Source organism: Miscanthus floridulus, chromosome 6 (assembly GCF_019320115.1).
Source record: "Miscanthus floridulus cultivar M001 chromosome 6, ASM1932011v1, whole genome shotgun sequence".
Taxonomy (NCBI): domain Eukaryota; kingdom Viridiplantae; phylum Streptophyta; class Magnoliopsida; order Poales; family Poaceae; genus Miscanthus; species Miscanthus floridulus.
In genome coordinates this window covers 35,429,901-35,574,079 of record NC_089585.1, presented here as the reverse complement: position 1 = coordinate 35,574,079, position 144,179 = coordinate 35,429,901, and the positions used below count along the sequence as shown (strand labels likewise).

The following is a 144,179-nucleotide window of genomic DNA, read 5'->3' as shown; positions in this document are numbered from 1 at the left end:
ACCAACAAGTTCCAGATTATAACAATTTGGGTTGCAATTAGGGATAAAAACGGATCGGATACAGACGGATATCATCGATATTACATTTGTTTTCATATTTCTGTCCGGATTCGGATTCGAATACGGATAGTGTCAACTATGTCGGATAGGATACAATTGGATATCGACATCATAAATATGCGATTTGAGTATTCGGATACGGTATCGAATGTTGGATATCCGAACTCGGATACGGACAGATCTCAACCCCTCTAAACGGATTCGGTTTCGAATACGGTCGAAAAATATCCGTACCGTTTTCATCCCTAGTTGCAATATACAATCTTCAAACTAAAAAAAAAAGATAGTGCCTACTCATATACTCCCTCCATCCTTAAATACTAGATATCAACTTTTAGTTGAAATAATGATCTACTGTTTTAAAAAGTCAACATTCACATGTATAACTATCATTAATTTTTATTACTAACCCAAGTATAATAACTACTCCCTCCGTTCACAATTATAAATTGCTTTAGCTTTTCTAGATTCATAACTTTTGATATACGCCAAATTATATACTATGTCTAGATACATAACAAAAGTTATGTATATCTAGAAAAAACAAACGACTTATAATTTAAAATAAAGAGAGTAATAGAAAAGATTATTTACATATTTCGTTTACCATATAATATGTCCTAAAATTGGATTATGGATCGTCGTTGGACGTCAGTTCTACCTCATATGAGCATCGATCGTGAGTCAGATCCTAGACAAGATAAGGAGAGACGTAAAGGCATCGTGGCCTTGTGGAATGGAAAGTAAAAAAGACGGATGAAAATCACTTTTTTTAATATTATGTGTATATATTAAAGGAAATAAACTTTCTTATTCCGTCACTTCCAGAAGTCTATTCCCTTTCATTGTTGGTCTTCGGATAGCAAGCGTTCGTGGGCCTTTGGACCTCAGGTGCCCGCAAGATAAGACCGTGGCTGTGAAGAAGGTGACGTTCATATGCTGCCCATCCTGCCCGAGCAGCATCATGCGCAGCATTCGAGGAAAAAATAACGTCATCACTCGCCAAAGCTATCGCCCGTTCAGCTTGCTGAATGTTGACTGAAATTGGCTGAAAAATATTGTTCTGGCTAAAATATTGTGAGAGAAAAATACCGTTCCGGCTGAAAAAAGAAGTCAAACAAGCCGGATATAGGGTAAGCTGAACGGGCCCTCTAAAAAAATACCCTTTCCCTCTAAAAAAATACCATTATAGGATATGTGCCAATCAAACTAGCTTGAGTTTGATCCAATTTAGAGCAAATGGTATTAATATTTATATCTCTAAATAGATTTAATATTCCGTAATTAATCTAATAGTACTTATTTTGTATCATATAGATATTAGTACTTTTTTATAACTTTGATCAAAGTTTAAATTATTTGACTTCTCAAAGAGCAAGAATTGTATTTTTTTAACGAGGAAGTAACTACTATTGCATCTCATTTGGCCATGATTATAGATGCATCCAATCATTTAATTAATAAGTTAATGTACATTATGTTCCATTTGAAAGCCATGCAAAAGGAATTTTGTGCATGTGAAGCCTTGAGGGACTTTTAAGGAAATGGTTTTTCTCTATCTAATATTAAAAATAATAAATTTGGCTTTGTTCGGCTGCCATTATAATCCAGCTTATCAGCCATGGTACAATATTTTTCTCTCCCAATAAATCAGCTGTATAAATCAGCACAATCGGCTTATAGACCAGCCGAACAAAGCCAAAGTTACTACTTGTATCACATCTAGAAGAGTCCATGGTATATTCTCCTCCAAAATCCAATTTACCTCCCTCAACTATCGCGCTCGTCTGATTTTTCTCTCTGATCTAAAAACCAGTTTTTAACCTCCCTCAACTTCTGAAAACCTTTTAGTTTTGCACCCTAAGCTGTTTTGATAGTGGTTTTGCTGATATGGCGCCATGTTAGAGAAGATAAATCGGACTAAGTTGAAAGTTCAAGGAGGTAAATCGTACTAGAAATATTTTTTATAAAAAAATATTTAAAAAATTAAAGATTTATAAAAATATATTTTTATATGAAAAGAAATACAATTAAAAATCCTAAAACCTAGTTTAATCCTAAGAAAATTCATACAAAATTTGTTTTAGCTCGGAGAATTATGAAACTAGTTTTAGATTTTTTTTCTGAAATCATGCTCTATGTTATGGTGCCTAGCTTGGAATATCCTAAACAAAGGGTGTATGTATGTGTGTGGCAGGGTGTATGCAGCCATGCATGCTAACATAGATACACTGAAATTTTATTTAGGGTAGGGAACCAGTGCTCATCACAGTCCTGGCGATGCTTAGTGGCGCTTCTGTGTAGTTCAGATGATCAATATCGAATAGTTATAATCGATATGAGAGCTTCTACTAGAAAATAAGCACAAAAATGAGTCCACCAAGATTCAAACAATTTCAACATTGGAACCATAACATAGAGCACGCTTTTAGAAAATGTTGAAACAAGTTTCATAATTTTCTGAGCTAAAATAAATTTTCTATGAATTTTCAAGATTAAACCATGTTTTAGGATTTCTAATTACATTATCTTTCCATGTAAAAATATGTTTGAATAAATTTTTGAATTCTTTTTATTTGTTTTTCGGATATTTTTATATAAAAATATTCCTAATCTGATATACCTATTTGAACTTTCAACTTAATCTGATTTAGCCCCTCTAACTTGAGCCACATAAGCAAAACCACTATCAATACCGCCGGTTTAAAAGGAGCTTAAAAACTGGTTTTGTAGATAAGGAGGAAAATCAGACGATCATGTTAGTTGAGGGAGGTAAATTACATCTAAGCACGTGTATGATTCAACCTGGGTGTGCCTTTACCACTCAAAATCGTTGCCATCCATGGTTGGCAGTAATCTTAGACAATCTGGCCCATGAAGTTAAAAGCCTGGCTCGTCCTCTGGGCCTAGTTGTCCAAAACAAATCCTGCACTGCTCGCGCTCGCGCCTACACTCACCGACATAGGCTCATGGCCACGACACATCTATCGACCGACTCCTACTCTCCAACTTCTTGACCTTGGATTATGTCCCCAAATTTTTTACAATTTAGTCCATTTTGAAAGTTTCTCACAAATAGACCCCTGACAAAAAAAAATTCAGAAAATGGACCCTTATCTCGGCGCCATTGATGCTGGCGCCGAGGTAGGTGCTAGCGTCTCTAGCACCGAGCTCCTAGGCACGGTGGATGATCTGGCAGGGAGCTCGGCGCTAGTCACTATGGCGCCGAGCTCGGCGCCAAGATCTACGGCGCCAAACTCGGCGCCGAGCTCCCTGCATTTAACCCCGGCCCAACCTTCCTGCCCGAGCATTCTTCCTCTTCTTTCTCCTCCCTCTTAGGGTTTTTCTTTCCCCACTTCACCCTACCTCACGAATCGGCATATTGGACCTTGAAAACCTTGATTTGATCCGTAGATCTTCGAGAGCAAGGTATCCTCGCTCTCCTCCTAGTTTTTTCGCATCGATTCGGTATATATTAGTCGGATTTTTCAACCTAAGAATCGTCATCACTTAGGGTTTCATTGTATCCCTCAATATATATATTATACAACCGTTGGATGATGTCAAGGCATGGAAAAAGCTAGCAAACCTAGGCGCATGTAGTTATGTTATGGGTTCATTGTTGTGCATCAAATAGGAAACCCTAGGTTTAGGGTTTAATGTTAACTGCTTTCGTTTCTTAGAACGAAATTGGTTTTATTATAGTTATGGTTCTCATTGACATTTATTTGTGATGTTTTGATTTATGTTTGTTAAATTATATATGTTTTGTTAGATGCAAGAAATGTTTTGGGAGGAGTTTTGGTGAAAACGGGGTCGTCCTCGAGAATTATACCCCGACGCGTCTAGCAAAGATGCCCCCATCCCTTCTGACCTCCCTGTCCTTAACTGTGACTGTGGTTTCCCGGCCCATATTTTTCAATCGAAACATCTAGACACAGCGGCGCGTTGCTTCTATACATGCAGTCGTTTTAATGTAAGAAATTGTTTCCACTATCCTTTTTCTTTATTTATGTAAGTATGCTACTAATATTTTGTTGGAATCTTGTTGTGTAGGACCATGAGAGGTGCTTTTTCTTTTAGTGGATCAATGGTGTAGACAAGTTTGATCCTAGGTACCTCCTTTTCGACGATTGGTTTAGAGGAAGATATCCACGTGAGCACTTCAAGCGGTGGGTTCCACCCCCCTAATCCTCCACCAATGACGGCTAAGGAGAAGCACCTAGCCACCAAACAACAAACATATAGATGTGGTATGTGAAGAAGATAAAGTCATCCTAGTAGTGTGGCCACATAGCAAATTGTATTGCACCTTCTCTATAGTAGCCTCCCGTTGTTGGTGGTGGTGGTGGCGGGGGTGACAGGGGAGGCCCCTTGTTGTTGTGGTTAGGGCAGGTGTAATATGGATCATTGCAGAGTGCCTCCTATGAATCGGCATCATTGTTGTTGTCGTCCTATCCGTCGTCCTCGTAACCGCTGCTAACTTCCCTTTCTAGATCGAAGATACGGTCCTGTAGGTAGTAGATGTACTCTGCATGCAGATAAATAGGTCGAGCATTGACCCACCTACTGAACCCATAGTTTTCTTCGGCCAAGGAAGACTATAATAAGTATGTCGTGTAAGTTATATACAAGAGAAACATATTGAAGAAACAAAAAGTAATAGCAATTACCCATGCTCGCGGGCATTTGAAGAAACGACGACCTCTATCTATTCCCTCGGTGAACATCTGCACTAGGCAGTCCTCACCATGCATGCATTTTGGCCACTCTTCTTTCCTTTCATCGTATCCTCTTAGTGGTGCCTCTTTGGTGAAATCACTTTTGCTCTCAACTGGGAACCTCTCATAAAGAGCATCCTCAAAGAAATCGGGACCAAGAGGACCCTCCCACCCCTAGGTAATTCCCTTCCCCTTTCCTCTCCCTCTAGACGACCCTCTAAACATTGGCACCACAACAAAAGAAAATACTAAGGAGTGTTCTTCTTCCTTATTGTGTGTGTGAATGAGACGGAGTGAGTGGTTATTTATAGGTTGAGAGGAGGAATGGAGACCTCTCAGTGTGCCATGTCAATGATTCATGCGCCTCTTCACCTAAGCCCTTGGATCAAACAATAATAAGATGGATGGTGGAGATAGAGTGGAATTGTGCTTCCTTGCATGCCAGTACTATGTCAGTGATATGATAAATCATTGCTGTCCCTATATCTAAAAAGTCTATTTTTATTATCTGAAAAGCATAGAATCATTCACTGTTGCTTGGTAATCCTAGATTCATCTACAAAGCATATGTACAATACGTTTGGATTATACACTTTCTAATAAATTTATAGTTAATTTGTGTACTACATTTGTGCCTTTTTAGCAGTATAGTATGATTATTGTTTTATGGAAAAATCACAAGAGTTTCCCTTATTTTAGGAGCATCCACAATTACAAACATAGACATCATTATATATTCCAAACATTTAATCATCTAAGGAGCAAAATGCAACCACAACAAACATCACAACCAACATAATATGTCCTACGTAGTCCAAATAGTCCACAATGTCCATATAGTCCCAAATAGTTATAGAAAAGTAAATACAAAATCCATAATAGTGCATACTAACAACTACCACATCCCTCACTGCCTCCTACTCTTGTCCTTACCCTTGTGACTGAGAGCGCTCATACCTAGAGCATAAGGGTCACATGGATGGTGTCGCCTAGTGCCTAGAGGCGGTGTAGGATGAGTTGAGGGAGCGTCATGGAGCTAAGAGGGGCCAAGCTCCTTGTGCCTCTTGTCCATGTCGTCGCCGTCGTCTTCCTCATCCTCGTCCCCGTCCCCTATAGCTGCTTGACTAGAGGAACCCAAGCCTCCTCTACCTGTGGAAAGAACGTACATGTCTTGCGTCATGTTTGTCCTACAACCACAACGACCAGCCGCACGGCGTAGATAACATGACAGTCTCTATTGTACAAAACTATGTTAACTAAAAGAATCTAGCGTATTAATGATATGTTTAAAAGAATATTTTTAATCTTACATCTAGGAAGCCAAGTATGTAGTCATCATTGACTCTTGGCTGAACGCGCTCGATCTCTTCAACTGAGCATTTGAGTGTATTGCCCTGCAACAAAGTTCTCAATAATAATACTTCTAAATAGATAGCAATAGGTTTTGTTTTCTTTTGTACAAGAATCTAACATATTATAAGGGTTATACGGCTCGAAGGTTGCACTAACTACAATTGATAACTCCTAATGTCGGTCTAAGAACGCCTAATGTATTGTTATGCAACTTAACGTACAAAAATAAGGTAATTGGCTTACCACTCTATCCAAGATCGGTCCTACCTCCACCTGCCTTCCTACATGAGTCGACTGGTCGTATGTCGTGTCTTCATCGTTGAAGGACTCGATATCGGCGTAGTCAGCTTTGGTCCACTATAGCCTTAGCCTGCACCGTGTCGCACGCTGGTACCAAGCTTGGTATCGCCTAAACTCATGGTTCGTGTGCGGCTCATTGTTGTCGTCCACGTTGTCGTGCATCTCCTCCCATTCCTCAATGAAGGACTGGTGGTGTCTTTCCTAGTCAAAAATCTTCTTGTTCCTCTGACAATCCAACCTACACGTATGTCATCGTTACTTGAATCCATGTACATGTCACCATATTAATAGAAATGGACCATCATCATGAGACATTTGAAATATCAAAACACTTACTTGAGTAAGTCAACCCCAGTCGAGAACAGAGCCATAGGCCAAAGCTATCTCACTCCAAATTGGCATGCAACCCTATCTAGCAGATGATACTCGACAGCATAGAAGCAGATTAGAGGGCACCTCATCCTATAGAAGTTGTCGTTGGCCCTACAAACGTTGCTTAGCTAAAAAGGAAGTGTGTCCTCTCCGCCGTATGGCTCCCACTCCACCTACAACATGTCCAAACAAGATGTTAGATGGTATACTATTTCTTTTCAAACCAGCATGGGAAATAAAATTTACTTACACTAGACATCGTCAACGTGTCTAGCTCGTTAGTGAACTCAATGTATGCCCGGTCTAACCTCGCATACGGAACCCTAGCTTGGTCCCAAAGGTATGTCCACATCGGCTGCTGTCTTAGAGGCTGACCTTGGAACCACTCACGACGATCCAGAACCTCAGGACGACCCACTGGAAGACGAGCCCACATCCACAGCTGTAACAAGTATAGGCATCCACCAAGTGACGGGTTTGATGAAGACTGACGACACCCCTTGCATAGCTGCCAGTATAGAAAACACAAGACTGCAGAACCCTAGCTGTAGTGACCCGCCTGGTCCCAATCACCGAGGCAGTGGATCCACATCTAGGATGCACTGTCACCCATGGCGTCAGGGAAGAGAACGTAGGCAAAAAGGTATAGGATCCACGCCCTATAGTAGAACCTAATTGTCTCCTCATCTGCCTCCTCAGGGCACTGTGCGAACTCTTCCCGTAGCTAGGAGATGGGAACTCCAGAAGTACGAGTCACTTGCTCGCCAAGCTCATGCCCAAGAAAGGCCTCCACTCGTGCTCTCCAGCCCTCTGACCTGCACTGTCCGATGACTGGGTTGCCATGAATCCTTAGGCCTAGCATCTTCTGATAGTCTTTGAGCGTGACTATCATCTCCTCGAATGGTAGGTGGAAGCTGTGAGTCTCTGACCGCCACCTATATTTAAGACAAAGCAATATTAATTGTCAAAAAGTCAATCGCATGAATAAATGGCCATGAATGGAGGCAATGATTCAATTTAATACCTATCAACCAGCGTAGTTATGGCCACTGAGTTGAACTTGGGCAACCCACGATGAACCTAAAAAGAGATGACATCCAGGCTAGCTCTTTGCAGGAAAGGAGTGTACCTATCGTCGTACCGCATGTCCAAGAACCCACTGTGGGTTCTAGGATGAAGGAGCGGAAGGTCCTACATTGAATAAAACATAGTCTCCTATTACTTCACGAACACATATACGTTCACCAAATCTTGAACAAAACTTATAGATTATTACCTGCCCCAGCGCTATGAGACATCCTCAGTGGGTCACCTCGTACATTGGGTCGAGCAAGTGGAATTGCTCCATCCTACAAAAAAGTGAATGAATTAGAATTTCAATATACAATGAAACATGAACTTACAAATGTATAAGTAATTGACACAAATACAAGCACAAAAAGAGACATTCATAATTAATTAAATGAAGACGACAAATATAAAATAATAAAATGAACCAATAGTCGCACCTCACTAATCTGCCAATGGAACTTCATGAATTGTGGCCAAGTCTACCGCACTTGCCGCACTCGTACTGCTCGAAGTCAGTAACAAATGGAGTTCCCCTCCCACACCTCGTTCTTTCGGGTATCTGATCCATAACCATCATGTGCCTCGTCCTCTGCCTTGATCCACACAATGCAGCTCCTCCCGAGCTTTTGCAACCATCTCACTAAATGAAGGCCTGTCATTGAATAGCACAGACACGCTTTGCATATCAAGAAACTCAACATATCAATAGCGATCGCTTTCAACGGTGCCTCCATGATATATGGTCACTAGGTTGTCCACTAGTTCAAACACGTAACGAAACACATATCCTTTAGTCAAAATTAGACGATAGATAGTACCTAACAAGTACTTTCTAGCTACAAACTAAGTAATCAAGATAATAACTACATATATATATACAGTGTACGCACTAAATAGCTAGATCATATGTAGTTAACTAAATATGTAACTACATATCTAAGTAGCTATCTAACTATATCTATGAACCTTTGTATCTATGTTGCTATCTATCTACATATATATCTCACTAGATCACTAACTAAATCAACTACCTGAATCATCACATTAACTAGTAAATAATAAATGCCAACTAAGTAGATACATTGCATATTTATAATTTTTACCTTTCCAATGATTGCTCCGCGGACGTCGATGGAGTCGTAGCGGATGATGGGCTTAGGTCAGGTCGACGATCCAGACCGGTGGTGGCATAGCCGGCCACTGCAGGTGGTGGGCGCGGTGGCGTGGCCGACGATAGCGGTGGCGCGCGGTGGGCACGGGATGCCTGGGGCTCCGCACGGTGAGTCCGGCTCGACGGGCGTGGGAGGCACGCAAGGCGGGGCGAGCCCAGCGGCAGAGGCGGCACGGCGGCCAACCGTGGGCAACGGCGCAGGGCGAGGGGCGACGCTCCTGCACGCCGAGGCATGGCGCGGCGCGGCCATGGGGCACGAGCCGTCCGCTAGGCGCGCGGCCCGGCGCGAGCACGGTGGCGCAGGCGCGGCGTGGGCAAGGGTGGCGGTGGTGGCAGAGCTCGACTATCCTAGGGCGAGAGAGGGAGAAGAAGAGAGGAAAGACGCGGGCCCAATAGGTATTAAAGGCTCGGCGCCATTCTCGTTGGCGTCAAGCTCGGCACCAAGATCTACGGCGCCAAGCTCCCTGCCAAGTCATCAACCATGCCCAGGAGCTTAGCACTAGAGACGCTAGCGCCTACCTCGGCGCCAGCATCAATGGCGCCGAGCTAATGATCTATTTTCTGAATTCTTTCCGCTAGGGATCTATTTGTGAGAAACTTTCAAAAAAAGGCTAAATTATAAAAAATTTGGATTATGTCCGGGGGCGTCTAGGTGTCGACTTGGGTGGTCGGTGTTCCAGCGCGGACCCTAGGAAAAATAATCAGGTGCCTCACGCGCTTCAAGTATTGGACCAAATTCCATTGTATTGGGCCATGAGGGGATGTTTCCACGCACCACGCAGTCAATCAAAGGAGCATCCATGCAGTAAAAGACAAAAGTTTTGAGGTTAGCAAATCCCATGCATTTTGAAGTAAAAAAAGTTACAGCTCCTAAACAAAGTATCCTAATTAAAATTTGATTGCACCATCGTGTTCGTTGCAATAAACTCTTCAAAACAAGATCCCACATGGATACATTTTGATAAAAAAATTCAACGAACATTTATCTCATGATGAATATATATTTAAAGATAATCGTCGAACATCACATTAGCACTACACGAACATCATAAAAAATAACATAGAACATCAAATGTAAACTACATGAACATCACATATATAATAGAATGTAAAAAATAAAAAAATAAAACATAAAATTAGTGAAGTAATTAATTATAGTCAAATAAAAAGAAGAAATAATGCTATCGAACATAAAAAAACATCATAGAACATAACATTAACACTATACGAACATCACTAAAATAGTATAGAACATTAAATATATACTACTTGAACATCACACATATATCATGAAATGTAAAAAATAAAAAAAATAGTGAAGTAATTAATTACAGTCAAATAAAAAGAAGAAAAATGCTACTTAACATAAAAAATGCTACCGAACATCACAAAAAATATCCTAAAACATCAATGCATGCTTATTGAACATCACAAAATACATCGAAAAACATCATATTTCTACTTGCGGACATCAAAAGATATATCATAGAACATTACATATATACTACATAAATATCGCGTGTATCTATAAATAAAAAATAAAACATAAAATTATAAATAAAAAGTATAAAATACAAAAATAGAAAAAGGAAACAAAAAGAATAATAAAAGACCAGAAAAAAGAAAATTAAAAAAATAAAGACCAAAAAGAAAAAATGAAAAAAGAAAGGAAAGGAAAAAATAAAAATAAAAATAATATAAGATGAAAAGAAAGAAAAATATGAAAAAACGAAACATATGCCACATAATAAAAGAAAAAAAGGCAAATAAAAAAGAAATCAAAGAAGGAAAAGGGAAAAGAAAAAAGAAAAGAAAAATGCACAAAGGAAATAAAAAGAAAGACTAAAAATAAAAATAAGAATAAAACAACAAAGAGAAAAGGAAAAAGAAAAAGAAATAGAAAAAACAAAAAACAAAAAAACCGCAACTACCAAACAGCAAGCAGGGTAAAATAAAATAAAAGAAAAACAGCGATAGAAGAAAAGAAAAAAAGCGAAAAAAGTCAAACGCAGTGAGTTCTGGAAACATCCAATCCAAGTAGTATCTACGTACGTGGTTCTGAAAACAAACAGGAATGGACCGGAGAGAAAGACAAGGAGAGCAGCGAATGGACAGACAAGCTGGGCCGCACGTATCTGCTGGCCCAACAGCAGTTTTGGCTTGCTTCTGAATAAATTAGCGTGCGGGTCGGGAGGGGGGGGGGGGGGGGGGGGGGGGGCGGCGACGCTTGCTGTTATGTCCGGCCGCCACAACCATAGATCCTGGTTGAAAGCTAAAAGCTAAAGCAAACGATCAGTTTTTAAAGTTAACATTTGGAAATATAAAAGCTCTATATATATTAAGACAGCTCCAATATATAGGTGAAAGACGTGTGAAGATAAGAGAGAAAAAATAAGGTACGAATCTATACCTAACCATAAAAGAACAAAATTTCTCTTCACCCTATTTTTGTCCGGCTCATTCTTTCGGCCCAACTACTAGCCCACTCGCCCGATCGCACTCGCAGTCTTCCCTCTTCCGCTTCTGTCGCCCTTAGGTACCCCACCGCCCCGTCCTCTGAAAAAAAAAACACTGCCGCCGCCACTCGATTCGAAGGGCAAGGAAGACGACGAAGGAGCAGCGGGGCGGCCCCCAAGCTCGCCTTAGTCTGTTGCCATCAACGCCGAAGCCCATGGCCTTGGCTACCGCCCCGTCCCAACTCCTCGCCTCTCTGCCCTGCTGCCCGGGCAACCTCACACGGTGCCGAGCATCGCCGGCGCTAAGGACAGCACCTCTGTCACTCGCCACTCCAGCAGGAGACCAGCACGGCTCCAAGGACTGAGTAGCAAGCGCAGGAAGAGCAGCCACACCACTCGCATGGAGACCAGCATGGCGAGGCCGGACACCTCGGGCAGGGACGGGAGCAGCAGCACGGTGCCCGTCACGGAGACAAGCTCTAACAACCGCTCACCGTCCTCGATCGTGCCGGACACGCCCAGTGTCGACGAAATATGGTCGGTAGTCTACCTAGGGGTATGCCCAAGGTAGTAGATTATTGGCAGACAGGTGCGCAAGCTACGAACGAGATGGTGACGCAAGACAGACATGAGGTTTTATCTAGGTTCGGCCGCTGTGAAGGCGTAATACCTACGTCATGCGTCTAGTTGTATTGTTGTATGTCAATGAGATGTTTTTTGAGAGGGGTCCCCTGCCCATCTTATATAGTCTGGGGGGCAGAGTTACAGATCTGGAAACTAATCCTAACCAGTTACAATTGCCATAGGTGGCCGGATAAGGATTCCTATTCTAACCGACCAGGATCTTGCTTGATCTCTAAGTCTGCCTTGATTCCTTGCGCAGGACTCTGAGCAGATTGGCTGGGCCGCGCGTCGTCTTCTAGTGGGCCAGATCCCCTGGTCCGGGCTGGCCCAAGCCTAGCCGTAAGGGTATAGGGGTTAATATCCCCACAGCTAGTCCCCGAGCACCATGTATTATGTTGCGACACGTCGTTCGATCTTCTTCAGCTAATGCGATCTGTCTTCATGTCATCTCCAACTGGTTGAAACATTAACCAAGCAAATGTGCCAGTATTCTGGTCAGCATAGAGAGCAGTAGACCACGATTATAGCCGAAGATTCCGGTTGTCCGAAGAATGCATGGTGTTCTAAAGAAAAAAGAAAAAGATTTCTTTCCTGATCAAGTGTGCCCACTTGTATTTCTAAAAAGAAATATAAGTGACCCTTATACAGTAGTAGTTATGGCCAACAGTCAGAGCATAGGGGTCGATAAAATAAGCACATTCACCACAAGGTGAAGTGTGCCCACTTAGTCCCCGAGCCTGGTAGTAGGTGACGCAGGCACGTGGTGCCAGGGTCTAAAAAGAATGCCCAATTAAGTTGAGAATCCAATCGTCGTACAAGCGATACGAGATGCACCGGCAGGTCCATCGTACCGATGTAGTCGCCGAGCTTGCTGGAAGGCGAGGTATCAGCCTTGTAGCAAGGTCTAAGTGAGAAAAAATAAATGCCTCTCAACTATATGTGAGTACAAATCACATGTAGCTGAGGAGAGCGGTCTCTGGGCAATGGTCGGAGAGTGGTCGGGGCAGTCTCCGAGCGCAGCATGGGGAAAATGACGAATCCTCGAGAATAACCGTAGTCAGTTTAGTCCCCGAGCACGATGGTGGTCTGGACAGTCCCCGAGCACAAGGATAGTCGTGACAGTCCCCGAGCACGAGGGTGGTCAGGACAATCCCCAAGCACAAAAAGTGTGGCAAAAAACCATATGCCACTTGTACTATTATTTTATGTATTTATTTATTTACTTGTTCTGTCAAGTCCGGTCTGACACGTCTGGTCAAAAAAGTAGACGGGTATAGCAAGTCATACTGCCTTTTTGTCTTGTCAAGCAAACAGTTGCGTGGCACCTGTCAGTAGGTGCGTCAGCGTGGGCCCTTCCACACTGGCAACGAAGAGGCGCATATACTGGTGTAGATCTCGAGGCTAAGTAATGCTGTAAATGCTGCAAACGTGAAAGCAACCATCTACGGCTCATGCGCACGTCCCCCAAGAATCCCTAGCAGATGAAACAACATAACTCTTAGGTTAAATACGGTATATGATAGGTTAGTTACTATTTACTGAACCCCATTGCCATTCACAACCGTAGTTTTCTTCTTCCTCTCGCCAACCCTAATACGTCCAAAATCGCCACCAATCAATCCATCGCCGCTTCGACTGCCGCCTCTGCTAATCCCCACTGCTGTTGAAGATCAGAACACTCCTCGTTCACCAGCAAGGCCGGAGTCATGGCAAAAAGTGATGCACAGAAGAAAACAGGGGTCATGGCGAAGGAATGGTGGAAGTCGAAGAGCAACGAGCAGACCATTGAAGACCTTGTCACCATTGGGGTACTCCACAACAAGGAGCTCGCAGGATGGCGTGTGCCGGAGGGCGAGGGGTACCCCGATCCACAACCAGGTGAGATCGTGGTGTTCGAGGATTTCTTTAAATAGGGTTTTGGAGTTCTGGTACATCCGTTTCTTCAGGGGCTCTGTCTTTACTACGAGATTGGGATCTGCAATCTGCATCCCAACTCGATCCTCCTTGTCGCCACTTTTATTCATCTATGCAAAGCGTACGGTAGCTTCCAGCCCCATTTTGATTTTTTCTGCCATCTTTTCTATCTACGGAAGAAAGGAAGCGGTGGTTCGAAGATAGCCGGGGGTGTACCTCAACCTCTGTGATGGCATGAAAGCCTAGTACCTGCACTGCCCATGGAACACGTTGCTCGATGACTGGTACAAAAAATGGTTCTACATCTGAGAAGAGCTGAACATGATCACGCTGTGCGACGCGGGCTTCATTCCGGAGAAGAAGAGAAGCTGGTCGGAGAAACCTAAGCATCTTGGACAAATCCTAAAAATATTTGGAATGATCCCATGGAAAAAACTGGATGGTCCGAGCGTGGTCGAGAGTTTCATTAGCCAACGGGTCCAGCCCTGCCAGAGGAGGGTACATCCTGGCTATGAGTATCAAGGGAGCACAGACCCGACGAGGACGAGGCAGAGGGCGCTTGACAAAATCAAAGTCAAAGCTAGAATTGGCGAGCTATTTAACTTAGCCAATCCAAATTATGCCAGATTGAACGACATCGGGCATACTTTCAAGCTTGCCCGACATCCCCCAAAGGTAACTCATCTTGCCGCGTACCCGTAGTCTTATATTGTGGTAGGATAAGTGAAAACTTACTGTGTTCACTCCCTTTTGTTACCTAGGTTAATGGTTGGGATAGAGCAATAGTGTTTGTGTCACCACCCCCTGGAGTAGAGTGGCCACAAGGAGCTGATCCCACCACCCAGACCAGCATCGAGATCGAGGACGAGGACGTTGACTAGACGGAGCTCGGAGCTAGAGAGGAGGCAGTGGCCAAAGCTACCAGTAAGCGGTCGGCTGCCCCCAAACAGTCGAAGAAGAGATCAGTAACCACCCTGCTCATTAGGGGAGCGCTAAATATCAATGAGCCCGAGGAGGACCCGAAGGAGAAACCGGCCAGTAAGCGTTGGAAGGCGGTTTTTGCCTTGTCGGACGATGACGTAGAGGGGGGAGAAGATGCAGACACCTTTCAACTTGTCCCTCGAAAAAGGAGGAAACAACTAGAGTCGATGGAGCAAGGTGGGTCCTCCACGCCAATGGGACCCACATCGCCGACGACGGTGAAAGATGCAGCCGGGTTGACCTCAAGAGTACCTGGGCAAGGAATGCGACCGGCGATGGGAGTGACAACTCAACCGAGCACACCACCGACCACTGCAGCGTGAAGGACAAGCGGCAGAGGGGTCGAGCACCAAGGCCCAGCGACAGTGCTAGATGTAGAGGGAGACCAGGAGTCACCCGCACAGCACGTGGAGCAAGTACGGCCGAAGAGACGCGCCTTCTCCACATCATTCCGTGCTTCCAACATGTAAGTATTTGTAACCTTATTGTAAGTTAGCAATTTGCATTTAATATGATTGCCTTCTGAACTTATTTCGGATGTACTAGCTTAGCGTCCACAGAAAGTCTGGACCAGCTAGCTAGAAGTGGCGTGGCACCACCAATAGGTACAGAGCAGACTGCCCAGTAGCCGACCACCAAGGAACCCATAGTAGAAGATCCATTGGGGCCTCAGCAAGCGAGCAGTCAGACAATAGTCCCTGAGTAGGTGGTTGAGGGACTAGCCGAGCTAGGCAAGAGTGCTCTGAGCGCTAAACCTGCTGAGGGCAACACCTCAACATCGAGGGTAACAGAGCAGACTGAGGTGTAGCGGCTGGGGGTGAGAGCACAGACCACATCTACCGACGCTGCAGCTCATGGGAAGGCTGTGGTGATCACAGATGCTGCTGACGCTGGGCCAGCACTAGGACTCGAAGAAGAGCCCGAAGAGGACGAGGTGGAGGAGGTCTTGGGCCATTCGCAAGACAAGCAACAACATATTTATGTGTCGCGTTGGCAGAATGACCAATGGGTTGTCCATGAGGTAAGCTTGTGACGGAGGTGCAGGTAAGCTTTGCTTCACCCCCTGGTCTTACGGTCCAGTCATAGTTGTCTTACTTTGCTATCTGCACATAGGACTTAATGAAGACCGTAAGGTACCGCAAGAAATGCTTTGACCAGATCAAGGGGATCGTTGCAAACAACAAGGAGTTAATGGCGGAGGTGGACCGCTTGCGTCAGCGACTTGAAGCCACCGATCATGAAAAAATGGTGCAAGATTCCTAGAACTAGAACCTGGTCATCTAGCTCAGTAAGAAAGAGTAGGAAAGATCAAGTAAGTAGCCATTTTATCATACCAACTACTGACAAGTGCTGCTGCATTATTAGTAGTAACAGCAGTAGTGCAGGCTTAGAAGCTGAAGTGATCCGTCTCCGAGAGGAGAACAGTTGTGTGGTCAGGGAGTGTGATCGACTAAACGAGGACAACAAAAAACTAGCGGAAGACCAATTGCAGCTCCGGGACCACACGACCAAAATGTCAGAGGAGCTGAAAGGTTAGTTGTCCAACCGCCTTTGCTCATTTTTGTTGACTACCGTAGTTTGGCGTGGTCTAACATCTTAATGGTGTGTGCAGTTTGTAGTTATAAAAATCAATGCAAAGAAGCATCTGGAGGCCATGATGAAAGACTGTGACGGCTAGAAGACGCAATGCCAAGAGATCACCAAGGACCGTGACACCTAGAAAAGCCGATGCCAGGAGGTGGCAAAGGGCATTTTGCCGGTCCTTAACCTCATCGATCTGACGCTAGCAGAAGATGTGCCAAGGACGCCGCAGCTGGGATTGATCGAGAGGTGCCAAAGGGCATGGGGATGGTTCTAGGGGTTCGTGAAGGAGGCGGGAGAGTACACAGAAGCACATGTGCTAAGCATGGTACGTGCTCACTACCCCATGATCGATAAGCGCCTGGAGGCTGGATACCCAAAGGAGGTAGATCCAGACAAGGCTAAGGAGTTATGGATGACCCAGCTAGACTTGTCGGCGAAAATAATTGGCGATACTAACCTGTGTGGAGGTGCGACACCACCCGTACAAGGAGCACCGTCAACAAGTCAGCTGGTAGCGCTATCACCTTCAAGCCAACCGGCGAAGCCTATGGTCTTGACCAGCTAGGCATCGGTGAGGCCATCTTCTTTAGCTCACTCAATGCCAGAGTCCCCAAGACCCGAGCATGATGTTAGGCCTAGCGAGCAGCAGGCGCCACATGCCTCGACCAGCCAATAGTGTAGGCTATAGTTGTAGAAGATGTAGTTAGGTTATTGTAAACTTGGACCTTTTCAAGCAAGCTTGTAATAACGTAACTGTATTTCAACATAAGCATGTTTATTTTGTACAAAACATGTTTAAGCTCGGATATCGTGTTGATGTAACTAAGTTAGAACATGTTGGCATTCTATTTAGTTGTATTAGTTTAGTCAACACATCATCCTAAAAGGTTTGTATGGCCCTAGTTTGCCTTGCGGTTAGAGTGTGAGGTGCGTAGCTTGTGCACACATAGAAACACACAAGTCAAACCAGAGAGCACCTGCCGATCACCCGTAGCATAGAGAGCGGATCCCATGCATGCATTGGGAGGAACTAGAGACAGGGCCTGCTCTGAGAACCCGAGAAGGAATGGTGGTTGGTTTTAACTGGTAGAGTTAGAATAACAATAGACTTCGAAGTGACACATTAGAGTGGTCGGAGAAATCATAATAGCTTTATTTGAAATAAATCAAAAGTACAAGAGGGGTACATATCTTAGTAGCTAGCATAGAAATGCCTAAGCTTGTCGATGTGCTAGGAATTGGGTACGTCTATTCCGTCTAGGCAAGCTAACCTGTAAGATGTAGGGTGTGTAACCTCCTTGATCATGAAGGGCCCTTGCCATGGGGTTGCGAGTTTGTGGACACCAGCCTAATTTGTCTTCCACTTCAGGACCAGGTCCCCAACCACGAAGAACCACTCCTTGATGTTCTTATTGTAGTACCTACACAAAATAGCAAGGTATTTGGTTGTACGTACGCAAGAATCGAGCCGCTTCTCTTCTACACTATTCACTTCTAGCTCCCATACTTCATTGGCCTTGTCTTCATCGAAGTTCTCTACTCGTGCTGATCTGAAGGCTATATCTGCTAGGAGCACTACCTCAGCGCCATAAACCATAAAGTATGGTGATACGCCGGTATTGCGACTGGGCTGGGTTCTGAGACCCTAGACCACGACTGGTAACTCTTTGAGCCATCTTCTAGGAGCTTTGTCATTCTCTCTATACATCTTCTTCTTAAGTGCGTCCAAGATCATACCATTTGCCCACTCGACCTGTCCATTAGCTCTAGGGTGTGCCACCAAGACGTATTTTACTACTATGCTCCTTTCATTGCAGAAGTCCCAAAAAACGTTCCCGATGAACTGAGTACCTAGATCAGTGATGATGCTGTTGGGTATGCCGAAACGGTGGATGACCTGGTCGAGGAACGCGACAGCCTTTTCTAAAGATGCCTTGACCAGGGGCATGTACTCAATCCACTTGGAGAATTTGTCGATCAGCACAAAGACGCATGTAAATTTTTCAGGAGCCGGTTTGAAAGGCCCAATCATATCTAGTCCCCAGCACGCGAAGGGCCAAGAGGCTGGTATAGTCTGAATCTCATATGCTGGTACGTGGATTCTCTTAGTGAAAAACTAACAACCTTCACAATGGCGGACTAGCTTATCTGCATCGGCTACGGCTGACGACCAATAGAACCCTACTTGGAAAGCCATGCCAACCAGTGTTCTCGAGGCCGTGTGGTTGCCACAGGAGCTAGAGTGGATTTTTGTCTAGGAGATGTTCACCATCCTCCTAGGTTATACACTTCATCAAGATTTCCTCCTTCGCGTTCTTGCGCCACAATTTGCCATCGACGAGTAGATATTGCTTACTGCGACGCATCAGGCGTTCGTTTTCTATCCAATTGGTGTAACCGCTGCCATCTGTTAGGTATTTGATGAAAGGTACTCTCCAGTCGGGCTCCTTAGCGGTCGGAGGTGGTTTGGTGGTGTTTGACGCTGGAACCGTAGCCACCAATAGCTGGTCTGGAGGCTTGTCGACCGCAGGATCTTCTTCTTTGATGGAGGGCATGAGTAGGTCTTGAACAAATACGCCATGTGGGACTTTGGCTCGGGATGATCCTAACTTTGACAGCGCATCTGCTGCTTGGTTTTTGTCCTAGACCACATGTGTGTACTCGATGCCATAGAACTTGCCTTCCAGCTTTCTGATCGCTTTGCAGTATGCGTCCATCTTTTCACTGGTCGTATCCTAGTCCTTGTTGAGTTGGTTGATGACCAGAGCCGAGTCTCCATAGACATAGAGACCGTGTAGGCATGCTTTGTACTCAGCGGTGTTATTAGATGCCGGGAAATAAATCCTGAGGACATATCGAAGCAGCTCCTTAGATGGTGATACAAAAAAGACTCCTGCTCCTACGTCATCGATGTTGAGAGAGCCATCAAAGTACATCTTCTAATACTCGGTGGGCCCCTGAGAGGCAGGTGTGCTTAAGTCTGTCCACTCGACAATGAAATCGACAAGTGCCTGAGACTTGATTGTAGTATGGCTTGCAAATTCCAAGGAGAAAGGGCATAGCTCCATTGCCCATTTGACGATGTGCCCGTTTGCATCCTTGTTGCGAATGATGTCTCCCAGAGGGTACTCAGTCATGACCACCACACGATATCCGTCGAAGTAGTGTTTCAACTTTTGAGATGTGATTAGTATGGTGTAGATCAGTTTCTAAATCTGTGGGTACCTGGTCTTGGATTCATTGAGCACCTCACTAACAAAATAAATTGGTCAATGTACCTTGTAGATGTGGTCGGGCTCGTCGCGCTCGACCACCATGGCAGTGGAGACCACTCGATTAGTTGCCACAATGTAAAGCAGGAGGGTTTCATCTTCTCTGGGAGCAGTGAGGACTAGAGGTGATGTAAGGAATTATTTCAGCTGTGTAAAGGCAGTGTCTGCTTCCTCCGACCACTCAAACTTCTCGGATGCTTTGAGCAGCTAAAAAACGGTAGTCCTTTTTCGCCTAATCTGGATATGAAACAATTGAGGGCAACCATGCATCCGTTAAGCTTCTGAACATCCTTCACCTTTTTGGGTGGCTTCATGTCCAAGATAGCTTTTACTTTCTCTAGGTTAGGGCGTATGCCGTCGTGACTGACGATGTTGCCGAGTAGTAAACCAGATGGAACACCAAAGATGCACTTCTTTGGGTTTAATTTCCATTGGAATGTGTTAAGGGCTGCAAAGGTACATTCTAGGTTGTCGACAAGGGTGTATGCTTCCTTGGTTTTAACAACTACATCATCAACATAAGCCTCGACGAGGTCGTCTTTTATCTCGTCTTTGAGGCAGGCCTGTATGGCGCGTTGGTAGGTAGCCCCAGTGTTCTTGAGCCCGAACAACATGGTCATGTAGCAGTAGGCGCCGAAGGGCGTGATGAAGGATGTCTTGATCTGGTCGTCCTTTTTTAGAGCGATCTGGTGATAACCAGAGTAGCAATCGAGAAAAGAAAGCAGCTCACAACCGACAGTTGAATCTACAACCTCGTCTATGCGAGGTAAGCTGAAGGGGTCTTTAGGGCAGTGTTTGTTGAGATCAGTGTAATCAACGCACATTCTCTATCATTATTCTTTTTGCGTATAAGAATCGGGTTGGCTAACCACTCTAGATGATAACCTCTTTGATAAATCCAGCTGCTAAAAGCCGTGTAACTTCTACCCTAATAGCCTCCTTTTTGTCGCGAGCAAACCGTCGTAGCTTCTGCTTGATGGGTTTGGCCTTGCCATCGATATTTATGGAGTGCTCGATCAAGTTCCGAGGTACACCGGGCATGTCAGCGGGTTTCCATGAGAACACACTCACGTTGCTTCTCAAGAACCTGACGAGCGCGTCTTCCTATTTAGGATCCAGGTTGGCCCCGATAAGGGCCGTTTTGCTAGGATCACCGTCGACCAGCAGGATCGCTTTGTGCTCTTTGGACTTGATATTCTTGCATGGGGCCTCGAGCTCTAGGATCTCCAGGTGATCGGCTAGGGTCTTCTTAGCATCGAGCGTGGTCTTGGCCATGCGAATAGAGAGGTCGTGAGCCTCTGCTATTTTGAAGCTGTCATCCTCGCAGGTGTAAGCTGCGTATACGTTGCCCCTGAGAGTTAGAACCCCTTTCTTAGTAGGCATCTTGAGCACCAAATACCTGTAGTGAGGTATGGCCATGAACTTGGTGAGCACTGGTCAGCCAAGGATAGCATGGTAGGTGCCTTCGAAGTCAGCGACCACGAAGTTGACGTAGTCGGTGCGGAAGTGGTCTGGGGTACCAAATTGCACAGGTAGCGTGATCTGCTCGAGAGGTGTGGAGCTCTGTCCGGGGAGAACACCCCAGAACTATGCCTCGTATGGCTTGAGATCAGCCTGGGTTATCTTCAGGGCTGGCAAATTATTCTTGAACAGTATATTGATGGAACTATCACCGTCAATCAGCACTATCGAACTAAACCTTGTTGATACAAGGATCGAGAACCAGAGGAAAACGCCCTAGCTCAGGTATTGCAGCCCATTGGTCCTTTCTGCTAAAGGAGATCTCGCGGTGAGACCAAGGAGGGAGCCACGGATCGGCGATGAGGTTGTCGGCATTGGCCACGTTCAAGCAAGCGTGGGCGAGTAGCTTGCATTCTCATTTGGTCTCGATGGACACTCTGCCCCTAATGATGGTGTGGATGCGGTCGGTTGGTTTGATGTACTTGTGATGGGGATCTACGTCTTCATCATCATTGTTCTCGTTACGCTACTCCCCTGTGTCGTTAGGCTTGTCGGATGTATCTAGAGCCTATTGGCGCATGTAGATAGATTTGAGAACACGGCAATTCTCCATGGTATGGTTTGACTTGGGATGGAGCTGGTAGGGTCCTTTCAATGCTTTGGCGTAGTCTTCTTCATAGTTGTGACGTCCGCCACCTTTTTAATGGTGTTGACTTCACCGTCATCTTCCTGAGCACGCTTGCCCCTATAATCGTCACGGCGATTATGCCGCTGATTACGCTGGTCGTGGTGGTCGTGGGAATCATTGCGCTGGTTGCGGCGATCAAAATTGTTGTTCCGACCACGGTTGCTGCGGTAGTCGTCGCGGTGTGGGGGGTGGTCAGAGCGTGGAACCCTTGTTGCTTCTTCGATGATTATCTTTTTAGCATCATCGGCATCCGCATATTTTTTAGCAGTGGCTAGGAGCGCTATGACCGATTCAGATCTTTTGCGGAGGAGCTTATCCCTTAAGGCATCATGGAAGCAGAGACCAGTGATGAAAGCTTCGATTGCCTCGTTGTTGGAGATTGATGGGACCTTGATGCGCATCTCCAAGAAGCGTCGGACGTACTCGTGTAGTGGCTCATCTTTGCGATCTCGAATCCGCTGTAGATCATATTTGTTGCCGGGTTGTTCGCAAGTAGCAATGAAGTTGTCGATGAATGCTTGCTTGAGCTCTTGCCAAGAATCAAAGTAGTTCACTAGCAAGCTGACCAGCCATTGGTGGCCTGCATGGCCGACGACGACTGGGAAGTAATTAGACATGATGTGCTCGTTAGCCATGGCTGATCTACACGCAGTTTCATAGAGCATGACCCATAACTTGGCGTTCTCCTTACCGTCGTACTTCTGGAGTTTTTCGAGCTTGAAGTTTTTGGGCCATATGACTTGGCAAAGGTAAGGAGTAAACTGCTTCAAACCCAGAGGGCCGTGGGTAGTATCATATTCCATACGGTGATAGCTTTCGTGGGATGCACGATCGTTGGCTCTTTGGTTAATTGAAAGGTCCTTGTTTGGTTTTGGTAATTGAGTGACAACTTAGGTGGACTAATTGTGTTTATGTGAGATACACAGGTGATTAGTCCACAGGTACATGTGTGTGAGCAACATATGCCATGGAGGTGAAAATGGCTTGAAGATGTTGCAAAGCTCACACATGTGATGATGAAGGAGCTTATTGCACATGAGACATGACATTGAGTCATGTGATCAAGGTGGAGAAGATCAAGACAAGACTTGGCTTGATGGACCGGTTGCAAGCGTGAAGGGCAAGTCGAAGGCTTTGGAGTGATGGACCGCGTGGCGGTGAAGCTTGAGCAAGACTTGGCGCCGATGGACGATGGCAATGGTGAAGAGCAAGTAGAGTCAAGATCGATGAACCAATATGATCATGTGATGATATGAAGTGGATCATATCATTGTTGATCGTGTTGGTGCATGTGTTGCATCGACATTGAAGGAGATGGAATGGAATGCGCAAGGCAAAGGTATAACCTAGGGCATTTCATTTCACCGGTCATAGGTGTGTAGAGAAGTTTATGACCGGGTTTAGGATAGATGGCCGTACTATCAAGAGGGGCAAACTTGTTTGCATATTGGTCATCTAGTGCCACTCGAGTGATCTAACTTTGCATTGTCGCTAGGATCGAGTGGCGTGGCAAGTTGAGTGGCTAACATCCTTTGGGAAATGATTGTGAAAATGCTAACACACATACACATGGTGGTGTACACTTGGTGGTGTTGGCACATTTACAAAGGAGGTGGTGTTTGCAGGGGTGAGATGGGTTTGGGTCCCTCTCTCCCTCCCGCCGAGCTTGTGAGGCGGGATTCGGCGCTTTCGGGAAAATGGAATGCCTATTTTCTATTGCGCCAGATGCAAGTTCTTGGTGGTTAGCACATTGGAGCAAGGGTGAAGAAGTTAGAAGTGAAAACGAGTTGGTCGCGAAGATGCCAGCGTCGGTCAACTGACCGGACGCTGGATCTGAATGCACCGGACGCTGGAAGGCTGCGTCCGGTCAGGCTGACGTACGGTGACGCAGTAGCTGGAGAGTGACCGGACGCTGGCTGCGTCCGATCGCGTTCGACCGGACGCGTCCGGTCATGCTCGGGAGCTTACTGGAAACGACCGGACGCTGGGGGTTCAGCGTCCGGTCAGTAGAGTGCTGCTGCGTCCGGTCAGGTCAAGTGACCGTTGGAACCGGGACACGTGGTCGTCTGCGAGCGACCGGACGCTGAGGTCCAGCGTCCAGTCAACACGACCGGAGCGTCCGGTCGGCCCGACCGTTGCCCAGTGAAGGGGTAACGGCTAGTTTAGCCCTTGGGGCTATAAATAGAAGTGGCCCTCGGCCATGGCTGGTGTGGAGCACCTTGGGGGACTTAGTGTCGATGCTTGTGAGTGCTTGGGAGCCCTCCATCACACATATACTTGATAGTGATCATTCGATTGTGTGAGTGAGCGATTCTAGTGCGATTGCATCGTGAGGTTGCATCGAGTGGCACTAGGTGATCGAGTTGCAAGCCGGTGGTGCTTGTTACTCTTGGAGGTTGCCACCTCCTAGACGGCTTGGTGGTGGTCTCCGTGGAAGCCCGCAAGAAGCTTGTGCGGCGCTCCGGAGAAGTGCTTGTGAGGGGCATTGTGCTCGCCCCGCGGGAGCCGCGAAGAGCAACTCTAGTAAAGCGTGTCATTGAGCTACCCTCACTCAAGGGGTAGGTTCTTGCGGTGCCCGACGTGCGGGCTTAGCGGGTGATGCTAATTAGCCGCCGAACCACCAAGTGAGCGGTCGACACAACGGGGACTAGCGTGTTGGCAAACACGTGAACCTCGGGAGAAAAATCATCGTGTCAACCTTGTTCTTCCCGTTGGTTTGCATCCCCATTACACAAGCTTGCAATTACTTTTATACATATTAAGCTTGTGTAGTTGCTCTTGTAATTAGATAGCTTGCGTAGCTTGCTAATTACCTTCTTGCTTGTGTAGCATAGAAGTAGCTCCCTTGCGTGGCTAATTTGGTTTTAGTAACCTTGTTAGTCACATTGCTTAGTTTGTGTAGCTAAGTATTTGCGCTCTCTAATTAGGCATTGGTTGCCTTGTTATTGAGCATTGCTAGTGAGCTTAGTTAGCTTTGTGCTTTTGCTTACTAGCATGTGTAGGAGCTCCCTTGTCGCTTAAAGTACTAGTGGCATAGGTTTGTGTAACCTTGCTCCTAGAATTGTTTAGGAGAGCTCTAGCTAGCCCGGCACCTTTGTTGCATAATTGTTATCTTTACAAGGTGCTAGTGAACATATATAGTGGGGTGTAGTCTTAGCTAGACCGTTAGTTTAAATTCCGCATTTGTATCGGTTAGCCGACGCGATTAAGTTTTAGAAAAGACTATTCACCCCCCCTCTAGTCGCCATCTCGACCCTTCAAGAATGTGATCGCGCAGATCACGTTCTTCGAGGGAATGGCGGAGATCGTTATTGCCATCACGGCGATCCCGATTGCCACCCTAGTTGACCCTGCGACCTTGGTTATCATGGTGATTGTCGCGGTTGTCTCGTCGATTATTGTCCCGGTTGTTGCGGTGGTTGTCATCCCGAGCACCATCCTGACCACCGTTTCTGCCTTGACGGTTGTCTGATGGGTCGTTGTTGCGCGAGCCACGTTGGTTGGATGACTATGGGTGACTTGAGTACTAGCGACTGTGGCTTGATTCGACTGAGACGGTCGGAGCCCGAGCTTGGTTTGCAATCTCTACGGTCTGGGCTATAGCAGCCGTCAGGTAGGCTTGTACATCATCACGAATTGCCTAGATTTCTGGGGTATTGGGTAGTCATTGCATTGTCGCCATAGCAACAGCTACATGGGTGCTTGGAGTCCTGAAGACCTGCTTTTCCCCTACCCTATCAAAGGCATTGTTGAGATCGCATGGCTAGAACCTTATGCGTCGTGCCTCCTCTTCTGCCTCGGCTTCGGCTTGTCTGCGATTAAACCGGTCAATATTGTGTGCTTCACGTGCTAGCCTTTCTTGTTCTGTTTTGCCAACTACCAGTGGTTCGTCATTGCTGATGACATTGATCAAGTTTCCTCGCCTTGGTGGGAAAGATGGGAATCGTGGGAAACCCAGAGAGTGGTCTGGGATATCCAGATCATATTCAACTTCTTCATTGTCACGACGCTGGAGCTCAGTGTGGACGGAGCCGATAGATGCGATGCTGGACAGGGAGCTTGAACCACCTTCTTGAACTGTGTGGATCGATCCTTCTTGATACTCCTCGATCCGAACCATGTTGACGAAGTTGCGTGGCTTTGGCCGAGGTCGATGTATAAAACATAGATCCGAGCAGCGTTGTATATTATGCGCATAGTTGGAAGCAATGTTTCACAGGCCGTAGGGCTGAGCCTGGTAGTTCTCCATCGAGGCTTCGCACTCGGAGAGCCAGAGACCCGTTGCGGGGGCTGGTCGGCGATGAATGGAGCGCCCTTCAGGATTAGACGTGACCACGAGATCTGTACTGAGTCGTGCAGGACGACTGGCCCCGAGCTAGTCGGGTAGATCTATTGTGGATAGTGGTTACCTGCTCGGTAGGTTGATTTTGAATCGAATCTACCAGAGCTAGGGTTTCAGCAAGCTTGGTGCCGACCCAATCGATGGAGTCGAGCAGGTCGGTGTTGTCGATCTGTCTCCCTTTGTAGCGAGGAAGCGAACGACGGGTTGTCGGCGTGGCTGAAGACGATGCTGGTGTGGCCGGAGCCAGGTCCAACGTGGTCGGAGCCGTAGCTGATGCTGGTGAAGTAGTGGTCGACGCAGATTGGATCCGCGCCTCCTCCGTGGTCATGGCGATGAAGTTGTCGGAGCTAGTGGTCCAGGTGATCTGGCCGACGGTGAACGTGAGGCCGTTCGGCGTAGCCATGGAATCGGGGATGATGACCATCTTGTTCTTCTGGGGAGCAATACGCACACCCCCTACCTGGCGCACCACTATCGACGAAATACGGTCGGCAGTCTACCTAGGGGTATGCCTAAGGTAGTAGATTATCGGAAGACAGGTGCGCAAGTTACGAACGAGATGGTGACGCAAGACAGACACGAGATTTTATCCAGGTTCGGCCGCCGTGAAGGCATAATACCTACGTCCTGCGTCTGATTGTATTGCTGTATGTCAATGAGATGTTTTTTTAGAGGGGTCCTCTGCCCGCCTTATATAGTCTGAGGGGCAGGGTTACAGATCTGGAAACTAATCCAAACCAGTTACAATTGCCATAGGTGGCCAGATAATGATTCTTATTCTAACCTACCAGGATCTTGCTTGATCTCCAAGTCTGCCTTGATTCCTTGCGCGGGACTCCGAGCAGATTGGTCGGGTCGCGCGTCGTCTTCTAGTGGGCCAGATCCCCTTGTCCAAGCCGGCTCAAGCCTAGCCGTAAGGGTATAGGGGTTAATACCCCACACCCAGGATGCAGACACCGCGACCCTGGCGACGCGCGGCACGCACACGGGCACGCGCCAGACCTCCACGTGGGCAAGCACCACGAGCTGGCTCGCTGCTGTGGCATTGGCCGCCTACTACGAACACCGCCGCTCGATCTGGTAGTGCGAGGAAGGCGGTGAAGGAGTAGCCAAAACAGATGGTAGAGACACCACACGCAAATTCGGCCTCGAAAGCCATCGAGTCACTCTCGCTGAAGGTCAACCAAGGATGCAAGGGGCGATGGCGGCATTCTGGATGGTGCCAGCGCCGCCCAGGGCTTGCTGGACTGGCATGGATGCCTCATGGTACGCGAGCTCCACGACATGTTGTCTACCCCGAGCAGCGACAAGAAGAGAACCAGGATTTGGGAGCGTCGAAGCGAGGGGGAGAATCGATTAAGGGATTAGGGATATATTTCACATGCACCTTACGGATTTGCTGGATTGGGAAGGGGGAGTAAATTAAAGGAAGAGGACCAGAGGAGATGCTATTGCTACGTTTTTTTTAGGAGGTGTTACAAAGCATAAGAACGTATGTAAGACGTTACTGTGACTTACTAAGAGTAAGGCTGGACGAAAAACTCGAAGCTCGTTAGCTCGCTCGGCTCGTGGCTGGCTTGACTCGGCTCGGCTCGGCTCGTTATGATAACAAGCCGAGCCGAGTCAAGATTTTAGCTCGTTAGCTGTAACGAGCCAACTCGAGCCAGCTCACGAGCCGCTCGCGAGCTAAACGAGCCAAGCTTTTCGGGAAAAAAATATCAAAACTTATATTAATTTTTGTATTACTTCATGTCTTGCACTTTACAATTGACTGGTAACTGGTCTAGACCCTATAAATTGACTGGTAACTGGTCTAGATACATTTCTTTTATATTATTATTATTCTCAAACTTTAGATAAATACAAATATTATATTTTGTATATTTTTATACCTGACTCGCGAGCTTAACGAGCCAGCTCGAGCTTTTAACGAGCCGAGCCGAGCTAGCTTTCTGGCTCGTTAGGATAACAAGCTGAGCCGAGCTAGCTCGTTATCTTAACGAGCCAGAACAAGCCGAGCCGAGTCGAGCCAGCTCGTTATCTAGCCTTAACCATGAGGTCCTTTCGCCTTTGGTAGCTTCTCAAGGTTTCATTTTTTTCATTTTATTATGCTAAGTTGAAAGTGGATAATAACCCGACTTTTGCTAGTGTACAATACATGATAGCATGTGCTAGTTTAGGATCTTGTACATGTTTTACTTGGTTTTGTACTTTATGCCAAGAATAAATAAAATGTATTCATCACCACTTATTCTCCCTTCATCGGTAAAGTTAGAATACTATATATTTTATTAAATACAGAGCCCACCTTTACATGGAGTAATATATTTACACTCGTTTTGACTTGTTTAACTAGGACAACACCTTGTGAGTTGTGACATGCCACCTTGCATCTTACTAGAAAATTATATACTAGAGCTGCCCTTAGAAGGCATAAGGTAGACTAGAAGTGTTTTTGCTAGGTTTTGTAATGATAATATTTGGAGGATATTAGACATATCAAACAATTTATTTATTAAAACTCAATCCATAAATATAGCTTTCCCAGCTTTTCAAAAGGCAAGTTTTGCAACATATATAGCTTTCAAAAACACAGTTTAAAGAAACATGTCCTTATCGTTTGCATACATCGTACTCATTTGTGGATTGTACTTTTTTCATTTGTGGATTGTACTTTTTCCGTTCAAATTTTAAGGGCATGTCTGGATTTCGACCTCTAAACTTTAGAGCTAAAGCTCCAAACAAGTGATCTAAAGTTAGCTCTAATCCTTAGCCCACCTCATATTAGAGCTTTAGAGCTCAAAAGTGAGCTAAAGTGCTCTAAAGCTTTTAGTGCTATAAAGTTTAGAGGAGGGGATCCAAACAGGCCCAAGTCGTTTTAGTTTTGTTTTGGATCAAACTTGTCTGAACTTTGACAAGTTTATAGAAAATGTATTAACATATACTCTCTCTCTGCTCTATAAATAATACAACTTTTTACATTTACTATGGTTGACATCATACATTCATATGATGCTTCGTTTTAGGACATCATTTCTAGAGTTGAGGGTCCCACAAACTAGTATGAAGATAGAGTTGTATTTTTTTAGACAATATCTGAATGCTAGAATTGCACCGGACAGGTAGTATAATGTCAAATAAATGTTGGATTGAAATATAATTCATAATGTATCAAATGAATATTGTTTGACTTTGTATCTGTTTATGGTTTTTGGTATAGATTTGGTCAGAGTTACGAAAAGTTTGTCTTCAGACAAATTAAGATATAATAACTTATAATTTGGAACCGTATACAGTGCTAAAAGAGAGAGTAGAGCAGGCCGATCTAACACCAACCGTATACAATGCTAAAAGAGAGAGTAGAGCAGGCCGATCTAACACCTTAATTTTTGGTACAAGAGCTGCAGTGGTTATATATCGTCGAATCATATGCCTGATCGGTGCATGCATAGTTTAGTTAGCTACATACTCATCATCCTCGTGGAAGAACCTGGTGTGTGCATGGTTCGGGCTATCGTCTTCCTTGGGCCGGCGCACGGAGACGCGTGCCTCGCGCGACGACCTCTGCAACTCCGACACCCGCTCTCGCATGGCTTTTAGTTGCTCGTCTGCCGGAGCTTTCTCTCCTGCCGGAGTGAGCAGCACCAGCCGCTCCAGGCTAGGGGCCCTCTTCAGGAAGAAGGTGAGCAGCCGCAGCTCTCGCCTTGTCCCCCTAAAATTCACAACCTTGATGAAGGTCAGCTGGTGAAGGACGATCTCGTGCTCGAGTGTCATGTCTGCGCCGTCGGTCTCGTCTGCACGCGCTGCTGCCTTGCTGTCCCATCCGTATCCAGGATCGCTGGGGAGCTGCAGATAGATTCAGCATGCATTCAGGTCCAAATTGAACACATTTTTCTCAGTTCAGAGGTGCAAACTCATCAAAGTTCAGTTTGGGCAAGAGAGAGAGAGAGAGCTTTACATACGCGGAGAAAGAGACGTTGGAGGACCGGAAGCGGCGTGAGCATGAAGAAAGTGGACACGTGCTCCTGGTCTTCATTGTCCCAGTAGAAACATGGCTCTGGGGAGGCCAGCAGCAGCTGCAGCTCTTCTAGCTTCGGCATCTCCCTAAATGCGCTCTCATCCCAGCCGTGTTGGTAAAGAAGCTGACCGACAAGAGTACATAATTAGCCTGTTATCTTCTTCCGTGCAGTGTCTACTGAAGTACTGAATTGTACAGTGTTTGTGAGCGAGAAATCGGTACCAGCAAGCCGATGGAGCAAAGCGTCAAGACCCGGGCATGTGCGACGACGTAGTACAGGCAGGGGTAAGCCATGTCGTGGACGATGTTGTAGTCGCCACAGCCGAGGTGCGACAGGTACGCGTCCCGCAGCACCGGCATGTCGCCGAAGTCGAAGCAAACAGGGTTGGCCTCCTGCCAGCTCTGGTCCGGTTCGCTCCAGCAGACGTGGCCGTACAGGGTGAGCGACTCCAGCGCGGGCGCGGCGACCCGGAGCTCTTGCACGGCGCGGCAGCCCAGGAGCTGCAGGTCCCGCAGCCGCTCGCTGGCGACACTCACCGAGGTGAGCAGGGGGCAGCTCCTGAGGCTGAGGGACTCCAGCGCCCGGCAGCCGGCGAGAATGCCCCGGACCGCCTCGTCGGTGACGTCGGCGTTGCTGAGGGAGAGCGAGCGGAGGCCGGCGAGGCCCGCCGCGGGGAGCCGGACGGCACGGAGGCTGAGCCCGCCGAACGCGACCCGCTCCAACGAGTTCCTGGCCTGGAACAGGTCGCCGGGGAGCTCCAGGAAGGCCGCGTCGGAGTCGTCGTCGTTCTGCGACGGCGTCAGGTGCAGGACGTCCACCTCGACCTCCCTGGCGCCCCTCCTCACGGCGGCCGCGATCCACCCGATGACGTCCCGCCCGAACGCGCCGTCGCTCGGCCCTGACGACGGCGGGGACGCCAGCGCCACGCGGAGCACGTCGAGCGGCGAGCCGTGCTCGGCGTGGAGCCGGAGGCAGCGACTCACCGTGGCCGCGGCCCGCGCCGGCGGCTGGCCGCGGGCGAAGGCTCGGTCGTTGAGGTCGAGGACACGGGAGGCGGCCAGCGCGCGGAGCCACTGGCGCGCCCACCGCCGGGAGAGCGCGCTGGTGCGGACGGCCTGCTTCAGCGGGAGGGCGCGGAGGATGGCGTCGAGGAGATCGTCGGGGAGGCTGCTCAGCCGGTCCTCCTCTTCCATGGCTCCACGGTTGCTGCCGCTGCCGCTGCCGCTCTTGGTCGACTGGTGCGGGTGCGATTCCATGTCACGCCGGGCGCAGGGTCGATTTCGCTTTGATTGATTGAAGGGTCGTATGTCAAATGCGTTGGTGCTCCCGCAGCTTCGCAACAACTTTTGGCCTGGGGGGAGGGATGTCGTGGCGGCTTCCGTTGCAACATTGGACAGATCACAGATGCACGTGTCATGTGTGCAAGTGTGAACTGGAAAAGGCCTCACGAACCACACTCTAGGCAGCGGTTCGCCTGCTTGCGATACAGGGGAAGCTTTTCAAAACAAGCACACACAAACTGTATGCCTGGGAAGCGATTTTTTTTTCAGAAGTTGAACAAAATAAAAGTATTTAACCATTGTATACCAATCCAACCTTTTGCGCCAATCGTACTTGTTTGCAACATTTATCATGCAGATCAAAAAAAAAATTGGAAGAAACGCGAATCGGATTAATGTTGCTGCAACATTTATCGTACTTGTATGCCCAGGAAATGTTGCTGCTATCATGTAAAAGTCTCCTCGACCAAAATTTATCATGCTTCACTAATCACCATGATGCAGCAAGTCTATCAAACCGGTAACTTTCACAAGTATATTCATTCAAAAAACAACTTTCACAAGTATATTTTAAAATATATTTGTAATACAGGATTTTCAAGGTGCAACACTAGGAAAACACAGAATTAAACTGCCTAAATACATCAAATCCTAGGGAATACTAACAGAAAACATAAATACCCAGAGCAAAATTAGCCAATAAAAAAGCACATAAAAACTGCAAGACTGATTGCTTAGATGTAAAAATGAAAAGAACACGAGAATCTGAAGAGAGAGAAATACTTTTTTGTTCAAAATACTGTACCTCGTGCTAGAAATTCTCCAAAATTTCTACGAACATGCAATTCCATTAGAATTCTATAGGTTCACATTCCATAGGGTTTTTTTTTTTCGCCTGCATAGTTCAAACCCTATGAATTTTCTATATTTTTCCTTCGCTTCAAATTATGTAGATCAGGCCCTACTTGCTTTATTGAAATTTTGTGGATTGCTACTTGCAGGCTGTAACAATCTATGAGCTGAGCTGAAACAATCAACGGTCCAGATTGTAACAAGCCACACAGTAAATTGCCACGATCCAACTATATGCTTCCCCTGCAAGCTAAAACACTCAAACAGGGCACCAACGCTCAACAACCTACCAAAATTCATCTTTCAGCACGCCCATTGGGTAAGGGCAATACGGTGTCGAAATGGCAGAGGAAGGAAATGCTTGTTCATTGCATTGGCTACTCAATTATGTGCTCTACGCCTCTACAGCCAGCTAATGAGTGATTGAGTAGTAACTACTCAATACTCAAGCACATGTGAATGACCACTAAACATACAAAGACGTGTCTACTTGTGAAAAAAGAACACTATATCAAATTTGATCTTTTGAGTTCTGACACGACACCGCCATCTTCCTGGATTTTCTCGTTGTATATCACCTGTAGAACATGCAGTTGTTGTCAGATCAGATTGAGTAGTTTCTTCTGGTCTGCCGTGGTGATTGTTTACCTTGTCAATGATGCCGTAATCCACAGCTTCACTGGGGCTAAAGTATTTAGGACGTCTGATGTCCCGAGCAATCTCTTCAATCGGTTTACCAATGTGTCTTGCCAGCAGCTTAACCTGAACGCAAATTAAGACAGTAAATTGTATACTGGAAGAAACTTCTCACCCCATTGGGAATTGCAGCAAGAAAGAATAACTAAGTTTCATGCAAGGAAATATCTAGGCTACAGTTTTGAGATATATTTTTCCAATGCAAAGTGACTGAGATCTGTATATTCAAACTAGATGCAATGTGTTTCAGCCAACAACCCAACATTAGGCCAAGAAGAGATTCAGGTTTTCCTAACATTAGGCCAAAGTACTGTTCTCAACATCCATGGTCACTACACACTACAATGTTTTGGTGTAAGCTTCAGATAACTTTCATGTAAGTAAACTTCATAAATTGAGTTGTGATCGATTACTACAGATGAAAATGGCTTATATACATCAAGTGGAATACAGTGAAAAAATAACCATGAAGTACATAATTCCACATTCATGTATCTCACTTATTTTGAGGACATAAGATCATAGCAAATTAGATAATACCTAAAATAGAAAAATCAACTCCCTATCCATAGAATGGAAGCCCTTCTTTTTTTCTCACGCAAAGCTTGGTCAAAAGTTTTAACACCTGTGCTGGGTCTCAAAACAATCGTACTTCTTACTGCATTGTGATTCTATACAGACAGGAACATGACCAAGGCAGCATGGGCACCATAATAGTTCCCCTGCACAACCAGGTTTCCCAGGGCACCTGACTACCACTATGAACCAGAAACCATAAAGATGGCTTCCCAATGTACAAACTCTTCTTAACACAAACTCATTTTAAACCAGTAACCATGAATAGCAATTAGTGATCTTTTTGTGGACTGCCTGTATTTGGAAACCGAAAAGAGTTACTTCGAGACTAGGAAAAAGTTGGATGGATGGATGGTCGTATTAATGATAGTAGGATGGTCATTTTCTTTTTTTTCCTCAATAGTTCTTCCAATCAGAAGGGCAGGCCTGGTGCAGTAGGTGAGAGCTGTCTCACTGAGTCACCAGGTCGTGGGTTCGAAGCAGCCTCTCCACAGATTTTGCGGGGAAAGGCTTGTCTCGGTTTATCCCTTCCCCAGACCCCACTCATGTGGGAGCCTCCGGCACTGGGTCTGCCCTTTTAATAGTTCTTCCAATCACCAATGAAGTGAATGAACTCAAGAAATATAAGTTCGACACTGCGCAAGCACAAGTTTCTATGTTTGTACATTGATAATGTGGAGCAATAATATCAACTGCTCAAAACAAGGTAGCATTAGCTATGCTAGATTAGTTTAAATCCATGATAATTTTATTAATTCTTTATTTATACATGCCCTCAAAAAAATCTTTATTCATAGAAGAGATGGAAAAATACCATTTCTATCTTGACATTTCGCATCTCTTTTCTTGCAATGTCAACGTCGGTCGCCTGACCTTGAAAACGACCAATTGGCTGCACATTGCATGTCACAATGGTAAGACATTCTAGTTTCACATTATTAGCAAACAAATACCAATGATACTGCACATATTTTGTGTGTCCATAAACAAAGTATGTGCAAGTGCAGCACGGTATTGGAGCAAGGGTGTAAGATCATAGTACATTCTGCAGTATAATGTTACTCTTATTTGTGTGCCATGAGCATTAACCTCAAATAACAAAGAAATTAGAATGCATATATATCAACAGAAGAAAAAGAAATAACCTGTTTTATCATTATTGTCGATGATGGAAGTGCAGCACGGTTACCTTTAGCACCAGCAGCTAAGAGCAAAGCAGCTTCTCCCCATGCATTACCGACACACAGAGTGAAAATAGGAACTTTAACATACCTGCAATGGGGGTAGAGATATTAAGCTAGTACTCCATAGTTCTTTTTAAAGAGAAAAAAAGGAATAAGAGCTGGCATGGTAATGCCAATTGGAACAAGGGGAAGTTAACAGACTACTACAAGTGAAGTAATGCATGTTATGAATCACTGAAGAAGGCACACCTAATGGACTACTCTATTTTGTACAAGGGGACAAAATATAAGAAACTGAATCAACATTGTACCTTAATTCTTATTTATTAACTATATTGGTAGTGTTTAATGTGCTAGACTTGACTCACAAAATTTTGGGGAACTTCAAACCTCAGCAAAGTCCCATAGGCTACTGTGTTCAGCTCTTATCTTGAAGTTTAACAGTTACTAGACCAAAGGCACCTGGCCCTGCTTTTTGTAGAAAGCTTATCAGTTTAGCAGTTATAGAAGGGGAAAACCTCAGACGTCCAACAAGTGTAGTTATATATAACACCGAGCATGCGGCTTCACACTTTATTCCACTATATATGTTACTTTAGAACAAGTGATTTAAGGACATGTATAACAATGTTGTGACTAGTGTTCGAACAAGTGATGGCGACACGGATGACTTCCCGATTAGGATAGGACTACATCAAGGGTCAGCTTTGAGCTCTTATCTGTTTGCCTTAGTGATGGATGAGGTCACAAGGGGCATACAAGGGGACATCCCTTGGTGTATGCTTTTCGCGGACGATGTAGTGCTAGTTGATGAAAGCCGGACAGGAGTGAATCAGAAACTGGAGTTATGGCGGGAGACTTTGGAGTCCAAAGGTTTTAGACTCAGTAGAACTAAAACTGAGTATATGAGATGTGACTTCGGCACAACTACTCGGGAGGAGGAAGATATTAGTTTGGAAGGTCAAGTAGTGCCTAGGAAGGATTTCGATATTTAGGATCAATGCTACAGAGAGACAGGGATATTGATGAAGATGTTAGCCATAGAATCAAAGCAGGGTGGATGAAGTGGCGCAAAGCATCTGGTGTCCTATGTGACAAAAGGGTACCACAGAAGCTAAAAGGCAAGTTTTATAGGACAGCGATTAGACCTGCTATGTTGTATGGTGCAGAATGTTGGCCTACGAAAATACGACATGTTCAATAGATAAGTGTCGTGGAAATGCGTATGTTGCGTTGGATTTGCGGTCATACAAGAAGGGATCGAGTTTGGAACGATGATATACGTGATAGATTAGGGGTAGCACCAATTGAAGAAAAGCTTGTCCAACACCGGTTGAGATGGTTTGGACATGTCCAACGGAGACCTCCAGAGGCACCGGTGCGTAATGGAATCCTAAGCCAGGATAGTAACGTGAAGAGAGGCAGAGGAAGACCGAAGTTGACTTGGGTAGAGGCAATAAAAGGAGACTTGAAAGGATGGAATATACCCAAAGACTTAGCCTTAGATAGGAGTGCTTGGAAAACAGCTATTCACGTGCCTGAACCTTGATTGCTTCTACTGGGTTTCAACTCTAGCCTACCCCAACTTATTTGGGACTTAAAGGCTTTGTTGTTGTTGTTGTTGTTGTATATGTTACTTTAGAAATATGAGTATGATTGAACTCTAATAGCTTTAACTAACAACATATTAAAGTAAAAAAGTACTGGCAGATTCATTACTAAAAAAGAACTTATAAAATGCTAATATTACTAACGTTGCGATAAAAGTTAATGGACAAAATAGCATCTTGACATGGAGTGCAGTAAACATGGAATTGGCCCGAAGAGAACTTGGACAAGTGTTATAGTTATAGTATTTGGTCACGGCCTCACGGACAATGTTCCTCGTTTCTAGTGGGGCTAGTCGGTAAGCAGGCATGGGTGGGATGTAAAAATGGGGTAGTGGCATGGACTCAGTAGCTTGTTTTACATTCTAAAGAGCTCTGATCTACATAGAAGATAAAATATTTGAGTTCAGTCTGAGTTTTTCAAGCCACATGCTTGCCAGCCACAAAAACAGGCATGTTCCTTATAAGTGGCATGGACTCAATAGCTATTGTTTTGTACAAAAGAGCTCCGATCTACATAGAAGATAAAATATTTCAGTTCAGTGAGTTTTTCAGGCCATATGCTTGCCAGGCAGCCACAAAAATAGGCATGTTTCTTATAATGAGCTAACTACAATACAAGTTCACATCGAGAACATGTGGAAAGCATCAGCCAAGTGAAGTCATTAAGAGGGGGATTAGGAATAGCAATAGATTTGAAAGGAACATGAAAGCAGTATAAATACATAGTATGTCAAAGCTGACCTCATAGCATCATATACTGCAAGAGCTTCTGTCTCATAACCTAACTTCTCGCCATTCTGAATAAGGAGGGAGAAAGCATATCAGATGATATGAAGATTGGATTAGAGCAATAATTAATCTGTGATTGTTAGAGATAAGTTGCTATAACAAAATTTAGAAAACTCTGTTCGGTGGGTGAGAAAACAAATACACTTACACATATTCTAGGTGAACAAAACTAATGATTAAAGAGCCAAAAATCCACAGGCTAAGATAAATTGATGCCCAATTCAAGCCTACAGAAAGGTATTTGGAGCCATTGGTCTGTCAAATAACCCAGGCATACTTCAAGCTCCTAGCCTTATCATGTTTATTGTTTTCCTATTCCTAGGTAGGTGTGTTTCCATTTTGGCTGTGAGCTCCGATCTACGTCCTCACTCATTGGATACAACCAAGTAATAATCGCCATACAAGGAAATCAAGGAAAGGTGAATCAGAAGCAGCACCAAACCTTGGTGGTGCCAGTGGAGTTGATGTACAGGTAGATTGGCTTCTCGGCGTCGTCGTACTGGAGGTAGAGGAACTCGGCGAGCATGAGCTCCGTGACCGACGGCACGAGGCACATCCCCAGGTACACGATCCGGTTCTTGTACAGGAACGAGGCCAAATCCGGCGGTGGCTGCTCCCACGCGGTTCCCCTCAGGAACGGCACCACCTGCAGGCGGGAGCCAACAACAGACAAAGACACTATTTAGGCGTTATTATCGCACTCCAGACACGGCGAATTCGCGCCCCGGAGCTCGGCCAAGCGCGGACCGTACCATCGCGACAACATCCCTGGCGCCGCAGCCGCCGTCGACGGCGGGTTCTCGGTGGGGGCTCAGGAACCGCGGCTTGGCGGCGGCGAGCGCGCGGGGCCCGGCGGCGAGGCGGAGCTGGGATGAGGGCGAGGCGGGGAGGGAACAACGCGGCGAGAAGAGTGTGCGGGCATCTAGGGCGACGCGGGGAGGGGACAAAGCGGCGGCGGCGGCTGCCTCCATGGCCAGGCGGCAGTGCGGACTGCGGAGGGGACTGGGAGCGGGCTGAGCTGAGAGGAGGTGGCACCGGTCGGAGTGCGGATAAGCCCCCGCAGTCGGCGGTTTGGCTTTGGCCCGTAGACCGGAACTGACGGACTGACGGAGTGACCGGCGAGACGGATGAAAAAGAGACTCGCTATCTCGTGCCATCATCACGGTCTAATCTCTAAATCACTATTTTAAAAGCTATTTAAATAAAAATGGTTTATGTGTCTTTCCAGTTTAAAAAGTTATTTGAATAGAAACAATTCCTGGTATCTTTCGTCTTCCAACAAGTTCTCTATATCTTACGATAATGATACGATGCAAGCGTACGTATGTTCAGACGTCGCGTGCCCGCACTCCGTCTTATCCAACGCTGCTCGTCAGTGCGCTTCTAAAAAAAAACTGACACCACGCTCTCTTCTAGCGCAAGGGCGCTCGTCGTGGCATTCTCTATAGCGCGCGGAGCTGCATCTGCTCCCATCCCGCACTGCCCCGTGCTCCTCTCCCCATACTCCATGTCGCATGGCATGGCCGCCCCGCCCCACTCTACTACGTCGCCTCCCACCAAGCCCACTCTCGCGAGCCGCCGCAGCCATCCCCTGTGGTGCCCCCCATCCCCGAGCTGCGTCCCCTGCTGTGCCATGACGTGCTCCGTCCTCCGCCACGCCAAGGCCAGGCGGTCAGTAGACATATTGCAAGCGTATATTTTAAGTATTCTAGATGTTTCATAGGTATGTTGCAAGTGTTTCATGTGGATATTGTAAAAGTAGATTGGATGTTGCATATATTGCAATTGTTTCAGAGACATGTTGCAAGCGTTTGTTCAAAATATTTCATCTGTTTTTAGACATATGTTTGCAAGCGTTTTTTTGGATGTTACATATATTTCACACATGTTGCAAGAGTATGTTCCAAGGATTTCAGTTGTTTCGGTCTTATGTTGCAGTAAATGTTTTCATGTTGAAGTTGCAAGTGTTTTATCTGGATGTTGCATAGGTTTCACACATATGTTTCAAGTGTATGTTTCAAATGTTTCATCAGCTTTAGACATTTGTTGCATTCAAGTGTTTTTATGTTGCAAGTGTTTCATATTTCATAGGTCTGTTCAGAGAGTCATAGGGCGCGGCCTGGGCGCTGGGGATGGGGCACGGCGAGCCAGGTGCCCGCGGATGGGGCGCGTGGCGCGCCTGGGGTCCTCTGGGCAGGGCGTGCTCATCCTCATTTCAGCTTTTGGGTCCCGCCCACACGGAGAGAGGGGAGCGGTGTCGCTGGGAAGGAGCCGCAAGCGCAGCGACTAGGGCGGGGTGCACATGCGGGGTATTACGAGGCGGATGGGAGCGGGCTGCGCGAGCGTTCGGATGAGGGCGTCCGTCTGGATGTTCCGGCGGTAGCCACGCCCTATATCTTATGTCTACTCTAGAGAATCATCTTTGCTCAAATCCATAATAAAGTATAACAATATTTGAAAATCTGATTAGAGAAGCTGTTGAATAGTATTTATTCACCAAAATCTATATTATATCAATTAGAAAGAATATAAAAAGACTTGCAGTTATTTTTAGTCTCGAGAGAAACTTAATCATCAACTACCATCTACGCTTTCCTTTTAATTGCACGCCGTTGCCGTCTTTTTTTTTTTTTTTTACTTTTTCACAAATCACTGATATCTATGTCATCAAACTAGTTCTAGTTAATCCACCATAAAATGCTTCCTGACAGTTATAAATATGATTTGTTTAATATATACTAGATAACCTTGTGCGTTGCTCTGATAAATTATAGGTGACCGTAAATAATAACTAAATGCCCTGTTCGTTTGAACTTATCAGCCATGGAATAGTATTTTTTTCCTCTCATAACAAAACAGCCGTAGCCGGCTTATCAGCCGCAAAAAACCATCAGCCAAATAGCTTGTAAGTTGTATAGTTCTATGAGGAGAAGAAATAGTTACACAACCAAAACATGTCCAAATGTAATGTTGAGGCTATATTTTGCTATATGTGGATGTAATTGTATGTTTGAATGTACTCGATATAATGTACTATATGTAATTGGTTATCCTTAGAAATAGGGATAATGGAGAACAAAATCATTATATGTTCGGTGTTGCGAGAAAAAAGGTAAAGAGTACCATCTCTAATATGGTAGCAAAAGAAAATGATAAGAAAGTGGCCATTGTATTATATTCTTTTTTAAATAATTGTTCTACTTTTTAATCAACGCCTCATTATATAATATTTTGTATTGCCAGATACTTGCAATGTCCTGTACGAAGTCAAAGTGGCTAGAAACATGCTCTTGCGGTCTTACCTCATAGATGCCTTTGGGACTAAGGTGGGAACAAGATAATCTATCACCAAGTTGTGTAGTGTGTTGAATCTTATGGTTAAGGGTATGTTTAGATTCCGTGAGCTAACAATTAGTTGCTAAATTTTAGCCCTTCAGAGAACCCCAAACAGAAGGGCGTACCCAGTGCAGTGAGCTCCCGCTCTGTGCAGGGTCTGAAAAAGGGTGTTAGTGGCAAGCCTTACCCTTGCCTATGCAATGCGAGAAGACTACGACTCGGAGAACCCAAACAGAAGGACTAGACTAAATTTAGTTAAGGTCCTAACTAGTTATTAGTTTACTGATCCTTCAAACTCAACTAACAAGGGCTAAAAGTGGTACGTATATATAAAAAAGTCATCTCTATCTTCTATTCTTTCTCTAGTCTGGTGAGAGAAAAAGGATAGTAGGGAGGGTATTTTCTAGGAGCTATTTTTTAGCTGAGGATCCATATAGGCAATGACTAACAATTATGCTAATTTTTAGCTGTCTATTTTTTAGTCATGGCTAGCAACTAGTCCTAGTCCATCAGACAGACCCTAAGGTGACATCTTTGCCTTGTTTATAAATTGTTCTAGACCAGTGGTCCAACTAGTTGAACAAATCAAAAGAAGAACCAAGGCTTCACTAGTATCCATTCTAATAACCTTGGTACAAACAACATAAAATGACTTTTAAGTGTGGTTAAGCTTATTGCTTTTAGTAAAAACTTTGATATTTTCAAATTTTTGTGTTTAAAGTTTTCAAAAGTGAAGATTAAGCTGCACTAGAAGAAAGTTGCCTAAGTTTATTACTCCCTTCGTCCCCAAAATAAATCAATTCCTAGAATTCATGCAAATCAAAATGTTTTTAAGTTTGACTAACTTTATAGCAAAAGAGTAATAACATCTATGACATAAAAATAGCACATTATGAAAAATATATACTATAGTATATGTAATGACCAATTTGATGTCATAATCTTGATGGGTTTTCTTAGAAACTCAGTTAAAATTTAAAAAGTTTGACTTAAGACAACTCTAGAAATCTATTTATTTAGGATCAGAGCGAGTATTAGAATCGCTAATTGAATACAATTTCCTAAACAGGTTAACTCTAGTGTGCTACAACAATGAGGTACTAACATCAGTTTAAACTTGTCAAGGGAGAATTTTGCATGTTAGCAAACCAATAGTTTGAATTTGGTTGGAACTAATGATTTGTTTACTACTGTCGATAGAGATGCCCATTAAGCATCTTGGAGACCAATAGGCCAAGCCAAATTACCCTCTACCTAATACCCGAACTACCCATACCGAATTACAATTTTGGATAGTGACAGTAGATACCCGAAATTAGTTCTGGAAAATTCAGGTAGCACTTCGCGGTAGCCAAATTACCTCCGTCAACTCATCAAGGCATCAAGCCCTCTACGGCATTCCGCAGCCCAGATCTCAGCGGCCCAGCACCCAGCGTCCCCTCCGGAGTGGCGCCGAAACCTTTCCGCTCTGCCCTCCGCGCACGCCGCCCTGCGTGCGTGAATTTTTTACTTTTTAGCCCTTTTTTTAAAAGTTTTTCATAAATACGTCCCTAACGGAAAGATTTCAGAATCTGGATCCTTAGCTCGGCGCGCCGAGCTAACACGTCTCGGCGTCAGCGTCCCTGACGCCGAGATCTTGGGCTCGACGTTGACGTGGCGCTGATTTGGCAGGCAGCTCGGCGCCGTAGACGGCGTGTGCTGCTGCAAACGCCATACAGAGATTCAGGCAGACACATAAATGAAGGTTCTTAACTGCTTATCGATCAACATGCAGATCAGCATGCGCACGAATATGGACGACGAAGCAGCAGTCTACATATCTTTCAACGACGGTGCCACCACCATCGGCATGCACGATCCTATCGTGGAACGCCTCCTCGACGACCCGCACCACCACGCTGGCACCTACAGCTTCCCTTCGTCGTCCTCCTCCTCGCTCTCGCTGCCTGCCTCTACCTCCCTCTCCTGCAGCCCCGAGAGCTCCTCGGCGCACATCCTCAGCAGTACCCGGAGGTCTCGTCGCACGTGCCACTACCACCACCACCACCACCCGTGGTGCCATCTTACGACCACCAGTACACCAACCTTCACGCGCCGGAGTCGCCGGCCAAAACCACTGGTGTGTTCAAGCACTACGCGCGCCACCTTGGGCCGAAGAGGCCGCCGAAGCCCGGCGCGTGTGGGCAGAGGATGTTCAAGACGGCCATGTCGGTGCTGTCCAAGATGCACGTGGCGGAGAGGTACAGCCAGCAGCAGTACTACTACCAGGCGGCGGCGGCTGCTGCCGAGGCGGTGCAGCCACCGTCGGTGAACCAGCTGCAGCACATGTTCTCGGAGAGCGCAAGCGGCGAGAGAAGCTCAACGATAGCTTCCATGCCCTCAAGGCCGTCCTTCCGCCTGGTTCCAAAGTACGTATACGATCGTGTGTGTGTATGTCATGGCTGTGTGTCTGATCATACATGCATGCATGAGCTGCTTCTGACGAACGAGTTTCATTTGCTCCGTCGATCTTCTCTGTACGACATGCAGAAGGACAAGACGTCGATACTGATCAGGGCAAGGGAGTACGTGAGGTTGCTGGAGGCCAAGGTGGCCGAGCTCGAGGAGAAGAACAAGTCGCTCGAGTCGCGGCTGACCCGCCGGGACGGCCGCCGCAAGGACGGCAGCAGTGGCGGCGACGACCACGACTCCGGCGAGACGACGAAGGTGCAGGTCGAGATTATTTATCAGGAAGATTATTTAGTATCCGCCACTACGTGAAAAACGGTTTGCAGCAACGCCATAAATTTTTTGTAGGGACGGTTGGTGATGGAGCCGCCCCTACAGTGGAGTACTGGAGACCCACGAGACCAGCCGCCCCTACAAATGGAACAGTAGAGGCGGCTGGTAATACGAGCCGCCCCTACAAATAGGTCGGATTTGTAGGGGCGGCTCACTCACCAGCCGCCCCTGGTATTATTATTTGTAGGGGCGGCCGGTAATTGAGCCGCCCCTACAAATGCCCTACGTACAGTACCGAAGCACCCGTAAAATATCTGCTGCCCCCCCACCCTCTCTCTCTCTCCGTCTCGACTCTTCCATCCATCCGCCGCCTCCATCCCCTCTCTCTCTCGCAACTGCGCTCCGCCCGTGGCCACCTCCTCCCCCGTCGCGACGCCCGTCGCGCTCATGGTTTCCTCCACGCAATCCGGCGAGATCCGGCTACAGGGGCTCCACCGACGGGCGCGTCCATGTGCGGATCCGACCAGATCCGGCTGCAGGGGCTCCTTCTTTTTTCTCTTTCTTCTCCAGCTCCTCTCTCTCCTCCCCCTCCCTTTTCCCAGACCTCTCACCGCGCCGCCGTGCTACACGCACTTCATCGCCGCCCTCCGCCAGTTTTCATCGCCGTGCTCCGTCGTCTCCACAGTTCTTGCCTTACTCCGTCAGTCCCGTGCTTTTCCGCAAGCTCTTCCGTCTGGATCTATCACTTCTCCCCATCTTTACCCCAAGGCGAGGTGTGACGAGACCCTCCCCACCTCGGATCGGAGTCAGCCAGCGCGAGGAGGGAGAGCGTGCGGACTGAGGAGGCGTCGGGCGAGATGAAGCTTAACGTCAAGACCCTCAGAGCACCAACTTCGAGATCGAGGCGAGCCCCGATGCGTCGGTACGGCCCCCCTTCCCCATCCTTCTCACTCCAATCGGAGGGATTCCGTGCAACTCTCGGTCGTTTCGTTCGATTCGGGTGCGGCTTGGTACGATTTCGCGGTGGTCTGGTGCAGCGATTGCGCGGCCGTCCGGTGGTAGTTCAGGGGCTTTGATCTGAATCTAGGGTTTTTGTTTTTGGGGGCGTCCAGGCTGGCGGGTGATGTGGCCCCCGCTGCCTTCTGGTTCTCTGAATTTAGAGCTTCAGTTTCTCACATGGGACATAGTCTAGGGTTTGTCGTTGGTTGTAGTTTTGGGGGGTTGGGGGGGGGGGTGCGGTTGTGGTGGGGTGTGTTCGTTCGAATCATCTCAGTAATTTGGAGTTTTGGCCTCTATTTGAGAACTGGAGGAGTATTTCATTTGCAGAGGTGGTCCTGTTCTAATCATGATAACTGGTCATTGTCTTGCATACTCGCATGTTTAATTCAATATTAGCCTCTTCATTTGTTCCATGTTTCAGTCATGCTTTGTCTGAAGTCACTTGTAAGTAATGGCCAAAATTGTCCTAAGAATGGTCACTAAACTTTTGACTAGATTAGGTGGGTAGATTTTCCAGTTCAGTTTGAAAGTGAAATGATTAGAGGACTTGAACAAGTGATAACAACTTCATTGTATTTATCGTGGATTCTTATATGGCACATTTCTTATGCTTGACCCTTGTTTTGCTGTATTTTTTTCCATACCAATTAACATCCATTTTTCTTTTGCAGGATAATCTTATTAAAGACAAAGCTGCAAACAGCAATCATTCTGTTCTTGCAGCTCAGTCCTCACCATCAGAGGATGATGATGATGAAGCACAAGCTGATGGTCCATCTCAAGATGGAGCACCAGGTGACAACTCTTCCTTGCCAAATTTTTCCTATAAAAACTGAAGGTTATTCTGTAATATCTAGCATTTGAGGTGGGGTTAGTCTAACATCTGTCTTTTGAAATGGGTATTCTTCAGGAGCTGTAAAGAAGAAAAAGAAGAAAAACAAATCCAAGTGAGTTCTGCTGTTGATTTGAACCATACTTTTAATGTTTGTTCTGTTTCATTTCACAAAAGATTTTTCATCTCTTCTGTAGAAAGAAGAAGGACCCCCTTCAACAGACAGATCCTCCATCAATACCTGTTGATGAGCTTTTCCCGTCAGGAGAATTTCCTGAGGGTGAAATCCAACAATATAAGGATGAGTAAGTGCAAGTATATTACCAGTAGCTGAAGTTCTATTGAATTAAATTATCCTATGTATTGGGGTGAAAAAGATTTTCTCCATCTTGTTAAGCACCACCAGTTATGAACTACTATAATGAAGTACCAGTATCTCTTACAAATCTATACACTATTGTTATTCAGTAATTTGTGGAGAACAACTAGTGAGGAAAAGAGGGAGCTGGTACGTCTCCAAAAGCCAATGTACAACTCTGTTCGACGAGCAGCAGAAGTTCAGAGACAGGTTTAAAATATACCCTTCTGTAATTTATGTGCAGCACAACTTTTATTCTATATGTTGGTTGCAATTCTACAACATATGTATATTCGTATTTGCTAGGTGCGGAAATATATGAGGAGCATCATAAAGCCTGGAATGTTAATGGTTGATCTATGTGAAACATTGGAAAACATGGTCCGGAAACTTATCAAGGAGAATGGACTGCAAGCTGGCATTGGTTTTCCGACTGGATGCTCCTTGAATTGGTATGTCATTCTTTTATAGTGTTTCTGTTAATTTGGTATGCTTAGATGTGTTTCCAACTTTACATTTGGTTGAAGAATTGATGGAAGAAAAATGCAATTCTTAGGGTTGCAGCTCACTGGACTCCAAATGCGGGCGACAAAACTGTGCTACAATATGATGATGTGATGAAGCTGGATTTTGGAACACATATAGATGGTCTGTCAATGATTTTGTTTTATTTTATTGTCTTTGGTTTGTTGATGTGACTACTTGTGTGGATCTCTCATCAATTAGTCAATACTTTTTTAATTGCAAACGCTAACTTGATATATGTTCTAGGGTACATTGTTGATTGTGCATTTACTGTTGCATTCAATCCTATGTTCGATCCATTGCTTCAAGCAACGAGAGATGCCACAAATACAGGGATCAAGGTAATATCGACGTTTTTCTCTGCACTCTGTAGGCTGCCTTTTCCTGTAGTGCTCTGTTTGATTGTACCGAACTGAGATGTTTTGCTCAAGTGCATCATGTTCATGTGTCCATTGGAATACTGATTTCCACTAGGCAAATATTGTATGGATCGGCATCTCTAGCCGATACTATATAATTTGTCTGCCTAATTTAATTTTTCCTGTCCTGTTAATGACCATGGTTGTCTGAGATTATTTCTCTGTTGTACCATGTGTTGAACATCCAAATGATTTTGATTATTTTTTCATTTCAGGATGCTGGAATAGATGCACGGCTTGGTAATGTTGGTGCTGCAATCCAAGAAGTTATGGAGTCATATGAGGTTGAAATCAACGGGAAAGTTTTCCAGGGTAATGTAAAGTACTTGTGCAGTTTCTAGATGTGATTGTTAGCGCGGATGATATTCAAGATGATCAAAAGGCAAGGATATGTAAAAAGCTTGGGGAAACTGATAAGGTTTGTCCGACTAAAATTACAGTACTACAGTTCTCATGTTCATCCTTTTCTTGTTTCCCATGACTTGTACTCTTCTAAAGGGAAACCTGAACTTATTTCTTCCACATGACTTGTTTAGAAATAATATGATGTTGAAGCCTGCCATACTAGAGTTGCATGTTTTTATCTTGTAGCAAGTCTCTGAACTGTATCCACAGATGTATCACATATTGAAACTTATATAGTATCTGTAATGTTACATTTCTCACATTTCTAATTTGTTGATAGCTAATGCGATTGAGAATGAGAAGGAAGTTTCCAAGGCGTTTCAAATCTATAATGTCGATAGAGCTGTCTGTGGTCGGGTAGCAGGTGTGTCTGGAGAAGAATAAGAGCTCATAGTATTATTTTTTCCTGATGTGTAGCTATTAGATCTAGTTGAGTACTTAGACTACATTCATTTTTAGTATTCGCAATGCATTTGAAAACTTGTCTCAGATTTGCTTATCAAGCCTGACCAACGCCCATCCTACATGTACAAGTTCAGACACAGATAAGTCATGATGGAGTTGTGCATGAAAAATATATGTTCTGGTCGAATTTGAATTGTAAATTTAATTTTTTTGGTGGAAAAATGATTTGTAGGGGCGGTAGGGGCGGCTAGTTCTCAGACCGCCCCTACAAATCGATTTGTAGAGGCGGCTACAGTACCAACCGCCCCTACAAATAGATTTGTAAGGGCGCCGTCCCTACAAATCGATTTGTAGGGGCGGCCTGGGAACCGCCCCTACAAATACATGATTTGTAGAGACCCTTGCGTAGGGGCGGCTGGATAAACCGTCCCTACAGAGCCTGGAGCCGCCCCTAAAGAGTTGTCGTGCACCAGGTAGGTTGATAAGAAATTACTGACTGACTAACTGCATGGCGCCGGCGGCGTATCTGAATTCTGACAGCGACACTACCTGTGATCGTGAAAAGCTATTAATTTCGTTTCTCCTATGTGACACTACTGTGTTCTTGATGAAAAGACTAACGGTGTCTCTCTCTTGTCGTTGTCGCTGGTGTCGCAGTCGCCGGAAACCGACTGGGAGGAGCAGCCGGTCAAGGACGCCGTGGCGAAGATTTCACACATACCTCGGCGCTAGCGTCTACGGCGCCAGGGACGCTGGCGCCGAGACGTGTTAGCTCGACGTCAACATCTATACCATTTTTTTTTGTAGATATATTCTCTGGCTCAGAGTAATAGGGTTTAAAAGGAGAGCCTTAGGTCTACAACATGTCCTTGTTCTGTGCTATTGTGGCTGCCATGCTGTAACGTTATGCCTTGAGAATTGCAATGAACTTTTTTTGTGCACATTCATCGTACTTATGAATTAAGATTAATAAAGCTTGACAGCAATCAACTGTGTCCTGTCCCCATGTTAACCTAAACGATCAATGGTCAATGTTGCTTATAGCTGTTTAATTGTTATTTTTGTGCCAAGTGATAATTAAGATGCTTTCAGATAAACTCAAGGTTTTGGTTATGTGGCCACTTGTTTGTCCTCAGTGCAGAATACATTTGTTTGTTATTGCTGGTCATGACCTCGAATGTAGTTGTTTTATTGTCTTTTATGTTTGCACTTCCCAGTTGATCAGAGAATACTTAATTAGAAGTATATAGAAATCAAAATATGTCACGCGTAACATAATGGTGTGCTATATATTCATTCACGTTGCAGAGTATGGCTCAAATGACAATCCACTCTAAGAGACGGTCAAACCTATGGTTGATGGTGGAACTGAGGGCTTCAAGGGACATGCTAGAGTCATTATACCTGGAAAAACACCTTGCTTTGAATGCAACATATGGCTTTTTCCTCCACAGGTTAAGTTCCCTTTATGTACCCTCGCCGAGACACCAAGAACTGCAGCTCACTGCATTGAGTATGCTCACTTGATCAAATGGGATGAGGTACTATTCTTCTGTGCGCATTATTTCTCTCCAGACCCTTACCCAACACTACTAACTGTTATATTTACTGTTGTAGGTTCATCCTGGAAAACCTTTTGATGCTGATGATGCAGAGCATATGCAGTGGATTTATTCAGAGGTATCTATATTGCAATGTCATGTAACTTATTTTATTAGTAGTCTGCTTGTAAATCATTTGACATACATACATATACAGAGCAGAGCTTTTCGGTATTTCTGGTGTTACATATTCTTTAACACAGGTTTGTTTTCTGTTTATTGACAAAGTTTTACCCATGATTTAGAATATCAAAAAAACTTTGCTTCTCCTGTTCTCCAGTTGAGTTTTTTCTCTGGAGTCATAATTTAAGGCATTAAATTTCTTTTGCATGTAAATATGTTAAACAATCCAATCCTGTTCTATTTAATTTTTATGTTCTAGTAAGAGGCTAGCAATTTGGGCCTGGGTATTAAGAAAAATGGACTGCTGAATAGCTCATCATATTCTTCTATGGCAGCTTGCGTTATATAAAAAGCTAAGTCTGAGTATAAGAAAGGTTCTAAATTAGGGGTACATCTTCTTTAAGTTCCATTAAGTAATGGAATTGCTTACTTTTTTAAATGTCTTATAATATGGTAACTGGTTAACTGCATATGCTCTACCCTGATTCAAATGAAATCTCTCCCGTTTAGCAGTTTATCTTTGGTTTTAGTGCTATGGCATATATGCTTATTTGTTGCTTTGTGCACAACATGGATTCCATCATCGATTTATTTTTTCTACACAATTTGCATGGTGCTTAGTTTACCTGTTTCTTAGTTTCTTTTTAGACAATCATGTTTCTAATTGTCGGCACTTGACCTTTTAATTTCCACAGAATTGAATCGTATTCTTTATCATAAATGTTTCTGTGCCATTTGCTCAATAGGTCTGAAAGTTAATCTCTGGATCAAAGTTTTGCTAGGCGCTAGGCGAAATCTAGGCGATGACCCTTAGCCTAGCGACTAGTCCAGCTTAGGCCAGCCTAGGCGATGCTAGGCGTTTTTCTAGGTGTTTTGCCAATTTATATTTATATATCAATATATAATATATACAATTATAGGCTTATAGCACAAATCATGAATAATTTAGATAAAAAATAGGGAAGGACCGGTAGACATACCTTAGGTCCTTTGTCCTTAGTTGTAGTTGATACACTACTGATCACTGAATTTCCTACAGCACTGCTGCAATAGAAGTGGACAACACTTTTAGATGCAATTGGGCATCAATACAAATGATACAAAAAATAGGAAATAGCAAGTTAGGTACTTATCTGAGGTCTGAGCCTTCTTCCATCCATTATCAGCATTTCAGCAGCATAGGATAGCCTTTTGAAATCACAAACATGAAGGGACAGCAGGCAGCAACATAGAATATAAAATGGATAGTAGACTAGCAGTACATTACATCACATGATTGATGATTCTCAGTTCTCACAACACAAAACACAAGCACACAACAGGAGTTCTAAGTTCATAAGTTAAAGATACATGGATGCATAATAAAAGCTAAAACATGACATGAAGGCATGAAGCTGTCTCACACTTCTTCAGTAGGGTTCATCCATCACATAGTCATCCTTATCTTCATCAAACTCTTCTTCTTCGGACTCAAACTCTTCTTCATAGAGCTCTATCACTCTTGCACTTCTACGTAGCTCTAGTTGTTCTTCTGCTCCCACTGCATCTCCAAGCACAGACCAAGGTATCCCTATACCTTCCATGAGTTCTTCCTTATCTTCCTCATCTCTAAAGACAACTAATGCACAATCATCTCCATTCTCTTGGAGGAAACCTTGAGCTTCAGTTGTATCACTAGACAAGAGAACATCAGTAATTTTCTTTGACGTGATCTTTGCTCTCTTATTAATCAGCCTGTTGTTGAATTGAATGTAGACCAACTTGTTGAGGCGGTATGTAGTAAGCCTATTTCTCTTCTTAGTGTGCACCTATAAATTAAAAATAAGAGCACTTTTAGTTCTGCAATTTAATTGTAATGCTGCTGAAATTTTTATAACAGATAGGTACTAACTCCATCAAACCTACTCCAAGTTCTTTCACAATCAGAAGAACTTGCTGTTAAAGATAGGATCTTGGTAGCCATCTTCTGTAGAGCTGGTGTTTTAGTTCCATAAAGCCGCCACCATGATGCTAAAATAAAAAACCTCTCTATTAGTTAGTAGGCACAACATATTTCTTGATAGATGAACACAACAAGCAACCATGTAAAATCAACAAACAACTTTTACCTGGATTATAATCAAAGTTTTCAAAATTCCTTGCAAGCTTCTTGCTAAATGGTCCTTCTCTATTCTGATACTTCTGGAGTTCAATGTTGGCAGCTTGTTCTTGCATGTCTTCATCATGATAATAAAAAGTCTCCACACAACTGATAAATCCTTCTATCATTTTGGGAGCATCAAAGATTGAAGGGTCAGCATAATTGTAGTGTGGATTCAGCAAATAAGCTGTCAAATGCAATGGAGAATCAAGTCTTCCAGCCATTTTCTTGTCAACAACAGCAATAACATCCTTGAAATGGGACTCATTATTGCCAAGGGCCTCTTTGACCAGTCTCTTTGCCTTTAATAGTTCTCCATATACAAAACCCATGGACGGCTTCACATCTCCATCAACCAAACGGAGAACTTTGAACAATGGCTCAAAAACATCCAATGTCAACTTCACATCCTTCCAAAAGTTTGGATTCAATATAGTTGTTGTGGCATTTTTTCCCTTATTTGATTTCACATCCTTCAATGAGTCCCACCTACTATGCACCACCATCTTTCTTAGTTGGTCCTTCTTCTCTTGTATGCTGTTCAAAGTCAAATAGTTTGAAGCAAACCTAGTCACTCTTGGCCTTACTATCTCTTTGCCCTCAGTGAAGTACCTTATGCACTCTAGTGTTCTTGTGTGCCCATTGGTCAATCACCTTCTTGAACCGAGCCATGTTGCCAATTCCTTGGAGCATCAAGTTGATTGTGTGAGTTGCACAAGAGGTCCAAAAGATCTGTGGTCTCTTCTCATGTAGTAGCTTCTTTGCTCCCATGTTGTTAGAAGCATTGTCAGTCACAACTTGCACCACATCATTTGGACCAATATCTTCGATTGCTTTGTCCACTAGTTCAAAGATGACTTCACTTGTGTGTGACACATCTGACATCTCTTTTGAGGAAATAAAACTGGTTCCATCAGCACAATTAGTGCACACATTCATTATGCTTCTCCTCTTCTTATCTGACCAAGCATCGGTCATAATAGAGCACCCATTCTTCAACTTCTCGGCTTCATGTTCTTGCAGCAAACTCTTGGTTCTTGCATATTCTTCTTCCAGCAATCTTCCTCGCAGGTCAAACATAGTTGGAGGTTCAATTCCAGGCCCAAATTGTCCAATTACTTCACACATTTGCTTGAACTCATCATTGTCACATGCATTGAATGGTATTGCTGTCAATGTTACAAAAAAGGAAATTAGTGTTTAGTTCAGTACTACAGCAAGGCATCCAATGAAATTGAAATCTAAAATAAAAAACAGCAAGGAAATTACCATGGTTATAGGCCCATCTTGCAATACATTTATGCACCTCATGTAATCTTTCTTTCCAAAGTTCCTTGTTCAGCTTCTGTTGAGTGAAAGATTTAGATTTGGTTGCTTTAGGATCAATAGCACGCGTCCATTTGTCAATGGGTCCTAATTTGTGAGGCTCTGAACTTCCAATACAAGTGACTTCCTCTGACTCTCCACCTCCAACTCGAGAAACATTTACTTCCTCTCTAAGTTCTAGTTCACAAACAGTCTTCTCCTCCCTCTTCCTTTTTGCATCATTTAGTGCTTTCTTGCACTTCTCTTTAGCCTCCAGAGCCTCCGGTGTTCTGGCCTTGCATTTCATCGCATTCTTTCCTTCATGGGCCACATGTTGCTTCAACCGATAAATCCCTCCTTGCATCACCTTGTCACATAGTTTGCACTTCACCTTGTCCTTGTTGATAGCATCAACAAGAACCCCATATTCCCATCCCACATCATCTGAATTCCTTCTCAGGAGATTCGCTCCCTCAGTTTTAGGTGCAACCTCTGTTGTCGACATCCTATACATATACATACATTCAGATTTCAGTGACAATACATTCAGAGTTAAGTGAACATTCAAGCAATACATACATGTAGCAAATCAGCTAAAAAATCAGTCACACATCCTACAAATGATCCAGTCAAACAAAGATACATATAATCAGTCACACATCAGCTAAAAAAAGTGCTAGCTTGAACCAAGAGAAAAATCATGGTAACTGCTTGATCAATTTGTTTATCAAATAAGAATCATCACTTTAGAGCACTCCTACCAAGTTCAGACTGCGGCATGTTGTCATTGCAGCATTCACTTGCTTAATAGTGCGGATCTGATCAATACTCCTACCAAGCAGTTAGGGAATAGAGGAGAGGAGCAGGAGAACAGAGGCGAGGAGTAGAGAACAGAGGAGAGGAGCAGGGAATAGAGGAGAAGAGCAGGGGAGGAGCAGGGAACAGTGGAGAGGAGCAGGGAACAGAGGAGAGGAGCAGGAGAGGACCTTGGGCCTTGGGGCTTCAGCTTAGGGAGGCGACCGACGGGACCACGAGCTCGGCACGGAAGAGCGCGGCCTGCGGGACCACAAGCTCGGTGGGGAGGAGCACGATCGATGGTACCACGAGCTCGGTGGGGAGGAGCGCGGCCTGCGGGACCACCTACCCAGCGAGGAGGAGCGCAGCCAGCGGGAGCAGCTTCCCGGCGGGGTTGTAGGGAGGTGAGCGGTCGTCGAAGAGCTTCCCGGAAGCAAGCAGGTGCGTCCTTTTCCCCCCTTCTCCCTCTTATCATTCCCGCGCCCGAAGCCAGCTGCGTGCATGCGGTCGCCCATGGCGTCAATTTTTCGTGCGCTCGGTCGCCGTGACCGCCTCCGCACTGCCTAGACCGCTTCAGCGCCGCCGAATCGACGCCGAGGCGCTCCGCCCGCCTAGGGGTCCGCCTACCCCCGTAGGCCAGGCGGAACCCCTCGCCTTGCAATTAGTCGCGCCTAGGCAGGGATGAGGCGTCACCTTTTCGAACATTGCTCTAGATGTTATAGATAGTGCTTTGGTTTTAGTATGCCTAGGGAATCACATATTTGAAAGGAAATAAATTATTTCAATATGCGACCTATTTTGATTTGGGCCAATTGCATTTCTGCCCTTGTTTTGAGCTTTAACTACATGTTTGCCTCTGTTTTTTTAACTTTGCAGATTTGCCCCTGTTTTTTCAATCTGAAGCTTCCACTTGCCCCTGTTCCATGAAGGAGAGTTAACGGTGTTAAGTATAGGCTGAAAAGACAAAAATACCCTTGACATGAATGACACAAGAATCAATCCGATTTTTTATGTACAGACTTATTGTCCATTTATTTTGGACAAATGACAATACATATTTTGGATAAATACCAAAGTATAATATTTTGCAAGCATGACATGAAGAGAGTCCAGATAATATAAGCATAATGGCCTCGTTTGACTTGCCAAATTTTGGCTAAAAACACTGTTCTGGCTGAATTATTGTGAGAGAAAAAAACTGTTTCGGTTGAAAAAAGAAGCCGAACAAGCCGGATATGGGGTAAGCCGAACGGGGCAATTAATATTTGCATCATAATGCAAGAGTTGATAGGAACCACATCAAGTTTGTCATGTCCTGGTCACAACTAAGCACACTAAAATAAAGGCACCACATGCCAAGATTATGTCCAGGTCATACATGGCCTAGCACATACACAACAAATCACCTATTAGTTATTACATATCCCAAGCAGTGGTCATTTCTACACATTGAGCAAAGCAGCAAGCCTTGAAGCACCTCTTCCTCTGCCTCTACCCCTCCCCCTCCCCCTCCCAGTTGGTGGTCTTCCTCCAACATTAGTGTCTTCCTCCAACATTAGTGACACCATCACTTCAAAACAAAGTAGTAAAAATGCATCAGTAAATATCCAATGTGGGATGTGGCATAAACCTGTTCAAAGTATAAGAAACTAGAAAAGAGTACACATGGATGACATACTTGGATGACTCTATAGTTGATGATCGTCTACCTGTACCCCTTTTCTGCCTAGCAGTTAGTCCTCCTTGGCACTATTTTGTTGTATGGCCTAGTTCATGGCATTCAGGGCACCTCTTTCTGTTCCTAGCACCAGGTTCATCTGATGCCTTAATCCTAGTTTTCCTTGGCCTACCAGACTTTCTTCTCAACTTAGGCTTTTTGATTTTGTATCCAAGATCAACATGTTGCCAGAAATGCTTTGATGTCATTGGATTGAACATGCCTGAATATGCTTTCTCGGCTGAGAAATAATCATGGACAAAGTCATCCATCCGCACCTCTCTACTAAGTTTTGCTATGAATGCTAAAGCATGTTTACATGACTTTCCACTCACTTGCCACAACCTACAACTGCATGTCTTGAGCTCCAAGTTAACTGCATACCTAAAAGCTACTCCTGATGATGCAGGTGCAGTAACTTCAGCTGTGTTATTGGCACATCTTAAAACCTCATGGTCCTTGATAGATTTGCTTTGAGCTATAAGAGCCTTTGTTATATCAGGGATTATGGTGCCCTCCATTGACATAGCAATTTTCCTCCTTATTTTAAATTTGGATATGATCATCTGCCTTATCATATCATGCATCTCCAAAATCTACAAGTCTTTAGTTTTTCTCACCCAGTTGTTGATAGATTCAGAGAGGTTATTATTGATGTAGTCTACCTTGCATTGATCAGAGAATTTGCTTCTACTCCATAAGTATGGATGATTCTAATCTAAGTAAGCAATTGCTTGAGGGCACTTCTCCGGTATTTTCCCCATGTGCTAATTGAACTTCTCAATAGTGCAAGGCTTGGCAGCCGGCCACATGTTATAGTTGAACAAATCACCAAAGTAATGCTTCTTGAAATTCTTCCACAAATGCCTCATACATTCTCTATGTTCCACACGTGGATACACATCTTGCACAGCCTTACCAAGACGTTTGCATGCGTCTATGCTGATAGCCAAACCTATAGGTGTACCAATAGCAACCTTCAAGTTCTGGATGAACCATGTACAACTTTCTATGGACTTAGTTTCAATTATACCATATGCAACCGAAAAAGGCAATTATTCCCATATACAGCAACAACACGTGCCAACTGATCCCTTGACCTTCTTGTCAGGTGGGTAGCATCTATAGCAATGTAGGGCCTACATCCTTGCAAAAAACCATCGATGCATGGTTTGAGGGCCACAAAGAATCTTATGAAACAAACATCCCCATGATGATTTTCTGTATCAAGCTCAACAATGCTTCCTGGAACTGATTTGAGTAGCTCGGCTCTATATGTGGGCAGTAAGTTGTAACTGTCATCCCACTTACCAAATATCATGTCAAGAGCCTTTTCCTTACCCCTGAATACCCTGTTGTAAGGAATTTTCAGTGCATACTTCTTCTTTAGCTTATGTTCTAACTCCATAGGTACCAAGGTTGAGTCCTCCATCAAGAATTCTACCACCCTTTCAGCTACCCAATTACTTGATGCCATTGTGTCACCACAACTATTGACTGAAGTGCATGTGTGAATGGCCCGTTCATCTTAACCTGCAAGGGAAACAAGCTGTGAATGAAGATGATAGTTTAAAAAAAATCAAAATTTATGGATCAGCCCAACAAACAAGCTGTGGATGAAGATGACAGTCTAAAAAAATCAAAATTTATGGAACAACCCAACAAACAAGTTGTGAATAAAGGTGACAGTCTAAAAAAATCAAAATTTATGCAACAACCCAACAAAAGAAAGGAACTGCTATACCTTGCATCCAATAAATTTCTTGCTGGTAGATGCATAAAATGTCCACTCGCAGCCTTTATTAGCTCTCAAGCACTTGGCTCGAAATCGCTCATTATCTTTCTTCACAGTACGAAAAGCATAATCATTTAAGATTGCATGTTGGGTCAACATCGATTTGCACTGATTCACATCAAGAAACACATAACCAATATCAACACATGGAGCATCAACATCATAAGAACAGATAGGAATATCATCATTGTCATCTTTGTCAATTATTTCATGACCAGGTTCATACTCAGGGTCAGAGCAGTAAGTCAGAAGATGCATCCAAGTCAGAGTCAGAAGATGTAGCCAATTCTGAGTCATAGCTGCTATCACTTAGTGCAGCAAGAGATTCAATGTAAGAGTGTTTTCATTCTTCCTCATCATCTATGACTTTCCTATGCACCTTCTTATCTTCCTTGATAGGCTCTTTTGTAGGCTGAGTGGGCTGTGTTGGATCTATGAAAGGATCTAAATCAATAGGTGCAGTATTGGGAGTAAGAGTTGAAAAGTCCTGAACAGTAGGGTGAAACCTACGTTTGGTCGGTGAGAACTGCAATGGACCATCGAAGTCATTGATTTGACCAATAATGTGGACTTCCCCATTCTCTTTGTTGAGCTCAAACCACTTGGACAATTGTTCATCAGTTTTAATCTCAATAGAATCATCCTCCAGTGCCCGCCATAAAGAAATGTATTGCTTCAAACCCCATAAAAAGCTTTCACCAATGAAATCTACTAGCTGTAGCAAGCTATAGTCATGACTATCAACAATTGTAGTCAAGGTTTCCCTCCTTCTATATGTCTTTGGACCCCCATCCGGTGTGATAGAACCACCTAATTTGTACAAGATCAAGTACATCTGTCCCTGTTTAGTAGTTGATTCGCACATACTTTCACTTATATAAACCTAGTAGTCCACCGAGTGTCACGAATGACCTCGATAAATCAACATCACAACCAAGATCGCGTGATGAAGCAAATACCCATCACATACACAGAGTTACAGTGGGAATAATAGTACAAGTTTGGGTTTCAAAACCGGTTAAGGGAAACAACATAGCTTTCAATGATTACATTAATATAAGTTCCAAATTCATTGCTAGCATAAGTGACATCCTTTGACAAAAGCATACAGATGAGAAATAAATATAGAGTCACCAAGCCCACCAGTGTTTAGCCACCATCTTCCTCAGGCCAAAAATTTCACCTGCAACATGGTGGGATAAACCTTGAGTACTCGAATTTACTCAGCTAGACTTACCCGTCATAAACCAGAAATAAAGTGACACCAAGGATTATGCAAGGCTTTATAAGTGGAGCTATCTTGATAATATTTTGCATAAAAAGCCACTAATTCAGCTATACATTTTATAATTCGGTCATCAAGTTAATTATAGCTATTTATCTCTAGATTAGCAACTAACCTGTACAAAACATGTGGTATATCATTTAGTACAATAACAATAGTAACCATAGCCGGTGTAATAATTCCATGTTTATCATAACCATCATATTCCATAATTTAATTACTACGATGTTGGTGTGAGTCAGAGTTTCTCACTACCCGGGAGAGACGGTGATTCAACTCGATTTCAACCAGCTGGGAATTTATTCCTAACACAAACCCAGACATACCTGCGCCAAGGTAGTCTTAGGTCACCTTTGGTATAACTCAAGTCCACATTTCACGGGTTTGATCAGCACCACACAATCAAGGACGACCAGCTGCCTGGATGTTCAGGACTACCCTACCCTTGAGCTCACGTCTGGCTCCCCGCACATCCTTACTACCATCTAGAGTGCGCACTTTTACAGAATGGGGCCCGGCCTGAGTTGAGCTACTCGGTTTCACGGTCGGAATGAGTTATCCGGCCAGCTAAGTGAGAGGCATGCGTTCAATCTTGATAGATTCGCCAACAATGGTACGATCCTTAATCGACATAGACGGGATATAACATGCACACAAGACCTCCATGTCCTGCTGCCTCTCAATCACCAGATCCCATCTGGTCTCCATTTATTCATCATCACATGGTTATTTTTCACGATAGCAATATAGCCAACCATGCTTTGGTATTCACCTATATTTCATCGGTGACAGGAAAACACCCGACTTCTATCGGTCTAAGCATTGCTAAGCATATATTCGATCCTACACCTACATAGGGTTCAAGGTATATTTCTGGACAAGGAAATTATATGCATCAAGTGATTCCAGTCAACTCTTATAACCTAATACATCAAACATAAAAGGACTCAAGTTGATATTTGTAAAACATAGAAAGCTTAGAATGCTTCGGGGCTTGTCTAGGATCCAACACTAGGTCAGTGTTTATTAGATGACACTCGCTTGGCGAGCATCTCCCATCTCAGCACTTGCTTAGTCCTTCCGTCTTCTGGATGGATTCACCAAACTCCATCTTCGGGTTCGGCTCCAACATTATATCCTTTACGTGGTGCATCTAGCGTACCTAGATGAGATGAAAAATATAGATGTATGAATGCATAGAAAACAACTCATGATGCATTGCAACAGACATACAAAGGCAAGGACAAGGTAACATCATATTGACTTAAGCACTAGAGAGCAAGTCATTTAACTAATTATTGCACATGCCTATCATGGTAAGGTAGCAAGAAAATAACACCAAGCATTCACCAATGAGGCACTCAAATCAAGCTACTTTAAGGAATCATCTAGCACAAGCTAATCCTAGTAATCATACAATCAAGATCAAGCATAAGCAATCAATTCCAAGTATATGCACAAAATCTAGACAACAACATAACAACCACTCAATTTAACCATAACTAGAGTTATAAGCCTCCAATAAGGGTGATCCTAGACTTTCTGGAAAGCTAATGAAATTATCTAAAACTTTGTTATTAACATCAAAAGCTAATTCAACAAATAACAAGGTCAAAATACATCATGAAGCAGAGCTTATAGAACTAAGGACAAAAAACCGATAGTAACTTTAGAAATGCATAACTGGAGTTCTAATCATCCAACAAACATGATTCTTAACTTTTTAGAAATCTTATTAAGTTATCTATAACTTTCTTATTATCATTAATACATGATTTCATGTTTAAATAAGCCAAATAATACAAACATTCAGATCTATTCAAAGCATATGCAAAAATTGACATCAAACTTGTAAAATCTATAACTCCTAAACCAGCAGGCCAAAAATCATGAAATTTTAGGACAATAAAGATAAGGAATTTATCTACAACTTTGGTATTCAACACATTCACTCAAAGCATCACCAAATACAATTACAAGCTTTATCTACAATTATGCTTTTATTAATCCTTTCTCCTAATAAACATATATATAATTTTAGTGATATATGAGAACAACTAGTTTGGGGCTAAGATTTTATGAGTGGTAGATGTTATCAAAACATGGCTACTGCACAAATTTCATATGCTCAGATTTTATAATTTAATTACTATGAAAAAGACAATTTACTATTGTAAGAAAATATGTAAAAGCAAGATAAATCTAAAGATCATCATTTTCTATAAACACATAGCCATATTATGGTTTCTCAGGTCACAATATCACCATGCAAGGGAAAAGGAACCACATTTCACATTTTTGCATATGTAAATTATTTATAAACCATTTAAAACTGTTTATCAAGCATTAATCATGTTAAATTCATAACTCAGACATAAATGCACCAAAAATTATGGAATTTTAACCAGATCTCACATATTCCATAAGTATACTAGAATAAAATTTTTAGGTCATTTAGAGTAGTACAACAGTAGATATGATGATAGCAAGCAAAGCAAGCTAGAATTAACCATTAATCATGATTAAATCCAAACATCACAAAAATAGTAATCAAACAACATGTTTAATATTTTTCTTAGCTAGCACATGCCAAAAAAAGACTCGCAAAACTAGAATAACATTTTTAGGACATTCCTACCTCGAGATATGCATCTAACAAACTTAAAAGAATTTCTAAAAGCACTTTATAAGAATAAATAAAAACATCAAAAACTTTCTACTAACACATGTCATATTATGACTCCACTGCATATATCTACTCTCAAGGATTCTAAAAAGTCTTCATTTCTATTTTATGATTTTCTATGATTTATTATGTTTTTTCAAAGTTTTAGCCAAATAAATGCAATAAAGGAAAACATATTTGCACCGAGGCACCTGAACTTCCACGAAAATGAATTCTAGCAAAAAGGTCCTTATAGGTACTATTCAACTAAGTCTAGGGTTCACAGTTATGCCCTTCCATATCTTCCTATTTGAGCACGAGGCCCCTCGTCTTCCTCTTCATGAGTGGAGCAGGGGGGATGGCAGCGAGGATGGCTCAGGGTCAGCCAGCCTTGGCCAGCAGTGGTGGGGAGCACCTAGGGGCCTGAGCACACTTGTGGGGCTGCCTGGCTTGGCCCAAGGTAGGCCAGGACGACCTGGCCGCATGACACCAGCGGCACAGCTCCGGCTGCGGTGGCTGCTCCACGACGGACGGTGGAGGAGGGGTAGTGTGGATGGAGGATGGTGAGGTAGGGTGCAAGGGGGCCAGAGCCGCACTTGGCTAAGGATGGGGAGGTTTGACGAGCGGTAGCCACAGATGTCACACCTAGTTTTAAGAACAAAAGAGGATGTATAAAGTCTTATGTGCACCCCAGGAACGGTCGCACACATAAGTGGACAAATTGTGAATTGTACCAACACAATGTTTATTACATAGCGAATAAATATTCAACACATAGTCTCAAACATAGATATAATAGCTACTATGATAACTCTCTTGCGGAAGCTCCAACAGGGACGCCAACTGGTGAACACCAAGCCTAATACTCATCACGATAATCTTCAATCCAATCTTGATCTGTTACCCATCCGGGATTTTTCCAACATAAAAGATAAAGCAAGGCATAAGTACAGTCGTACTTAACAAGATAACTAAGGGTTCATGAGGCTCAAATAGCTGACACTGGTTTACTGCAGTTAGCATTTAAGTCATCATCAAGTTTAGCAGTTATTAACATCAAGGTAGTAATAATCCCATAACACATGATCAATGAACATGAATAATCAATATCTTAAACCATTAACATAAATAATCATCTTAACAAGTAAAAGTCATTATCCCTTAAGGTAAGTGTTCCAAGGTCGCTCGTATCCGTGAGCATGGCTATTATAATAGTTTTACACTCTGCAGAGGTTGCACACTTTCACTATGAGTCATGATTTCCAAATGTATGGGTTTGTAAGGTCCAAATTAAAACACCGGAAACCATATAAAGCCACCTAAGAGCTCGTCTAACCGGCCAGGGCCACAGGGTCATTAGATATAGGAACCCCCCTTCCAAAAATAAAGTAAAAGGCCGCTTCCAAAGCTAGGCTCAACAGGACAGAGGCTGTCCTATACCCAACTCGTAGACCTCTAACGAGCTAGAAAAGGATTTCTCAAATAACTAGAGCCAGAGCCATATAGTCCTCATAGCTGTACGTTAATCTCGGATAATCAGTTACAAGACAAGTCCTTTTGTTGCTAAAAAGTCATCTTGTTTATGTTTATAGCATATTCATTAATCAAGTTTCAAGATCATGATTGTTGCACTAGCAATAGAACTACCCAATGCAAACCTCCCAAGGTGACAAGGTAATTGAGTATTCAAACCTAGGAAATCCTACCATAGGTAGCAAGGAAGACACATGCATATGTATTTTAGTGAGCATCATGAATAGGACAACAAGGAAGGTCCTTAGCTATACTTGCCTTGATCAAAGTTCTCCTAAAAGTCTTGCTGGTCTTGCTGATCGTAGAGGTTCTCTTGATCACCAACATAAACCTCACCGTCTGAACTCGATCAACATCACCAAGCAGCAACATACAATCATCCGAGCAATCATACATGAGGCAAACAAATAAATTTAATTAGAACAGTACACCAACAAAGACAAACAGTTTTGAAAAGCTCATAAAACTATTCTATACGTCTCTACGATCACACAGACACGAAGATCACGAAAAACGGAGTTAAAACGAGAAAGTTAGGATTAAAACAAGTTTCCCTATTAAAGAAATAGATTAAATCTAAACTCGAAATTTAAAGTTCAAAAACATGGTGATAAATTATATGAATAGATAGATCTCGAAAAGACAAATCTAACGCAAGTTGAACGGTTCAATTTGGAGTTAAAATGAATAAGTTATGAGCAATTAAAGGTAGTGGCAAAACTGTAATTAGATGGAACTTGATTTTGAATATGTTAAATGAGAAATACGTTTTCCAAAAGAGAAAACATAGAAATCAGAAAGCCTAAAGGACGGTGGGTTCCATTATAAAGTCCACCAGGGGCTCTTTAGCAAAACGAGCACCCGAAGGGGTATCAGCCGTCTGCGGCCGCTGGATCCAATCTGGACGGTCCAGATTAGACCGGGAGGGTGCAGGCGGTGCTGCCGATCAGAGAAGAAGGGGGAGGCGGCGGCCGACATGAACGGCGACGACCGAGCTTGCCGGAGCTCACGGTTTGGGTGAACCAGTGCACAAAAACACATGGGACCAGTACCATTCGATAGAGGAGGGCAAGGCAAGCTCACCCAACTAGAAGATGGAGACGGAGGTGGTGCGTGGTCGGAAGGCGGCTCGCGATGGCGGAAGACGGCAATGGCGGCTAGGGTAGTGGCTTGCTGTGACCTTGTACGCGTGAGCGAAGGCGGTGGTTTCGCTTAGGGTTGCAAGGGCGTTGCGAACGTGGCCTTAGGCATTTATAGGGGCAGGGCGTGGCATGGATGCCCAGGCGCGGATTGGCGCACGGTCGGTGTCCGGTCCAACACCGAGCCAGAGGAGGAAGATGCCGCTGACGTGCGGGCCAGCCATGTCAGCGAGACAGGGAGAGAAGAGGGCTGCTGCCGCAGTGGCTACCATGAGCTGGGCCTTGACTTCGGCCCAACAAAGAGGGGGAAGGAGGTCAGCTGCGCGCTGGGCCAGAAGGAAAGGGAAACAGGCCGAATGGCCAGAAGCCAGGCAGAGAGAGGGTGAGGGTTTTATTTTTTTTTCAAACTTTTAAATCCATTTTTAAACAGATTTGAATCCCTTTTTAATTTGAACAAAACCAAACCAACTCAACAAAAAGTATGCACCAACATGAATGCTCAAACATGTATCTAACCTTGAGATTGATTTTATTTTTATAAATTTATGATTTGGCCTACGTTAAATGCTCACATAAATAAAAATAAATCACTTTAGCCAAAATTAAATTTATTCAAATTTTAGGGTGTTACAAATCTACCCCCTTAAGAGAATCTCATCCTCAAGATTAGGCTGTGCTTACTCAAACAACTGCGGGTATGTCTTTCTCAAATCATCTTCTCTTTCCCAAGTTGCCCCTGATTCCGAATACCGATTCCACTGAACCTTGCACATCCTAATTGTTCTGCTTCTCGTAACTTTCTCAGCTATATCCAAAATCTTAATTGGAAACTCCTCATATGTCAGATCATCCTTAACAGCGAGTTCCTCTAATGGTTTGCTCCTTAGGCACAAGCAAACACTTCTTAAGTTAAGACACATGGAACACATCATGGACACCAGACAGTCTCAAGCAATTCTAACTGATAAGCCACCTCTCCATATCTCTTTAAAACTTTAAATGGACCAACATACCTTGGGGCTAGTTTACCTTTCATGTTGAACCTTTTCACACTTCTCATAGGTGATACTTTTAAATAGACATAATCTCCTTCTTTGAATAGCAAGTCTCTTCTTCGATTATCTACATAGCTCTTCTGACGGGTTTGTGCCACTCTCAGGTTCTCTCTAATCTTTCTCACCTGCTCTTCAGCGTTTCTAAGCACATCTGGTCCAAACACTTGACTTTCACCTGTTTGATTCTAAAACAAGGGTGTTCTACACTTACGCCCATACAAAGCTTCAAACGGTGATATCTTGAGACTTTGTTGATAGCTGTTGTTGTATGAGAACTCTGCATAACACAAACTCTTATCCCAACTAGTACCATGCTGCAATGCACATGCTCTCAACATGTCTTCTAAAATCTGATTAAGTCTCTCTGTCTACCCATCAGTCTGAGGATGGTACGCTGTGCTAAAATTCAACTTTGTGCCCAGTGAAGTGTGTACCTATTTCCAAAAATGAGAAGTGAACTGCGAACCTCTATCAGACACAATCTTCTTTGGAACACCATGCAAACTCACTATCCTTTCCATGTATAGTTCTGCTAACTTTGGTCCTCTATAAGTGGTCTTGACAGGTAGGAAGTGAGCAACTTTAGTCAAACGATCCACAATCACCCATATTGAATCATAACCTTTTTGAGTCCGTGGTAACCCCACTATGAAGTCCATTCCAACTTCTTCCCACTTCCACTCAGGTATCTTCATTGGTTGCAACAATCCTGCAGGTCACTAATGCTCAGCTTTCACTCTCTGACAAGTATCACATATGGCAACATACTCAGCTACATCTTTCTTCAGACCATACCACCAATACTTCTCTTTAAGATCCAGTACATCTTAGTACTGCCAGGATGGATAGAATAAGTTGAATCATGTGCTTCACATAGAATTGCATCACAAATGGCTTTCACTTCAGGCACACAGATTCTTTTTCTAAACCATAGGGTCCCATTCTCATCTATGCTGAAACCTGGAGCTTTCCCAAGCACTACATTACCTGCTATCTCCCTTAGTTTCTCATCCTCCAACTGACCCTTACGTATCTCAAGCTCTAGTGTAGGTGTCACTTCTATCCCCATAGCATTATAAGCAATACCAAGGTTCAAGTGCTGAAGCTCTTCCCATAACTCCTTTGGCATAGGCGCCATCTCAAGCTCATTGGCATACCTCTTCCTACTAAGTGCATCAGCCACAACATTCGCTTTACCAGGATGATAGTGCACCTCCAGATCATAATCCTTGATCAGTTTCAACCAACGACGTTGTCTCAAATTCAGATCCGTCTGAGTGAATATGTACTTCAAACTCTTATGATCGGTAAAGATATCACTCTTATGCCCGATCAGATAGTGTCTCCAAATTTTTAATGCATGAACCACAGCTGCTAACTCCAAGTCATGAGTAGGATAATTCAACTCATGTTTCCTCAGCTGTCTAGATGCATAAGCAACAACTCTACCCTCTTGCATAAGAACACATCCCAAACCTTAACGAGACACATCACAATAGATAGAGAACTTTTTATTTAGATCAGGCAAAATCAACACTAGCGCTGTGGTCAACCGCTTCTTTAATTCTTCAAAACTAGCTTGACACTGATTAGACCACTCAAACTTAGCATTCTTCTCTAACAGGGCTGTCATGGGTTTAGCAAGCTTGGAGAAACCTTCAATGAACCTTTGATAATAACCAGCTAAACCAAGAAAGCTACGGATCTCACTTACATCAGTAGGTGGCTTCCAATTCAGTACATCCTTCACCTTGCCTGGATCCACCGCTATGCCACCATTAGAAACCACATGTCCAAGAAAAGAGACTTTCCTTAACCAGAATTCACATTTACTACGCTTAGCATACAACTTATGCTCTCTAAGCTTCTGCAGCATCAATCTCAGATGTTCAGCATGATCATCTTCAGTCTTAGAGAATACCAATATATCATCAATGAATACTACCACAAACTTATCAAGATACTCCATAAACACCTTATTTATCATATACATAAAGTAGGCAAGTGCATTGGTCAAACCAAACGACATAACTGTATACTCATATAACTCATACCTCGTTGTAAAAGCTGTTTTTGGTATATCATTACTCCGAATCTTCAACTGATGATAACCAGAACGCAGATCAATTTTAGAAAACACACAAGCACCTCTCAACTGATCAAACAAGTCATCAATTCTAGGCAACGGGTACTTGTTCTTGATAGTTACCTCATTAAGAGATCGATAATCCACACACATACGTTGTGTTCCATCCTTCTTGTCAACAAAGATCACATGCCGCCGGATCTGTAGCTGCACCACTCGCCCGCCGCGCCCCAGCACACCGACCAACCTCTGCCACGCTCCCAATGCCCTAGCGCCGCTCGGTTGCTCGGGCTCTTTTTTCGATTGGAAAGATGTCGGGTGAAACAGAGAACGGGGAGGACTCTGTATATTTTGGACAAGGGGTACTATAGTCTTTTTTCCTTTTCTCCTTTTTCCAAATAATTTTTTCTAGGCCATGATTTATCTTCACCTCACGGTGTTCATAAGCTGGGGCAGACGGTAGCTTAGGTTTCGAAAAACAAGGGCAAACATGCAAAGTTAAAAAAACAGGGGCAAACGTGCAATTAGAGCTCAAAACAAGGGCAATAATGCATCTGTTCCTTTTGACTTTGGTGCTTACTAGTACCTGGAATCTTAATCTTTATTTTGTTAGTGTTATACTCTTGTCAGTTTTGTTCTATGTTTAGTTGATATGCCTAGTGGTTCAAATTGTCCATTAGTTAGACAGTGGAATTTAGCTTTTAATGTGATGCATAACTTTCTTCTTGAAAAGTCTATTCATAGGACAGTGACATATGTAGTACCGGCTACTTTTTGTGAATTTCAGGGTGTTGTAAAAAATATAATCCCAGCCATTGCATCAACGAATGCAATTATATCGGCTGCTTGTGCATTGGAAGCCTTCAAGCTTATTTCTGGGTGCAGCAAAAGTTACTGTAAAAGTTGATTTCCTCAAATGTATGGACTAAATGGGTTCTTTAAATATTAGCCTCATCAGCTGTGCTATTTGGGTTGTAGCTGCAGCTGTAGCTGCACATATTTAAGCTGCTAAGCAGTAGCAGGCTAGCAGCAGCAGTTGGAATGTATGCAGCCGCAGCTGCAGCCCAAGTAGCACAAGCGATCACATTCAACTTATATTGTTTTTGTTTCATCATTTAATCGAATCCTGTGCCACCTGAAAACTGACCTACAATCTTATTTCTGTATTTTTTTTACTTTGCATATTTGACCAATAATGAATCCTTAGTATACTACATGTTAGATTTTTTTTTTATTTGGTAAATACTCAGTAGAACACTATAATTTGGGCAATAAGCTGGCAAAACTATTCAAGATACAATATATAGATGCAATCATGTGCGGCGATAAATAATGCACATGCAAATTTTGAGAGAAGCAGTGCTCTTGATTCTGTGGGGAATGATTCTACGAGAGAATGAGTCTATGGCTGAAAGTGACGCTCTATGGTTCTAGGGTAAACTTTGCGTATTGTAAAACATAATCTACTGCTGATCTCTCTCTTTTGATTTGCTGCACAACAGATTTGGCAATCAGTCAATCTCTATTGTTCTAGTTGCTGTAGCAGTATGGCAATAGGTCACCTTTAGTATATTAGTTGAGAGCTAATACATCAGACATGTCTTGGTAGTGGGCTGATCTAAGCTTTGTACTGCTAGTACTAGGAGTAGTTGGGGTTGTACTCAGCCATACTCTTGTGTACCTTATAGTTGGTACATGAGTTATATATATACTACATCCAATGCAATGAAAAACGTCATATTCGTTTGGGCTTGTTTGGCTTATAAGCCGTATTTTTTCAGCCAACGAATAATATTTTTCTCTCATACCAAATCAGCCAATAATACTTTCAGTCATGGCTTATCAGCCAAACAAGCCCAAATGAACAGGACGAAAGGCTGATGCTTGTGCTGTGTGTGTTCCTAAGCTCAACCCCTTCTTCTACCTCTAGCCAAGTAAATAAGTGTACTGATAATCTTGTTGCTTACCTGTGCAGGGCAGCAGGCGACCAACACGTATCAAGTGATTCTATGTGAGTTGTACCAGGGGATGCTAGTTTTTCCAGCACCCAGCACTCCAGTACCAGACATGCCCTGAGCTTGCACAGCTAGGTGTGGTGCCTTTAGAGTTTCAGGGGCTGTATTTAAGTGGTCTTTTTGCTGCTGTGAGTCAATGGAATAATGTTAAAGGAAAAAATTATTCGGACATTTCGGCCAGTGTCACAAAATAGGACGAGTGTTTTTACTGCCCAAAGCTAGTGCATAGCTGGTGTATTCATGTCAAAAGAAAAACATGAGTGATTTCCCAGATTGAAGGAAATGAGTTTAAAGTAATTCAACTCCAGCATAGAGGCCTTTAATATAAGTAAGTCTGTGGTGCTGAGTTTATTATTTTATTATTTGGGTTTTGCATTGCCACCACTAGTAGAGAAACGACTTTTGATCCACTTCGAAATTTGACTTTAGTCCCGGTATTTTTCGCCCGGGACTAGATAAACCTTTAGTCCCGGTTGGTAGCTCCAACCGGGACTAAAGGTCCCTGCCCAACGGCTACTGCGGCAGGCTTTTGCTGCAGGGGACCTTTAGTCCTGATTGGAGCTACCAACCGGGACTAAAGGTTAACTTTTACTCCCGGTTGGTCCCTCCAACCGGGAGTAAAAGTCTACTCTCGGCTGGAGGCTTCGTTCGGGACTAGAAATGGACCTTTAGTCCCGTTTGCTGTCTCCAACCGGGGCTAAAGGCCCCCTCCTATATACCCCTTCTTCCTCTCCGAGCCCGAGTCACTTCGAGCTCAGTGTTCTTGCTTCATCGCCGGCCTCTCTTCTTCCTCATCGCTGGTAATCACAAGATTTCTTCGATTCCTCCATCGATTCTTCGGTTCTAAAGGTTACCAACTTTATACTCTCATGTTTCATCAGTAGCATATCTCATTTTGTAGACTAGATATATGTGGTTTTTTATGGTGAATTTTTTTTATTTGTATGCCATTTAAGCTCAAAATCACTTTAAAGTTTGCATATTTGGATGACGGAAGGTTAAAGTAGTTATTCAAAACTAGTATTCAGCTTCCATTTCTAGCATGTATAGCACACTTCATGGTTTAGAGATATAGAGAATTTTAGAGTTTTTTAATTTTATTTGTTTATAAAATGAGAAATTTATATTATATTAAAAATGAGTATAGAGTAGATAACAACTGCTTCCGGGTCCTCGGCCTCTCATCGGGTTCCAAAGCGACTGAGGCCGGACCTCCCTCTCATTGCATGCGGCAAGTGTGAGGAGAAGATTGTGATGGAGTAACGGGGTGAGGAAAGAGTGTCCCAACAAGGGCCGTATCTTCTACAAGTGTCCAGATCGTAATGTGAGTTATTTTGTCGCATTTGATGATTTTGGTTAATTTATACTTATTTTCATGATGATTATGATTAAAGTTCTAATTTTTTGTTTTAATTTCAGTGGGATGGCACTGGATGTTCAGGCTGGTACTGGGAGGAAGAGTATGTTGAACACATGCAAAACTCTCTTGCACAGGTGGCTATGGCGGCTGATGAGGTAGTGATCCTACGAAAGAAGCCCATAGATGTTGAACAAACGCATGATCTATCTATTTTAGTTGGGATTGGTCGCGAAATCCTTATGCTGCTGAAGTGCATTTTAGCTTTAGTTTTTTTAGTGGTAGTTGGGATTGTCTACATTGTAGCTAGACTTTCATAAATTAATACCTTATGTGGTGGCATGCATGTCGTATAATTAACTAATTATGTTCTAGGTTTTAATATGGTATGTATGTTATATAATGCAGATGAGCCGGCATTGGATGTATAATGCTGATCGCCGCTCTCAAGAGCTCATTGAGGGCGTGCATTCTTTTTTTACGTGTGGCGGAGGCAAACAAACACAATGGTTTCATGTGCTGCCCATGTGCCATATGTAAGAATTTGAAGGAATATGCTAGCTCAAGGAGTCTTCATTCACACTTGTTGAAGTCGGGTTTCATACCAAACTATATTTGTTGGACGAAGCACGGAGAAACCAGTGTTGTAATGGAAGAAGGTGAAGAAGAACAATGGGACGATGATGACATTATTGCTAAATATGGTGCCTTCAATGATACTGCAATGGGGGAAGCTGAAGAAGAGGTAGGGGCAGAAGATGAGCCCGCTGATGATCTTGGTCAGGCCATTCATGACACACAAAGAGAATACGAAAGTGAAAAGAAGAAGATCAAGTTCGAGCGCATGCTAGAGGATCACAAGAAATTGCTATACCCAACTTGTGATGCAGGGCAGAAAAAGTTGAGTACCACACTAGAATTGCTGCAATGGAAGGCAAAGAATGGTGTATCTGACAAGGGATTTAGGGAGTTACTAAAAATCCAAAAGATGATGCTTTCGAAGGATAACGAATTGTCTGCCACTACATACGAAGCAAAACAGGTAGTCTGCCCTTTGGGATTAGAAATCTAGAAGATATATGCATGTCCTAATGACTGCATCCTCTACCATGGCGAGGAGTACAAGAAGTTAGATGCATGCCCGGTATGTCATGCATCGCGGTATAAGATCAAGCAAGATGACCCTGGTGATGTTGAGGGCGAACGTCCCACGAAGAAAATCCCTACCAAGATTATGTGGTATGCTCCTATAATACCATGCTTGAAACGTCTGTTTAGAAATAAAGACCATGCAAAGTTGTTGCGATGGCACAAAGAAGACCGTAAGGTAGACAATATGTTATGACACCCTGCTGATGGGTCCCAGTGGAGAGCAATCGATAGAGAATTCCCGGAGTTTACAAATGACACAAGAAACTTAAGGTTTGCTTTAAGTACGGATGGTATGAATCCTTTGAGGGAGCAAAGTAGTAGTCATAGCACTTGGCCTGTTACTCTATGTATCTACAACCTTTCTCCCTGGTTATGCATGAAGTGTAAGTTTATTATGATGTCAGTGCTCATCCAAGGCCCAAGGCAACCTGGTAACAACATCGATGTGCACCTGAGGCCACTAGTTGAAGAACTTCTACTTTTATGGAACAGACCAGGTGTACGTGTGTGGGATGAGCACAAACAAGAGCACTTTGACCTACGAGCATTGTTGTTTGTAACAATCAATGATTGGCCTGCTCTAAGTAATCTTTTAGGACAATCAAACAAGGGATATAATGCATGCATGCACTGTTTCGATGACATTAAAGGTATATTCTTGAAAAAATGTCGAAAGGTCGTGTACCTTGTCCATCGTCGATTTCTTCCTATGAATCACCCCCTAAGAAAAAAGGTAAGCATTTTAAAGGTAAGGTAGACCACTAGACCAAGCCGGGCAACCGAACTGGTGAGGATGTACTCAATATGGTTAAGGATGTGAAAGTAGTATTTGGAAAGGCACATGGCAGCGAACCTGTTCTGAACGACACCGATGGTCATGCACCCATGTGGAAGAAGAAGTCCATATTTTGGGAGCTACCTATTGGCAAGTCCTAGAGGTCCGTAGCACGATCGACGTGATGCACCTTATGAAGAATCTTTGTGTGAACCTGCTAGGCTTCATGGGTGTGTATGGGAAGCCTAAGGACACACTTGAAGCACAATAGGATCTGTGGTGTTTCAAAGAACGAGACAACCTACATCTAGAGAAGACAGATGATGGACGCCATTACTTAAGTTCTGCCAGCTACACTCTTAGCAAAGAAGAGAAGGAAAGCATGTTTGAATGCCTAGCAAGCATCAAGGTACCGTCTGGATTCTCCTTGAATATAAAGGGTATAATAAATATGCCAAAGAAGAAATTCCTAAACTTAAAGTCCCATGACTGCCACGTGCCCATGACGCAATTGCTTCCAGTTGCATTAAGAGGAATTCTACCTCCAAATGTACGTCTAGCCACCGTAAAGCTATGTGCATTCCTCAATGCAATTTCTCAGAAGGCAATCGATCCAATGGATCTAGCTAAACTATAGAATGATGTGGTTCAATGTCTTGTTAGCTTTGAGTTGGTGTTCCCTCCTTCCTTCTTTAATATCATGACACACCTCCTAGTTCACCTGGTCAAGGAGATTAGCATTCTCAATCCTGTGTTCCTACACAACATGTTCCCCTTTGAGAGGTTCATAGGAGTCCTAAAGAAATATGTTCACAACCATGCTTAGCCAGAAGGAAGCATCGCCAAGGGCTATGGAACAGAGGAGGTCATTGAGTTTTGTGTTGACTTTATTCCTGACCTTGACCCGATTGGTGTTCCTAAATCACGACACGAGGGGAGACTAACTGGAAAGGGGACATTAGGGAAGAAACCATATATTGGTATGTAGGACAATTATTTTAATAAAGCACACTACATAGTTCTGCAAAACTCCTCCTTGGTGGATCCGTATATCGAGACACATAAAGAGTTGCTCTGATCTGAGTTTCTAGGGAAGTCTGAAGCTTGGATTACACGTTAGCACATGGAAACTTTCAGTGACTGGTTGCGAAAAGAATATCAGGGTGATGAGAGTATTGATGAGCAACTATATTTGTTGGCTAGGCAGCCATCGTGGCATATCCTCACATACAAAGGGTACGAGATAAATGGGAATACATTTTACACGGTAGCCCAGGATAAAAGGAGCACCAACCAAAATAGTGGTGTCCACATAGATGCCACCGACCCTAATGGAAATAAGTAAACATATTATAGCCGCATAGAGAAGATATGGGAACTAAACTATGCACCTACTTTTAAGGTGCCTTTGTTCAAGTACCAATTGATAAAGGCGACTGGAGGTAGGGTAGCAGCCGACAACCAGTATGGAATGACAACCGTGGACCTCAACAATATTGGGTACAACGATAAACCGTTCGTCCTTACCAAGAATGTGAATCAGGTGTTATATGTCAAGGACATGTCTACAAAACCAAAGAGAGAAAAAAATAACAATGACCCAATCAATGAGCTAAAGCGCCACATAGTTCTTTCAGGGAAAAGAAACATCATCAGAATTGAAGACAAGTCAGACATATCAGAAGATTATGAAAAGGATGAACGAATTCCACCCTTTATAGTGAACAAAGACCCAAGCATCTAGCTAAATGATGAGGACACTCCATGGTTACGGTGCGATCATAACCAAGGGATATACGTTCAGAAGAAGATCATTGTTGTTCCCACTTGATATAGTGATGTATTAGACCTATTATGTAATAATTGTGACTTCAGATTTTTCTATCATGTATTAATATTTTCTATCATTTAAATGAATTTTCTGCTTGACGGTGGATTTCCTGTGGAGAATGTGTGATGAAAAAATAAATGATCAACGTCAATAAGATGTGAAAACTAATTTCCTGTCGAAAAGCAATAGTTTTAATGATTTTAATTAAGTAGTACATTTTTGCATGGTGAAAATTATGATTATTATTTACACTATGTTAAATATTTATATGGTAAAACAAAAGAGTTTAGGTTACAGATTTTTCTTATGTACAATAATGCAAACCTAGGTCCAGGAATTCTTTTTGTAATTTTTTGCTAATATTTTATTTACTAGGCAATTAACAACTCTCTGCATATTTATATAAAAGAAATATATAAAAAGGAAAAACTTCTAGAAACTGGCGGGAAGCCAAACTACAGCCCACCTTTACTCCCGGGTGGATCAACCACCCGGGACTAAAGATGGGTTGTGTTTTCATGGCCCACCAAAATTCCCTTTACTTCTGTGCCGTGGCTGCACCTGGGACTAAAGGTCAGACTTTTAGTCATGGTTCTAACCATCACCCGGAACTAAAGGACCTTTAGTCCCGGGCTGTGGCTTCACCCGGGACTAAAGGTCCCCCTATATACCGCCTTCGCTCTTTCCCCCTCCATCATCTCTTGTTCTTCGCCGAGAGCCACCGCGTCGCCACTGCTCCTCATCACCTCTAGCACCACCTCCACACATGCGCACCTCTCTCACCGTCTCCGTCGATGACCCGGCTCATGCCTCTCCCGTCCAAGCGTGACACGTAGATCCAAATCCACCACCATCATCCAAATCTGTCAGCCCTGGCAAGTAAGCTAGGTAAGGGTGAATATGCTCTCTAGCTACTGCTACAATGGACTCAATGTTGCACACCCTCTAAGATCTAAATATAGCCCCACTGTTAAGATATGCATAAAAATCTTCCTACAGTGGTGTGTAGAAACCCTCTGAAGCTCGATCATCTCTCCTCAGCGGGAACCACTGCTCAAAGTCCACAAATCTAAGCTGTTGCACCTGCTTGGCCGTGATGGCCCTCAAATCTAAGTGAGTCACTAGAGGCGGACTCTATGGTCTAGGCGGTGGATGAGAACCCCTCCGCTGTGTCTCTAACCTCGGTGTGACTAGAGCATAGGTACGACTAGAGTGGCGAAGCTATGGCTGAGGTGCCTACTCTATCTCCTTAGCCTACTCTCCCTCCTAAGTCTGCTCTGCTAACTGTGGCTACTGCTGTGACTCCCTCTAAGGCTAACTCTCATCAATAGCCACACGCCATCCTCCAACCATGACAATCCCAGCTGGACCACCATGACAGCGCTCAACCTGCTCAAGTGCAGCCCTCGTAGATGGAGAAAGCTGATCTGTAATAACAACACCACTCCAAGTACCTCCTCTCTCTACGTGCTTTGCGGTCTCTTCAACTATGGTTGTTCTCACTATATCTACATCAGGGTACTTGTGCTTCTTTGTCGCTAGCTTCTTCATTGCCTTGCATTTTGCATCAGTAGGCTGGTGAGGTGGGGGCCTTAGATCCTCATCACCGAGACCTCCTCTGACATTCTTGACATGAGCCATCTGATGAAGCTAAAAAGAACAACTACCCTTACAAGAATCAACTGCCAATGGGACCACAACGACACCGACTCGCTGCACGATAGAATAGATAGGATATACAAATAAATACAATATATCTAGAGATACGAAACCCTAAGAAAGCAAGCAATAGATATGAAATTGGAAACGAGGGCTTGCTACCTTATGAACCGGTGAATCGACGAGAAGAGGAACAAATCGGGGAAGCACCGGATCGGCAATGCGAGGCTAGGGTTTGGCGACATAATGTTGTGCTAGATTGAGCGTGGATCAACAGCTAGGGTTCCTGTAGGGCTCTAGATGTGGCGCTGAGGCAGGGCAGGGGCATGGCAGGGCTAGGGCACGGCATGGGTAGTGGTGCTAGAGCACGACACGGGTGTGGATGGCGTAGGCGTGGTGGCGTAGGCAGGGCACGATGATGCTGGAGCACGGCGTGGGCATGGATGGTGCGGGCATGGCGGTGCTAGAGCATGGCGCGGGTGCAGCGACGTAGGTAGGGCATGGCGGCGTGGGGCTATGTAGCATGGTGGTGTGGGGAGCGGCATGAGCACGGCGCATGCAAGGCACGGTGACACGACTGTGGGCATGCGGTGCGAAGCAGGTGAAAGCTCTAGTTTGGTTTTGGTGAATTGATGAAACCCTAAGTGCTAACCTAGTTTATCAAGTGATCATGAGATAGGTAGCCATGGTGATGATGATGCCATGGTGATGATCAAGTGCTTGGACTTGGAAAGAAGAAAGAGAAAAACAAAAAGCTCAAGGCAAAGGTATAAACCATAGGAGCTATTTTGTTTTGGTGATCAAGACACTTAGAGAGTGTGATCACATTTAGGTTTGATAGCCATACTATTAAGAGGGGTGAAACTCATATCAGAATGCGGTTATCAAAGTGCCACTAGATGCTCTAACTCATTGCATATGCATTTAGGATCTAGTGGAATGCTAACACCCTTGAAAATGTTTGTGAAAATATGCTAACACATGTGCACAAGGTGATACACTTGGTGGTTGGTACATTTGAGCAAGGGTGAAGAAGTTAGAGGTGAAAAAGAGTTAGTCTCGCTGGTCACAAGGTGACCGGACGTTGGTCCTAGTGGAACCAGCACTTCCGGTTAGTTGTAACAGCAGAGATGCTGGCGTCGATCAAATGACCAGACGCTGGGTCTTGAATGACTAGACGCTGGAAGGGTGTGTCTAGTCCTATTGTTGGGCAGCACACAGAGGCTAGGGTCTCATACCGGATGATGGAAGGGTCCGGTTGTGCTTTACCGAACGCGTTCGGTGGGCAAAATGCGTTTCTGGAACCTTATTGGAAACAACCGGACGCTAGTGGCTCAGCGTTCGATCAGTTTTAGCGCAGTGTCCGGTCAACTCAAGTGACCATTGAAGTTAGGACACGTGGTTGTCGTCGGACGACCGAACGCTGAGGTCTAGCGTCCGGTCAACATGACCGGAGCGTCCGATCAGCCCGTGTTGTGCCCAGTGAAGGGGTACAATGGCTCTATTTTGTGGGGACATCTATTTCGTGGAGAGAATCCAAGTGCATTGCTTGAGTGATTGCATCTAGAGGCACTTGGTGTTCGTGTTTTGCTACGGATTTCGCTTGTTACTCTTGGCGGTTGCCGCCACCTAGACGGCTTGGAGCAGCGAGGATCATCGAGTGGAGGGTGGTGATTGTCTTCGGCTCCGATCGTGGTGATTGTGAGGGGTTCTTGACCTTTCCCTGGTGGAGAGCCAAAAGGTACTCTAGTGGATTGCTTGTGGCTTGTGTGATCCTCATCTTGTGTTGGTTATGTGGCACTCTATTGAGGGTTTGGCATGTGAAGCCAATTAGAAGCGTGAACCTCCAAGTTAGTGAATCGCCATAATGAGGACGAGCTTGCCAGCAAGCAAGTGAACCTCGGTAAAAATCATTGTGTTCATCATTGATTCTGAGGTGATTGGTCTTCATTGTTATTCATCCTTGTGATTGATTGGTTCCTTCATCTACATGGCGGTATAACCTTCTTGATCACTCTCATTACATTACCGCAAACTAGTTGTCAAGCTCTTTAGTGTAGCTAGTTGTGAGAGCTGGCTTGCTTGGTTGGTGTGGCTCTTTAGTTAGCCTTTGAGAGCACACTAACATAGAGTAGTGTCATAGCTATTGTGTGAATAGATACTATCTAAACTAGAATTGTGGTAGGTGGCTTGCATTTTGAGTAGGCTAGCGCAACACCTGCTTCGCCTCATAATTGTCTAACTATTTTGTTAAGTGTTGTTGTAGAAATTTTATTAGGCTATTCACCCCCCGTCTAGCATTAGGACCTTTTCAGCAGGTGGCACGGGCAGGAGCGGCGCTAGCGGATATGGCGGCTTGGGACGGCAAAGTTGGCGTGATGCGGGGCTAGGTCAAGGTGGCACTGCGATTATATGAGGTGGCCCACCGTGATAGATAAGGTAATGGGAAAGAAGTGTTGAAACCGCACATTTCCTATTGACTGAACGCTCCAGTGGTAGTGACTGGACGCTGCCACCTAGCGTCCGGTCGATTCTAGATAGGTCCAAAACCCCTGGAATCATGATCGGACGCATCCGATCACAACTGATTAGACGCAGCCAGAGTCTAGTCCATCCTATCTCCATCGTCTTCGCTCGATCAGACGCTAGAACATCATCTGACCGGACGCTGAACAGTAGAGTTCGATCACTCCATCGTAGCAGGTTCACCTCCTGTGAACTGACCGAACGCTGGACTTCAGAGTTCGGTGCAGTGTTCGGTCACTCTTCTTCTAGCAAATCTTCAAAGTCCTTCATGCTGCCTGTTCCCAATCAAGTCCCAACGTAAATAAAATCCAAATAAATACTAATTGGGACTAATGTGAGTGACCTCTCTCAAACCCTCAATTTTTTCAAAATAATTTGCCTTAGGCTATAATTCTTTTTAAGAAAGTAGGCAATAAGAGGGCAATTGAAGATAAACAACAAAGCAACATTCATGCATATGTTGTTGGTCCAAATAAGTCCATGTGAAGGAGTTCTAGCACTCTTGTGGTTGACATGAAAGCTTTGGTTGGATGAGTATTTGCAACTTGCTTGCTGGCTTGACATGCACTACAAAGCTTGTCCTTCTCAAACTTCACATCCTTCAACCCTCTCACCAAATCATTCTTCATTAGCTTCTTAAGTGAGCTCATCCCAATATGAGCAAGTCTTCTATGCCATAGCCACCCAAGTGTTGTTTTGGTGAATAGGCAAGTCTTCAAATTAACATCTTCGGAGGTGAAGTCCACTAGATATAGGTTGTTGTATCTAAATCTTTTGAATATCACTTGATCATCATCCTTCTTAGACACAACAACTTCCTTCTTGGTAAACAAGCATTGGAAGCCAAGATCACACAATTGTCCAACGGATAGCAAGTTGAAGCTCAATGAAGCAACATATAGCATATTTGAGATAGAATGATCATTTGATATTGCCACTTTGCCCAAACCTTTAACCTTGCCCTTTGAATTATCTCCAAATGTGATTCTTTCTTATCCATCTACTTCTTCATCTAGTGAGGTGAACATACGAGGATCACCGGTCATATGTTGTGTGCAACCACTATCAATAACTCAATGACTTCCACCGGTCTTGTAGTTCACCTACACATAAGAGATCAAGCTTTAGGAACCCAAACTTGTTGGGGGCCCTTCACCTTCTCAACAAGTGACTTTGCAACCCAAATTTTCTTAGGCCTATTCTTGCTTGGAGGTCCTAAGAACATGACTTTCATCTTCCCACTAGAATCCTTTCTAAGCATGTAATGAGCATTGAAGGCAAAAGGTCTAGCATGCTTGGGCAAGGGTTGTGGTGGTGGAGTTTGGCACTTATGGGCAAAGTGGCCTTCTTGTCCACACTTAAAACATCTCTTTGGCTTTGGCTTTGACTTGTGTTGTTGTTGAGCTTGAGCCTTCTTCTCTTGGTTTGCCAAGTACCCAATGCCACTTCTATCCATCTTCATGATGGTGTTCATTAGTAGTTCACTTTGAAGATGCTTGCCTCTTGTGAACTTGCTCAATTCAATCTTGAGATGCTCTTTCTCCAATTTGAGCTTCTTGTTCTCTTCCTTGAGTGCATCATTATTTTTCTCTTCCTTGAGCTTCTTGTTCTCTTCTTTTAACTTCTCATTCTCAAGAATCAAATCACCATCATGATCAAGAGTTTCTAGCACTATGGTGTTGGTGGTTTTGAGCTCTTCAAAATCTTTCTTAAGCTTTTCATTGTCATTCTTGAGCTTGATATACTCATCATAACTATCGGTCTCAACCACTTGCTTGCCCTTACTACTAGAACTTTGCTCAATGCTCTCAATGAACAAATCATCACATGATGTAGCTATATCAATCTTAACAACATTGTTAGTAGCATCATGTGGCTGATTAGATAAATATTCTTGAGCAATGACAAGATTATCATGATTAATCTTAAGAGTAGTATATTCTTCTTTTAGCATGTTGTGGCTAGTGATGAGCTCATTGTGTATCCTCTCAAGTTTATCATGTTTATCTTTAAGCTCTTTCTTAAAAGATTTGAGCTCCCTGAGTTTGGATGATATAGCATCATTTGCTTCCCTAAGCTCAACACTAGTATTTTCGGCTATATCACATTTAGCTAAAAGAGAATTATTCTTAGCTTCTAGTTTTTCATTCTTAGCTCTATTCTTTCTAATAATCTTAGTGTATTGATTTAGCAATTTAACAAGATCATCATAAGACGGTGATTCATATTCATCATCATCACTATCGCTATCATCATTGCTAGCATGTTCATGACCACTACTATCATCATTTGATACCTCGCAATCACCCTTGGCCATAAGGCATAGGTGTGTAGAGGAAGATGGCGGTGGTGGCGGTGAAGATGATGAAGAGTCAATAACAATGGTGGCCACCTTCTTGTTGTAACTATCATCATCGGATGAGTCACTAGATGAATCAATGTCCGTGAGCTAATCACTGATGATGTATGCCTTTCCACTTTTCTTCTTCTTGTGGAAGTCCTTCTTGCCATTTCTCTTCTTGTATGGCTTGTTTTTCTTCTTCTCATCTTCTTCTTCATTGCTTGAGTCATCTTTCTTGCCCTTGTACTTGTTCTTGAACTTATCTTTCTTGGGCTTGGTGCATTGGTGTGCTAGATGACCAAGTTCTCCACAATTGTAGCAATCCATCTCGGAGATTGGCTTCCTTCTAGAGCAAGTGAAGAAAAGTTGATTCGAGCTATTCAAGGTAAAAGTTGATTGGCATGACATACATCCTTGCTAAGGACATGTTTAGTGCATCTAGTCACATTTTCAATCTTTTTAGGACCTTCAAGTGGTTCAATTTTATTAGGCTCATTCATGAAAATCAAATGAATTTGATGTTTATTTGGTATCACTATTGCTTCTATGCTTGACTTGATATAGTGATAGCATATGGCATGTTTGTGGGCTTGTAAACCTAGTGTTTAATCTAGAAAATGAGCTCAAAGTGTTTAACTCAACATGGTACAAGATAACCCTTATTTGGAGGTGTGAAGAAGCTTGTCCTTGGATCAAACTGAGTTAAATATCTTTGGTCAATGATCTAGATTAGACCAAATTTGGAAAAATGATCCTCACCCCATTGATTGACATTGATAATCTTGACCCTACAAGTGGTACTATCTATATTTCAAATCTATGGTCATTGATGACAAAGGGGGAGAAATAGTGCATAAAGATAGTGAAAGGGGAGAGAAACAAAGATATAAGTGATAGGGGGAGAAATAACAAAGATATTAGTACATGGGGAGAAAGACAAAAGTTATATTAGTGTACTAAGATGGTGAAAAGACAACAAAAAGGGAGAATTTGACATAGGGGGAGAGATATGACAAAGGAAAGGAATCAATTAAAATTTTGAGCAGACAAGTAGGGGGAGCAAGCTCATGAACTTGTATGGTGTATTTGAATGTGCATTTCATATGTTTGCTTGCATGGCACAAGTTCTAAATTTAAAATATCCATGCTTGTGTGATGTATGCGAGTTGTAGGTTTGAATGATAAAATGAAAAACTAGTATGCATAGGATATCTAATGATTCCATTTCCAAGTATTTTCGAGTGGTATCTTTTCAAAGTATGATTTCAAGTAGTATAAAGCTAACCATGGTGCTAAGGATGATATAATGGTGCACTCCGATTGGTATCACGCTTCAAAGGTCCATCTTTTATACCTTAACATCATTTGGTAGACGTTGTCTTCTACATTTCCTATCTAAGCATATGTGCAAGCTTCAATCCAAACTCTTAGCACATATGTAGGGGGAGCAATTGCTACCATTTAGGGTTCATGAAACTTGTCCATATTCTTTTACACATAGTAAATATGCTTGGGCAAGCAACATGGATTAAATTGAATTTTATTTCATATCTTTGAATAAGGGTTGTCATCAATTACCAAAAAGGGGGAGATTGAAAGCTCTAGCTTGGTTTTGGTGAATTAATGAAACCCTAAGTGCTAACCTAGTTTATCAAGTGATCATGAGATAGGTAGCACACTCCAAGTGGTGAAGCAAATGAAGATCATAGCATGATGATGATGATGCCATGATGATGATCAAGTGCTTGGACTTGGAAAGAAGAAAGAGAAAAACAAAAAGCTCAAGGCAAAGGTATAAACCATAGGAGCTATTTTGTTTTAGTGATCAAGACACTTAGAGAGTGTGATCACATTTAGGTTTGATAGCCATACTATTAAGAGGGGTGAAACTCATATCAGAATGTGGTTATCAAAGTGCCACTAGATGCTCTAACTCATTGCATATGCATTTAGGATCTAGTGGAATGCTAACACCCTTGAAAATGTTTGTGAAAATATGCTAACACATGTGCACAAGGTGATACACTTGGTGGTTGGCACATTTGAGCAAGGGTGAAGAAGTTAGAAGTGAAAAGGAATTAGTCTCGCTGGTTAGAAGGTGACCGAAAGCTGGTCCCAGTGGAACCGGCACGTCCGGTCAGTTGTAACAGCAGAGATGCTGGCGTCGGTCGAACGACCGGACGCTGGGTCTTGAACGACCAGATGCTGGAAGGGTGTGTCTAGTCCTGTTGTCGGGCAGCGCTTAGAGGCTAGGGTCTCTGACCGGATGATGGAAGGGTCCGGTCATGCTTGACCAGACTCGTCTGGTGGGCAAAATGCATTTCTAGAACCTTGCTGGAAATGACCGAATGCTGGTGGCTCAGCGTCCGATTAGTTTTAGCGCAGTGTCCGATCAACTCAAGTGACCGTTGAAGTCAGGACACGTGGCTGTCGTCGGACGACTGGACGCTAAGGTCCAGCGTCCGATCAACATGACCGGAGCATCCAGTCAGCCCTTGTTGTACCTAGTGAAGGGGTACAACGGCTCTATTTTGTAGGGATGTCTATTTAAGCCCCATTGCCAGTTGAAGCTCATACCTTTGGCAATTCTCATTGACATAGCAACCTTGTGAGCTTAGCCAAAGCCCTCCCACTCATCTCCATCATAGATTCATCATCTTTGTGAGATTAGGAGAGAATCCAAGTGCATTGCTTGAGTGATTGCATCTAGAGGCACTTGGTGTTCGTGTTTCGCTGCAGATTTCGCTTGTTACTCTTGGTGGTTGCCGCCACCTAGATGGCTTGGAGCAGCGAGGATCGTCGAGCGGAGGGTGGTGATTGTCTCCGGCTCCGATCATGGTGATTGTGAGGGGTTCTTGACCTTTCCTCAGCGAAGAGCCAAAAGGTACTCTAGTGGATTATTCATGGCTTATGTGATCCTCATCTTGTATTGGTTGTGCGGCACTCTATAGAGGGTTTGGCGTGTGAAGCCAATTAGCGCGTGAACCTCCAAGTGAGTGAATCGCCACAACAAGGACTAGCTTGCCGGCAAGCAAGTGAACCTCGGTAAAAAATCATTGTGTTCATCATTGATTCCAAGGTGATTGGTCTTTGTTGTTATTCATCCTTGTGATTGATTGGTTCCTTCATCTACATGGTGGTATAACCTTCTTGATCACTCTCATTACATTACCGCAAACTAGTTGTCAAGCTCTTTAGTGTAGCTAGTTGTGAGAGCTTGCTTGCTTGGTTGGTGTGGCTCTTTAGTTAGCCTTTGAGAGCACACTAACATAGACTAGTGTCATAGCTATTGTGTGAATAGATACTATCTAAACTAGAATTGTGGTAGGTGGCTTGCATTTTGAGTAGGCTAGCGCAACACTTGCTTTGCCTCATAATTGTCTAACTATTTTGTTAAGTGTTGTTGTAGAAATTTTATTAGGCTATTCACCCCCCTCTAGCCATTAGGACCTTTCAATTGGTATCAAAGCTGAGGTCACCGTGATTTGAGGCTTAACAACTTTCGGTGTAAAAATGGCTCAAATCAACAACACCAAGAAGCCACCCTAATTTGATGGCACAAATTATCCTTATTGGAAGTCAAAGATGACCACACACATCAAGTCAATCAATAGAAAGGTGTGGAAGGTGGTAGAAACCAAAATTGAGATTGGTGATCCAGAGAATCCCACCGCGGCCGAAGAAGTGCTTCTTCAAAACAATGACATTGCTCTAAGTGCTATTCATGATGCAATTGATGAAAGAACATTTGAGCAAATCAAGAATATTGAGATGGCACATGAAGCTTGGAAGAAGTTGGAAGAATCATTTGAGGGCACTCAAGCCATGAAGGGTGCAAAGGCATACATCCTCAAAGAGAAGTTTGCAAGCTTCAAGATGAAGGAGGATGATGTCAAAGCACTTGGAGAAGAGGTGAAGGACAAGGACTTCTCCCATAAATTCTTGAGATGCTTACCTTTAAGATTTGGCACATTGGTCACTATTCTAGTAAGGAGTGGTTTGGACACCATGACACCAAACCAAGTGTTGGGAGACATCATGACCGTTGACACATATAGAGATGAAGATGAGAAGGAAGAAAAGAAGGAAAATAAAGATGAGAAGAAGGATGACAAGAAGAAGAGCATGGCATTCAAAGCCACATCATCCAAGGGCAAAGCTAAGCAAGAAACATCAAGTGAAGAGGATGAATCTTGGGATGATGATGATGATGAGAAGATGGCTCTCTTTGTCAAGAAGTTTGGCAAGTTCATGATGAAGAAGGGCTACCATGCTAGAAGAAAGAAGTCTTCATCCAAGAACAAAGAAGAGTCAAGAAGGTGTTTCAAATGTGGAAGCAAAGATCATCTTGTTGCTCAATGCCCATACAATAGCGACAATGATGATGACAACAAGAAGAACAAGAAGAAGGACAAGAAGGAAAAGAAAGAGAAGAAGGACAAGATGGTATTCAAGAAGAAGGGTGGTTCATATGTAGTCACTTGGGATAGTGATGCTTCCTCAAGTGATGATGATGATGATAGTGATGATAACAAGACCACCAAGAAGAAGGTTCTTGCAAGCATTGCTATCAATGAGAAAGCCTTCTCTCTTTGAATCTTCATCATGCTTCATGGCTAAGTCCACTAAGGTACAATCTTGTGATGATGAAAGTGATGAAGAACATGATGATTAAAATGAACATGAAAATGAAAATGATAGTGATAGTGACAATGATGAACCTACTAAGGATGAATTATTTGACATGCTAGAAGATGCTAGAGAACACTTTGACATCAAGAGAAGGGAATGCAAAAGCTTGCGTAAGGAACTAAAAGACCTTAAGCAAGCCTTTAATGAGCTCAATGCACCTCATGAGAGGCTAGAGGAAGCCAATGAGAAGCTTGGCAAAGCTCACAAAAAGCTTGAAAAGGCTCATTCATCTTTGCTTGATGAACAAAATAAAAAAAAGCATGTTGAAACTTGCAATGTAGGTTTAACTTGTGATATAATTGATGAATCACCATCCATGCCGATCATTGTTGCTCCTACTAACCCTTCTTGTAGCACCTCCACTTCTACCTCATCTAGTAGTGATGGTCTCACTTGTGATGCCTCACTAGTGGTTGAGAATGAGAACCTCAAGAAGGAGGTCAATAAGCTCACTCACACCTTGGCTAAAGCTTATGGTGGTGAGGACCGCTTGCTTATGTGCTTGGGTAGCCAAAGAGCTTCTCTCTACAAAGAGGGATTGGGCTATACCCCCAAGAAAGGCAAAGCGGCCTTTACTCCTCACAAGACTAGTTTTGTGAAGAACAATGGTCAGTTTTGCACTAGTAGCAAGCAAGTTGGTCATAAAGAGCAAGAATGCAACAAGTGTAAAAATACTAATGTATCCTCCATTAAGCTTGATTCATGCTATATGCTTACTAAGGGTATAAATAGTGTGAAGGCTAAGTTCATTGGTAAACCATGGATGGGCTCAAAGAAAAAAGCCATTTGGGTACCAAAGAGCTTAGTGACTAACCTTTAAGGACCCAAGCAAGTTTGGGTACCTAAAAAGAATTGATCTTCTTTTGTAGGTCAATTACAAAGCCGGAGGAAGGCATTGGGTTCTTAATAGTGGGTGCACTCAACACATGACCGGTGATGCAAGAATGTTCAACTCAATCAACACCAATGACAATGATGGTTATGATAGTATCACATTTGGTGACAATGGCAAAGGCAAGATCAAAGGGCTTGGTAAGATTGCAATATCCAATGATATGAGCATATCCAATGTGTTGCTAGTAGAGAGCTTGAACTTCAATTTGCTATCCGTGGCTCAATTGTGTGATCTTGGATTCAAATGCATATTTGGGGTAGATGATGTAGAGATCATAAGTGTAGATGGCTCTAACTTGATCTTCAAAAGCTTTAGATATGAGAATCTATACTTGGTTGATTTCAATGCTAGTGAAGCTAAATTATCTACATGCTTGTTCACTAAGTCTAGCATGGGTTGGTTATGGCATAGAAGGCTTGGTCATGTTGGAATAAAACAATTGAATAGATTGGTTAAGCATGACTTGGTTAGAGGCTTGAAAGATGTTGTGTTTGAGAAGGATAAACTTTATAGCCCTTGTTAAGCCAGCAAACAAGTTGGAAACACCCATCCTAAGAAAAGCATGATGAGCACTAGTAAAGCATTTGAGTTATTGCACATGGATTTGTTTGGGCCAACACAATACACTAGTATCGGTGGAAATAAATATGGCTTTGTGATAGTGGATGACTACACTAGATACACATGGGTATTCTTTCTAGTGGACAAAAGTGATGTATTTGCAACATTCAAATCATTTGTCAAAGGCATTCACAATGAGTTTGAAACAACCATCAAGAGAGCTAGAAGTGATAATGGTAGTGAGTTCAAGAATACTAGAATTGATGAGTTGTGTGATGAATTTAGAAATAGACATCAATTCTCAGCCAAGTACACTCCATAATCAAATGGCCTTGTTGAGAGGAAGAATAGAACACTTATTGATATGGCAAGGTCTATGCTTAGTGAGTACAATGTGAGTCAATCTTTTTGGGCCGAAGCTATCAACATAGCTTGCTATTGTAGCAACCGCCTCTATTGTCACCGATTGAAAGAAAAGACACCATATGAGCTCTTGAATGATAGAAAGCCCAACATTGCATATTTTTGGGTCTTTGGTTGCAAATGCTATATCTTGAAGAAAGGCACTAGATTGGGCAAGCTTGACAAGAAATGTGATGAAGGATTCCTACTTGGTTATTCCACTACAAGCAAAGCATATAGAGTTTGGAATTTGGATAGTGGTACTCTTGAGGAAGTTCATGATGTTGAATTTCATGAAACCAAGGGTTCACAAGTAGAGAATGAGAACTTGGAAGATGTTAGAGGCATTCAACTTTCAAATGCCATGAAGAACATGGATATTAGTGAATTAAGGCCTAGGCAAGTGAATGATGATGAAGATGATCAAGTGCAAGTGCTCTCTAACTCAAATGTGCAAGATGATACAAATCAAGTTAGTGCAAGTGGATCTCATGACAATGAACAATATCAAGTGGCTAGTACATCATCTCAATCCAATGATCAAGCAAGTGCAAGCAATCAAGTTCCAATACTCCAACCAACCAATGTTGCAAGGGATCATCCATTGGACACTATCATTGGTGATATTTCAAGAGGTGTACAAACAAGATCAAGATTGGCATCATTTTGTGAACACTTCTCAATTGTGTCATCCATTGAACCAAAGAAGATAGAAGAAGCATTGAAGGATGTTGATTGGGTGAATGTTATGCATGAAGAGTTGAATAATTTCACAAGAAATCAAGTATGGGAGTTGATAGAAAGACCAAAGGGACACAATGTGATTGGAACCAAATGGATCTTTAGAAACAAGCAAGATCAATATGGGATAGTAGTAAGGAACAAAGCAAGATTGGTAGCACAAGGCTATACACAAGTTGAAGGTCTTGACTTTGGAGAAACATATGCCCCGGTTGCTAGATTAGAAGCAATTAGAATCTTGATAGCCTATGCTTGTGCCCACAACATAAAGCTCTATCAAATGGATGTTAGGAGTGCATTTCTCAATGGCTACATCAATGAATAAGTATATATTGAGCAACCTCCTAGTTTTGAAGATGACAAGAAGCCCAACCATGTGTACAAGTTGAAGAAAGCTTTGTATGGCTTGAAGCAAGCACCTAGAGCATGGTATGAGAGATTGAGGGAATTCCTACTCTCTAAAGGGTTCACAATGGGCAAGGTTGACACCACTCTTTTCATCAAGAAGATTGGAGAAGATCTATTTGTGTTGCAAATATATATTGATGATATCATATTTGGATCAACCAATCAAGATTTATGTGATGAGTTTGGAAAGATGATGGCTAATGAGTTTGAGATGTCCATGATTAGAGAATTGAGTTACTTCCTTGGTCTTCAAATCAAGCAATTGAAGAATGGTACATTTGTAAGTCAAGGCAAGTACATCAAGGACATGATCAAAAAGTTTGGAATGATTGATAGTAAAGCCATTAGCACACCAATGGGAACCAATGGCAACTTGGATAGTGATGCAAGTGTAAACATAGTGGATCAAAAGTTGTATCGGTCTATGATTGGAAGCCTACTCTATGTGACCACATCAAGGCCGGATGTCATGTTTAGTGTATGCATGTGTGCAAGATTTCAAGCCTCACCAAGAGAAAGTCATTTGAAGGCTACAAAGAGAATATTAAGGTACTTGAAGCATACACCAAATATTGGTTTGTGGCATCCCAAAGGAGCAAAATTTGAGCTAGTTGGTTACTCCGACTCGGATTATGCGAGATGCAAGGTTGAAAGGAAGAGCACCTTGAGCACATGTCAATTGTTAAGAAGATCACTTGTTTCATGGTCATCAAAGAAGCAAAATAGTGTTGCATTATCAACCGCCGAAGCCGAATACATATCCGCCGATAGTTGTTGTGCACAAGTACTTTGGATGAAGGACACTTTGAGTGACTTTGGAATCAAGTTCAAGAAAGTGCCATTGCTATGTGACAATGAGAGTGCAATCAAGTTGACCAACAATCCGGTTCAACATGCAAGAACAAAGCATATAGATGTCCGCCACCATTTCATAAGAGATCACCAACAAAAAGGGGACATTTGCATTGAGAGTGTGGGCACCGAAGATCAACTTATCGATATATTCACCAAGCCATTGGATGAGAAAAGGTTTTGCAAGCTAAGGAATGAGTTGAATATATTGGATTTCTCAAATATGTGTTAATGCACCCCCCCTCACTTACATGACATGCCTCTCCTTCGAGCTATTCAAGGTAAAAGTTGATTGGCATGACATACATCCTTGCTAAGGACATGTTTAGTGCATCTAGTCACATTTTCAATCTTTTTAGGACCTTCAAGTGGTTCAATTTTATTAGGCTCATTCATGAAAATCAAATGAATTTGATGTTTATATGGTATCATTATTGCTTCTATGCTTGACTTGATCTAATGATAGCATATGACATGTTTGTGGGCTTGTAAACCTAGTGTTTAATCTAGAAAATGAGTTCAAAGTGTTTAACTCAACATGGTACAAGATAACCCTTATTTGGAGATGTGAAGAAGCTTGTCCTTGGATCAAACTGAGTTAAATATCTTTGGTCAATGATCTAGATTAGACCAAATTTGGAAAAATGATCCTCTCCCCATTGATTGACATTGATAATCTCGACCCTACAAGTGGTACTATCTATATTTCAAGTCTTTGTGGTCATTGATGACAAAGGGGGAGAAATAGTGCACAAAGATAGTGAAAGGGGAGAGAACCAAAGATATAAGTGATAGGGGGGGGAATAACAAAGATATTAGTACATGGGGAGAAAGACAAAAGATATATTAGTGTACTAAGATGGTGAAAAGACAACAAAAAGGGAGAATTTGACATAGGGGGAGAGATATGACAAAGGAAAGGAATCAATTAAAATTTTGAGTAGACAAGTAGGGGGACCAAGCTCATGAACTTGTATGGTGCATTTGAATGTGCATTTCATATGTTTGCTTGCATGGCACAAGTTCTAAATTTAAAATATCCATGCTTGTGTGATGTATGCGAGTTGTAGGTTTGAATGATAAAATAAAAAACTAGTATGCATAGGATATCTAATGATTTCATTTCCAAGTATTTCTGAGTGGTATCTTTTCAAAGTATGATTTCAAGTAGTATAAAGCTAACCATGGTGCTAAGGATGATATAATGGTGCACTCCGATTGGTATCACGCTTCAAAGGTCCATCTTTTATACCTTAGCATCATTTGATAGACGTTGTCTTCTACATTTCCTATCTAAGCATATGTGCAAGCTTCAATCCAAACTCTTAGCATATATGTAGGGGGAGCAATTGCTACCATTTAGGGTTCATGAAACTTGTCCATATTCTTTTACACATAGTAAATATACTTGGGCAAGCAACATGGATTAAATTGAATTTTATTTCATATCTTTGTATAAGGGTTATCATCAATTACCAAAAAGGGGGAGATTGAAAGCTCTAGTTTGGTTTTGCTGAATTGATGAAACACTAAGTGCTAACCTAGTTTATCAAGTGATCATGAGATAGGTAGCACACTCCAAGTGGTGAAGCAAATGAATATCATAGCATGATGATGATGATGCCATGGTGATGATCAAGTGCTTGGACTTGGAAAGAAGAAAGAGAAAAACAAAAAGCTCAAGGCAAAGGTATAAACCATAGGAGCTATTTTGTTTTGGTGATCAAGACACTTAGAGAGTGTGATCACATTTAGGTTTGATAGCCATACTATTAAGAGGGGTGAAACTCGTATCGGAATGTGGTTATCAAAGTGCCACTAGATGCTCTAACTCATTGCATATGCATTTAGGATCTAGTGGAATGCTAACACCCTTGAAAATGTTTGGGAAAATATGCTAACACATGTGCACAAGGTGATACACTTGGTGGTTGGTACATTTGAGCAAGGGTAAAGAAGTTAGAGGTGAAAAGGAGTTAGTCTCGCTGGTCACAAGGTGACTGGACGCTGGTCCTAGTGGAACTGGCATGTCTGGTCAGTTGTAACAGCAGAGATGCTGGCATCGATCAAATGACCGGACGCTAGGTCTTGAATGACTAGACGCTGGAAGGGTGTGTTCAGTCCTGTTGTCGGGCAGCGCTCAGAGGCTAGGGTCTCATACCGGACGATGGAAGGGTTCGGTCGTGCTTGACCGGACACGTCCGGTGGGCAAAATGCGTTTCTGGAACCTTACTGGAAACAACCGGACACTGGTAGCTCAGCGTCCGGTCAGTTTTAGCATAGCGTCCAGTCAACTCAAGTGACCATTGAAGTCAGGACACATGGCTGTCATCGGACGACCGGACACTGAGGTCCAGCGTCCGGTCAACATGACCAGAGTGTCCGGTTAGCCCGTGTTGTGCCCAGTGAAGGGGTACAACAGCTCTATTTCATGGGGACGTCTATTTATGCCCCATGGCCAGTTGAAGCTCATACCTTTGGCAATTCTCATTGACATAGCAACCTTGTGAGCTTAGTCAAAGCCCTCCCACTCATCTCCAACATAGATTCATCATCTTTGTGAGATTGGGAGAGAAACCAAGTGCATTGCTTGAGTGATTGCATCTAGAGGCACTTGGTGTTAGTGTTTTGCTACGGATTTTGCTTGTTACTCTTGGCGGTTGCCGCCACCTAGACGGCTTGGAGCAGCGAGGATCATTGAGTGGAGGGTGGTAATTGTCTCCAACTCCGATCATGGTGATTATGAGGGGTTCTTGACCTTTCCCCGATGGAGAGCCAAAAGGTACTCTAGTGGATTGCTTGTGGCTTGTGTGATCCTCATCTTGTGTTGGTTGTGCGGCACTCTATTGAGGGTTTGGTGTGTGAAGCCAATTAGCGCGTGAACCTCCAAGTGAGTGAATCACCACAACGAGGACTAGCTTGTCGGCAAGCAAGTGAACCTCGGTAAAAATCATTATGTTCATCATTGATTTCGAGGTGATTAGTCTTCATTGTTATTCATCCTTGTGATTGATTGGTTCCTTCGTCTACATGGTGGTATAACCTTCTTGATCACTCTTATTACATTACCACAAACTAGTTGTCAAGCTCTTTAGTGTAGCTAGTTGTGAGAGCTGGCTTGCTTGCTTGGTGTGGCTCTTTAGTTAGCCTTTGAGAGCACACTAACATAGAGTAGCGTCATAGCTATTGTGTGAATAGATACTATCTAAACTAGAATTGTGGTAGGTGGCTTATATTTTGAGTAGGCTAGTGCAACACTTGCTTTGCCTCATAATTGTCTAACTATTTTGTTAAGTGTTGTTGTAGAAATTCTATTAGGCTATTCACCCCCCTCTAGCCATTAGGACCTTTCAGCAGGTGGCACGGGCAGAAGCGGCGTTGGCGGATATTGCGGCTAGGGCGCGGTTCAGCGGCTCGGGATGGCAAAGTCGGCGTGATGCGGGGCTACGTCAAGGCGGCGCTGTGGTTATATGAGGTGGCCCACCATGACAAATAAGGTAATGGGAAAGAAGTCCTGAAACCGCACATTTCCTATTGACCGGATGCTCCGATGGCAGCGACCGAACGCTGCCACCTAGCGTCCAGTCGATTCTAGAGAGGTCCAAAACCCCTGAAATCATGATCGGACGCGTCCGATCACAACTAACTAGACGCAGCTAGAGTCTGGTCCATCCTATCTCCATCGTCTTCACTCGATCGGATGTTGGAACATCATCTGACCGGACGCTGAACAGTAGAGTCCGGTCACTCCATCATAGCAGGTTCACCTCCTGTGAACTGACCGGACGCTGGACTTCAGAGTCCGGTGCAGTGTCTAGTCACTCTTCTTCCAGCAAATCTTCAAAGTCCTTCATGCTGCCTGTTCCCAATCAAGTCCCAACGTAAATAAAATCCAAATAAATACTAGTTGGGACTGATGTGAGTGACCTCTCTCAAACCCTCAATTTTTTCAAAATAATTTGCCTTAGGCTATAATTCTTTTTAAGAAATTACGCAATAAGAGGGCAATTGAAGATAAACGACAAAGCAACATTCATGCATATGCAATGCAATACTTGAAAGTAAATCTAGTTGCTTGTCAAGTTTGATCCAAGGTTAAACTTCTTCACACGCTTTATGGCGGTTATCTTAACCATGTTAGACAAGCCCTAAGTGCATTACCATAAAGTAAACATGTTGTATATTACAATACAATGCAAGGGACAACACAAGCTCATTTTCTAGAGAAGTTGCAAAAATCAAGAACATTGAGCTCATTCCGCAATCGACAAAAAGTCGCCTCATCTAGCGGTTTAGTGAAGATATCCGCCAATTGATCCTCGGTCCTTACACCTTCTAATGATATATCATTCTTTGCAACATGATCTCTAAGAAAGTGATGGCAAATATCTATGTGTTTGGTGCGAGAGTGTTGAACCGGATTATTTGCAAGTTTTACCACACTCTCATTGTCACACAAAAGAGGTACTTTTTCTAGAACTATACCATAGTCTAGCAAAGTTTGCTTCATATAAAGTATTTGTGCACAATAAGCACCTGCGGCAATATATTCCGCTTCGGCGGTGGACAAAGCCACACTATTTTGTTTCTTGGAGGAGCAAGACACAAGTGATCTACCAAGCAAATGGCACCCTCTGGATTTGCTTTTTCTATCAACTTTGCAACTGGCATAGTCCAAATCGGAATAGCCAATTAATTCAAATATAGCTCCTTTGGGATACCAAAGGCCAATGCTTGGTGTGTGCTTAAGATACCTAAGGATTCTTTTAACGGCAATCAAATGAGTTTCCTTAGGATTAGCTTGAAATCTAGCACACATACACACACTAAACATAATGTCGGGCCTAGATGCAGTTAAATATAATAAGCTACCAATCATAGAGCGGTAGAGAGTTTGATCAACCGTGTTACCTCCCTCGTCTAGGTCGAGGTGTCCATTAGTTGGCATTGGTGTCTTAATTGGCTTACATTCATCCATCTTGAATCTCTTGAGAAGATCATTTGTATATTTCTCTTGAGAGATGAAAATCCCTTCTCTCATTTGCTTGACTTGAAAACCAAGAAAGAATGTAAGCTCTCCAATCATTGACATCTTGAACTCCTTCGACATCAATTCACCAAACTCTTTACAAGAATCTTCATTTGATGATCCAAAGATGATATCATCAACATACACTTGACAAATGAAGATATATCCATCAAGCTTCTTGGTGAATAGTGCAGTGTCGACCTTCCTAATGGTAAAGCCCTTCTCAATGAGGAAGTCCCAAAGACGCTCATACCAAGCTCTTGGGGCTTGCTTAAGCCCATATAGCGCCTTAGACAACCTATAAACATGATTAGGATATCTAGGGTCTTCAAACTGGGGAGGTTGATCAACATAGACTAGTTCATTAATAAAGCCATTTAAAAATGCACTTTTCACATCCATTTGATATAATTTCATTTCATGATATGATGCATATGCATGAAGGATATGGATGGCTTCTAGTCTTGCAACCGGTGCAAAGGTCTCTCCAAAATCCAAACCTTCAACTTGAGAGAACCCCTTTGCAACTAGTCTTGCCTTATTCCTCACAACAATGCCTTGATCATCTTGCTTGTTGTAGAACACCCACTTTGTTCCAATGACTCTTTCACCTTTTGGTCGCTCTTCAAGAGTCCAAACTTCATTGCGGGTGAAGTTGTTCAACTCCTCATGCATGGCATTGATCCAATCTGGATTTTGAAGAGCTTCTTCTACCTTGGTAGGCTCAAAACAAGAGACAAAAGAGTGATGTTCAATAAATGAAGCAAGTTTCTGTGAGCAAGTCATTACTCCCTTTGATGGGCTCCCTATGATAAGATCTTGTGGATGAGCTTGAAGTAGAGGTTAATTTCTTCTATCAACCACTTGAGGGGGAGGATGTGGAGCATCAACCTCTTGTGCTTGTGTCACCATTTGCTCATGGGAGACATGAGTATCTTCATTTTCTACTCTCCCATCTTTTTCACCATCTTGTGGCACACTTGATGAAGAAGGTGGATTGATCACTTGTACATCATCTTCATCATCATTAGGCTTGATGTCTCCAACCGGAATATTCTTCATGGCCTCCCTTAATGGTTCATCACCTACATCATCAAGATTCTCATGTGCTCCTTAGGAGCCATTATATTCATCAAATTCCACATCATATGTTTCTTCAACCAAGCCGGTGGCATGATTAAATACTCTATATGCTTTGGACTTTGATGAGTAACCAACAAGAAAACCAATCTCACAATGTCTTTGAAACTTTCCTAGGTGTTGCCGCTTCTTGTAGATGTAGCATTTGCAACCAAACACCCTAAAGAAGGAGACGTCTGGCTTCTTCCCATTGAGCAACTCGTAAGGTGTCTTGCCAAGAAACTTTTGAAGAAATAGGCGGTTGGATGCATAGCATGCGGGGTTGATAGCTTCTACCCACAGAGCTTCGGGAGTGTTGTACTCATCAAGCATTGTTCTTGTAAGAGTGATCAATGTCCGGTTCTTTCTCTTAACTATACCATTTTGTTGAGGAGTATATGTTGTAGAGACCTCATGCTTGATCCCAACTTCATCACAATAGGCTTCTATGTTTGTGTTGTCAAATTCTTTACCGTTGTCACTTCTAATCTTCTTGAGCTTCACTTCAAATTCATTTTGTGCTCTCTTGGTAAACTTCTTGAAGTAAGATGCAACTTCGGATTTGTCATGAAGAAAGAATACCCATGTGTATCTTGAATAGTCATCAACAATCACAAGACAATAAAGATTTCCTCCCAAACTCTTATATGTTGTTGGTCCAAATAAGTCCATGTGAAGGAGTTCTAGCACTCTTGTGGTTAACATGAAAGCTTTGGTTGGATGAGTATTTGCAACTTGCTTGCTGGCTTGACATGCACTACAAAGCTTGTCCTTCTCAAACTTCACATCTTTCAACCCTCTCACCAAATCATTCTTCATTAGCTTCTTGAGTGAGCTCATCCCAACATGAGCCAGTCTTCTATACCATAGCCACCAAAGTGTTGTTTTGGTGAATAGGCAAGTCTTCAAATTAACATCTTTGGAGGTGAAGTCCACTAGATATAGGTTGTTGTATCTAAATCTTTTGAATATCACTTGATCATCATCCTTCTTAGATACAACAACTTCCTTCTCGGTAAACAAGCATTGGAAGCCAAGATCACACAATTGTCCAACGGATAGCAAGTTGAAGCTCAATGAAGCAACATATAGCATATTTGAGATAGAATGATCATTTGATATTGCCACTTTGCCCAAACCTTTAACTATGCCCTTTGAATTATCTCCAAATGTGATTCTTTCTTATCCATCTACTTCTTCATCTAGTGAGGTGAACATACGAGGATCACCGGTCATATGTTGTGTGCAACCACTATCAATAACCCAATGACTTCCACCGGTCTTATAGTTCACCTACACACAAGAGATCAAGCTTTAGGAACCCAAACTTGTTGAGGGCCCTTCACCTTCTCAACAAGTGACTTTGCAACCCAAATTTTCTTAGGCCTATTCTTGTTTGGAGGTCCTAAGAACATGACTTTCATCTTTCCACTAGAATCCTTTCTAAGCATGTAATGAGCATTGAAGGCAAAAGGTCTAGCATGCTTGGGCAAGGGTTGTGGTGGTGGAGTTTGGCACTCATGGGCAAAGTGGCCTTCTTGTCCATACTCAAAACATCTCTTTGGCTTTGGCTTTGACTTGTGTTGTTGTTGAGCTTGAGCCTTCTTCTCTTAGTTTGCCAAGTACCCAATGCCACTTCTATCCATCTTCATGACGGTGTTCATTAGTAGTTCACTTTGAAGATGCTTGCCTCTTGTGAACTTGCTCAATCCAATCTTGAGATGCTCTTTCTCCAATTTGAGCTTCTTGTTCTCTTCCTTGAGTGCATCATTATTTTTCTCTTCCTTGAGCTTCTTGTTCTCTTCTTTGAACTTCTCATTCTCAAGAATCAAATCACCATCATGATCAAGAGTTTCTAGCACTATGGTGTTGGTGGTTTTGAGCTCTTCAAGATCTTTCTTAAGCTTTTCATTGTCATTCTTGAGCTTGATATACTTATCATAACTATCGGTCTCAACCACTTGCTTGCCCTTGCTACTAGAACTTTGCTTAATGCTCTCAATGATCAAATCATCACATAATGTAGCTATATCAATCTTAACAACATTGTTAGTAGCATCATGTGGCTGATTGGATAAATATTCTTGAGCAATGACAAGATTATCATGATTATTCTTAAGAGTTGTATATTCTTCTTTTAGCATGTTGTGGCTAGTGACGAGCTCATTGTGTATCCTCTCAAGTTTATCATGTTTATCTTTAAGATCTTTCTTAGAAGATTTGAGCTCCTTGAGTTTGGATGATATAGCATCATTTGCTTCTCTAAGCTCAACACTAGTCTTTTCGGCTATATCACATTTAGCTAAAAGAGAATTATTCTTAGCTTCTAGTTTTTCATTCTTAGCTCTACTCTTTCTAATGATCTTAGTGTATTGATTTAGCAATTTAACAAGATCATCATAAGAAGGTGATTCATATTCATCATCATCACTATCGCTATCATCATTGCTAGCATGTTTATCACCACTACTATCATCATTTGATACCTTACAATCACCCTTGGCCATAAGGCATAGGTGTGTAGAGGATGATGGCGGTGGTGGCGGTGAAGATGATGAAGAGTCAATAACAATGGCAGCCACCTTCTTGTTGTAACTATCATCATTGGATGAGTCACTAGATGAATCAATATCCATGAGCCAATCACTAACAATGTATACCTTTCCACTTTTCTTCTTCTTGTGGAAGTCCTTCTTCTTACCATCTCTCTTCTTGTATGACTTGTTTTTCTTCTTGTCATTTTCTTCTTCATTGCTTGAGTCATCTTTCTTGCCCTTGTACTTGTTCTTTAACTTGTCTTTCTTGGGCTTGGTGTATTGGTGTGCTAGATGACCAAGTTCTTCACAATTGTAGCAATCCATCTCGGAGATTGGCTTCCTTCTAGAGCATGTGAAGAACTTCTTCTTGCCATCAAACTTGATGCCACTTTTGTTGAGCTTCTTTAGCATCTTAGCGGTTCTTCTCACCATGAGAGCAAGACTTGCATCATCAATTTCATCATCACTTGAGCTCTCATACTCAAGCCTTGCTTTGCCCTTCTCTTGGCTAGCTTTGAATGCTAATTCTTTTTCTTTCTTCTTAGTAGAGGATGAGCCATCTTGTGGTGTGATGTGCATGTACATCTCATGAGCATTGATCTTTCCCAAGATTTGTGTTGGTGTAGCGGTGGAAAGATCACCTTGATGAAGCACGGTCACAATATGGCCATATTTATTAATGGGGAGGACACTCAAGATTTTTCTTACAACATCGGATGATTGCATTTGAGTGAGTCCTAGCCCATTGACTTCCTCTACAAGAACATTCAAACTGAGTACATCCCATTAGCACATTCTTTAGGAAGCATCTCAAAAGAGTTAAGCTTTTTCATGACAAGATGATAGTGTATCTCACGCTCACTCTTTGTTTCCTCATGGAGCGCACAAACGTCTGACTATAGTGCATGGGCGTCCTTGTGGTTTCTCACCCGGTTGAACACATCTTTGCAAAGGCCTCTAAAGATGGTGTTTCGAGCCTTTGCATTCCATTTCTCATAATTCACCTCATTGTCTTGTAGATGTGTAGCATCTCAAGGTTTTGGGAAGCCTTGTGAGGCGGCTCTAAGTATTCCAACATCTAGAGCTTCTAAATATGCCTCCATGCAGATTTTCTAATATGGAAAATCATCCCCCTCAAAGATAGAAGGAGCTCCATCCCCGTGAGACATCTTTCTCTAGATGGTTAAGTCTAATTCGTGAGCACGAGGCTCCAACACCAATTGAAAGGATCAAGATACCCAAGAGGAGATGAATTGGGCTAATTCTAAATTTCTTTGCAATAATTAAGTCCTACTGTTAGCCCAATTGAACCCTTGTGCCTAGAAAGTGTTTCTAGTGATCTACCACACAAAAGTTTAGCAACCTATGTTCCAATTCTACTCTAGCATGGCAATTCTATGAATATAAATGACAAGAATTGAATTGCTCAAAGTAAATGCACAAAGTAAAGAGAGAAGGAGAAACGCGGCGATGTTTTGCTGAGGTATCAGAGAGTTGCCACTCTCCACTAGTCCTCATTGGAGCACCCGTGCAAGGGTATAGCTCCCCCTTGATCTGCGCAAGGATCAAGTGCTCTCTACGGGTTGATTCTTTGACACTCTGTCGCGGTGAATCACCCACAACCGCTCACAACTTGAGTTGGGTCATCCACAAGCTTCGCTGGATGATCACCAAACTCCTAATCACCACCAAGCCATCTAGGTGATGGCGATCACCAAGAGTAACAAGCATGAACTGTCACTTGACCATGGCAAGCATAATGAGAAGGGTGGATGCACACTTTGTTAATCTTGCTTTCACTAATGAGGGCTCTCTTTGGGATTCTCAAATCTCAATCACCTCACTAGGACCTTGCTCTTCTTGGCATTCTCAAAGGTGTTTCTTAGCTGTTGGAATGAGCAAAAGTACCCCCTCACACGAATGGAGGAAGTATTTATAACCTTGGTTGAAAAACGAACCGTTATGTGCCTCTACGGGGTGACCGAACGCTCCGATCAGTTCTCCCCGATCTCTAGTGTTAAAGTTGTGACTAGACGCTGGACAACGTCCAGTCAGCGTTGACCGAACGCGTCCGGTCATGATTTTCCCTCTCTAGAACCTTACTAGAGTCGATCGGACGCTGGCACCTAGCTTTCGGTCACTCACCTCTCAGCGTTCGATCACGTCCAGATGATTTCACCTTCCATTCACTTCTAACTCTCGATCATACATGAATGAAGTTTGCTCCAATGGATCTAAGGGCTTTTTAGGAGCTACCTAGTGCTAGATTTAGCAAGTGTGCACCACACCTAACTCACTAGACTCACCTAGGTCAAGCTACCCATCCATACCCCCCTTAATAGTACGACCAAAGGAAAAACAAAGTCCTAAACTACTCTAAGTGTCTCATCAACACCAAACGACACTTAGAACTAGTCCATCCTTAACCTTGTCGTCCATCCTTTGAAAACCGAAATGATTTCCATCGTAGGGGCATGACCACCATGATAGCCCAATTGATCTCCATTACCGTGACCTAACTTAATTGGCTCTACAAAACACACGTTAGTCACAGTAATCATGTATTGTCATTAATCACCGAAACCCAACTAGGGGCCTAGAAGCTTTCACGTTTGATCAACTTTAGGAAGCTCGATGGTCTCTCTTGGCGGAGATCCCGTTGTTTGGGTTTTTCCAAGTCCCGCCTGGGGATGCGGAGAGTTACCTGTGTGTGGTGGTGCTTTGGTTCTTGTGCCCGGTGTGCGGTAGTGGTGGGACATACCTATCATAGAACCATCCAATTTATAAGAGCACAAGTACAATAGCAATCACCGAAGCGATCAAACCATCATACTTGAGCCCATATAAACCCGGTAGTCCAATGAAATCATGAAGGATCTCAAACAACCAACATACAAACCAAGATCATAGAGATTCAACACAACCAGTCACATGTTACATCATAGTTCACAAATAGGTCTCATACATCAGAGTTTGAATAATTATTACAAACCAAGTTTGAAAGTAGCGGAAGCAAAGTAGTTTAACATCAACGTCACACGTAGTTTAATACAAAGCCAGTGTCATAGTCATCTCCAACCAAAAGCACAAAGGTGAGATGAAATATAGAATGACCATTGCCCATGGTCCTAGTCCTCATACACAGCAGGAGCAAGACAGTTCTTGCAGTAGCCATGAAACATAACGTTATCTGCAACAATGGGAATAAAACCCTGAGTACGAGAAGGTACTCAGCGAGACTTACCCGTCCAACTAATATACTAAGACACCAAGGAGCATGCAAGGCTTTATAAGTAGAGCTAGTAGGCATTATTTGCAGAAAAAACATAAGTTATCCAACATCTCTTTAATTGTGAATCACTAGTTATTAATCCTATCTCATACTAGATTAGCAACTATCCTATGCCAAACATGTTGGTACCATTAAGTCATCACAATAATAACCATATCTAGTTGAGTTCTTGCATAATCTCATAACCATCATTTCCATCATTTACTATGATGAAGTGTACTCAAGTCAAGTTCTCACTATCCGGGAGAGACGGCGATTCGAATCGATTCCTAACCAGCTGGGGAATTATTCCTAACACACACCCAGGCATACCAGATCATTAGTCGCCTTAGGTCACCTTTGGTACAACTCAGGAACTAAATCCGTGGGTACGACCAGCGCTGCACAATCAGAGAACCACTCTGCCAAGGGTGATCGGGACTCTAACCCTCCCTTGGGCTTACGCTAATGGCTCTCCGCACATCCTTACTACCATCCAGAGTGCGCACTTTTACCACTCGTGGTCCCAGCCTGAATTGAGCTACTCAGCTTCGCGGTTGGAACGACTTATCCGGCCAACTATGTGAGAGGCTGCGTTCAACATGACAAGATGACCTCCAGCGGCCGGTCCTTAAATGACACAGACGGAATCACTACAATACCACATATAAGACTCCGCCCGGTCTCCATTATTCAACCATACCAGGTTATGTTCCACGATAGCACCATATAGCCAACCGTGATCAAGTTATCACCTATAGCTCGCAGGTGACAGGAAATCACCCGACTTCTACCGGTCTAAGCATAGCTAAGCATAATACATGTTCCTAGACTTAAATAGGATTCATGGTAGATATTTCTGGTCAAGGAAAGGTAATATGCAGCAAGTGTTTCCAAACAACTCCTGTCACGTAATGCATCAATACGAATAACTTTAGGTGACATTAATAAAGTAGGGAGACTTATAATGCTTTGGGGCTTGCCTTTCACAAACGTCGAAGGCTGGTGATCGAGGCACTCGGGAAGGTGATTGGCTTCAGGCTCTCCTTCTCCAGGAACCTCCAGGTGCTGAACTTCCTGATGCTCCTCCTGCGGCTCGGCGTCGAGCTCCACTAGTGTGATTCCCTCGGTTGCACCTATTGCATGCATATGCATAAATAAGTACCATGAATGCATAAGATGGATCACGGAGGATGTGATAAGAAATGTACATGCTGCGACAATGATGTTAAGTAGCAAAATGATAACAATGCTAACTCCTTATTTACCTAGTAGGTGCATATCTCTTCTCTAGTTATTTACAAATTTCACACAAAGCAATATCTAAGTTACACATGACAGTTACAAGTTTATATCATAACTGGAGTTATATTTATCCAAATGACATGCAACAAGACAATTTGGAAAGCTTATGAAATTTCCCACAATTCACTTTCAGACCTCAAGGCATGATTCCAACTTTTACTAGGTCAAAATCACATAACAACAGAAATCTGTCCTCACAAGACAGAGAGCAAGCAAAACTGTGATCCAACTTTGAATGACTGTAACTCCTAAACTACTGGGCCAAATGCCACCAAATTTTAACAGGAGCTAGATACATAAGTTATCTACAACTTTGTTATTAACTATTTCTATAGAAAACATCATTTTGACTATGCAACATAACAAGCAACAGAATCTGTCCGGAAACATGTTAAATCGAATTATAAAGCGACAATATTTCTATTACATGTAAGCATTCAAAATTTGACACCACCAAGTACACCAACAGTTCAGGGGCATCAAATACACTCAATAAAACATAATGGCAAAGCCCAAACTATTTATTTAATTGCATTTATTAATTTATTTAGATAATTACGTTAAATAATAAACCTATACCAAATGTGCATAATAAATTCTCAGAAAATTACAGTGACCTCCAAGTGCTACCACAAGACTACTGTAAAAGTTTCATGCCATTTTACCAAGTAAAATATTCTTTACAAAAATGACAAGCTAGTAAGGTCGATTTTAGTGAAAATAATAAACCCTATAGAAAAGTGTCAAACAACGGATTATATATTTTTTTCTAGCTAGCGCATGTCAACACAAGACCAACAAACTTACAATCACAATTTTATCACTTTTCTAGCTCAAGATATCTATTTTACAAGTTTACTAACATTTAAAAAGCACTTATTTAAATACATTTTAATCACCAAGAGAAATACAAGAAACTGCACATTTCATATTTTTATAAAAAAACTACACTTCATAAGGAACACATCACAATTTGGTTCACAAAAATTGGACCTCTAGAACTCCACCTATGATTTTCCAAAGTAGGCATTCAAATCTGGACAAATGAACTATCTTTATTTGAACTGGGTCACTGTAGTGACCGAAAACAGAGCACTACGAGGCGGAACTCCGGCGAGGTCCGCGCGTGGCTCGGCGGCTTACCGTGTGTTTCTAGCGAACAAAACGGACGCGGTGCGACGGTGGGGTTACTGAGGAACTATGGCGGTGGCGGAGGAGGGACGTGGTGCACGCTGGGGCCGGCAATGGCGACGGCGGCGAGCTGTGCTGCTGCTGCGGGTGCTGCAGGTGCGTGCAAAGGCGAAGAGAGGAGGCAGACAATGAAATGAAATACGAGGGGTGACGGACGGACATAGGGGCGTGAAGTGGAGCGCCGAGGCCCGACGTGGCCTGGCCGGTCAGGCCGGCGGTGATGCGCGGCGCCACGCGGCTTCAAACTTCTGAAACCCGTCAGTTTTTACTGTAGCTACCGATTCAGATCAGCAGAGCGATACCGGCCTGACAGCATGATTTGGTGACGCTCGTTCTCCTAAACCATGAAGCAAAATCGAAAACAATCTAAATAAAAGTCGTAGACCTATATACCATCTTCAACTTCTATTAAAGAATCAATCTCTAATTCCCAACTAATACACAGTAATATCATGCCAAAATCAAGCCTGCGAAACTAGAATTCAGAGGACTTAGAAATTTCTAAGTGTTGCAAAACAATGATTTGTTGATTTTTGTGAGCGCCAAATGACTAAGCTATGCACAGATTTAGCTCAAGACCTAAACATAAAAGTTGTTGCCCTACTCAAATACTACAACTTCTCTTAAAGGTTCACTACCATGCAAAGACTCTATGACATAGTTCAAACTAGGTCAAACATAGTACTTTAAAATGATGACATACACCATATCAATGACTTAGAGACTAAACTAGACTTAGCCATGAATAACAAAGTTGTTCCTTATGCTATTCTAAACATGTTTAAAGCATTCACAAGGTTCCACACACATTCCATACTTTGATTCCATGAAAACCCTAACTTAAGTAATGTAATTAAGTAACACACATGAAATATAAGCTAACAAAGGTATAGCAATTGAGATGCTCATGCACATGCATGCTCATGGATGCTTATGATCATGCAATGTCAAGGTTAAATGCATGCTTAACACCGAGGGTGTTACAGCCCTTCCCCCCTAAAAGAAATCTCGCCCTGAGATTGCACGACCTACCATTCCACGTAGAAACTCAGATAAACCTCATGAAGATAGTCCTCACGCTCCCACATAGCGTCTTGCTCACTATGATTATTCCAAACCACCTTATAGAACTTGGTGACTTTGCTACGGGTCACTCTTTCCATTTCTTCAAGCACTTTAATAGGTCTCTCTTCATATGTCAAATCCGACTAAACCTTGATACTAGTAGGTTCAATAGCTTCTTTGGGCACACGAAGACATTTCTTGAGTTGGGAGACATGAAAAACACTGAATATAGCTTTCATTTCTGGAGGTAACTGGAGTTTGTAGGCTATAGGCCCTTTTCGTGCAATGATTGGTATGGTCCAATATACCTAGGAGCAAGTTTTCGCTTAACTCCAAACCTTTGTACTCTCCTCATTGGGGATACCTTCAGATACACATAATCTCCAACTTGGAACACAATAGGAATTCTCCTTTTATCTGCATAACTCTTTTGTCTTGATTGAGCGGCTTCTATATGTTGTTGAATGATTTGAACTCGTTCTTCAGCTTCTTTGACAAAGTCAATTCCATAATATCTTCTTTCACCAGGCTCAATCCAATTTAGAGGGGTCCTACACTTGCGACCATATAAAGCTTCAAATGGAGCCATCTTGATACTCTCTTGATAACTATTATTGTAGGAGAATTCAACCAAAGGTAACCAATCCTCCCATGAACCCTTGGAAGAAACCACACATGCTCTCAACATATCTTCCAAGATTTGATTTACACACTTAGTTTGACCTGCGGTCTGAGGGTGATAAGTAGAGCTGCGAATCAATGTGGTACCTAAGTACTTGTGCAGAAGTTCCCAAAAATGATTAACAAATTGGGGCCCTCGATCTGATACAATACTCTTAGGTACACCATGCAATCTGACAATTTGTTCTAGGTATAACTTTGCATATTGATGAGGTCAATACTGGACATTGACAGGAATAAAATGTGCAGACTTGGTGAGACAGTCAACAATTACCCATATTGAATTATGACCTTTTTGGGTGTTCGAAAGCCCAATAATGAAATCCATACTAATGTCATCCCATTTCCAACTTGGAATAGATAGTGGTTGAAGTAACCCTACTGGTTTCATATGAATGGCCTTAACTCGGCAACAGTTATCACATCTTGCCACATATGCTGCAATTTCTTTCTTCATTTTAGTCCACCAAAACCGAGTTTTCAAATCTTGGTACATCTTGCTGCTACCCGGATGAATGGATAGCTTGGAAGAATGAGCTTCCTCAAGGATTTGGTTCCTCAACTCCCTATCTTTTGGCACTACAAGCCGATCTTTAAGCCATAGAATATCATTCTCATCTAACCGAAAATGCTTACATACTTCTTCTTTCATCTTTCTCTTGATATGGAATATACCAACATCAGTCTTTTACAGCTCAATGATCCTTGACTCTAAAGAACAACTAACTATGATATTATGTAAGACTGCCAGATGCAATAAGTTGAAACCATCTTCCAACAAAGAATTACCATGGTACCTCCAACTTAAGGCATCGACAACTACATTGGCTTCCTCGGATGATAATGCACTTCTAGGTTATAATCTTTGATCAACTCTAACCATCTGTGCTGCCGCATGTTCAACTCTGGTTGAGTGAAGATGTATTTAAGGCTCTTGTGATCAGTGTAGATATGGCAAACATTGCCAAGCAAGTAATGTCTCCAAATCTTCAAAGCATGGACAACTGCTGCAAGCTCTAAATCATGTGTTGGATAGTTGACTTCATGCTTTCTCAATTGGCGTGAGGCATAAGCAATGACTCGGCCTTCCTGCATTAACACACATCCTAAACCAGTACCTAAGGCATCACAAAATACATCAAATGGTTTCTCAATGTCAGGCTGTGCCAATACAGGAGCAGTAGTTAACAAAGTCCGTAAAGTGTGAAAAGCTGCTTCACACTCTGGTGTCCATACAAATTTCTCATCCTTCTGAAGTAACCTCGTCATAGGTTTGGATATCTTGGAGAAATCTGGGATAAACCGACGGTAATATCCAGCTAGACCAAGAAAACTTCGGACTTCATGAACTGAGGTTGGGGCTTTCCAATCCATCACTTCTTGCACTTTGGATGGATCTACAGAAATTCCATTTTCTGATAAGACGTGACCTAGGAACGGTACCTTCTTCAACCAAAACTCACATTTACTAAACTTTGCATACAACTTATGCTCTCTTAGTCTCATCAATACCACTCTCAAGTGCTCTTCATGTTCTTCTGCCGTCTCAGAATAAATCAAGATATCATCGATGAACACAACCATGAACTTGTCAAGTTCAGGCATGAACACCATGTTCATCAAATACATGAAGTAGGCAGGAGCATTGGTCAATCCAAAGGACATGACTAAATACTCATAAAGGCCATACCTAGTGGAAAAAGCTGTCTTAGGTATGTCTTCTGGCCTAATCTTGATTTGGTGATAACCGGACCTCAAATCAATCTTAGAGAACACTTTTGCTTTTGACAATTGATCAAACAAGATATCAATGCGAGGCAAAGGATACTTGTTCTTGATAGTAACAGCATTGAGTGGTCGATAGTCCACACACATCCGTAAAGACTTGTCCTTCTTTTTCACGAATATGGCAGGACAACCCCAAGGTGACGAACTAGGGTGAATGAGACCCTTCTCTAAAAGTTCATGCAATTGAATCTTCAATTCTGCTAACTCATTGGGAGGCATTCTATAAGGTCTTCGAGAAATAGGAGCGGTACTAGGTAACAATTCTATCTTGAACTCTATCTCTCTATCCGGTGGTAACCCTGGCAATTCATCAGGAAAAACATCCAGAAATTCTCCTACTACTGGAATATTAGCAAGGGCCATAGGCTGTATAGCATTGGCCACATTATGGAGATTAAACTCCCTAGGAAAGGGTACTAGAAAAGCCTCATTATTCTTGAGATCCCTCAACATAACAGTTCTAGTCGAGGTATCAATAAGAACGCCATGGTTCTTCATCTAATTCATCCCCAAGATCACATCAATACCTAATCCCGGTAATACCACTAAGTTGGCAGTATACTCCCTTTCACTTATTTGGATGCGTACATCTCTAACTATCTGGTTGGTAGAAATGTTGCTCCCAGCAGCACTTATACAATAACCACCCTTTTCTACTACAACTATTTTCTGATCATGCTTGGATGCAAATGTTGGACTCATGAAAGAATGCGAAGCTCCAGAATCAAATAAAACAACTACAGGATGATGATTCACGAGAAACATACTAGCCATGACCACTTCACCAGAGGGAATCTCTTCCATGGTGGTATAGTGCACATGTCCCTGATGTCCACTAGAATTGTCCTGCTTCTGGTTGTTGTTCTTCCTAGGATATGGACAATTTCTTGCCCAATGGCCAGTCTTGTTGCAGTTCTAGCATGACATACCATTAGGTGGAACATTGGAGCTACTTTGTCCAGTGCTACCCTTAGGTAGAGCAACAGAATAAGCCTTGCGATATACTTGCTGGTTCTGACTTGGCTGTGCCTTCTTCTGGGGTGGTCTAAACTTTGGAGTGGGAGGGCGGAACTGGGGTCTCACATTGGTAGGAGCTTTGCACTGAGATACTCCTGCTTCAAAAGCTCGCTTGCGATTCTTAGAGGCTGTATAGATGTTGTTCTGGTTCTCTTGGGTTAGTGCATCACTAACAAACTCATTGAAGGTAGCACATTTGTTGTTAGTGAGCATCTTCATCAGCTTTGGGCTAAGGCCCCGCTTGAAACTAGCAATTTTCTTTGCATCTGTATCCATAAACTCTATAGCATACCTTGATAAATTGTTAAAGGCATGCAGATACTCTATCAAACTCTTAGTTCCCTGTGTCAGCCTCATGAATTCCGTATGCTTCATGCTCATCAGACCTGGGGGAATATAATGCCCCCTAAATGCAACCTTGAACTGATTCCATGTAATTTGAGCATCTCTAGGCAAAGTGGATCGATGATGACTCCACCATATGCCTGCCGGCCCATGCAACTGGTGCGATGCATACTCAGTCTTTAAGTGCTCGGTGAGCCTCAAAAGACAGAACTTCTATTCAATAGTATTCAGCCACTCATCTGACTACAGTGGTTCTTCTGCTTCATTGAAGACAGGAGGCTTGGTGTCGAGGAAGTCCTTAAAAGTACTGAACTGGTTAGGTTCAGGTCCCTAATGCTGATCTCTTCCATGTCCTTGTCTAGCATTCTGCGTGAGACCATGTAACACCCCAGGTATTTGCCACCAGTTAAGCAATTGTTTTGAGCTAAAACATGGTATATTAAGTGATGATGAAGATGTCAAGGTCAAACCTATAGAAACGAGCCCCAACCTAAACTTGGATATTGCACCTTTGCTCGCCTATAGACCCCTTTTCAAGATATATGCTTGGGTGGTGTTATTGGAATATCTTCATGTGTCTCACATCAATACCCATCTATATTGATTCATGGAAAAGTTTCATGAAGTTTGGAATCAAGAAGTCACATGAAATGACGAGTTGTCTTTGCTTGAATTATTTTATAAAGTGAATGGAATTCTCGATCGTCAACCAAATCTTGCAACCATGCCCAAATGACTCTAGATGAACTCTACAACAAAAGTCATGAAAGGTTCATGTTGGGCAAATGCCAAGAAAACGCTCCAATGGATCAAAAAGGATAATTTAAGCTTCATAGTGATCCTACTTTGGTCAAAGTAGAACAGTAGGTTCTATACTAGTTTTGAGGTTGGACCTTAAATGAAAGTTGTAGTCCATATCATGTAGAACAAACTTTGTTTTTGGACTAAGAGCTAGATCAGCTTGGAAGTAAGTCAAATCAAGGTCACAAGATCGAATTTTCCGGTGTTTTCAGCACTTAGAAATATTCTAAGTCTGGAGTTTTGCTAAGCATTGACATTGGCATCCCATGTTCTCGAGTTCTCGTTAAGTAACTCAAGTTGGTCCAAATACAAAAGTTGGAGCTTATGTGGTGGAGAAGAGCAGGCAAGAAGATGGCACTTGTCGGACTTCATTTTGCCCATCAATATGGAAAGATTGTTAATTGTTGCCGATACTTTGACAATGTCATATTGGCACTTGACTATTCCCTAATCTATAGCTCTAATGGCTGTGCACTCTTAATATGAAATGTAGAGTAGGCCGAGATTGACAACTTTTCTTTTGGGCCCAAAGTCTAATTCGGACCCGAGCTAGCCCAAAACGGCGTCCCACCTTGTCCACTTCGCTGCACGCCACGTGCTCGACGTTTTGCCTCCGTGGCGACCAGGCGCAAGCACCACGTGCCCACCTCCTCGCCGCGTGTCCCGGCCGCCCTGCCGCGCCCCTGCTGCTCCATAATGGAGGCTGAGATATCCCAGACGCTCCCCACTCCTCCCTGCTCTCACTCGCTGCCCTCGCTCACCCTCCTTCGCTCTAGAGCTTGCGAACGCCATGCATGTCCACCATGGCCGCCATGGAAGCTCCGGCTGTCGCAGCTGTTCTTGCCGCTCCCAGTCTCCTCACTCCCCACGAGCACCGCCCTCAGCTTCGCCGCCATCTCCTTCACGTCGTGCTCGTGCTCGCCGTCGCAAACCGCCACCGTGGCCGTGGAAGTTCCGGCCGCCGCCGCCGCAGCCGGCGCCCGCGCATGGCCAAGCCACCGTGGGCCACCTTGGGCTAAGCCGAGCAGCCCCGCGGGTGCGCAAGGGCCCCCTGGTGCTCCCTCGCCCCTCAGCCGCCGACGGCATGGCCTCCTCCGGCCAGAGCAGCGAGACCCCGACGACCTCCCTGTGCAAATCTAAGTCGAGGACCTCATGCGACAATTCGACGAAAGTCAGGGGCCTAGCTGCAATGTCATAGACTCATATGAATAGTGCCGTAAGGACTGGTTTGTAATTATTTTGCAGGAACTTTGGAAATTCATAGTAAATCGTAGAAAATTCGTAAAATAGTAATTGAGGACTTTTTGGAATCCTTGTGAAATTTTCTATGCAGTGGATCTATAATATGGCATGTTTTAGTTTAAATATTTTGCGGTAAAAATAGATTTGTGCAGTAAGGTTGTAATGCTAGTTGAATTTGTTATTTTTCATAACTGTAGATCTAGGGCTCCAAATGAAGTGAAATTTTTGTGGCATGCTACTCATGTGATAGTTGATGTGTGGTAAAAATTTCATAAGTATTGGATGAAGTATGAGTGAGTTATTGGTTTATCTTGCTCTCACGTGATTTCTTGCTTTAGCAACTTGTCTTTTTCATAGAGGTTGCTATACATATTCAAATGGAGTGAAATTTGTACAGTAGACTATTGATAGGATATGTGAGCCACTGTAATTTTTGTAGAATTTATTGTATACTTTTGGTATATGTTCATTAAGTCACCCTGTTATCTAAAATAAATTAAGAAATGCATTAAAAGAATTTAATTGGACATGGACACTAGGTTTTCTGGTGTTCTTTAGTCATGTGGGAAATGTTGGTAAAGTTGGTTTTGCCTAATTATGTGTTTGCAACATAAGTTAATATTTATTTTCTTGCAAATGTGGGTTTTGGACAGATCTGGGAACTTAGCAAAGTTCTTCATGATAATGTGCTTTGTTGTGAAACTTGTTTATACAAAAGTTGTAGATAATTCATGTATCTAGCTTCTATTAAAATTTGGTGTCATTTGGCCAAGTAGTTTAAGAGTTACAGCTGTTTAAAGTTGGGTTTCAGAAATGGCTGCTTTCTATCAATTGTAGACCAGTTTCTGTAAATAGATATATTTGACTTAGTTAACTTGAGAATCATGCTAAGATGATTAAAGATTAATTGTAGAAAATTTCATAAGGTTTCCATAATGTCTTCTTGGAAGCCATTTGGATTTGTGTAACTCCAGTTATAGCTAAATCTTGTAGCTGCTGTTTGCATGTCCAGAAATTGGCAGATTCCAATTATAGTGTTTGCTTGTATATTGTTAAGTGTGACTTATGCCTTGAATGATGACTGAGTTAGAGCACCTGAGATCTTGGGAAACTTGTGTCATGCTTGGTGTTGTTGTCTCCGTTTGCCATCTTAGCATGATTGATTGTGTGATGTTTAAGTTAAGCATCGCAAAGTACTTAAGTGTGTTAGTGTAAACTATGCTTGTCTTGCTTGCTATTTTGTGATGTGTCTCATGGTACTATTCTTCATATTTATGCACTTGCATATTGCATCTCATCTAGGTATGCTAGATGAACCACGTGAAGGACGTGATGTTGGAGCCAAACCCGAAGACAGTGTTTGATGGATCTATCCCGAAGATGAAAGGACTAAGCGAATGCTAGAACCGGAGATGTTACCAGGATGGTGCAAGCTAACTAAACTGACTTGTGGCGGATCCCAGGCAAGCCCCGGAGCATTATAAGTCTCCTAATTTATAAAAGAAATTCTTTCTATATATGAGTTATATATTGTTGCATTAAGTTGTAGGAGTTGATTGAAACCGTTGATGCATTTATTACTATCCTTGCCTACCTTATTACCTTTTTACCCTGTTAGGTCAGGATCGAATAACTGCTTAGCCTTGCTTAGACCGGTAGCGATCGGTGATATCCGGTCACCTACATTATAGGTGGTTACTGGAAGAATTTAGCTATGGAAAGAATGATATCCTAGAATTAACCATGTGTGATGGATAATTGGAGACCGGACGGAAAAAGTTGGAGGCAACCAGACAGGGTTCTGGGGTGCTGTTAGTTTCCGTCTGTGTTGATTAAGGACCAACCGTTGTTGGCCCTCGAGTCATGTTGAACGCATGCCTTACATTTAGCTGGCCGGATAAAGTACCTTCCGACCGCGAAGCTGGGAGATTTTTTGGGCTGAGTAGATTGCCCGCAGCGCACTGTGCCGGAGCAGGTGTGGTAGGACACGGGGGCGAGATGATAAGACCAAAGTGCAGTCGGTCGGCCCCCGGGTACATGTGGTTCCTAGCAAACTCAAGATTCCTGGAAAGTTGACTCGGTGATCAATATTTCACTTTAGCGGGTGAGTGAGGTTTGTGTAAGGAATAAATCACCAGCTGGTTAGGAATCGATTCGAATCGCCATTGCTCCTAGATAGTGAGCACTTGACTCGAGTTACTTCATCGTAGTAATTATTATGGAACAATGATGGTTATCTGGATGATATGGGATATGCTAAATCTAAATTGGTAACTGGATGTTATTGGTTAATCAAGTGATTGCTATAGTACAGGTGCTTACCTAGATGGATAGGTCATAATAAAGATGATGCAAAGTACTTAAAAATGGTTTCTTCATGATAGCTTATGCTTTTCGCAAACAAGTCAGCTAGCCCACTAAAGAAAGCCATGCATAATCCTTGGTGTCGCTTTATTTTGGTTTAAGACGGGTAAGTCTGGCTGAGTACATTCGAGTATTCAGGGTTTATCCCACCTTGTTGCAGGTGATGTTCTCGACCTATTGATGATGGTGGCTAACCGCCGGTGGGCTCGGTGATTCTATACTTACTTCTCATCTATATGCTTTTGTCGGATGATGTCACTATGCTAGCAATATATTTGGAACTTATATTAATGTAATCATTTGAAAGCTATGTTGTTTTCACTAATCAGTTTTGAAACCCAAACTTGTACTATTATTTGTTAACCCATTTGTAATATTATTTCCGCTGCAACCCTGTGTAAGTGATGTGTATTTGCTTAATCACGTGATCTTGGTTGTGATGTTGATTTACCGAGGTCTTTCGGGACACTCGGCGGACTACCGGGTTTATATAAGTGAAAGTATGGGTGTGTCAACGTGTTAGCGGGGACAACCGTACTTGATCTTATATAAATTGGGCGGTTTTGTCACAGCTGGTATCAGAGCGAGATTAAGCATAATACTGTCAGGTACATAGTTTTAAAAGCTAAGTTTTGGTTTTAAAAGGTCTATTTTAACTAAAACTTTAGCTACAGGCGAATTTGTCAAAACTTATTTGCAAAACTATGCTAGTGACATCTTCCTTTATGCCTAGTTAAGGACTATTAGGTGGCTATCTAAGTACTAACTTTGGGGGATGTACTTTATTGAAATTTTTACTTTCGTCGTCCATACGGCGTGCTATTGTATGGATGCCATTCGCTTGAATGGTAATGTATGGATCAATTGTCTCTACGTCTAGGTAAGTGTGAGTTGTGAGAGCATGACCGTCCAACTGTCGGTCTAAGGGAGAGTTAGCTGTGGCTACTGGAATATTTACATGTTACACACATGTATATATGAAGGTACTTAATTGCGGGTATATTTATCGGGTAGCTATGGATATCAAAGTATATACATCTAGGGATGTATATATGGAGAGTATCTTAGTTTACTGCTTTCATTGTGTGCTTATTTATCTCTTTGTGGGGATGGGCTGCAATGAATTTGCCTATAGGTACGCTAACCACGAATGCGTAGATGGAATATAGCTGACGACTAGCTATATATCGAGAGAGTACGTGTCATGCCACCGACATAGAACGTGATTGCCACCTTAGGCTGGCAATTTTGTGAGGATGAATAGGATGAGCATGCATCATGATTGTGCTTGTGCATAATTATGCTTCCCTTCCTTTGTTCTGAGTACTAAGTAACTTGTGATCGATGTATTGCACTATCTTCCTTGTGTGGAGTTAAACAAGAATGCCTTGTTCCATGTTGTTTGAATAGGAAGTGCTTGAGAAAAGTGTGTGCTTAGCCTTGCTAGAAATAATTGTGGTTACATGCTTAACCTATAATGTCCTCTAGTTTAGCCAAGTGGTGGGTATGTATGCTTGTTATCTAATTAGTGCCATAGTTATCACCCCTTTTGTCCTCGGTAAGCATACGAGTGTTGAAGAGCGCTATCCTAGAACCACGTCCAAGTTTTGGTAATCTCATGGTTGTCATTTTCAATTAAGTTCTCTCTTAGGAGCCTGAGCCTGTACATGTGGTTGCTAGCCCTTGAACGTTGCGCTACAAAGACCTTTATCCCTGCCTTTGCTTGACCTTCGACCCAAGCTTAGCCCCCTTCTTTGCTCGCATGTTTTGTGGTTGTCCCGCTCCTATGTGGGAGGACATTGCTCAAAAATCCTTGTTAGATCTCATTGCTCCTTCTTCTACTAATGATCTGGTGCAACGCTAATCGCTATCTACCCTGCTTTGGAACCTTTTTCTCATAGATCATGACATTGCCTTATCAACTGAATCCTTAGTCAGTGCCTTGGCTCTATCCCTTGAATCTTGTTTATTTTGTCTCCAACCTTCCCATGTCTCGGGATGTCTATCAGTCTTGGTCTCATGTTGCTACTCGACAAGACCAAATCTCATGTTAATCTTTATCTGGTAATCACTTGGGTGGACACAAGACGTATATGGAAATTCGGTAAGAAGTCCCCGGCTCAGTTGTCTTTGGCAATTAAGCTATGCTCTCTTGCGTTGTATTTTGATCTTTGGATCCTCTGCTTGTTAACTACTAACCTTGTGACTACCTTTGTTTGCTATCCCTCCTTTGCATAGTGCTTGCTCCTATGCAACCCAATTTATGCCATGTGAGATTTCTTGTGGGTTGTATGTTCAGTAATGGTACCACAATTAGCGATCTACGGTGCCGCGACGAAACCGAGAGCCTCCTGTGGGTGCACACACAAGGCTGTGCTGCTTGGCACGCGCTGGTATCAAGGTTTCTAGTCATGATCCATTATAGAACTACACCGATATGTTATTCTCACTTGAGCTCTTCCTTGGTTATCTCTCCTTATCATGTCAAGAGATCTATATGTCAAACTAGATGCAATAGGACTTCCTTCTGGAGTAGTCCAATGGTTAACCTTTGAAGAACAGGTCACTAACAGGAACATAAACAGACTACAAGAGGTGGTAGACAAGTGACTCTACTTGACGATCCCTATAATGATGTCAGTCATCTAGTGAGCAACTTATGCCATCCATGTTGGATCAGAAAGGTGCACCACACTTAAGGTTGAACAAGTTATCAGTCGAATGATAAATGGACCAGGAGATTATGTGCTGTAATAGGTCACCTGGTATACATGAGATTCCTGTCCAAGTTCTCAGTCTTTAGGTGCATAAGGCTGACGTAGACAAACCGACCTTCTTTGGTGTGACCCCTTTCTGCTGACTTCAATGGCGACCATCTGTAGGCTTCGACCAAAATTTTTATTATCAAGAGTGAAGATTTGGAACCTTTTTAAGTGTTGAGGGACAACTGATTTGTTACCAGTAGGAAAGTTAGTCTTCAGTTAGGTAATGACTATTTGGTAACTATGAAGGCCAGATCTCACAGAACAATGTTGATCAAGGAAACAGCAAACCTGGCCCTACAATGCAAGTGCTACTTCTTCTCCAAATGTGCTATCAAGTCAATTCCATCATGGACAATCACGTATATAGTACAAGACGTTGTATCGGCTAGGTAGGAGCTAGCGAAAGCACGTCCCTAGTTTTTAGTCAGCATCTTTGTGCCCCAAGGTGCCACTAACACATGTGTTCGGACTCTATTGGATGAAGTGCCGAAGGATATATAGAAATGATTCCTTGTCTATGAAGGAATGCCCTATAGGTGGACTAATGCTTTGTGCCCTGCGAAAACAGCCCACAAGTCCAATGCTTGTGCATAGTCTAGTTGGTGTCTAGAACGATGGTTGAAGTATTACTAGAGAAGCATGTGAGGAAAACTCTAGCCTCCATCCTTAGCTAGGGAAAGGCTGCTGCTGCTATGAGAAAGGTTAGAGAGTGCAAAACACACACATCAATGTGTGAAAGCAAAGAAAAGGGAGAACATGAAATATGTCCAGATTTTGTGGCACTAAACCGGTTATCTTCAAGCCGGCGATTAGTGACTCAAACGAAGTTGGATTGACCCCAAACTTGGTGATCTCATTCCTCGCTTAGGACCCTTCAATGTCTTAAGTTGGTTTGAGTATTGGTTGAGTAAAACATCGGATTTAAGAGATATCTTGTCGGCTCGGTTTGCTGCCATTTTAGAACAGAGCAGTTTTGGTAAATGAATTGTTTGGATGGTCAAAAGGTGTCCATTTGAGTTGAATTTTGGTGAGTAGTTAGAAGACCCATGGACCTACATGTCCACAAAAATTTGTGTATATTGGAGCAGTAGTTTGTGAGATATAAATAGAAAACAAAAGGGCATAGAATCTGCAATTTCGCTGTGACTGCGATCATCCTTTGCATTAGACGGTTGTGTTTGTCATTCATGCCAAGAAATTACAACTTGTAGGTATATTGCTGATTAGACAACCCTCCATACCCTTGAGAAGACTAATTGCACCCCTATGTGCCTCGCCTTTGCCCTCTTAGATCAGCAATGCGTGAGCAGTCAAGGTGTTCTAGAAGTCAAAAATTGTGCCCTTGCAATTCGAAAGCAATTGGAAAGGTGATAAACCGCAGATTTTCGAATTATGGTTTTTGAGATATTGATTGGCCTTAGAATGGAAGCCTCGACGACAAATGTGGTAAGAAAGCTGGTTTTGCTACGATGCAAGTCAACCCAACTTGCTATGCAACTGCACCACGAAGGCAAATTATGCTCAACCTGCTTGGTAGTGAACTAGTCCCTAGTTTTGTGATTACTTGCAACTTGTGTTGTCCTCCAAGCCTCGCTAACATCCTTCTACGTCAATGGTTCTCCAATGCTGACATGCCTTTGGTACCTTATATGTGTTTTTACCCAAGGGGTTGCATCAGATTCCACCTAGAATCACTGTTGCAACTTGGATCCAAAGGCTCCCTAAGGAATGATCATCGAGAATGTTGAGCCGACAGAGTCAGCTATTACGTTTACCACTCACTCGGCAGACTCAGACCCTACAATATTGTTTTCAGAGAAAGAGAACTGCACACATGGAACCATTGCAATGAGTATCCTTCAGAAGATTATGATCTAGTGCAAAGTCCATATGGTATGTGTTGTATCCACTAGGGAAGTAGATGCTACAAGTATTTAGTCTACGTTTGTATCGCTCTTCGTACATCGAGGATGAAGTATGTAGGACATTGCTATCTTGGATTCCTCCCAAAGTAACCATACTTCATGAAGGCCAATGAAGGAAATTCTTTAGACAAAACTTACTACAAAGGACAAGTATCGGAAAGTGTCTTGACCAAATTAGCCTCTCTTTTGCTTGAAGCTAGGTAGCCTAAAGCTATGGCTGATGTTGGAAACTGGTAGCATGTCTCTCTTCCATAAAAGTCTTTCATCCTGAATCTCGGGACACGATTCTTTTAAGGGGGGAGGGCTGTAACACCCTAGGTATTTGCCACCAGTTAAGCAATGGGTTTGAGCTAAAACATGGTATATTAAGTGATGATGAAGATGTCAAGGTCAAACCTATAGAAACAAGCCCCAACCTAAACTTGGATATTGCACCTTTGCTCGCCTATAGACCCCTTTTCAAGATATATGCTTGGGTGGTGTTATTGGAATATCTTCATGTGTCTCACATCAATACCCATCTATATTGATCTATGGAAAAGTTTCGTGAAGTTTGGAATCAAGAAGTCACATGAAATGACGAGTTATGTCCTTGCTTGAATTATTTTATAAAGTGAATGGAATTCTCAATCGTCAACCAAATCTTGCAACCATGCCCAAATGACTCTAGATGAACTCTACAACAAAAGTCATGAAAGGTTCATGTTGGGCAAATGCCAAGAAAATGCTCCAATGGATCAAAAAGGATAATTTAAGCTTCATAGTGATCCTACTTTGGTCAAAGTAGAACAGTAGGTTCTATACCAGTTTTGAGGTTGGACCTTAAATGAAAGTTGTAGTCCATATCATGTTGAACAAACTTTGTTTTTGGACTAAGAGCTAGATCAGCTTGGAAGTAAGTCAAATCAAGGTCACAAGATTGAATTTGCCGTTGTTTTCAGCACTTAGAAATATTCTAAGTCTGGAGTTTCGCTAAGCATTGACATTGGCATCCCGTGTTCTCGAGTTCTCGATAAGTAACTCAAGTTGGTCCAAATACAAAAGTTGGAGCTTATGTGGTGGAGAAGAGCAGGCAAGAAGATGGCACTTGTCAGACTTCATTTTGCCCATCAATATGGAAAGATTGTTAATTGTTGCCGATACTTTGACAATGTCATATTGGCACTTGATTATTCCCTAATCTGTAGCTCTAATGGCTGTGCACTCTTAATATGAAATGTAGAGTAGGCCGAGATTGACAACTTTTCTTTTGGGCCCAAAGTCTAATTTGGACCCGAGCTAGCCCAAAACGGCGTCCCACCTTGTCCACTTTGCTGCACGCCACGTGCTCGACGTTTTGCCTCCGTGGCGACCAGGCGCAAGCACCATGCGCCCACCTCCTTGCCACGTGTCCCGACCGCCCTGCCGCGCCCCTGCTGCTCCATAATGGAGGCCAAGCTATCCCAGACGCTCCCCACTCCTCCCTGCTCTCACTCGCTGCCCTCGCTCACCCTCCTTCGCTCTAGAGCATGCGAACGCCGTGCATGTCCACCATGGCCGCCGTGGAAGCTCCGGCTGCCGCAGCTGTTCTCGTCGCTCCCAGTCTCCTCACTCCCCACGAGCACCGCCCTCAGCTTCGCCGCCATCTCCTTCACATCGTGCTCGTGCTCGCCGTCGCAAACCGCCACCGTGGCCGTGCAAGTTCCAGCCGCCGCCGCCACAGCCGGCGCCCGCGCGTGGCCAAGCCACCGTGGGCCACCTTGGGCTAAGCCGAGCAGCCCCGCGGGTGCGCAAGGGCCCCTTGGTGCTCCCCCGCCCCTCAGCCGCCGACGGCATGGCCTCCTCCGGCTGGAGCAGCGAGACCCCGACGACCTCCCTGTGCAAATCTACGTCGAGGACCTCACGCGACAATTCGACGAAAGTCAGGGGCCTAGCTGCAATGTCATAGACTCATATGAATAGTGCCATAAGGACTGGTTTGTAATTATTTTGCAGGAACTTTGGAAATTCATAGTAAATCGTAGAAAATTCGTAAAATAGTAAATGAGGACTTTTTGGAATCCTTGTGAAATTTTCTATGCAGTGGATCTATAATATGGCATGTTTTAGTTTAAATATTTTGCGGTAAAAATAGATTTGTGCAGTAAGGTTGTAATGCTAGTTGAATTTGTTATTTTTCATAACTGTAGATCTAGGGCTCCAAATGAAGTGAAATTTTTGTAGCATGCTACTCATGTGATAGTTGATGTGTGGTAAAAATTTCATGAGTATTGGATGAAGTATGAGTGAGTTATTGGTTTATCTTGCTCTCACGTGATTTCTTGCTTTAGCAACTTGTCTTTTTCATAGAGGTTGCTATACATATTCAAATGGAGTGAAATTTGTACAGTAGACTATTGATAGGATATGTGAGCCACTGTAATTTTTGTAGAATTTATTGTATACTTTTGGTATATGTTCATTAAGTCACCCTGTTATCTAAAATAAATTAAGAAATGCATTAAAAGAATTTAATTGGACATGGACACTAGATTTTCTGGTGTTCTTTAGTCATGTGGGAAATGTTGGTAAAGTTGGTTTTGCCTAATTATGTGTTTGCAACATAAGTTAATATTTATTTTCTTGCAAATGTGGGTTTTGGACAGATCTGGGAACTTAGCAAAGTTCTTCATGATAATGTGCTTTGTTGTGAAACTTGTTTATACAAAAGTTGTAGATAATTCATGTATCTAGCTTCTATTAAAATTTGGTGTCATTTGGCCAAGTAGTTTAAGAGTTACAGCTGTTTAAAGTTGGGTTTCAGAAATGGCTGCTTTCTGTCAATTGTAGACCAGTTTCTATAAATAGATATATTTGACTTAGTTAACTTGAGAATCATGCTAAGATGATTAAAGATTAATTGTAGAAAATTTCATAAGGTTTCCATAATGTCTTCTTGGAAGCCATTTGGATTTGTGTAACTCCAGTTATAGCTAAATCTTGTAGCTGCTGTTTGCATGTCCAGAAATTGGCAGATTCCAATTATAGTGTTTGCTTGTATATTGTTAAGTGTGACTTATGCCTTGAATGATGACTGAGTTAGAGCACCTGAGATCTTGGGAAACTTGTGTCATGCTTGGTGTTGTTGTCTCCGTTTGCCATCTTAGCATGATTGATTGTGTGATGTTTAAGTTAAGCATCGCAAAGTACTTAAGTGTGTTAGTGTAAACTATGCTTGTCTTGCTTGCTATTTTGTGATGTGTCTCATGGTACTATTCTTCATATTTATGCACTTGCATATTGCATCTCATCTAGGTACGCTAGATGAACCACGTGAAGGACGTGATGTTGGAGCCAAACCCGAAGACAGTGTTTGATGGATCTATCCCAAAGATGGAAGGACTAAGCGAATGCTAGAACCGGAGATGTTACCAGGATGGTGCAAGCTAACTGAACTGACTTGTGGTGGATCCTAGGCAAGCCCCGGAGCATTATAAGTCTCCTAATTTATAAAAGCATTTCTTTCTATATATGAGTTATATATTGTTGCATTAAGTTGTAGGAGTTGATTGAAACAGTTGATGCATTTATTACTATCCTTGCCTACCTTATTACCTTTTTACCCTGTTAGGTCAGGATCGAATAACTGCTTAGCCTTGCTTAGAAAGGTAGCGATCGGTGATATCCGGTCACCTACATTATAGGTGGTTACTGGAAGAATTTAGCTATGGAAAGAATGATATCCTGGAATTAACCATGTGTGATGGATAATTGGAGACCGAACGGAAAAAGTTGGAGGCAACCAGACAGGGTTCTGGGGTGCTGTTAGTTTCCGTCTGTGTTGATTAAGGACCGACCGTTGTTGGCCCTCGAGTCATGTTGAACGCATGCCTTACATTTAGCTGGCCGGATAAAGTACCTTCCGACCGCGAAGCTGGGAGATTTTTTAGGCCGAGTAGATTGCCCGCAGCGCACTGTGCCAGAGCAGGTGTGGTAGGACACGGGGGCGAGATGATAAGACCAAAGTGCAGTCGGTCGGCCCCCGGGTACATGTGGTTCCTAGCAAACTCGAGATTCCTGGAAAGTTGACTCGGTGATCAATATCTCACTTTAGCGGGTGAGTGAGGTTTGTGTAAGGAATAAATCACCAGCTGGTTAGGAATCGATTCGAATCGCCATCGCTCCTGGATAGTGAGCACTTGACTCGAGTTACTTCATCATAGTAATTATTATGGAACAATGATGGTTATCTGGATGATATGGGATATGCCAAATCTAAATTGGTAACTGGATGTTATTGGTTAATCAAGTGATTGCTATAGTACAGGTGCTTACCTAGATGGATAGGTCATAATAAAGATGATGCAAAGTACTTAAAAATGGTTTCTTCATGATAGCTTATGCTTTTCGCAAACAAGTCAGCTAGCCCACTAAAGAAAGCCATGCATAATCCTTGGTGTTGCTTTATTTTGGTTTAAGACGGGTAAGTCTGGCTAAGTACATTCGAGTATTTAGGGTTTATCCCACCTTGTTGCAGGTGATGTTCTCGACCTGTTGATGATGGTGGCTAACCGCCGGTGGGCTCGGTGATTCTATACTTACTTCTCATCTATATGCTTTTGTCGGATGATGTCACTATGCTAGCAATATATTTGGAACTTATATTAATGTAATCATTTGAAAGCTATGTTGTTTTCACTAATCAGTTTTGAAACCCAAACTTGTACTATTATTTGTTAACCCATTTGTAATATTATTTCCGCTGCAACCCTATTTAAGTGATGTGTATTTGCTTAGTCACGCGATCTTGGTTGTGATGTTGATTTACTGAGGTCTTTCGGGACACTCGGCGGACTACCGGGTTTATATAAGTGAAAGTATGGGTGTGTCAACGTGTTAGCGGGGACAACCGTACTTGATCTTGTATAAATTGAGTGGTTCTGTCACAGACCGTGTAGCACTTCACCCATAGCACATTGAGTCTCCATTAGCTGAGCCATTATCTCAGCTAGGGTAGGATGCGGTGGTGGGGGAAGATCCTCATGGCCATTGCCACGGCCATCGCTACCACTCGCATCATCACCAAAAGTTCCCCTACGAGTGCGCGTCATCTGCGAAATTGCAACAACAAGTGATTATTGGATGATGTCAAGAGATTGCAGAAAAATTGTATAATCATGCCATACTGATTACTGGAGAGGATAGTAAATTCATACAATAACACAGAGGCACAATAATTCAATTCCACAGCATAACGTCACCAAATGATCGCTTATTGTGCTCACAACGCGTTCCAAACATGCCAAATTTTTCATTTCAAACTCAACTGGAATCCATTAAATAGTGTAACTGCCACTAAGGATTGTCCTCACGGGCTATGATAGTGACTCACACGTCATACCACTCTTGTCCTTCGGTCACCACTTCGCTCCAAACGTAGTGAGGTGGTTCCACATACCCGACAGAGTTCAGCACCCGCCATAGTAAGGTGGGGGTCCCAAATAGTGTCAGAAAGGTGTCACAAGCAATAGGGGCTCCTAGGGCTGCCATCTGTAACAAAGGTTACACTTAAGTGAGGCACGTGCTGTAGAAACGGTTTACTTAACGATAAGATCATTTAAGGGGGAACCATGCAGGAACATGAATGAACAATGCACCATGATGTATGCTCGTTCCGTACGTCCTCACAAACTTAGAAAAATAATCTCTAATGACATACATGGTGGCATACATATGTTCTCTCAATACATTCGTAACTAGACGAGCTACACGTTTCGTTGTTAGTGTACCTACAGAAAATGCATTTCAGCCCAACCCAACAGATATAAGTACAGAAATGTAAATGCAGGATCTAAGTTGCAACTAAATACTTCCATATATGTATACCCATACATATACTTCCGTATCAAAGCTACCCGAAGACAATTTATACCCACAATTAAATATGCACCATACACACATGCAAGCATGCATATACAGTCGTATCAAAACTAGCTCTCCCCGACCGCACGCTCACGTCTTGCGGTCATGCCACTCATCAACTTACCTTCTTACCTTGGTGTCGAGGCATTTGATCCATACATTACCATTCAAGTGAATGGCATCCATACAATAGCACGCCGTATGGACGACAAAAGTAAAACCCCCCATGTTAGTACTTAAATAGCCACCTAAAAGTCCTTAACTGGGCATAAAGGAGATGACCACTGGCACACTTTAGATTTTTATAACACAAAACCTTTGTTTTTAAATAGACATATGACAAGTTTTAATGTTGAATCCTTGCTCTGATGCCAGCTGTCACAGAACCGTCCAATTTATAAGAGCACAAGTACAATAGCAATCACCGAAGCGATCAAACCGTCATACTTGAGCCTATATAAACCCGGTAGTCTAATGAAATCGCGAAGGATCTCAAACAACCAACATACAAACCAAGATCGTAGAGATTCAACACAACCAGTCACATGTTACATCACAGTTCACAAATAGGTCTCATACATCAGAGTTTGAATAATTATTACAAACCAAGTTTGAAAGTAGCGGAAGCAAAGTAGTTTAACATCAACGTCACACGTAGTTTAATACAAAGCCAGTGTCATAGTTGTAACACCTCTGGTGTTTTGACCTAGCACTAAAATTTGACATGTCATCATATGCATTGCAAAGCATTTATAAAGTAGAAAATTTGAATACATTCACTAAATAAGCTTTATTTAGTAAGTTGTTATTTTATGTGTGATGTGATTCAAAACCCTAAATAAAGATCATGACCACAAGGGTCAAATTTCATGTGATCATATGAGGCCATGTGTCATTTGACTCAAATAACCCTAATGGGCCATGTTACTGGTCAAAAATCAAAGTTAAAGTAAAAGGAAAACAAATCAAATTTGAATTCAAATTCAAATGATAAAGGTCCTTTTTGCCCCTTTTGTCTAATTCAAAATCTATTTGGAATTTGGGGTTGAGGCAAAAAGCAAAGTAGAAGATTATTTTATAAGGATCAACTTTGGTATTCAAAGTTTTTCAAGTTTACATTCAAAATTTGGAGTAATTTTGAAATGATTCAAATGCTTAAATGCACCCCAAATTCAAATTTCAAAATGGAGGCAGAATTTGAAAATATTCCTTGAAGCAAAGTTGTAGAGTTTGAAAAGTTGAGCAACTTTCATTTTTGGAGATTTTCAACTTCTTTAGAAAAATTGGGAGTAATTTGTAAAATGAACTCAGTGGCAAATCTGTAATTATTTCAAAAATTTAGATAACTACAGGGCGCCACCGCCTCACCGCCGGCGTTCTTTCTCTGGCCTTCTAGGCATGCCTACGATCGCCCTTGGCTTCGCGCTGGCGTAGGGAGCACGCTGCGTGTCGAGTCCGTGTGCTCCTGGCCGAGGTATAAGACCCAGACGACGTCGTTGGATTTTCTTCCTTCACTCTGTTTTCCCGACGCCGCCGTCTCAACTCCGGTGAGCTTCTCTTGTCTCCACAGCGCAAGCAAGCCCCGTAAAAGCCATGTTCTAGTTCTACCTGCTCCTTGCGCATCCGACCGAGCTGTTGCTACCACCTAATTTCGCCGAGAGCTCGCGGTACACATTCATCTTCCTTGCGGCCGGCGACCTCAACGGAAGCTCCGATTCACCGTGGCCAGCCTCGTCCGGTGAGCCGTTGCCCTTGCTGGTTGACTCTATGGATTTGTCTCGATGCTGTAGTGCTCATTCCACTCTTGCCTGCTCGTTTTGCCCACTGCAGTCACCGAAACGCTGTCGTCAATGAGGTCCGCTCCGCCATGATCCCGGTCACCGTCAAAACACGTCACCATAGCTTCTCTGATCTCGCTTGTTGCTTCAACACGATCGGGGTGAGCCACTGATGCTTCCTAAACTCTCTGTTGCACCATTACTAGCCTTGTTTTGCTGATGTAATGTTGTCGCGCCACCGCATCCGCCATGGCCGGTGTCAGCCTTGTTCCATGTCGTAATCGACCTCCAAAGTGCCACTAATCGATGCGCCTAGCTCTTATAAACATATTAGTGCTTTGGCCATCGCTGTTGGGCTCACCAACGGTGAGTTTGTGTCGGTCAGTGCCGTCGAAGCCACAGTCAATGCCTAAGGTTGGGGATGACAGGTGGGGGCCGGCTGTCAGTGAGAGCAAGAGAGAGAATAGTGAGTTTTGTTATTTTCTGATTTTGAATAGTGCTGAATCTTTGGAAATTTGTAGGAAAATAATCATAGCTCCAAAAATTCTAAAATTTTGTGTGTAGCCTCTGTACATGCTCTAGTATGGTTTAAAAATTTGAAACTTGAAATTTGAATAAATTTTTAATGTTCAAATATTTAGTCCATTAATTAATAAATGTAATTTCCATGATTTTTGTAGGCCACTGTATAATTCCAAAAATTATGAAATTTGTTTTGGTACACTAATTTGTCATGAGGAAGCTTACATAAAATTTTGAAGTCATTTGGAACAAGTTAATTTTTGGGCTTATTTCCAAATTAATTCAAAAATAAATAAAAGCAAACCCTAAGTGTTTGATTAGTGTTGAATCTTGTTTTGGTCATGTTTTGTAACTAGTAGGGTTTCAATATTCATTTTGTTAAGTCACATGTGTGGTTCTTGATGGTAGGATTGCAAGTTGGTTTTGTTGGCTTGCAACTATACCGTGAAGGAAAATCGTATTCGGGGTGTTTTTACATTTCATGTACCGTGAAAGCATCATATTTACATTATCATCATGTTAAAGCATATGTTATCATTTCATGTAGAATCCGAGAGTGAAACAATTCTAGTTGAGCAAGTTCTGGAAGAATCCCCGGTTGTCATGGGATTCGATAAGTGTGGTACGGATCCAGAACCTGAGATCGTCAATGAAGGCAAGCCCTGGTTTATGCATTAAACCATTACCTTGTTACTTTGAAAAGTTTATCACCTATGTTACTTATTGCATTAAGTTGATTAAATCAAATGTTACCTACTTGATGCATTACCTACCTTGTTATTTGTTTACCATCCTTGAAGATGTTTTCTTTTACAAAGGCGTAGATTGCTTAGTATGCTTTATAGTAGGCTTTTAAAGTAAAAGTTTTGATACAATCAAAGATGGCATACTGGCCAAAGAAAGAAAGAAGGTAGAATGAACTAGAGACTAGTTGGGTGACTTATCTTGAATGTTGGGTAATGTTGCCGACTATATCGCTTAAAGGCCACTCATTATGGATCTTCTGAATGAGACACTTTGTAGTACTGGTCACATACTTCGGTAAGCCTACTTCGGCTAATCCGATACTAAGATGAATGCCCACGCACTAGGAGTGGAGAGATGGTGGGAGTAGCATGTACCCTCATGGCTAGAATGTGGCCGGATTTGAGGTGTGCTATGCTCTCGGGTGGCGTGGAGACGGCTTAGTATAGGAGGATCTGGTAGCGAGGTTGATATATGCAAGACTAAGTTCTACATATGTCGTGTGATAGGGAATCCCCAGCTGGGACTTGAATCAATTCGAATTGTCGGTGCTCCATGGATATGGAGACTCGATTCATTACAGAAGCAATGCAGGACTAGTGAATTACTAAAATATGAGAAAAGAATGGAATGAGAAGGATTGGAATATGGGAAATGTACATTTAGTTTGAGATAATGAACAAAAAGGACTTAGGGGTAAAACTTGAAAATAGAATAAGAATAGTAAGCTTTTGGCAAAGGACTTCGAATTTTGCTACATCCTTACCTTGCCCCAAACCCTGCATCTCTAAAAGTCTTACACCCTTTACGTCGGGTTAGTCTTATTGAGTACTTTTGTACTCAGGGTTTGTTAACCCTTGTTGCAGGTGAGTTGCATGCGTAGGCTTGTTTTGGTCCCTGCTGCATGTATGTGTTTGAAGTCAATGATGATGAGAAGTGATGAATGACCTTTGGGCAAGGCACTAGTTTGTATGATAAATAAAGTTAATGTAATATTATCCCGCTACTATGGTTGTATAACACTTATGGTATTGTAAGTTTGAAAACAACTGGTTTGTAACCTATGTTACCTTAAGACTTCCGCTATCTTTTACTCTGATGTATATATTTGAATAAACTGTTATAATCTATAATGTCTGTGATTGAGATCCTGTTTGAAAAGAGAATCGTGGATGATTCAGGTTTCCCGAGGACACCCGACAGACTTGTTAAGTTGTTGGGAACTCGTGAATGCTATCCGAGGTCTAATAAGACAACGATAGGTGCACGTGGGCCCAATTTCTTAGGAGGTTCTGCCACAATAGTCATCTCCAACCAAAAGCACAAAGGTGAGATGAAATACAGAATGACCATTGCCCATGGTCCTAGTCCTCATCCACAGCAGGAGCAAGACAGTTCTTGCAGTAGCCATGAAACATAACGTTATCTGCAATAATGGGAATAAAACCCTGAGTACGAGAAGGTACTCAGTGAGACTTACCCGTCCAACTAATATACTAAGACACTAAGGAGCATGCAAGGCTTTATAAGTAGAGCTGGTAGGCATTATTTGCAGAAAAAGCATAAGTTATCCAACATCTCTTTAATTGTGAAACACCAGTTATTAATCCTATCTCATACTAGATTAGCAACTATCCTATGCCAAACATGTTGGTACCATTAAGTCATCACAATAATAACCATATCTAGTTGAGTTCTTGCATAATCTCATAACCATCATTTCCATCATTTACTATGATGAAGTGTACTCAAGTCAAGTTCTCACTATCCGGGAGAGACGACGATTCGAATCGATTCCTAACCAGCTGGAGAATTATTCCTAACACACACCCAGGCAGACCAGATCATTAGTCGCCTTAGGTCACCTTTGGTACAACTCAAGAACTAAATTCGTAGGTACGACCAGCGCCGCACAATTAGAGAACCACTCTGCCAAGGGTGATCGGGACTCTAACCCACCCTTGGGCTCACGCCAATGGCTCTTCGCACATCCTTACTACCATCCAGAGTGCGCACTTTTACCGCTCGTGGTCCCGGCCTGAATTGAGCTACTCGGCTTCGCGGTTGGAACGACTTATCCGGCCAACTATGTGAGAGGCTGCGTTCAACATGACAAGATGACCTCCAATGGCCGGTCCTTAAATGACATAGACGGAATCACTATAATACCACATATAAGACTCCGCCCGGTCTCCATTTATTCAACCATACCAGGTTATGTTCCACGATAGCACCATACAGCCAACCATGATCAAGTTATCACCTATAGCTCGCAGGTGACAGGAAATCACCCGACTTCTACCGGTCTAAGCATAGCTAAGCATAATACATGTTCCTGGACTTAAATAGGATTCATGGTAGATATTTCTAGTCAAGGAAAGGTAATATGCAGCAAGTGTTTCCAAACAACTCCTGTCACGTAATGCATCAATACGAATAACTTTAGGTGACATTAATAAAGTAGGGAGACTTATAATGCTCTGGGGCTTGCCTTTCACAAACGTTGAAGGCTGGTGATCGAGGCACTCGGAAAGGTGATTGGCTTCAGGCTCTCCTTCTTCGGGAACCTCCAGGTGCTGAACTTCCTGATGCTCCTCCTGTGGCTCGGCGTCGAGCTCCACTAGTGTGATTCCCTCGGTTGCACCTATTGCATGCATATGCATAAATAAGTACCATGAATGCATAAGATGGATCACGGAGGATGTGATAAGGAATGTACATGCTGCGACAATGATGTTAAGTAGCAAAATGATAACAATGCTAACTCCTTATTTACCTAGTAGGTGCATATCTCTTCTCTAGTTATTTACAAATTTCACACAAAGCAATATCTAAGTTACACATGACAGTTAGAAGTTTATATCATAACTGGAGTTATATTTATCCAAATGACATGCAACAAGATAATTTGGAAAGCTTATGAAATTTCCCACAATTCACTTTCAGACCTCAAGGCATGATTCCAACTTTTACCAGGTTGAAATCACATAACAACAGAAATCTGTCCTCACAAGACAGAGAGCAAGCAAAACTGTGATCCAACTTTGAACGACTGTAACTCCTAAACTACTGGGCCAAATGCCACCAAATTTTAACAGGAGCTAGATACATAAGTTATCTACAACTTTGTTATTAACTATTTCTATAGAAAACATCATTTTGACTATGCAACATAACAAGCAACAGAATCTGTCCGGAAACATGTTAAATCGAATTATAAAGCGACAATATTTCTACTACATGTAAGCATTCAAAATTTGACACCAAGTACACCAACAGTTCAGGGGCATCAAATACACTCAATAAAACATAATGGCAAAGCCCAAACTATTTATTTAATTGCATTTATTAATTTATTTAGATAATTAGGTTAAATAATAAACCTATACCAAATGTGCATAATAAATTCTCAGAAAATTACAGTGACCTCCAAGTGCTACCACAAGACTACTGTAAAAGTTTCATGCCATTTTATCAAGTAAAATATTCTTTACAAAAATGACAAGCTAGTAAGGTCGATTTTAGTGAAAATAATAAACCCTATAGAAAAGTGTCAAACAACAGATTATATTTTTTTTTTCTAGCTAGAGCATGTCAACACAAGACCAACAAACTTAGAATCACAATTTTATCACTTTTCTAGCTCAAGATATCTATTTTACAAGTTTACTAACATTTAAAAAGCACTTATTTAAATACATTTTAATCACCAAGAGAAATACAAGAAACTGATATTTTTATAAAAAAAACTACACTTCATAAGGAACACATCACAATTTGGTTCACAAAAATTGAACCTCTAGAACTCCACTTATGATTTTCCAAAGTAGGCATTCAAATCTGGACAAATGAACTATCTTTATTTGAACTGGGTCACTGTAGCGACCAAAAACAGAGCACGAAAACAGAGCACCGCGCGGCGGAACTCCGGTGAGGTCCGCGCGTGGCCCGCCGGCTTACCGTGTGCTTCTAGCGAACAAAATAGACACGGTGCGATGGTGGGGTTACTGAGGAACTACGGCGGTGGCGGAGGAGGGACGTGGTGTGCGCTGGGGCCGGCAATGGCGACGGCGGCGAGCTGCGCTACTGCTGCGGGTGCTGCGGGTGCGTGCAAAGGCGAAGAGAGGAGGTAGACAATGAAATGAAATGCGAGGGGTGACAGACGGACACAGGGGCGTGAAGTGGAGCGCCGAGGCCCGACGTGGCCTGGTCGGTTAGGCCGGCGGCGACGCGCGGCGCCACGTGGCTTCAAACTTCTGAAACCCGTCAGTTTACTGTAGCTGCTGATTCAGTTAGATCAGTAGAGCGATATCGGCCTGACAGCGCGATTTGGTGACGCTCGTTCTCCTAAACCGTGAAGCAAAATCAAAAACAATCTAAATAAAAGTCGTAGACCTATATACCATCTTCAACTTCTATTAAAGAATCAATCTCTAATTCCCAACTAATACACAGTAATATCATGCCAAAATCAAGCCTGCGAAACTGGAATTCAGAGAAGGACTTAGAAATTTCTAAGTGTTGCAAAACAGTGATTTGTTAATTTTTGTGAGCACCAAATGACTAAGCTATGCACAGATTCAGCTCAAGACCCAAACATAAAAGTTGTTGCCCTACTCAAATACTACAACTTCTCTTAAAGGTTCACTGCCATGCAAAGACTCTATGACATAGTTCAAACTAGGTCAAACATAGTACTTTAAAATGATAACATACACCATATCAATGACTTAGAGACTAAACTAGACTTAGCCATGAATACCAAAGTTGTTCCTTATGCTATTCTAAACATGTTTAAAGCATTCACAAGGTTCCACACATTCCATACTTTGATTCCATGAAAACCCTAACTTAAGTAATGTAATTAAGTAACACACATGAAATATAAGCTAACAAAGGTATAGCAATTGAGATGCTCATGCACATGCATGCTCATGGATGCTTATGATCATGCAATGTCAAGGTTAAATGCATGCTTAACACCGAGGATGTTACAATACCTTGGCCTCGTCCCATCTGATCAAGCGCCATTCTATCGGGCAGGGCGCGTCTCATCGGTCAAGGCGTGTCCCATCGTATCTCATCTGCATTAAATGGAAAGGGAGAGGGTTTTTCGCTTTATTGTTTTGACTTTCCTGATCCGCGCGCCTTCCCCAACTATCATGCCCTTTTCCTTAAGTAGGAGAAGGGAGAAGGTTTTCGCCCCGCTCCTTCGCCTATTCCCCATCTGCCGCCTCCTCTCATTTTCCTTCTTGCCGAGAGCGTTTTTTAGAGCCGCAGCGGTTCCTAGGAAAGAAAAGGGAGAGCAAGGGAGAGGAGAAAACTCACAAATCCTTTTGCAAACCTAGAGCGAAATGTCGAACTAGAGGTCATCCACTATGAGGAAGTCGGTGCTAGAGGCCTTCGTCATGAAGGGGTTTCTTCTGTTGAAGGAGGTGGCACACTGGAGGGCTCTCGAGAGGGAGGATGTTCCACAACCTCGGCCTAGCAAGGTGGTTTCCTTTCTCGCCTTCCATGAGCGTGGGTTAGGATACCCTGCGCACTGGTTCCTGCGTGGGCTCCTTAATGAGTGGGGTCTGGAGCTGCAGCACCTCAATCCGATGGGGGTGCTACACATCGCCGGCTTCGTCACCATTTGGAAGGCCTTCCTCGGGATGGAGCCGCACGCAGACTTCTTCCGACGGTTGTTCTCTGGGCGAGCTTTGTCGGAGGGGAATCCGCCCGAGGCCACGTCGGTGGGGGGCTTCGCCCTATAGAGGAAACTAAGTGTGGGGGCTCATATCCCACGTACATCCCTTGTGACTCCAACCGGGGGTGGCATGGGGAGTGGTTTTATATTAGGAACCCAGTGGAGGTGTCATTCCTAGCGTTCACCGGACGGAGGTCGGAGAGGTGGGATAGTTGGTCGTGGGAGCCTTCCCTTTGTGAGAAGAAGGTGGAGATCATTGATGTGGAGCTCTAGAAGCTCGTGCGGCGTGGCCTTGATGGGGTGCGGGTGTTCCACACCCTCTACCATTGTCAGGTTGCTCCATTGGTGGAGAGGGCGCGACCAATGTGGAGGTACAGCGGCTCATCGGACCCTGATCATGCATCGCCAGAGGAGCTATTAGGTGACAAGGTCTAGAGTTGCCTCGAGCGGGTGCTGCAGCTGAAGCCCAAAGAGAGGGTTGATGGAAAGCCCGAACCTCTGAATGCCTCGGTGGTGTCCAAACTGGTACGCTCCTCTCTCTTTACTTCATGTTCTTTTTCCCTTTTGCCTTCCTGCTTTTTTTATTTTGAATCACCTGTTTTGTAGGGACTTGATGCCTATAAGTACCATCCGCACCTTTCGAAAGGGCCAGAGGGCGCGGTCCGATAGGCTACCCAATAGGAGGCGGCAGATGCTAGGAAGAAGAAAGCTGAGGTGGCTCGGCAGAAGTATAAGAAGGAGAAGGAGATCGCCCGGCACGTGAAGGCTAGGGAAAATAAGAGCGATGTTGAGTCTGAGCTTGAGTCAGAGGATCCCACTGAGGTGGATGATATGGTTTTCTCTGAGGAGGAAAGCTAGGAGGTTGTTGTGACCTCAGCAGAGCATCATGACCCTACGGTGATGTCTGCTAGCGATGAGCAGGAGGTGGAGGGGCACATCGAGTTTCCCATGCTGAGGAAGCATGCTGCGAGTGCGGACGCCGTCGTTGAATGGGAGGCGAAGTGGATGCGGTCACCACGCCCCTCGGTGGCATCGCCAGTCTCGTCCCCGCTTACTGCGGGCGTGACCAAGCAAGCTAGGCGGTCAGAGGAGTCAGCATGCACCCATTCGTCACTAGGACCGGTGCCAGCACATGACTCATAGTGGGAGGATGCCCCACCTATTGCTCCGGTCGGGGCATCCCGAGCTAAAGGTCGCGGTGACTCGTAGGCCGGGTAGGAGCCGGTTGGGACGACTCCGCCCCCGGCTAAAGTGAGGGGGCATGGGTCATAGCCTAGGAGCAGTCCTCGCCCTGTGGGCACATCAACGCCGGGTCTTGGTTTTAGAGTCATGTTGCTTACCTCCCGGTATGTTTTTCTTTGTTTCTTTTCAATCTTATTATTGAGTCTTTTTGGAGTATGACTGACCTGTACTTTTTGTCAGCGGCTGGATGATGATAGGGTTGACCATCACCCTAACTCCCATGTAGGAGGTTTGGAGGCCCACCCTGCATCATGCCGTGGCGAGCAGCGGAAGGAATAGGGTGGTGGCAGTGAGTCCTTCCCTTCCAGGGGTGGTGCTCCCCAGGTCGGTTGCTAGTATGGCGTAGCGGCGACGACAGTGCTGGCGGTGATCCTGGTGGTGATAGTGGAGGCTTCATCAGTGGTGTCCCTCATGGCCCCTCCTCCACTAGCTACGGTGGAAGAGGAGAAGGAGACCGAGCTCCCTACCTCGCCGAGCGGAGGGCCGCATGGCTCACCCTCATGATCGGAGCTGAAGGCACCGGTAGGAGACACAGCCGGGACAGAGTCAGAATGCTCGTCAATGGCCCATGCAACTGAGGTGGTGGAGATCCCATCCGACGATGAAGCGAATGACAAGGTGGAGCTATCGGTGCCATCGCGGGAGTGGGCTGCCAGAGGGTGACCTAGAGTGGCCCTACCCCGAGGACCCATCAAAGGTGTGGTTTGTCCTTTGGGATTCCCAGGAGTGTCAGCTCTTTGACATCCTTGGGGGAAAGGACTCACCATGGAGTCTGATCTCGCCAAGCTGTCGGGGAAGCTCGAGGATGCCCAGGAGCGGGTTAGGTCTGCTCAGCAGTAGGTCAAGGTCGACTTGCAGCTCTCCACAGAGGTGAGTTTCCCATGTTTGTCCTTGACCTCTTAGTCTCTTGTTGGTTGCCTCAGCATGGTTGTTTCTCATTTTCGTAGGGTCTAAAGGAGATGTCAACCCGTAAGTCTTGTTTCCTCCGAATGGAGCATGCCTGGATGACCGAGCTTGAACATTAGTTGGAGTCCACCCACCATGAGTCCTAGGACCAAGTGGCCATGGTGCAAGCGGAGGAGCAGCGTGTAGCAAAGTGGGCGACCATCGTCAAGCAGGGGCTTGAGGTGGCGAAGGCCCACTAGGCGGAGACCGAGGCAGGACTACGGAAATCCTTGGCAGACACTGAGGCAGCGCTCCAAAAATCTTTGGAGACCCTTGAGTCAGAGCAGAATGCCCTAGAGTCAGAGCAGAATGCCCTAGAGTCAGAGCGGAATGCCCTAGAGTCAGCGCGAAAGGCCCTGGAGTCAGAGCAAAAGGCTTAGTCAGAATGCGGAGGCACTGGCCAAGTCCCTTGTGGAGCAATGTTTGGCCAAAATGCGAAGGCGCTGGCCAAGTCCCTTGAGGAGCGACGTGCCCTCGAGGGGGAACTTGACTAGATCTGTGATGTTGCCCAGCTCATCGTCTCGGAGGTCTTTAGGTCAGCGCCAAGTACTAGCGCGCCTGCCATCCAACTTGTAGAGGTTCTGGATGAGGTCCGAGCCCTCATGACATATGGGCTATTCTATGGAGCATCGGGGGTGTTGACTTCGGTGGCGACGTACCACCCGAACCTAGATTTTGCCACTATCTGCAGTGGCTATGTCGATGGCTTGAGCATGGAGGGCATCTAATAGCTCGGGGAGAGCTTACTGCAGCACATAAGGATGGTGGCAGAGCAAGTCTCTGTGCAGTGGATGATGGATGCCCGCCATGAGGACATGGCTAGAAGTGTGTGTTGAGGCAACGTCGCCTAGCCTATGGATGGCACGGAGCCTGGGTCAGATGTGGACATTGCCCCACCTTCAATCGAGCCAAATGTCATCCCACCAGGGAGTGAGCAGCTCGTGCCTTTACCGGTCGCACCAACAACAGATGCCGCTGAGCCGCCCCAATAGATTGTAAAGTATAAGTAGTTTAGTAGATGCAAAAAGTTTAAGTTCGTGGGGAAGCCCCTGTGTAAATGTTCTTGTGTACTCAATGACTATAATCGGTTTTGTTTTTTGTGATGGAGCCACTCCGTTCGGGGAAGCTTATCCCTTTCATTCCTTAGTTTTACCTTAGCATAACTTTGTTTTTTATTCCTTCTTTTTTGTACTTGCCCATTCATCTCATAGGCTAAAACCTTAGGAGCCTGGGTGTGGCCCACGAGGCTCAGCTACTCATAACCATAGGTAGAGGAGGGGTGCGATTGGTCAGAATATTTTAAAGCAAAGCTACGTAAGGCAATTTAAAGGAATGAACTACCCTTTTGTTCAGGTAGGAAGGAGTTTCACCATATGATAGTAAACAAAAAGAGAGGTAGCAGTGCACCCCCATGGAGCCCCCGAGTGGCCCAGGCCAAAAGCGTTTAGGTCGGGGCATTTTTATAGGAGCAAACATTCAGTAAACAATGGTAAGAAGGAATTTTAGTGGAAGAAATGGCATAGCTGTTCCAAGCGTTGGTGAAAATGTCATTGTTGTTGTCCTTCAGTCGATAGGAGTCCAGTCGGATCACCTCAACCTTTAGTCATTCAGATCCTTGCCCACTACGCCCCCTTTCTTGGCCGCTGCCTCTTCACCTTTTTCTTCCTTTGGCCCGCCAGCCTATCGTAGAAGGTGCTTGAGGAGCTCGCAGTCCTTGTAGAGGTGTTTGACGAGGTAGGCGTGGTTGGTGTATGGGCTCTCCATGAGCTCATGGAAGTGGCCCAGAAGGTCCTACTGGGGTTGCTTGCCTGTGTGATCAGCCATGGCGACCAACGCAGAGTTGGCCGGTCAGCGGCGATCTTTTCTATTCTTTTTCCTCCTTTGTGTGGAGGGGCCCTCATCCTGATCCTGGCGCTTGGCCTTGCCTTTGCCTTAGCCTCCGTTGGAGCGTTGCAGGAGCGGCATTCGCTGGATGCGTTGGGCAAAGGCCCTTGGTCCTAGGCCATCTAGGCTGGGACTCCGGTCACTACTATGAGTGTCTCGGTTCGGCCTGAGCTAGTCATGTACAGGCAATCGGTGTGAAGCGGTCACCAAGTCAAGACGAGGCGGAGATGCGGCCTCCTATGCCGCGCTTGGCGGTTGTAGCAGTGAGCGAGTGGAGCGATTCGTCTGGTGCGTCCCTACTCCCCTGGTGGGGAGAGAGGCCATGATGTGGAGCTCTCCGCCTATTGAGTGGTGGCGATCTCCACTGGTGCCCGAAGGTTTTGGGGGATCGCCTATTCCTAGGGGTCATTTGGCTCAAGAAGGCCATGCAGAAGCATTGCCACAGCGGCGATGTTCTGATTGGCCTGAGTGAACTATGGGGGATCATTCCCCCTATCCATGGTGTTGCGCTGGACCTGATGGGCATGACCCCAGGCACCGCTTGCCGGTTTATGCGCACAGGGTGTAGTGTGGTGCGCCGAGCGCACTAGCGCAGTGGACAGCTGGTTCAGCCGCTGTTGTCGTAGCTCCTCGTCATGCTCCCGTGTGAGACCAGGGATCTCCGCACAAGGGTCCGGAGTGGTGTGAGTCTACATGGACTCTGTCACCATCCATGGCTATCCTAGAGCGTCCGCCATAGCGCACTCCCAAGACGGACGGTGGCTAGGCACCATGTCGCCGATGCTGGAGCCGTCACTCTCAACATCGTCATCCATGAGGTCGAGGAAACAGGTGGAAGCATAGCTCGCCATTTCCATGAATTTAGACATGAGAGGGGGCGACGCTGGCATCCTTCGGAACCCTTGGGCGTACGCATCTGCGGGGGACATGAGGCCATAGGGGAACTGGTCGCATGATGGTTGCGGCGGGGACAACAGGATCCCTTTGGATAATCGGCGAAAGATAGAGAATAGCAAGTAAATAACAGCATGTACATTACTCACAGCGGGGTTTGAGCAGAGAGTTTGCTCGGAATGAAGCGCAGGTGCCTCGTTGTTGAAGTCATCATGCGTCCTAGAGCCGATAGAGGTCGCTCCTCCGACAGGCGCCAAAACTTGTGCTTCCTCGCAGAGGTGAAGTACGCCGAGCCAGTCGCGATGAAGTCTAGGCTTCTGAAGAGGAAGGCCTGAGATGCCTCGAAGATAGGTGGAACCCGCATCCCAACAGGTGGGAGTGCGGGAAACTCTAGTGAGCTGAAGCGAGTCACGTCGCTTGAGCCCGCCATGGGGAGGGTGGTGGAAAAATGGGCCATCCGATGACCAAAAAGTGTTGAACGTACAACGTCATCCCCATGGATGGTGCCAACTATCAGTGCAGAAAGTGACTAACAAGTAAATATTTGTAGTTTTGTCAGACGTTGTGATCAGAGATGGCCTAGCACTCAATGACATAGGGTTTATACTGGTTTAGGCAACGTGCCCTATGTCCAGTTTGAGTCAGTCGGTGACTTTATTCCTAAGCCCAGGTGCTCGAAGTTTGCAGTGGGGTTACAAACGAGAAGGAGAAAGATGGGGGGTACAAGAGGTTTGGTCGGACTCCGATCGGAGGGGCCGAGAGTGACGAGAGCCCCACTATGAGCTAAGTGTTCAAGCGTGTGCTTGTGGTTCGAACCTGGTGGTTCTGTAGCTGTGTACTAGTGAACTTGATCGATCTAATGCCTCTAAATCAACTTACCCTATTGGGAGAGAGTGCATCCCCTTTTATAGATGAAGGGGATGGCCTTACAAGTGAGAGGGAGAGAGTACGTATGCTACTGAGCCTTGTTGCCCACGCCGGTGGGTACAGGATGATGGTAGGTGCCCATAATACCGTTGAATGTTAGATGTACGTGGGAGGCTATGTTGTCTTCTTCGGGTATGGCAGACGTCAGCGCCTGCCACACTGTTGATACCTAGAGGCATGCAAGGGGTTTTACCATGTTCGCCCGGCACGGTAAATGTCGGCGCCCACAACACTGTCGATGTCTTGAGGCATGTGGGAGGAGCCTTACCATATGGGAGTTACTGGCGCCTACAATACTATAGGAGAAAATGTTGGTGCCTACAACACTGCTTAGGCTCTGTTGTGCTAGGGAGGTGGCAGAGTACTGTTTCTGTAGGTGTACAGGGTACAGTCTCTGGTATTGTGGTTTGACTTGTGCACCCTACCTTACTTTCTCCATCTGTTTCCTGGTTCTTATCGAGCGAGCGTCCCCGGTCGGTTGGTCCCAGTCGACTCTGATCGCGCCAGTCGGAGAAGAGCAATAAGCAGGGGCTTGGCGTATCCCCGGTCTGAGTCGGAAGTAGTGCTTTGGCCAGGCCTTCCGGTCAAAGAGGCTATCTGAAGGCAGGCTGGAGGCCGAAGCGAGCGCTCTGGTCGGAGAGGTGGGCTGGAGGCGGAAAATGGGCGACATTCCTCTTTGGCCAGACCTTTCGGTCGGTGATTGGATCACCCTTCTAGTCTATCGTTTAGATACTTGGACCGGCCCACAAGTTACGCATTGTCTGCATGAGTTGAGCCTTTGTTTAGGAAGTCGGTCCACAAGGAACCACGGGGTTATGAACCCGATGGTATGATTCCAGCCCAAATAGAGCAATTGGTAAAAGGGCTGCACTTGTTCGGTACCCATCGGAAAACTCTGGTGAAGCCACCTGAGAAATCTGGAGGCGTTGTTGACCGTTGAAGTGTCTTTTCTCCGGTGCTCACCGAAGGAATTTTTTTTGAAACTCCCCAGAGGATTTCGGTGAGGCTAAAACAGTACTACGTAGCCTCTGAGTAGCACCTCCAAATTACAGTGCTCTGTCTTCTCTCTACTACGCCTCCAACACTGCATAGCCCTTTCTCCGATGGTTGTCTCAATTGTTTTTCTAAATTTTAGCACTATCATATCATCAATAAAGTATGTTTTTGGTGGTGAAAAAGAAAAAGGAGAAAATGAGTCGGTTTTGATAGAATGATAGGGGCAATTTAACATGTATAAAATTGCTCTATATTGAATATTGTTTTTGGCCACGTTCGCTTCACTGAAAAAAACAAGCTGAAACACTGTTCTGGCTAATTTGTTGTGAGAGAAAAACACTATTCCGGTTGAAAAGATAAGCCAAAAAGTATGGATTATAAGGCAAATGAATAGGGCCAGGGATGCATGTTAGTGTGGAACATTTCTTTTATACATGCGCATATTTTTTTTGAGGAACTGGGTTTTATTTCACATATGATAGAGTGTTACACTGGCTTCCTTACAAAGACACCCTTGAGCAAAGTAAAAAATACATTGAAGTCCTTGCAAGGATCTCCTGGCTGTCTTTTTCATCGGCAATCGTATGAGCCACACGGCAGACCACTGTTGCATGAAGAAGCAGAAGAACGTGCCGAGCTTGCAGCTTGAAGCCGACACCATTCTCGACGTAGAAACTTTATAGTTCTTGAACGTCACCACAAATAGCATATCAAACTCGATATGCTCTTAAAACGTTGAACAAATAGGCCTTACATCACCGATGATGATGGAATCTGACGCCTCAAGAATCGCAGGCATCTCTGACCCACCTGACAAGAAAATGATCCAACAGGAGATAGAACCGCCAAAGCGGGAGCAACAACACCAACACGATTCCTTAGATAAGTAGTACGCATACCTCATAGGAGAGCCACCATAGATAGACCTGCTAACGCAGATGTCATCTAAGATCGCCCAGAGGGAGTAGACAATAGACATATCAGAAGATGCCATCGAACAACCACGGAAATCTAAGTCTGTCTATGTCACACCCAATTTTAAGGATAAAATTAAATGCATAAAACTCATATGTGCCCAGGAATCAATCACACACACAAGCTGACAAATTACATATAGTATCATCACGGTGTCATCATACATCAGAGTTATAATAAAACTTAGTCTTATACATCACAGCGGAATAGTAAAAAGATAATAAACCCTCGTGGCCATCATCACAGGGAAGGTCAACTGGTTGACCACAAGCCTAATAATCCTCTGGGAAATCCTCATACCCGTTGTCATCTGTTACCCATCCGGGATTTTTATCCAAGTAAAGAAAATAAACAAGTGTAAGTACATTCCGTACTTAGCAAGCTAACATGGGATTATGAAGCTCAAGAAGGATAGACTCTGGTTTACTGCAGTTAACATTTTTAATAGGTCAAACTTTTATTCTCAAGTATTATCAAGTTATGCTTAAGCTCCCATTTAATTCCCATAAGAACATATATCAAGGTCAGGTTTACCATATTTCATCATAGAATAACTTAAATGATCAACATCAAGTAACCAATTATTCTGTGAGTTTTTCGGGCCGCTCGTAACCGTGAGCACGGCTGTTATAACAGTTTGTTACCCTCTGCAGAGGTGGTGCACATTCACCGCGAGTCGTGATCCCCATATGCCCGGGTTAATTACTCCCATGTCACTACCAAGGTGAGCGAGCAGGGTACACTATGAAGCCATTTCATAGGTTTCCCTAACAAGTTAGGTCCGCTAGGTTTCCTTGGCAGGCAGATGTAGGGACCCCCCTTTCCTATGGCACAAATCCGTCGTGGCTATACTCATAGGAACAGAGGCAGCCCTATACCCAAAGTGGCAAGCCCTATTTGCGCCAAAAAGGTAACCTCTAACCAGCTAGGAAAGGTCCTATTACTGAGCTAAAGTCAGAGCCATATGACTCTCCTGGTTGCACTGTCAGTCCCAGCTTTTACCGATAGATAAGTCCTTATGGAGGGTCGGGAGCAACATGAACAAAGGTCATTTGCACTTTCGCCCTATGGAACAGTTGTTATAATTCATGTTACTCACTTTGTTCCATAGTATCATTCATTAACATGTATGTCTAATTCAGTTAGAGCACTAGCAATCTACCCATATGCATTTAACCCATAGGAGACAAGGAATAGGATAACAATCACTAGGATGTCCTTACGGGTATCAAAATTAGACGCATGCAAATGAGTAATTGCTTAAAGTGAAATAGGACATCAAGGAAGGCCCATGTTATACTTGCCTTGGTTCACAAACTCGTGCTGGTCCTGCTGGTCGTCGAAGAGTTCTTGGTCTCCAACGTTTTCCTCACCGTCTGAACGCGACCAACACGGCAACATACAACATTCCAAAAGCATTCATGCAAAGCAAATATTCCTATCATTAGAACAATACACCAACAGTATTGAAATCAAGATAAAATGTTTGTAAAACTAATCTACGTTTCGCTACGATCACGTCAACGCGAAGTTCACAAAAAACGGAGCTAAAATATGAAAGTTATGATTAAAACGGGTTTTTCCTATAGCCCTATATTTAATTAAATCTAATCATGAAATTAAAAAGTTCCAAACTTGACTAACAGTAGCTCCAACATGTAGCTTATGAAATTACGAAGCTAACGTGATTTGAATGGATCAATTCGGAGTTAAAACGACAATTCTATAAGCGAAACAGTTCGAATGGCATTTCTGTAAATACTGAAAGCGTACTTTTGACTTAAATAGTGAAGTTTACGCTTTCCAAACGGGATTGCGCATTCGGGGAATTACGCCTTGGACTGCGGGTTCTATTTTCTGAAAACCGAGGGGCTCTTTAACAAAATCACCCGCGAAGGGGTATCTTCTAACGTGAGCCGTCGGATTTGAAAAGAACGGCCAGAAATCGATCCGGGGAGAGAGAAGAAGAGATGGCCGGCCGGAACAGTGACTCCAGCGAGGCTTAGCCATGGCCGGTGGCAAAGAACACGCCGGCGAGCTCGGTTAGGGGGGCTAGGGTTCGCCAAACGGGAAACCGAGGGCACCCGAGAGCTCGGGGGGAGAAGGGGGTCGCGGCTATGCCGTTTTGGTAGCCGGGAACGGCGGCAATCGCGGTGGCCGCCATGGCCGGCGACCAAGGCCCGCGGAGCTTGCGGCCAAGGCGCGGGAAGCCAACAAAACGAGAAAAGAAGAGCATGGGAGGAGAGGGAAGAGTACGGCGAGTCTCACCGCGGTGAAAACCAGAGCGGAGGCGGCTCGGTGATGGAGTTTCGCGCGGAGGCGGACGGTGGAGCTCAGAGATCCCGGCAGCGGTGGTTGCGGGTTCCTTGGTGCTTGGCGAGCAAGCAAATGAGAGCGGGGAGGGCAGCTGGGTGCGCGCGGGGGTCCGGCTCCCTTTAAAACGAGGCCGAGGAGCGGGCGACGCTCCCACGTCGCGAGGAGCGGGCGTGGAGCAGTTGCAGCCTCGCGACATGGCCGGGCGGTTCCGAGGGCGCAGGGCAGAGGTGGGGGACGTGCTGATGGGCGGGGTCGGGCTATCAGCGGCTGGGCGCGGGAAACAGGCGCGCGGTGCTGGGCCGGCGGTTGCTTGGCCAAGCTGGGCTAGAGCACGGGCGGTTGCCTGGCGCGGGCGTAGGCGTGGCTGGGCTGCGGCTGCTGGGCTGGCGACGCCGAGGCACGCGGCTGCTGGGCCGAGAGCGGCGGCTGGGCTGGGCTGAACGGCTGGCGGGCTGAGCGGGGAAGAGGGAGAGGAGAGTGAGCGGGCCGCGAAAGAACGGGCCTGCAGGCCAAAATCGAGGAAGGGAGGAGATATTCATTTTCCTTTTTATTTTCCAACAAATTTTTCCAAAAGCATTTTCAAATTATTTTTGAACTCATTTGAACACTAATTTAAGAACAATCATCACATGAATAAATAATGCAGCAGCATGTATGCATTCAAAAGTTTCAAATCTTATAATTGATTTTAATTCGCCAAAAATTATTAATTTCCTATAATTGAATGCACACTTAATAACATAATAAATCAAATTTACTTATTTAAAAGAATGAAAAAGTTTGGGTGTTACAATTCTACCCCCCTTAAGATGAATCTCGTCCTCGAGATTTGGGTGATTGCTTACTCAAACAATTGGGGATAAGTCTTTCTCAGATCCTCTTCTCTTTCCCAAGTAGCCTCATCCTCTGTATAACGATTCCACTGTACCTTGCACATCTTTAGTGTTCGACTTCTCGTAACTCTTTCGGCAGTTTCCAAGATTTTTATCGGATACTCTTCATAAGTAAGATCTTCCTTAACAACAAGTTCTTCCAAAGGAATTTGTTCTTCTGGTACCCTCAGACACTTTTTCAACTGGGAAACATGGAATACGTCGTGCACACCGGACAAGCTCTCAGGCAATTCCAACTGATAAGCTACTTCTCCACGTCTCTCTAGGATCTTAAAAGGTCCTATATACCTTGGGGCTAACTTTCCCTTCATATTGAATCTTCTCACACTTCTCATTGGTGATACTTTTAGGTACACATAATCACCAATCTTGAAAGTTAGCTCTCTTCTGCGGGTATCAGCGTAACTCTTCTGTCGAGACTGAGCTACTCTCAAATTGTCTCTAATCATTCTCACTTGTTCTTCCGTGTCTCTAAGGACATCGGGACCAAACACTTGGGTTTCCCCAGTCTGATTCCAGAACAAAGGCGTTCTACACTTACGTCCATACAACGCCTCGAAAGGTGCCATCTTGAGGCTCTTTTGATAACTGTTGTTGTATGAGAACTCTGCGTAAGGCAGACTCTTATCCCAACTATCACCATACTGGAGTGCATAGGCTCTCAACATATCTTCCAAAATCTGGTTGATCCTTTCAGTCTGTCCATCAGTTTGCGGGTGGTAAGCAGAACTGAAATTCAACTTTGTTCCCAAAGATCTATGTACTTTATACCAGAATTGCGATGTAAATTGGGTGCCTCTATCCGACACAATTTTCTTGGGAACACCATGTAAGCACACTATTCGTTCCATGTATAACTCTGCTAATCTTGCACCATTATAAGTAGTCTTGACTGGTAAAAAGTGAGCGACCTTGGTGAGTTGATCCACTATTACCCATATAGAATCATAACCTCTTTGAGTGCGGGGCAATCCTACAATAAAATCCATACCAACTTCTTCCCATTTCCATTCAGGGATCTTCATTGGTTGTAGTAACCCTGCAGGTCTTTGATGCTCAGCTTTCACTCTTTGACAAGTGTCACACAAAGCCACATATTCTGCCACATCTCTCTTCAAACCATACCACCAATACTTTTCTTTGAGATCCAAGTACATCTTGGTACTTCTGGGATGTATAGAATAAGCAGACTCATGGGCCTCTTGCAGAATTGCATCTTGGATAGCT

At 43.6% G+C, this 144,179-nt stretch overlaps 3 protein-coding genes and 3 pseudogenes across 3 annotated transcripts; 2 read left to right on the top strand and 4 right to left on the bottom strand.

The window, feature by feature from the left end:
- Positions 1–29,599: 29,599 nt before the first annotated feature.
- LOC136455926 (putative FBD-associated F-box protein At1g61330) lies at positions 29,600–32,659 on the bottom strand. Its single transcript, XM_066455650.1, has 3 exons — positions 30,611–32,659; positions 30,333–30,512; positions 29,600–30,216 (listed from the first exon to the last, which is right to left on the bottom strand). The coding sequence occupies exons 1-3, from the start codon at positions 31,643–31,645 to the stop codon at positions 29,824–29,826; spliced, it is 1,608 nt and encodes a 535-aa protein (XP_066311747.1). The 5' UTR covers positions 31,646–32,659; the 3' UTR covers positions 29,600–29,823.
- Positions 32,660–32,870: 211 nt separating this feature from the next.
- Positions 32,871–38,466, bottom strand: LOC136455927 (ATP-dependent Clp protease proteolytic subunit-related protein 4, chloroplastic-like). The gene is made up of 7 exons (XM_066455651.1): positions 38,129–38,466; positions 37,819–38,022; positions 37,329–37,384; positions 34,939–35,065; positions 34,608–34,685; positions 33,170–33,283; positions 32,871–33,099 (listed from the first exon to the last, which is right to left on the bottom strand). The coding sequence occupies exons 1-7, from the start codon at positions 38,345–38,347 to the stop codon at positions 33,028–33,030; spliced, it is 870 nt and encodes a 289-aa protein (XP_066311748.1). The 5' UTR covers positions 38,348–38,466; the 3' UTR covers positions 32,871–33,027.
- Positions 38,467–42,480: 4,014 nt separating this feature from the next.
- Positions 42,481–43,472, top strand: LOC136460481 (putative transcription factor bHLH041; annotated as a pseudogene).
- Positions 43,473–44,347: 875 nt separating this feature from the next.
- LOC136460480 (methionine aminopeptidase 2B-like) lies at positions 44,348–46,907 on the top strand. Its single transcript, XM_066460155.1, has 9 exons — positions 44,348–44,443; positions 45,104–45,227; positions 45,343–45,379; positions 45,462–45,569; positions 45,733–45,832; positions 45,929–46,074; positions 46,179–46,270; positions 46,394–46,488; positions 46,782–46,907. The coding sequence occupies exons 1-9, from the start codon at positions 44,348–44,350 to the stop codon at positions 46,905–46,907; spliced, it is 924 nt and encodes a 307-aa protein (XP_066316252.1).
- A 3,602-nt stretch (positions 46,908–50,509) lies between these two features.
- On the bottom strand, positions 50,510–53,122 carry LOC136460479 (putative transcriptional regulator tpeD; annotated as a pseudogene).
- A 425-nt stretch (positions 53,123–53,547) lies between these two features.
- Positions 53,548–108,182, bottom strand: LOC136460478 (uncharacterized; annotated as a pseudogene).
- Positions 108,183–144,179: the final 35,997 nt, after the last annotated feature.

Coding starts and splice junctions, on each gene's coding strand:
- LOC136455926 (XM_066455650.1), bottom strand. CDS start 31,645: ATGGAATCGCACCCGCACCAGTCGACCAAGAGCGGCAGCGGCAGCGGC. Junction 30,513..30,610: donor TTTGCTCCATCGGCTTGCTG/GTACCGATTTCT, acceptor CTTGTCGGTCAG/CTTCTTTACCAACACGGCTG. Junction 30,217..30,332: donor TCCAACGTCTCTTTCTCCGC/GTATGTAAAGCT, acceptor ATCTATCTGCAG/CTCCCCAGCGATCCTGGATA.
- LOC136455927 (XM_066455651.1), bottom strand. CDS start 38,347: ATGGAGGCAGCCGCCGCCGCCGCTTTGTCCCCTCCCCGCGTCGCCCTA. Junction 35,066..37,328: donor GCAGTATATGATGCTATGAG/GTCAGCTTTGAC, acceptor CCCCCATTGCAG/GTATGTTAAAGTTCCTATTT. Junction 34,686..34,938: donor CGACAATAATGATAAAACAG/GTTATTTCTTTT, acceptor TGCAATGTGCAG/CCAATTGGTCGTTTTCAAGG.
- LOC136460480 (XM_066460155.1), top strand. CDS start 44,348: ATGCGTCGGTACGGCCCCCCTTCCCCATCCTTCTCACTCCAATCGGAG. Junction 45,570..45,732: donor ATCCAACAATATAAGGATGA/GTAAGTGCAAGT, acceptor ATTGTTATTCAG/TAATTTGTGGAGAACAACTA. Junction 45,833..45,928: donor CAGCAGAAGTTCAGAGACAG/GTTTAAAATATA, acceptor CGTATTTGCTAG/GTGCGGAAATATATGAGGAG.